General features: G+C 34.5%; 7 protein-coding genes and 5 pseudogenes across 8 annotated transcripts; 6 read left to right on the top strand and 6 right to left on the bottom strand.

Annotated features, from left to right (window-relative positions):
* Nucleotides 1–43,956: 43,956 nt before the first annotated feature.
* On the bottom strand, nt 43,957–68,279 carry LOC120192819. Its single transcript, XM_039195533.1, has 3 exons — nt 67,343–68,279; nt 57,221–57,226; nt 43,957–43,970 (listed from the first exon to the last, which is right to left on the bottom strand). The coding sequence occupies exon 1, from the start codon at nt 68,159–68,161 to the stop codon at nt 67,343–67,345; it is 819 nt and encodes a 272-aa protein (XP_039051464.1). The 5' UTR covers nt 68,162–68,279; the 3' UTR covers nt 43,957–43,970; nt 57,221–57,226.
* LOC120192818 lies at nt 61,719–65,274 on the top strand. Its single transcript, XM_039195532.1, has 12 exons — nt 61,719–62,135; nt 62,388–62,452; nt 62,589–62,661; nt 62,869–62,887; nt 63,196–63,315; nt 63,682–63,751; nt 64,087–64,130; nt 64,211–64,252; nt 64,411–64,470; nt 64,601–64,668; nt 64,935–64,992; nt 65,067–65,274. The coding sequence occupies exons 1-12, from the start codon at nt 61,816–61,818 to the stop codon at nt 65,154–65,156; spliced, it is 1,029 nt and encodes a 342-aa protein (XP_039051463.1). The 5' UTR covers nt 61,719–61,815; the 3' UTR covers nt 65,157–65,274.
* A 2,410-nt stretch (nt 68,280–70,689) lies between the features above and the next one.
* LOC120192853 lies at nt 70,690–73,551 on the top strand (annotated as a pseudogene).
* Nucleotides 73,552–74,349: 798 nt separating this feature from the next.
* LOC120192842 (F-box/kelch-repeat protein At1g57790-like) lies at nt 74,350–77,208 on the top strand. Its single transcript, XM_039195555.1, has 2 exons — nt 74,350–74,580; nt 76,002–77,208. Exons 1-2 carry the CDS (start codon nt 74,549–74,551, stop codon nt 77,092–77,094), a joined length of 1,125 nt encoding a protein of 374 aa, XP_039051486.1. The 5' UTR covers nt 74,350–74,548; the 3' UTR covers nt 77,095–77,208.
* Nucleotides 77,209–80,830: 3,622 nt separating this feature from the next.
* Nucleotides 80,831–86,026, bottom strand: LOC120192860 (heterogeneous nuclear ribonucleoprotein Q-like). Of its 2 annotated transcripts, XM_039195562.1 has the most exons (9): nt 85,939–86,026; nt 84,570–84,963; nt 84,378–84,494; nt 84,030–84,170; nt 83,726–83,899; nt 83,409–83,616; nt 83,130–83,302; nt 81,607–81,692; nt 80,831–81,236 (listed from the first exon to the last, which is right to left on the bottom strand). In XM_039195562.1, the coding sequence occupies exons 2-9, from the start codon at nt 84,927–84,929 to the stop codon at nt 81,095–81,097; spliced, it is 1,401 nt and encodes a 466-aa protein (XP_039051493.1). In that variant the 5' UTR covers nt 84,930–84,963; nt 85,939–86,026; the 3' UTR covers nt 80,831–81,094. The 2 variants fall into 2 exon arrangements, with proteins under 2 accessions (XP_039051493.1, XP_039051494.1); XM_039195563.1 differs by lacking the exons at nt 80,831–81,236; nt 81,607–81,692 and adding an exon at nt 82,027–82,625.
* A 2,274-nt stretch (nt 86,027–88,300) lies between these two features.
* On the bottom strand, nt 88,301–90,215 carry LOC120192862 (rho GTPase-activating protein 5-like). Its single transcript, XM_039195564.1, has 5 exons — nt 89,661–90,215; nt 89,457–89,577; nt 89,244–89,363; nt 88,930–89,160; nt 88,301–88,839 (listed from the first exon to the last, which is right to left on the bottom strand). Exons 1-5 carry the CDS (start codon nt 90,041–90,043, stop codon nt 88,312–88,314), a joined length of 1,383 nt encoding a protein of 460 aa, XP_039051495.1. The 5' UTR covers nt 90,044–90,215; the 3' UTR covers nt 88,301–88,311.
* Nucleotides 90,216–95,178: 4,963 nt separating this feature from the next.
* Nucleotides 95,179–97,028, top strand: LOC120192873 (annotated as a pseudogene).
* A 1,185-nt stretch (nt 97,029–98,213) lies between these two features.
* Nucleotides 98,214–99,361, top strand: LOC120192846 (annotated as a pseudogene).
* A 306-nt stretch (nt 99,362–99,667) lies between these two features.
* Nucleotides 99,668–103,946, top strand: LOC120192852 (annotated as a pseudogene).
* Nucleotides 103,947–104,191: 245 nt separating this feature from the next.
* On the bottom strand, nt 104,192–106,441 carry LOC120192825 (peptidyl-prolyl cis-trans isomerase CYP18-2). The gene is made up of 6 exons (XM_039195539.1): nt 106,324–106,441; nt 106,146–106,241; nt 106,005–106,066; nt 105,614–105,747; nt 104,636–104,720; nt 104,192–104,426 (listed from the first exon to the last, which is right to left on the bottom strand). Exons 1-6 carry the CDS (start codon nt 106,393–106,395, stop codon nt 104,381–104,383), a joined length of 495 nt encoding a protein of 164 aa, XP_039051470.1. The 5' UTR covers nt 106,396–106,441; the 3' UTR covers nt 104,192–104,380.
* A 3,047-nt stretch (nt 106,442–109,488) lies between these two features.
* LOC120192824 lies at nt 109,489–110,977 on the bottom strand (annotated as a pseudogene).
* An 8,791-nt stretch (nt 110,978–119,768) lies between these two features.
* On the bottom strand, nt 119,769–120,819 carry LOC120192851 (B3 domain-containing protein At2g36080-like). The gene is made up of 2 exons (XM_039195557.1): nt 120,264–120,819; nt 119,769–119,836 (listed from the first exon to the last, which is right to left on the bottom strand). The coding sequence occupies exons 1-2, from the start codon at nt 120,817–120,819 to the stop codon at nt 119,769–119,771; spliced, it is 624 nt and encodes a 207-aa protein (XP_039051488.1).
* Between the last annotated feature and the right edge of the window lie 23,360 nt (nt 120,820–144,179).

Genomic DNA, 144,179 nt, shown 5'->3' with positions numbered 1-144,179 from the left:
TTACTTCTTAAAGATGGTTTTACTCGGATGGATGACCTTGATGTTGTCCGAGTATGCCTTTTATTACTTTTGAATGTCGACTTTTTAGGCAAATAGGCCAGACAACCTATTTCTGAGGACCTAATATTATTGGTAGAGGACCTAAATGCATGGAACGTGTTTCCCTGGGGTTCATATATATGGAAAGCTACCTGGAAAAAGTTGTCATCTGTCTTTGAGGACTGTCGTAGTTTGCGTGGCGATGGTTCCAAATACACTTTGGTAGTCTTTATTTAGGCCTTTAAGGTAAGAATTTCTATATAATGTTTCCAAAATTATAATTAATTATTTACCAATTACTAATGTTTGCGTATTATATTATTTATAGATTTGGATATTTGAGCCTTTTCCCAGCATGCGGACATATGCAAGAAGAAATTTAAATGATATTCCTAGGGCTATTACCTGGAGGAGGATCCGACTGCTGGATTGGGAAGATTTACTACCATATACGACGATCAATGATGCAAGTTAACACAAATACTACCATATATAAACAAGTTATTACTAGTAGACGTTTGACTTTGTTTGAGCTTTGTCAACACACATTTTCGTCCTACTAGGATTCAAACTCCTAAAAATAGGATAAAATTTTGCTAGGATTCAAACTCCTAAAAATAGGATAGAGTTCTACTAAGATTTAAATTCCTAAAGATAGGATCCACAAGCACTATAAATAGCCATTGTAACTCACCATTGTAAGACACGATTTACACACAAAACATAGAGGAAAGCACGGGAAGATACAAAGGCAAAACTATTGTAAAGGATTCGAAAAGGAAATAAAAGGTAGCATTTTCTTTTTCTTTCTTTTGCATGTGCACGTTATTTCTCTTGAGATTTGGTTCGAATAACCTAAAACGTAGGTTGCGCCGATGACCAAAATGGGTGGGGTTTCGAAATTTCGAACCTAGATCTACCCCGAGGCTTTTTTTTAAAAACCGGTTTGATTTTCGGTTAAAGGAGGGGAAGAGCTTTTTAAAAAATCTATATTAGTCCCTTTATTTATTATATGGATATTTTATTCATTTATTTTATTATTCATGTTATTATTATATATGTATATATATATATATATATATTATTATTTTCATTTATTTTTTACTATATTTTATTATTATATATATATTTCTTTAATATTTTACTTATAAGTCTAATATTACTATATATATTGTAATTATCTTTATCTAGTCGTATATTTTTTTATACTTTTAATAGTTTATTTATATACCTATTATTAATATATATATTCTTAATTTTTTAATTATTCTTTATTTATGTAATATATCTTATAACTTATATATTTATATTATTTTTATTATTTTCATTTTTTTATTCATTATTATTATTATTATTATTTTTTTTTAAAAAACCTTGTGTCTTTATCATTATCATTATTAAACATATATTATATACTACTAACCTAGAGGGCCCATTTTTTTTGTCTTATTTCTTACTAAAGCCCCCCACTTTCGGTGAATTAGGAGGGTAGCTTTTCTATTTTTAAGTATTTGATGTATATATATAGCTTATTTATTTATTAATACTTTGATATATATATATATATATATATATATATATTTATATTATATTTTTTTCTTTTTTCAAATATTACTATATAATTATTACTTTACTATTTTTTTCCTTATCTTACTTATTTATTTTATTTTTCCCTTGTATCTTATTTATTTTCTTTACCTTGTTTATCTAACACATTTCTCGATTCCTTTTAAAGGATATTTTCAAATCAATCAAGGGTAAGTAATTAGGATCGAAACTTTACCTTTTAATTTAACTTGTTATTTTTCTTAATTAAGACAACTGGAAATTACGTATTACCGAAAAGGCGGTTCAAGGGTGCTAATCCTTCCTTGACCGTAATCAACTCCCGAGCCCGACATATTTCTGGTAAGACGCAGATCAGGTAAGAAATAAGGTATCCGATCAACCCATTTATTTTTAAATAAATGATCGGTGGCGACTCCAATCCACATTTTTCTAAGTCGAAACCCAATTCCGGGGCCCAATCGAAAGACGGTTACGACAGCTTGGCGACTCTGCTGGGGACACAGGTAAGTGAGTCAGGCTAAGGTAATTTCCAGTTATCTTTTTAATGAAAAGGGTAAGTTTAAATTTTAAGGTAACATTTCGATCCTTATTACTTACTTTTGATTATATTTTCGAGTAAATAGTTGTACTGACCGTTTTTTAATGATTTCAGCCCTTAAAGATTTATCATCCAAAGGCTCTATACCCGAGCTCCGAACCCGTTTTAAGTGGGGATGAAAGCGACGCCTTCGTGTGAATTTATTCATCGTATGGGCCTAGCAAGTAACCTTCGGGATTCATATACCTTATGCCTTCGTGTGAATTTATTCTCCGTATGGGCATAAGGGAATGTTTCCTCTCGAGTTTAACTTAGTCCACAGAAGCCTGTGATGGGTTTAGGACTAAGGGTCTGGTAAGCCCAAGGGGACACCGGCAAGGAGAACTCGAGTACCTTTTTTTAGAACCTAAACCCGGAGACTACAAGGAGTTAGGGCCCACCCCCAAAACCTCATTTTAAACCCTAGGATGCCGAAATTATTTTTTTCTTTACTTTCTGTTCAAAACATGTGAACTAGAAATTTATGCGGTTAGGACTTGTTCAAAATCAACTTGCGGGATAGATCATGTCCGGGTAGGAATAATAAGCATGTGGGGTATGACTTTTATTTTCATGATTGCTTTGATTATTATCTTTACCTTACTAACTCTTTTCATTTTTTTCCTCTCTTTTATTTTATTTCCATCATCTGCATCATTCAAAAGAGGTGTTGATCCACCAAAAAAAAATGTGTTCGTTAACCATAAATAATTTGCATTAATGGAAAAAGGTGTTGTAATACAAGAGACTAAGAACCCCGAGGTACAACTATGGTCCGAGAAGACTCAAAAAGAAAAGGGAGACAACCTTCAAGAAAGCTATGTGTCAGAGCTGGTTAGCTACGCATCTATCAGCCTAAAATAGAACAATGTGTAGGAGCTTCAAGATATCTGGGACAGTTGAAAGAATGATCGGAAACAGAAGTTCAGCCAACGGTACGGTGACATTGCACTTTTACTTCACGTTAGGATTGATGAGCCCTTGATTAGAGCCATGGTCCAATTCTGGAACCCGGGATACAGTTGTTTCACTTTTAACTGGGAGGACATGGTGCCTACTATCGAAGAATACACCACACTACTACACTGTGAAAACATCAAACTAGGGCGAGTCTATGTTAAGCACACCAAAAGTCAGCCTTTCAAGAGTACACTGGCCAGAGTCGTGGGAGTAGACGAGAAATGGGTAATTGATCGGACTCAGCGCTGAGGCAGAGGATAAAAGAACTTGAGGCTGAGCGCTATCAGTGGAAGTTGGATGCCGATTCTCAGAAAGATAAAGCATACAAACTGGAAAAGGAACAAAAAAGAGTCTGTTTCAAGCTCAAAGACTTAAGAAAGGGGTATTAAGATGCTGTCAAAGATAACTCCAAGTTGAAAATGTCCTCAGAGTACTGGAAAAGCGAAGCTCACAACCTGAAAAGAAAGTTTTAGGGGCCTGATGAGAGAGCCTAGAAGGAAAAGATGAAGATTGCTCAGAGATGCTTAGCAGACAGTCAACATCAAAACCAACGCTTGAGAATCCAGATGACTGATATAGAGAAATAGCATGAGAGAGATGGCAAAACAATAGGTGAGTTAGAAGCTATCATAGATGGATTCAAAAAGCAAGCAACCGAGCTTCAGATAGTGCCCTTTGATGGAGGTCTACAGTGGCGTTTTCGTTGGGAGCAAGCACAACAAAGGGTGAAGGCCAGAGACGCAGCCATCCGAGACTTCCTAGATCAAGTACAGAAGGTAGCCCGTCATCTTCATGGCCTGGCAAGGGAAGCCAGAGTGGTTTGACAAGGTGTTCAACCAGTAACGGATAAAGACAGAAGACTTGTCAATCTACTAAAAGCTATTCGGGGTTTAGAGGATTTAATCCGAGTGTACCTTTGATTGTTTTTATGTCTCTTACAAGATAAGATATTTTTGTCTGAATAAAAATTATTTATAATAATGAACACTTTTTCTGGATCAGTGCCTCTAAGCTGCATACATCATGCATTGCATATTTTTCATTCTATATCTCATGTTTATTTCTATATTTTCCATGTTTTTACATTCGTATTAACAAACAGAACATGTCTCAGAAAGCGAAACAGAAAACACCAAGTCTACCACTACAGACATTAAATACGCATCATCCGCATAATACCCGAGCAAAGAAAAGACAAATGGAGGCCAGAATGGAAAAACTCGAGGAGAACATGGCAAGACTACAAAAAGAACTGGAAGATAAGATGGCTCAAAACAGTCAGAGAACTCTGGAATCCATCAAGAAAAACCAGGAATCCTTGGTCGACCAAATAGTGGCCAAGTTATCATGTTTACAGCAAGTTAGTGCAGAAAGGGGAAGTCCCTTCGAAGGGGTAACCATGTCACCAACCTCACAGGTGATTATGTCACCCGAGATCTTACCCAGACCACAAGAAAATTCTTCTGCTGTCAAAGGAAAAGCACCATCTGCTGTAAAGGTGCAAACTTCCAAAACTAATCATAATAATCATCCGGATTATTACAGTATCCCGGATTTTAATGAAGATGACAAAGTGAAAAGAATGGAAGAGAAGATCAGGATGATAGAAGATCGAATGAAGATAGTCCAAGGGGATCATGATTATTATGGAGTGGACGCAAGGGAGCTAAGTCTGGTTCCAGATTTGGTGCTTTCACCAAAGTTTAAAGCTCCTGAGTTTGAGAAGTTCGATGGGAACAGCTGCCCATCAGCCCATATCACTATGTTCTGTCGGAAGATGACAGGATATGGAGGGAATGATCAACTCCTGATCCACTGCTTTCAGGAGAGCCTATCCGGTTCAGCTATCCGCTGGTATAATCAGCTCAGCCAAACTCACATCAAGACATGGAAAGACTTATCCAAGTCTTTCCTAGAACAATATAAGCATATCAACGATATGAGACCATACCGGGTTATGCTGCAAAGCCTAGAAAAGAAGCATAATGAGAGTTTCTGACAATATGCGCAACGATGGAGGGATTTGTCTGTGCAGGTTCATCCACCCCTGGATGAAAAAAAACTAGAAAGTTGTTCGTACAAACCCTTAAGGCACCCTACTTCAGACACCTGATGACAATTACATATGGAGGTTTCTCAGATCTAGTTATGGCTGGTGAGATGATCGAGCTAGCTATAAAACAAGGAAAAATTGAGGGAGATATCAACAATGTCAATACTTACAACGCCAACAAAGGTGTTACGATCTCAAGTCCAAAAACTATTGCAGTTGTACCGTCTAGTACTTCTAAACAAACTCAGAGAGGACCAAGGAAAGAAAATATTTGCATCAATCCAATCCCAATGACATATGAGGAGTTACTCCCAACGCTAGTTGAGAAAAATCTTGTGACTCTAGTTCAATCCAAACCTAGAGAGGCCCCATATCCTGAAGGTCATGATATTAACGCCGTATGCAGCTATCATATTGGGAGCTCAGGGCACACCACTAAGAATTATAGGGCATTAAAAAGTAAGGTCCAAGATCTGATCGATTCAGGGGCATTCACTTTCAATATGTAATGGGGCATTATGATCGAGAGTCATATGGGGCATCCATTAGGAATTTTGTTGCATTATCAAGTATATCATCTTGTTTGAACTTGTTTTTATTTCGTACTTCTTATGCGTGAACATTTTTAAGTCACTTGACGCTTAAACATTTTAAATAAAATGCTTCCTTCTTAAGAGATGAGCAAATTTTAATCTTGAATTCCTTGAATATCACCTCAATTAAAAACTGTTTAATAATTGAGGTTGTAAATCTTTGACAAATGACAAGATTGAACCCTGCAAAACAAAGACCCATTGGTCCTAATTTAAAAGATACATCAGACTACATATTTTTCTCTTACCGAGCTAAGTTTTCTCTTCTCATGAATAGTCCATCCAAGGTTTGGTATTCAGACACGTATTAAGAGCGAACAGAATAGGGCAACTAGCACATGAGATTGCAAAACTAATTGGTTTATACCCTTGTTTATGATGTTCAGGGATGATAATGATCTTCACAGATGGAATAGTCGAGTAAGCAAATCTAGTTTAGGTCAGTTGTTTGGAAAATGAACTCTAAAGATGAGATCCCTTGACTTTCAAAAACACCTAGACTATAACAGTTCTTCTTGACATCTTAAGAAATTAAATCCGTAAAGCTGAGCTATTCCACTAAGGCAATTGGTTATAGAGGAAACTCGAAAGCCCTGGCTTTATGAATAGATTATGTTCAAACTATGACACTTCTCGGACACTTGGCAATTCGGTGTTTGCTCCATTGCTTTTGTCAGGCCAAAGACTTTGTGATGAGATGAACCCTTCAGTGATTTGTCCCTCTAAAGCTGAGCTATTCCACTAAGGCAATTGGTTATAAAGGAAACTCGAAAGCCCTGGCTTTATGAATAGATTATGTTCAAACTATGACTGCTCGGACACTTGGCAATTCGGTGTTTGCTCCACTGCTTTTGTCAGGCCAAAGACTTTGTGATGAGACGAACCCTTCAGTGATTTGTCCCTCTAAAGCTGAGCTATTACACTAAGGCAATTGGTTATAGAGGAAACTCGAAAGCCCTGGCTTTATGAATAGATTACATTCAAATCATGACATTGCTCAGACACTTGGCAATTCGGTGTTTGCTCTACTGCTTTTGTCAGGTCAAAGACTTTGTGATGAGATGAACCCTTCAGTTAAACCTAATAAAAGTGATAATAAGCTGTCCCTCTAAAGCAATTGGTTGAACGCCCCGACTTTATGGATTCGGCTAGCCAGACAATGGCAAAATAAATCAAATTCATCTAAAAAGAAATTTTCGGTAATAATAGAATAAGGGAGTTGAGAAACACCTGTTATAGTCAAATTCACACGAGCACTCAAGAATTTCATTTTTTAGACCGATATTTCTGCACTACCTTTGTTAGAAGAGCTTACGAAACTTGAACAAATGGAAGATTTCAGAGAACTGAAACAGAAGTGTTCTGAAAGGTCTAGTCATTGATTATGCTATTTGTGTCATTTTGTTCGCCTCTGATCAAAATACTAAATCAAGAAAGAGGGGCATGCCATGATCTTCACGATAACCAAATCGATGAAACAAACCCACCTCTAGACCAACTTTTTGATCTTGATATTTGTCAAAGATTTACAGCTATCAAATATTAAAAGAGTGTTTGATTCTTTTGATATCCAATGAACTCATGTTTTATGATTTGCTTCAATTGTGAAACCTAGAAAGAGGTAACTTTTTCAAAAGTTCTTTTTGATATTTTTCAAAATTTTGAAAATACGAAAGAAGAAAAGCATTTTCAAACAAGATAAGTTCTCTGGAAGCGTATCTTGGAATTCAACAAATATCGCTCCGAAGCTCAAGATCGAAACAGATGCAAAGGAAACCATCTTTGGGGCAAAATTTGATAAGGGAAGGAAAAATTGTCTTGAGGTCTGCAAGAGTACACACTCGTGGAAATGAAGATAAATTAAGTCAGAATGAAGACTGCACACGCAGCCATTCCCCTCACATCTCAACATATACATCAACACGTACATACATGACGCATGAAATTTGCATCTTTGAATTCATCATCATGAGCAATAAAAACCTTGATTTTTCCTCCCTTGAGGGCAAATTCAACAACAAATAAATTTCATTTGGGCATACATCAAGCATACATCATCATGATAGTTACATTCATATACATTTTACAGATCTTTTAGGAGAAGATGAGATTAAAAGCCAACTCGACAGATTGAAAGATCGACATTCATCTCCAGATTCAACATTTCCAGTATAAACTTTGTCTCACTTAAGACAGTCTCATTTAATGCAGATGATTATCTCACTCAAATTTGTTTTTCTTAAAACATACTTTGTCTCACTTGAGATTGTTTTTCTCGAAAGAAGATTTATTTCACTCAAGATTGTTTTTCTTAAAACAAGATTTGTCTCTCTTGAGATCGTTTTCACTCAAAAGAAGGCATTTCATTTCACTCAAGGCTATTTTTTTAAGAAGATTTTATCTTGCTTGAGATAGTTTCCCTCGAAACAGGAAATTTTGTCTCCCTTGAGACAGTTTCTCTTGAAAGCATTTCCCTTGAAATTAATTTTTTCTCTCCTGAGATAGTTTCCCTCGAAACAGAAAATTTTGTCTCCCTTGAGACAGTTTCTCTTGAAACATAAACATTAAAAACATTTCCCTTGAAATGATTTTTTTCTCTCTCTTGATATAGTTTCCCTCGAAACAGAAAATTTTGTCTCCCTTGAGACAGTTTCTCTTGAAACATAAACATTGAAAACATTTCCCTTGAAATGAATTTTATCTCGCTTGAGATAGTTTCCCTTGAAACGAATTTTGTCTCCCTTGAGACAGTTTCTCTCCAAACATAAACTTTGAAAATAATTTAACGAAATCTTTGAATATGTTTTCCTTCAAACAAATTTTGTCTCCCTTGAGACAGTTTCTCTTGAAACGACACAATTTGCTCGAGAATAGATTTCAACTTCACGACGAAGGATGTCTAGCTCGAAGCCAAACATCTGCGATTTCAACTCCACGACGGAGGATATCGTGACACTCGAGACAACACAAGTTTAACTTCACAATGAAGGGATGGCTGGTTGTCAACAAATAACTTCTCAATTTCAGAGCCAATTTCAACTTCACAACGAAGGATATTGGACTCCAGACAACGCAAGTTCAACTTCACGACGAAGAGACCGCTGCTTGTCAACAACAACTTCTCAATTTCAGAGCCAATTTCAACTTCACAACGAAGGATATTGGACTTCAGACAACGCAAGTTCAACTTCACGACGAAGGGACCGCCGCTTGTCAACAACAACTTCCCAATCTCAGAGCCAATTTCAACTTCACAACGAAGGATGTTGGACTCCAGACAACGCAAGTTCAACTTCACGACGAAGAGACCGCTACTTGTCAACAACAACTTCCCAATCTCAGAGCCAATTTCAACTTCACAACGAAGGATATTGTACTCCAGACAACGCAAGTTCAACTCCACGACGAAGAGACCGCTGCTTGTCAACAAAATTTCATTTAGAGTCAATTTCAACTTCACAGCGAAGGATATTGGACTCGAGACAACACAAGTTCAACTTCACAACGAAGGGACAGCTGGTTGTCAACAAACAATTTCCCGGTTCCAGAGCTAATTTCAACTTCACGACGGAGGATATTTGACTCGGAACAATGCTACTTACTTGGATTTCAACTTCACGACGAAGGATATCCAACTCAAAGAAGGATTATCTGCCATCAAAATTGTCGAGTTCGAATCCATTCAGCTCGATGACATATCAATCACACTACTTTCTGGTTGCAATCGAGGTTTTCAAGTCGAGAAGATGACCTGGGTTAGCCGTGCCTTAGTGACAAGTAACCATTTTCAAACAACATAGCTTAAGTCAAGAAAATGCTATATGTCAATGAAGATTTCTGAGTTCGATTCCGATCCAAGGTCTTTAAACCGAGAAGAAGACCGAAGGGTAACGGGAAGCCACGTGCTGATTCAAATTCCGAACTATGGCTTCAATTTCATATCATTTCAAGATGAACTCGACTTCACGATGGTGGAGTCATCCGTAACTCAATTCGACAGGGATTTATTGAAACATCAGAGTTAATTTTCAACTCCACTGAACGAAAAGTGTGTCTTTTAATCTTTGCCCTATCCCCGTTACACGACTATGGGCAAAGAGGGGCAGCTGTCAACACACATTTTTGTCCTACTAGGATTCAAACTCCTAAAAATAGGATAAAATTTTGCTAGGATTCAAACTCCTAAAAATAGGATAGAGTTCTACTAAGATTTAAATTCCTAAAGATAGGATCCACAAGAACTATAAATAGCCATTGTAACTCACCATTGTAACACACGATTTACACACAAAACATAGAGGAAAGCACGGGAAAATACAAAGGCAAAACTATTGTAAAGGATTCGAAAAGAAAATAAAAGGTAGCATTTTCTTTTTTCTTTCTTTTGCATGTGCACGTTATTTCTCTTGAGATTTGGTTCGAATAACCCAAAACGTGGGTTGCGCCGATGACCAAAATGGGTGGGGTTTCGAAATTTCGAACCTAGATCTACCCCGAGGCTTTTTTTAAAAAACCGGTTTGATTTTCGGTTAAAGGAGGGGAATAGCTTTTTAAAAAATCTATATTAGTCCCTTTATTTATTATATGGATATTTTATTCATTTATTTTTATTATTCATGTTATTATTATTATATGTATATATATATTAAATTATTTTCATTTATTTTTTGTACTATATTTTTTATTATATATATATATTTAATATTTTACTTATAAGTCTAATATTACTATATATATATTGTAATTATCTTTATCTAATCGTATATATTTTTTTATACTTTTAATAGTTTATTTATATACCTATTATTAAATATATATATATTCTTAATTATTTTTTGATTATTTCTTTATTTATGTAATATATCTTATAACTTTATATATTTATATTATTTTTTATTATTTTCATTTTTTATTCATTATTATTATATTATTATTTTTATAAAAAAAAACCTTGTGTCTTTATCATTATCATTATTAAACATTATATTATATACTACTAACCTAGAGGGCCCATTTTTTTTTGTCTTATTTCTTACTAAAGCCCCCCACTTTCGGTGAATTGGGAGGGTAGCTTTTCTATTTTTAAGTATTTGGTGTATATATAGCTTATTTATTTTATTAATACTTTGATATATATATATATATATATATATATATATATTTTCTTTTTTCAAATATTACTATATAATTATTACTTTACTATTTTTTTCCTTATCTTACTTATTTATTTTATTTTTCCCTTGTATCTTATTTGTTTTCTTTACCTTGTTTATCTAACACATTTCTCGATTCTTTTTAAAGGATATTTTCAAATCAATCAAGCGTAAGTAATTAGGATCGAAACTTTACCTTTTAATTTAACTTGTTATTTTTCTTAATTAAGAGAACTGGAAATTACGTAGTACCGAAAGGGCGGTTCAAGGGTGCTAATCCTTCTTTGACCGTAACCGACTCCCGAGCCCGACATATTTTCTGGTAAGACGCAGATCAGGTAAGAAATAGGGTATCCGATCAACCCATTTATTTTTAAATAAATGATCGGTGGCGACTCCAATCCACATTTTTCTAAGTCGAAGCCCAATTCCGGGGCCCAACCGAAAGACGGTTACAACAAGCTTTTATATTGTTAGGACGCAAACTATCTATTACAGAGGCTGACACCCACAGAGGCTGAGCTTGCCACTGATTGGTGGCAAGCTAGTAAGCATTTTTTTATGGGACGGATGATGAGCACCCCCCACTTCGAGAACCATCACCTGATCGAGCTGATTATACACCTCCACACCGAGAGCCATCACCTATTCCATCACATCATCGAGCCTCTTCTCCACCATCACCTCATGATAGGCGACCGGCAAAGATGCCACGACATTTATCTCCCCGTTCTCCACCTCCACGGGATGAGTTAGGGGAGTTACGAGATGAGGTCAGTGCTTTGCGTATTGAGGTCGATACTTCACGTGAAGATAATGATGCATGGCGTGATGAGGTACGGTCTTTACGTGGTGAGGTAGATGTTTTACGTGATGACAATGGTGTTTTACGTTGTGAGGTATCTACTTTACGTGATGAAGTAGTCGCTCTACATGAGATTGTTTTATCATTGTAGAATGAGGTTCACACTCTACACAATGAGGTAAGTTTGTTTAATACTATACTAAAAATGCAAATAACCCTTTTTCGGCATTATTTATTTATTTATTTATTTATTTATTTATGTATTAATTTATTTTTAGCGGCCCGATAAAGTAGATGCTTTACGTCGGGTTTTTCTTGCACGACGGGGTTCACGCATCAATGTCGTGCACGTACCATTACGTCTCCTTTCACCCCAATAGTGCCAAGACTCCGTAAGAAGAAGCCTGATTCAGTTGTCATCGTTCAAGAGGCCCCTCCCACCGTTCAAGAGGCCACTGTCATTGTTCAAGAGGTCCCTTCCACCGTTTAAGAGCCTGATTTTCATGGCATACTATATCGACATATTGATAAACCCCTCACGTGCCCCGATATGATGGATGAGAGTTATATTTTGTATGAGTTACCGGCTAGTACCATTCCTCAGCAGGAGATGAGAACACTACCGGACACAATTATGGATAATACCCTTTGGGCTAAGATCGTAGTTGATTTTTATCTACATGAGCGGAGCCAGGGGTGTTACGTTGACATATGCAAAATCGACGATAGTATGCATTTCTTTCTTGATCGGTCTTGGTGGGGTGTTTTATTAGGGATTGAAGAGAATGGCTATTTCGAATGGGTTATATTCTTCTTATATTGCATTTTGATTATTTATTTTTTAAATTTATTAAATTCACTAATATATGTATTTTTTATCCACAGCATATTGATGCATGGGTGTCACGTCTTCAGATTATAAGGAAATTGAAGAAAATAAAGAAGACGCGATGAACTATTATGCCTTCGTCTTTTCACATAGCTCACTTGAAAGATCAGAGAGACGCTTCATATGCGTTGGGTAATGGAAAAGCTAAGTTTTATCCTGCGTGGTGGGAGGTCGATAAGGTTAGTATTTATTTTTGAATATTTTAAAGGTGTTCATAAATTTTATTTGATGTGCGCAATTGAATTATTATTTATGATTGCAGGTGTTTATCCCTGTTATGGAACATCGTCATTGGCTTCTCGTCGAGCTTCAGCTCCCATCCCTGAAGACGATAGTATATGACAACATGTTGAACTACATACCATTGTCTGATTTGAAAGATATTATTTGTAAGGGATTGAGCGCTCATTTGGCTAAATAATTGGATGCGATTGATTATTGGACTAATTCTGGAAACAAGAAGCCAAAAAAAGTTCAAAGTTACAATGATGAGAGACGAGACAGCGCCACAACAAACGGCGAGAGCCAGAGGGGATTGTGGTCCTCTTGTATGCATGTGCTTGGACCGTTTGACGACAGAAGGTAAACAGTTTTTTACCTCTCGCAGATAAAGATAGAGGTGCAGTAGGGTTGTGGTTTCGTTATTTTATGGCTAGAGAGATATATTCGAGACGTTGCCTACCTGCATCCGCGTGCTGAAAGTGTGCATAAACAACCATTTGTTATTGGTAAGTTTGAGCAAGTGTTGTTAACATATGTACTCTTTGTTGGTTTGAAAATGTTTGGTTAAGTACCTATAATTCAATAATTTGTTGTTTGTTGGTTTTAGATGTGTAGAAAGTGTTGTTTGAGCAAATGTTTGGTTTATACAGGTTAATCCAGAAGTGAGCTGCGTGAAATTTGTTGTCTGGGGCTAATTGTATCAATGTGCTGTTGATTTGTTTTTTTAGATGTGTAAATAAGAATTATTTTTTGCCTGTTTAATTGATTTGTAAAAGTTGATTTGTTGTTTAAGAAATTTCAATCTGCATTATGTTGAAGGTAAAAAAGACCTGTTGAAGGTACAGTCTCGCAATGCGAAAGTCAAATTCGCAACGCGAAAGTCAAATTCATGTTACGATTGTTACGAAATTCAAATTCGCGTTGCGAATTTTACTTTCGCAACAATCGCAATGCGAATTTGACTTTCGCAACAAAAAATCGCAACGTGAATTTGACTTTCACATTGCGAATTCAAGGAAAACACCTTCAAAAAGATAATAGACAACAATCTGATAAGTGATAACAACCGAACATATCATATCAATGTTCAAACTCAAGTTACTAATGCATGTCTAACTGAAAATGTATGCATTCACACATAAAATACACATAATACAACGTTTGCATTTAAAAATCACCTAAGTTAATATGTCCCAAAAAGTGAAGCCGGTTGTGATTGGGATTTTGATTTTGATTTTGATTTCCTTTTGCTTGGCACCATATGAGCTTTGGATTTTGATGGGGATACATATTTTGGTAGAGGAAAAGATGATTGTGATGGCACTGGTGATCCACAGGTCAACCTTGTATGACCACTTTCCTTGCACCGACTACATGTCGATATCCTCTTCTCTTCATCCTTAGACGGTATATGATCATGATTTTTTGGTTGGCCAGGTAGCCTACTGTCCATGACTGGTGGCAAAACTGTTTGTAAGTTATATGGTAATGTCCCACTCGAAAGGATGTGGAATATGGTAGACAATCTCGGTATAAGTCTGTCGATATACTTCTGTAGTGTAGTAATCCATAGCGTATGCGCTTGAATCATCTTGGTTTAGATGAAGAGCAACTTTTATAACATGGCCACATGGATAACCAGATGTTTGCCATTTCATACAACTACACGTCTTTGCATTTAGATCAACAAGCCCATTTAAGTTATTATTTAATACTTCAAACAAAGTGTTTGCACATGGTTCAACTCTCCATGACGTTGACTTCACAACACATTTCATTATCTTTTTTTTCAGTCCATGGTGTAACACGACGTTCCAATGTTCCTGTAAATTTAAATAAATAATACTTAGTAAAATATATAAATATGATAAGTTACAAATTTAAAGAAATAATACATGCATGGTTTCTTTTCTTGTTGTACCACTGTTGAATAGAGGCTCGAAAAAACTCCATTAACATAGTAATGGGTATTTTTCGGGAATGAAGACTTAGAGCGTTGATTGATTCTACACTATTAGATGTCATGAAACCATATCTTGCTCCAAGTTGATGTACTCTTGACCATCTTTCAAACCCGACATCTTCTAGTGTTTGAGTACATTGAGGCAAAACACGTCTTAAACAATTTATATGCTTATTAAAATCCACTTCCCGATAAGCTTTTACAACCTTCCAGTATGTCCATTTGTGATTTTTTATACCAGCATACCTTGATTTTAGATTTGTGTACAAATGAACATCACAAAGTTCATGAAAAGTATCTGGGAAACACGTTCTAACAACGTTGTCAATTGAGTTTGCCCCTATCGGATATGATTGTCAGATTGCTAATAGGACCTATGCAATCCCTAAGATGCCCCATAAACCATGTCCATGAATCAGAGGTTTCAGATTTGCCAACCCCGTAAGCTATTGGCAGTATCCCATTGTTAGCATCCATGGCTACTGCTAATAAGTTTACTCCAAGATATCGACCTTTCAAATGTGCTTTGTCAACTATTATAATTGGGCGCATGCAAGTAATAAACGAACGAATCTACAAAATAATATACACACAAAATATAATCATTTAAATGTGAAATGCATGTGTAACTAAAAAATGAGTCAACAAAAGTATATTGATTTACTACCGCAACACCAATGGCGATAAACAACAACTCAAAGCGTCCATATCTATCTGTTTTGAAATGAGTTACTGACCCAGGATTTTTCAGCTTTAAATTGTGACAATAAGCCGACAGTTGGGCAAACGATGCTTCTGGAGACCCTCTCAACAATTCCAAGTCATAACATTTGGCTCTCCAAGCTTGAGAATATGAGATACTAATCTTGAACCGAGCATTCATGTCAGTCATAATTTCATGTCCTTGATATACCCTGCCATTCAAAAATATTAACTCAGCCAGAAAACCACCCAACACCTTTTTGTTTGCCTATCTATAGTGAGGAAAAACTTGGGTTCATGAACATGTATGTTTATCAATAAAAGTCCTAACTTGAAACATTTCGCAATTTTTTATCCTCTTTGCAATCATACACCACGTAAAGTTTTTGTCAATTATACACTTTGTTTCAAAACGATCTTTGCTTGATTTGTTAACTTTTAGTTGATAGCTATGTTCCACAAATTTTGTATACAATGCTATCTTCAAGTCTTCCTTTATATCAAAACAATCATCTTTCTTGATACGAATAACTTTTGTGTAACAATCAACTGCTATCTTTACCAACTCTTCTTCCGGTATCTGAAGTAATTCTGGCATATTCCAGTTATACTCTCGTGGCATTTTTTTCTTCTTTTTCTTCTTCAGGGTTATATGAATTACAGAATGGATGTTTAACATGTTCATTCACAGTCGTAACTTTCTCCTCATTATTATCAACAACATCTTCCTCAGCAGCGGCTGTTTCATCATCAAAATTCGGGTATTTTCCAATATCAAAATCATTACATGCAAGGTATGTTTCTTCTTCTGAAACATCATCAAAATCCGAGTATTGACCAAGATTAAACTCTGAGTATTGACCAAGATCAAATTTCGAATACTGACTAGTACTCACAATTTTTTTCTGTTGGCTCACAATCGTCTAACTGGTCAATACGAAAACCGGAATTTGGTGCTGAAAGTTTATTGTGATTTGGATTAGGAAAAGGTTGTGGGTTTTGAGATTGTGTTTGATATTGTGTTTGGTATTGGAAATGTGGTGAAACAAAATTTTATTGGTGATGAAATTGTGGTGGAACCATTAAATTTTGAGGTTGATGACAACGTTGTACATTGTGAGCACCATAAACTGGGGTTGAAGAACTTAGTTGATTACTACCCGCTACTTACCCAACTTCACTACTTCTAGGTTCAACAACATACAATGTAACATCATCTTCTTGTGAAATACTAATGTAAGCAATGAATCGTTTAACATCTTCATTGTCGGTTAACAAATAAACTTTTTCTGATAAGATAGCCTAAATCCACTTAGAGGCTCTAAATTCAATTTCTTTGCAACACGTAACATTAGAATTTCATAAGTTAACTTTTTTAATGACAGTTTTAGTTGAAAATTCATGGGTAAAGGCATATATTGTAAAATACCATGAACATTCTCCCATGACCCTCCAAAACACAAATCTATCCAAACATGATCAACATTAGATGATTTCATTCTACAAATTATAAATTAATTTACTAAAAAACAAGCTATAAACTACATATCATCACTAACTTAGAGAAAAACATACCTTTATTAAGTTGATAGTTGATAATTTGGGAGAGAAATCATTTAAAATTTATATAGAAATAAAATTATGTAAAAAAAAACTTAGAGATGGGGAAGGATGTCGTTGGATATAGGAAAGGATGTCGTCGGAGAGAGTGATAGATGGAGATGGAATGAGTTGTGATTTAGGGATTTAGGTTATGAGTTGCTGCTGCTGCGTAGTTATATACCCAAAACATTTGTGTTGCGAAAATAAAACCTGTTGTGAAATTAAAATTCGTATTGCGAATTCGAAAATCGAGTTGCGAATTTAAAAATCGAGTTGCGAATTTGAAATTCAGTGTTGCAAATTTGGAAATTGCGTTGCGAATTTGATTTCTGTGTTGCGATTTACAAATTCACGTTGCGATTTATATATTCGTGTTGCGAATTTGGAAAATCGCGTTGTGAATTACATATCCGCGTTGCGAATTTGGAAATTGTTTACGAAATTGGAGTTCGCATTGCGAATTTGTTGGTCATTTTCGCAAATCCAAAAAAAGTTGGTTAAAATCGTATATTATAAGGCATTTTCGGTCACTAAAGTTATTTTCTCTAAAATAAAATATTAGTAAGTTAGTAAGAACAATAAAAATGAAAAGTTAGTATGAACAAATAAAATAAAAGTTAGGGGGTTGTTTTTAACCGTTTAACCCGGACCATAAATAATACGGATCGTCCCCCAGGGCGGGTTACAACAAGGTCATTGAATATTCAAATGTTAGAAAATTAGCGGGTTAGTTTGTGCAATAAAATAAAATGTTAGTAAGTTAGTGAGAACAATAAAAATAAAAAGTTAGAATGTTAGGAACAATAAAAATAAAAAGTTAGAATGTTATTATGAACAAATAAAATAAAAGTTAGAATTTTAGTATGTTAGAAAAGTTAGCGGTTATTGGTTAACAGAGTCTGGACCATAATAATGTGGATCATACCCCGGATCGGGTCACCACAAGGTTGAATCGAATATAAGAAATAATAAATAAATAAACAATGGTTAGAATGAAAGAAAATAAAAGTCAATGGTTAATGTGCGATAAAATAAAAGTTAGCAGTTAATTTGAAATAATAAAGTGCATAAATCAGTGACCAAAATAAAGCAAAGCAAAACAGGGGGCTAATATCAGAATAAATAAAACAACAGATGCATAGTGACCAAGATGTAAAAAAAGGAAAACGATGAGGGACTTACGGGTGATTAACCCCTAAAATGATGACCCAAAGGTAATGACCTGCTAAAGCTGGGGGACTAGACGTGTGATTAACCCTTTTTACTTAAACCAGAATATTCCCCCATGAAATACGTGAACTCGACCATCTTTCTTCTCCATGAGATCGGCGGCACCCAAGCCTTCATAGTCACACCGACAGTTGAACCACGACGACCGAACTGATAAGGAGCCGAATAGGCCACTTGAGTAGGGCCAAACGACCCCTCCTCTTTGCCTTTCATCTCTTCCTCAACTCACGTTGAACACTCACAATGGCCACCACCAAAGGTGGCCAGTAATCACAACTCGACCTAAGGCCAAACTGAACACCCTTCCACGACATTCGCCTCTTCTCGGTGAGGGCTCTAAACTGAGGCAAAGAAGCTCAACCCGTCTCTTTTCTCTTCAACTCTCCTCTCTCTTGGCCATAGCTTAACCAAGTTCCATAATCGGCATCGACGGTGACCTCCCGACGAGAACTCCATACAACAAGAGAAATGGAGTAAAAAATAAAATAAAAAAAGTATAATATTAAATGTGAATGAGATAGCTTTGTTTTTCTTTTCTTTCTGGTTTACAAAAAAAAAGGTTGTTTTATTATTATTTTTTCTTTGGTTGACAAGAAACTGGGGGTCTTGAAATCTGCTTGCTTTTTGGCTTTTAAAGCCCCCACTATTAAAAAGGTAAAATTACACGGTTGGTCTATATATTTTGTTCCCTTTTTAGTTTTAAGACAAAATTAGGGTATTACATGCTCCATAGTCATAAAACTGACAAGAAAATGAATTTTATTATCTCATAGTTTTTCTTCAGCCAAGACTATAATTTTTCTCTTGAATCTATAACCTTTGTACATATTAATATACATGGAAATATACACTTGTATCTTACCATATCTTTAAAAATCATATATTGGTTACACAATAACCTCTACCCCGCTTGCCAATTTTTTCATTTTATTAGGGGTGTGAATATTAATTCTGGTGTTAGTTATCATCGTTTATATTTTTTTATTTTTTTATTTTTTTATTATATTATATTATATCATATTGTATTTTATTTTATTTTTTATTTTTTTAAATTTTTATTAACTTGATCTTTATGATGCGTTTTCATTTATCTTTTGATACATTTTTTATTTTCTTTATTGATTGGTTGACCATTTTTTTCAAAAATTTTGAAGGTTGCATTTAAAGTCATCTCGACTGATTAATGATGGAAATGAATATTGCACAATGAGACGTTAGTACTGACATGACAAATAAAATATAATGGATAAATGAACAACCAAACCTGTGTAATGGTGAAAACCACTACCTTAAAAACAAATTCACCCCGATGTGTTTAATCGCTGTGATAGGCGGATTGTCCCCCGAGGTTAACACGATCACTCCGAGAATGCGTACACCCGAAACCGGAGTGGACTGCCGGTGGTACTGCTCTTCTGATAGCAGCAGAGAAAAGAAACTTGGAATACTTTAGATTGAGAGGATATATGAGAGTTGAGAGTGAGTTGAAAAGCTTATAAATCCTTTCTATTTATACGCTTAGTTCAAGGGTAAAATCTTCCATAACAAAATCATATATAAATCTGATTAATTTCTGAATTTAAACTCTATTTGAAACTATTGTTATAAATAAATGACTTTAGCCTCAAAGCAGTCCAAATTCTTACTTTAATTTCTAATCGTTTTAACTCATGTAATTATTTATTGTAACTCTTGTAATTACTTTGTAATTGGCACGATAAACACTCTGGATAGAGCTAAAATATTGTCCAGATACATCCAACGTTTCATAAACATAATTTTGGAAACTGGATGTTCAGATTTGAAATTTTCTGAAATCAAATGGAAGCTAATTAATCAACTATTACCCTCTAAAATTTAAATTGAACCAAGACACTTTGCCGCCTATAAATATCAAAATAAATTCTTTCATAATATTTTTTATGCTCAAGAAAATCCTTATGAATTTTTTTACAAAATGATAGAACTTGAGCGGACGTGTCGGAGACACTTATTGCCACGAACAACGAGCCACGTCCACGTTCACAAGCACGATCATGTCCACGAGCACGAGCCAAGATGGACAGATAACGGTTGCAGCGGCATACGAGATTGTCCCTTATTCTCTATCACTCAACAAAGGAAAAAAGAATGAACACTATAAATACCCATGCCTATTGGTATTTCCCACTCTAAGTGGGATAGTGTTTGATGCATTACCAACATTCCCCCACTAATGTGAAAGAATTCTTCTGAAACACGAAATACAATCTTCTCAGAAAAGCAATAGTGTAATTAGTTGCTTGAGTACTAATGAATGTATCTTAAACTAGTACATAGTGATGATAAGCAATCCTTCTCTTAGATAAGTGAAAGTAGTCTTGAACTTTCTAAGATAAGGGTAAACTCATAATACACAACTAACCCCTTCATCCACCGAAGTCCTTGATGTGTAAGATATATATACACAAGTGTATATTTGGCCAACTTACCTCAGGATTTTAGTATGAGTACTAGAAAAATAACCTAACATTTTTCATAGAAGGTGGCTAATCTTTCTCACTTACGTATGTTATTTCATCATGTTTATCTCAACATAAACCACCCCAAAACCGGGCTATGAAATAATTAAGAGCCATATATAACAGCTCAACCTCTCAAAGGTTATGGTGATTTTCTTCAAGTTCATTATAAATGAACCACCCATTTTCTGGGATAAGAAATTATTAAGAATAAATATTCAACCTCATTAATTGGTGAATTCAATATGTCATTCTCAGTAAAAAATCCAAACTCTAGGATTTGAATTCATTAAGAGTTTTCATAAAACTCAACCTTTATAGCAGTAAGTTCATCTTGTCCTCCTCAATTAGAACTACCCACTTAACTCTGGGTTATGAACTTATTAAGAATAGATATTCAGACAAAGTCGATAAATTCATCAAGTCTTTCTCACTAAGACCATCCAAAATATGGGTTATGAATTTATTAAGAGCAATCAAGCTCATCATGTGTATGTACATTATTCGTCATATGGATATGTACGTAGAAATGCACACTATGAGTCTTTTTATGGTTTCGTTTGACCACATTAAACTTAGATAACTAAGTTGGGTATCTATCATGAATTCCTTAACTAATAGGATTTAAACTCATCCCCCTCGACGAATCTAGGACTAGATTCCTACTTAACCCTTTGGTAAGCAGATCTACTATGTTCTTTTCTGACATTACATTCTCTAAAGCGAATACTTCATTCCTTATTAAGTGTCTAATAGAATCATGTCTTATGCGAATGTGCCTCATATTACCATTGCAAGCTTGGTTCTTGGCCACACATATTACAGCTTGTGAATCACACAATAAGAAGGCCAGAAGAGTCAGTATTGCCCACAACAGAATTTCAGCTAATAAATTTCTGAGCCACTCAACTTATTGCCTAGCTAAGACAAGAGCTATAAACTTTGAATCCATAGTAGAATGAGCAATACATGTTTGCTTCGCATACTTACATGAGATCGTTGCTCCACCTAAAGTGAATACATACATGCTCGTATAACTTACCTCATCATTGTCAAAAACTCATTTGGTGTCACAATATCCTTCTAAAACAGTAGGATAGCCAACAAAATCAAGTTTCCAATCTATCGTGCCCTTAATATACTTGAGTAAGCATCAAAGAGAAACCCAATGTTCACCACTTGGATTATGAGTATATCTACTAAGTCTGCTCACAACGTAGGCAATATACGTCCAAGTATTGTTCATTAAGAACATTAGGCTTCCAATTATTTTAGCATATTTGGTTTGGGAAACACTACTTCCTTTATTTTTAAAGAGATGTATGTTAAGGTCATAAGGATTTCGCACAGGGATGACATCAAAACTATCAAATTTATTGAACATTTTCTCTTTGTAATGTGTTTGATTTAAAGAAAAACCATTTTCAATTTTGGAAACTTTGGCCCCTAAGATCACATCGATTTCTCCCAAATCAGTCATCATAAATTTAGTAGATAAGAAATTCTTTGTTTTGTTAATGGACTCAATGTTAGTACTGAAAATCAACATATCATCAACATACAAACTTATGATGATGTAATCAGTACCAAATATCCTCGAATACATGCATACATCCTAATCAGTCACAACAAAACCAAAACTAAGGATAGTTTTGTGAAATTATTCATACCACTGTTTAGGAGCTTGTTTTAGGCCATAAAGTGACTTTTTTAGTCTATACACTTTGCCTTCCATGCTAGGCACCTCGAAGACAAGAGGTTGCTTCATATAGATCTCCTCATCTAGATCTTCGTTTAGAAATGATGTCTTTACATCCATTTGATGTACTTGGAACTTGTGAATGAAGGCTAGTGCAAATAATGCATGGATCATTGAGATTTTAATTGCAGGAGAATAGGTATCAAAGAAGTATAAACCAAACTTTTGAGTGAACCCTTTGACAACTAACCTTGCCTTGTATTGCTGAACCAAACCATCTAGCCTGAGTTCCTTCCGGAAGACCCATTTGTTGTTGATTAGTTTAAATCCTCTACGCAAGTTAACCAATTCTAAAGTATGATTAGACATGATTGATTCTAGTTATACATTAATAGCATTTTTCCATAAACTAGCATCAATAGATCTTATAACTTTCTCATAAGTCTTAAGATCCTCATCTAATAGAAAAATCTGAGCTATAGGATCATCTATTGAGTCTAAATCATTAATCTCAGAAATAAAGGAAGTAATAAAGTATGGTTCAAAAGATGTTTTAGTTATTTTTCTTTTACTTCTCCTAGGTTCAAATTCAATCTCTTGAGAACCCCTAACAGATACACTAGAAGAAGTGGATGTTGATTTTTCTATTTTTATTTCCTCATTTAATTTAGGTTTCTTTAGTGGAAAAGTATCTTCAAAGAAAATAATATCCCTAGATTCACAAATAGAGTAGCCTTGAAAACACATGAACTTGTATGTGGCACTATTTGTAGCATACCCTATAAACATTGCATCAACGATTATAGGACTGATGGTTGACTTCTTAAATCCTAGTAAGCCCACTTTATCCAGGCACCCCCACACTTTCAGGTATTGCATATTTAAAGTGTAGCATTTCCACAATTTGTATGGTTTAGAATCTAATTTCTTGCAAAGTATTCGGTTCAAAATTTGATTTGTAGATAGAATGGTTTCCCCCATATGTTGGCAAATACAGGGATTCAAATAGCGAAATGAAAATGCTATAGTGGTCACTATTTCGCGATAGCTTCATTATCCTAAACCAATATTAACAAATTTCACAGTGGGTAGTGGATTCACGTCAATGATGGTCCATTGCATCCGCAATCTAATGGGTAACGGTGGATACGTCAATAACGAGAAGCTATTAACACTATTCCACTATTACTACTAAAAAATTAAGAAAGCCTAAATTCACACCAAAAAAATAAGAGAGAACATATAAATTATCAAGAGTTCAAAATCAGGACCCACCAAAGAGGCAAAGATTAAAACGGAGAAGGGACAAACAAGCAAAAAAAAGATATTTTGGAGGAAAATCTTGCGTCCGTTGTGCTTTGTCATCGGTGAAGAAGATGAGTAACAGAACGAGCTTCCATCGAAGGTAAAAACTTAAGAGTCTTAAAGATTTGGGAGTCAAGAGTTGAGACAGTTGGGACGTGATTTGAGAGAATTGAAAGAGTTAGGAGTTGAGAAAATAAAAGAATAAAGGTTATGGAGTTTTCCTCAACTCCAAGAGCCTTAAAGTTTTTTTCCCGACCCACTCTCACTTTCACCCTCCAATTTTCATTTAAAAAAAATTAACTCAATTCTAAAATTAAATGGTATATTTGCCATCACTCCCTCCAATCTTTTAAAATCTATAATTTAGTCCCATCTTTTAAAATTTATAATTAAATGTTTAGTTTAGAATGTAAACTTTAGTTTTTATTTAATTTAGTCCTAGTTTCAGTAATCTAAATTTCTGCAATTTAAATTTTATACTTTTATTTTAATTTTATTTAATTTAGTAATCTTATCCTATCATTGTATATGACATTTTCACTTAGAAAACATTCTAAAGATCATTAAAAAAGAGACTTTATAATTATAATTATAATATTATATTTTAGGATAAGTTGTGCAAAATTTAAAAAAATTCATGACCGCAACACCTGTAGTGACAGCGATGGCATCTGTTATATTCACAATTGTGATAAACACAACACAATTAAAAGCACGACGCAAATGCTATTAAATCCCTGGTCAGATAGCCTAAAACTTATCAACAACAAATTCATCATCTCTTTTAAATTTCTATTTTTCCTCTCATTTATATTGTTCTGTTGAGGAAAATAGGGAGCAAAAGTTTCATGAATTATTTCATTATTCTCCAACACCTCTTTTAAGAAATTTGATCCATATTCACCACCTATATCAGATCTAACACATTTTATTCTCTTCTCTAAATGATTCTCAATTTATGTCCTATAAATTATAAATAAGTTCTCAGCCTCATAATTAGTTCTTAGGAGATATACTTTTGTGTATCTCGAATAATCATCTACAAAAGTAATGTAATAATGTTTTCCTCCCTTGCTTTAAGAGTTTCTAAAGTCTATTATATCAGTATGTGTAAGTTCTAACAATTCAGTATTTCTCTTAGAAATTATCTTAAAGTGGGGTTTAACATGTTTGGCTTCTACACAAATATCACATTTGTTAAAGCTAGTTCTGTCTAGTTTATGCAACATATTCATTTTTATCAGTTTTTTTAATAGTGAATATTCACATGTCCTAATTTAACATGTCACATATCAGTAGTATCAACAGTGTACGCATAATTGGTAGCTTTATTCTCATTAAATTAAGTTTCTATGACAAATAAACCACTATTCAGAAAACCTTTCCCAACATAATCACCGTTTCAGGAAAGTACAAGTTTATTTGCCTAAAAAAACTTAATGCTTGCCTTATTCAAAAGTTTGAAACTTATTCAATTTGTACGCAGGGCATGTACAAACAGAACATTGTTTGGGGCTAAAGTTTTACCGGAAGGCAGGTTGAGTAAAACATTGTCTTTGTCTAGCACTTCATAGTTGCTAGAGTTCCCCATGCAAATATGTTCAACTTTGTCCCTATCCTCGAACTCGGTGAAAAACTCATTTCTAACGTAGAAATATCTGGAAATGTCGGTGTCTACGACCCATTCAACATTGTTCTCCACCATATTAATCTCTACAAACCACTTTAGCGATTACATTATCTGTAACACCCCCAACCCGAACCCGACCCGGATACGAGTATGAGGTGTCACATTGACTTCTCAAAACATTTACTTTTACAAAATACCCAAGATTCAGTTTGATATTTCTAATAAAACCATTTATTTTCTATGATATAAAACATATGCTTTTACAAAACTGATCAGAGCGTATCTAATACAAATCTTTTAACTACATGCCAACTAGATTATATATATAACAAAATACATGTTATTCATTTAGGTTCTGATCTGACCTTTGGTAAGGAGAAACTAACATGTCTTGCTCCTCTTAGCTTCTCTTCATGCTTTCCTGAACCTACGTGTGAAACACTCCCACGCTAAGTCATAGACTTAGTGAGACATATAAATACATATGTAAATTATCAAATGCATGTACATATCATGTAATACAACATCATACGGGTATAAATACTTTTTCATGTAACAATTACATACACACATGCATGTCACCATTTATATTTTCTCATACTCTTATATGATTATCCTTTCTATCTCTTATCTCTTGTTCATATGATCCCTTATTTTCATATTCTATATCTTATAACATGTTCTTACATCATCATATGAGTCATTAATATTCATTCATATATATACATTAACATATATTCATGTACATCCCATAACAAATGCCATAACCCATAACACACATTCTTTCCTGTAACATATACACACATTCACATATATCATCATATAAAACATGTAACACATTTCTCAATACAACTCACATTTTATCGTTATCTTTTTGGTTAGCCCATGCACACTACTGAGAACTTAAGGTATGTGAGTACATAGAGGTTGTGCACTATGCTATCACCACATCTCGTATAATTCCCACTAGGGGCGCATAGAATTTGTCCCGTAGGACCACTATGTCCCGCAGGACCATGTAGAACACATATGTCCTGTAGGACCACGTAGAACACATATGTCCCGTAGGACCACTATGTCCCATAGGACCACGTAGAACCCTCGACTCTTGGTATGCCAACTATACTTATAGCTCTCATAACACATTACATGGGCGTTACCTTATATATATCTTTTCATATATTCACGTAGACACATAGTTTACTTTCACGTAGCATAGTTCCATGTAATTCACATTCACTTATCACATAGCTTCTCACTTTTACTTTTATTCTTTTTCACATATTTCATAGTCATAATTCTTATCACATAACACATGTTTGCATATGCATGCTCTCATACAATCCCTTCATTCAGTTATAACATTTAACCTAGCTTATTACACTATCATGTATTCACATCACTCATTTAGCATACATAGCATATCATGTAACATTCTAGTAGAAACACATATAAGTCATATCACTTTCACATATATATTTCATCTCATGGGATCACATAACCTATTGTAATACATACATACATTTACATAGGTCACATATAAAGATAAATTCAATCAATTAAACATATGCATTTACTCATATACAATACATTTAGCACCATATCACTACATGTTTATGCTTCAGTTATCACTATATGTTTATGCTTCAGTACCCCTGATCACATAATATTGGAATTAGACTCATCGCAAGTCTTAATTCCCTATACATAACGTACACTTAATATCATGTACTCATATGGTCTCAATGAACACTCATGAGCTCTTATTCTTCCTTGTCTATCTTACTCTGCCGACCTATCCGAACTTTGCTTTCGATCGATGTCTACACAATCATGTATTGATACTATCAGTATCCAATTAATATACTATAATCTATCATTTCTTAGACTTAAATAAAGATTTATTACATTTCCATTAAAGTGCATCGGTACACTCTACAGTGTATCGATGCATCCCTTTACATGTGCACCGATGCACTACCCCTGCATCGGTACACAATTTACATTTGATGTTTGTATTTTAATGGGGTACATCGATGCACTCCTTATGCATCGATGCACTAATTGCATTCGATGTTTATTCATTTGAGAGTGCATTAATACACATTGAAGATGCATCGATGCACACTACCCAGAAATTACATCTTGAGCACGAAATTCACTCTTTTTTTAGCTCAAATCTTCATCTTTCACCTCCTTTAATATTCCTAACTTTCATACACATACTTGCACTCATTTCTACTCAATAATCACTTCTTAATCCTTAATATCCTCTTCTCCTTATGAATTTCAAGAATCATACCCAAATTTTAACATGTTAAAAATCCAATTCTAACACTTCATACATGTTAATTAGATTGATGACAAGTCAAATTCACTCTTAAACCTCTTTAAAGAACCTTCTTTCAAGATTTCACTTATTCCTCTCTTTTCTTTAATTCCCTTTATTCTCTTCATCTTATTGTTTCAAAATAATTTAAGCTCTCCTTAAGCTTAATTATCACCTAATAATCAAAACTCAACCTTAAATTTAACCAGAAACTCAAAAATCAGAAAACTCACCTTTAGCTCTTGGTTTTCACGCGTGAAGGAAGAAGAAAGATAAAGAGAACTCTAGAAACCACTTTGTTTCCTCTTCTCTTCCACATGTTTAATATATATCCATCTTTAATTATTTTCCCTGTAAATAACCTTTTTGCCCTTCAATTCATCTAATAATTACTAACATCTTTCAAGTAATATTTCCAAATAATCATTGAACTATTCCATTCTTCTACTTTCGTTACCAAATTCTAAAACTTTACGATTTAGTCACTAACCCGTAGTTTAGGATATTACATTATCAACATTGTTCTCCGTAACATTCAGTTGTGATTTGTTCTCTTTCTGGTAGTATGAGAAGGGTTACCACTGGTAAGCTTTGTGGCTAACTAGACCACACACATAACACTTTACGAACTTCCCTTCAACTTTGAGCTTCTTTGGTTTCTTGAAGTTGGTGCCTTTCTGGGGTTTCATCTTCTTATTTTGATTTTCTCTTTTCGTGGTATTTCTTTTAATTTAGACCCCGAGACAGCACCAAAATCAACCAAATTAGCTTTAAAGGACAAATAACCAATAGAGTTAGTAACATTACCTTTCAAATGGTTAGCCTCCTCTGTCTTCATGTGACCCACCAACTTCTTAAGCAAAATGTCCATCTTTTTATGTTTGAGAGAGTTGTGGTAATCAGACTAGGACTTGGGCATCTTCACGATCAGGACATTAGCTTGCAATATCTCACACATTTGCATTCCTTCAACAAGGATGTCGGATACCAACTTTTAGTAATCATGGAATTAATTTATAATCGGCTTGTCATCGATCATCTGGAATCTCAGCCACTCGCCAACGACACACTTCTTAATGCCCGCATCATCAGCATCATACTTCTTCTCGAGCGTGTCCCAAATTGTCTTAGCACTTCTTTCTTTGAGAAACATGTCGAAGAGTCGACATGTGGCTCAGGAGATGTCCTCAAACTGTCTTGTTATCTTTCTCATGCTTTTCAGCAGCGGAAAACGTTGTGACAACATTGGGTAAGACCTCATCAGTAGTAGAGGTAGCATTATGTACAACTGAACTTGTCGCTGAAGTAGAAGGTGGTGATGGCTTTAGTAACATGTAGTCCAAATCAAGCTGCTCGAAGAAGATTAAAATATGTTGGGACCACCTTCGGTAATTAGACCTATCTAATGCATCGAGCTTTGAAAGATCAGGAATCAACTTGCTCAACGGTGTCGACATTTTGTAGTAATGAATTTGTTTCTAAATTGTTGGAAATTAATACTGCAAAATGAGACGTTAGCACTAGCAGGACAAATAAAATATAATGAATAACTGAACAACTGAAACTGTGTCGTAGTGAAAACCATAACCTTAGAAACAAATTCGCCCCGATGTGTGTAATAGTTACGATAGGCGGATCGTCCCCTGAGATTATCACGGTCGCTCTGAGAATTCGTACTTTTGAAACTGTAGTGGACTGCCGGTGGTACTGCTCTTTTAATAGCAGTAGAGAAAAGAAGCTTGGAATGTTTTAGATTGAAATGATATGTGAGAGTTGAGAGTGAGTTGAAAAGCTTAGAAAGCCTTCTATTTATAGGCTTAGTACAAGGGTAAAATCATCTATAACAAAATCATACATAAATCTGATTAATTTTTGAATTTAAACTCTGTCTGAAACTGTTGTTATAAACATATAAATATGGCCTCTCTTTTTGGAAAAAAATCCTAACGATTTTTTTCCAAAAACATAGAGTTCGTGTGGACATGTCAAAGACACTTATTGTCATGAGCCACGAGCCTCAACCTTGACCACGACCATATACTCGTGTACGACCTAGAAGAGACGGACAGATGGCGACGGCGGCAGCGCGCGAGATTGTCCCTTATTCTCTATCACTCAACAAAGGAAGGAATAATGGACACTATAATTTCCCAAGCCCAGGTGGTAGTTCCCACTCTATGTGAGATAGTGTTTTGCGCATTACCAACAATTAAGATAGTGTTTACTTATTATCATGTTGATCTTCCTTGCTTTGGACCACTATATTGGATTTAGATACTAGGTTTTCGTTCGAAGATAGTTTTCTCACAACGTTCGAATTTGATTTACGAGTTAATGATGTTTTAGTAGTTTGATCTCTTGTTATGATTCATTATTGATTCAATCAAGTCTGTGCTCATTTATCTTTCCTTCGAATTTTTTAGATGAGTTTTTAATTTTTCCTTATACAATAAATGACTACTTTCTTTTATAAATGATTATATGAAAATGTACTAATTATATATTTAGTTTATATTTTTAGTTATAAACCTTCAATATAATTTTAAATAATTTTTAATAAAACTAGCGACTTCTATATATATATATATATGGGCTAAGATCCAATTACATAGTGTAAAATTAAAAAGTTTTACACCTTTTTAGGATCGTTAGACGAGAGAAAATCAAAGGCTGAAATTAATTGTAGGAAATGAGAAGATACTCACTGAAAAAATAAGGAGTTAATACAATTCTTTTATTTCTCTTCATCCAACAATACTAAAATGGTGTAAAACTAAAAGTTTTACATTAGGTGTAAGTAATTTTATATATATATATAAGTTGCTACCTCAAATTTTAAGTAACTTAGAAATATATGTACACTTCAATCTAGGGGTGAGCAAAACTCAAATCGACTCGTAAAATTGATTTTTTCTACTCGACTCGAATTAACTTCGAGTTATAATTTTATAAACTCAACTCGACCCAAAAATTTTTGAAGTTCAAATCAAATTATAAAATACAACTCGAATAACTCAAAAATTTTAATAACTAGTGGATTGATTTTCAAGTTTGAGTCGAGTCCTTCGAGTCTGTAAGATATATGTATATCACATATGAACAAATATAAAGAGATGTATATGTATTGTATATGGTTATATAAAAAAATATTTAAATTTTAATTAAAATAATATCAAAATATTATAAATATTTACAATTAAATTTAAACAGAAACTTGAAAATTCGATTTGACATGACTCGACTCGAAAAAATTTCAAGTCAATTTTGAATTATAAAATAGGATTCGCCAACTCAAATAAATTTTAATTTTTTGACTAAACTTGATCGAACACTCATCCCTACTTAAATCTATGTAACATAAAATTTCAAATACTTTCAATATGAAATATTGTTATTTTTTTTGTTGTCGTTCTGGTTCCTAAGGCTTTGCATTGACTAATTTGGGCCAATCTAGTTCGGACAACTAACTTTGGTAGGTGAGTCTTCCAGTGGATATTTTCTACATACACAAAGACTAGAACTCGAGACCTAACTTAAGCGATATTAAGTTGTTTACCACTTGAACCAACTCTATTGGTAATTAAATATTGTTATTTTTTTAATTCTTGAATAAAATATGTTATGCATTACCTTTTTAATATACTTTTAAAATAAAAATAATAAATAACCAATAAAGTGTGTTAAAACTAGGGGTGTAAACGAGCCGAGTCGAGCTCGAGTATTGCTGAGCTCGACTCGACTCGAAAACTTTGAAATGAAGCTCGACTCGACTCGAAAACTCGCGAGCTTAAAATACAAGAAATCTTACTGTATTTTTTTATAAAAAATCAATACATAAATATTAATATTATTAATAATTTATTTTTAAAAAAATAAAATCTTAATATATTATATTTTCGAGCTGCTCACGAGCTTTTCGAGTCGAATATCGAGTAGCTCGTTTCGGCTCGTTAAGAACTCGAGTCGAGCTCGAACTCGAGTCGAGTCTATTCGATCCGAGTATTGATCGAGTCAATCTCGAGTAGCTCACAATCTGTCTCGTCTCATTTACAGCCCTAGTTAAAACTAATAAAATACCTTTTTCTTAACCATTGTTTAATGCTTCATGAAGTAGAGAGAAACTTCCAAATTCTTAAAAATTCAATTGGTGAAGGGAAGATAATAATTATTTAGATTTTTTGAACCAATGAAATGCCAACCTTTATTGAAAAAACTAAAAAAAAAAATTGTCCACCACCCAAAAATATTTAAGGGCTACTGCTGTAAAACACAAAACAAAACCAAGAAATATAACTGGTCCTAAGAAAACAACAAAGAAAACTTACGGTTGGCATTTTTTCTCTTGCTGAAAAAAGACTAGATGAAACAATGAAAACACGTTCACAGTAATGAGAAAACAAAAAACTAATTTGAACCTTTATCCAAAATTCCACCAACAAATCGTTCAATTATGGAGGACCAATCCACCTTCGATCCTCCGCGACTTAGACTTCCACGAAATCATGTGCTTCCTCCACCCAAAAATGGTATGTGGGTCCTTCATCGGTTGTAGATTCCAGAATATGTGCTGCTTGATTTTCTGACCGGTACGTATGTTGAAAACTACATTCGCGAAAACCTTCACCTCTTTTCTTTGCTTGGAAAATCAGAGCACTAACCTTTGAAAAATCAGGTTCCGAGGAGGTGAGTTTAAGGATTATGAATCGTATGTCGCCCTTCACTATGATCTCTTGAAAACCCGTGTTCGCCGCAAGGATAATCGTGTGAATAGCCGCCATCGCTTCCGCTATAGAAGCCGAGGTAACACCCACACAAATCTACGACATGCACAAAGATAAAACCTTCACAATCTCTAATCAAAACTCCTGACCACGCTTCCAAATTGTTTTGCATGTACCGAGAGTGAAAATTCACTTTGACCATATGTCAGCGTGGTGGTTTCTAGTGAACCGTGATAACTCGTGGAGGGGCCGTCAAACAAGATTCTTCACTGAAGAAATCCCAACATTGTGCTTTGAATAAGGTAATCGATTCCCCGTATGAGTAGCTAGACTTTGATGATAAAGTTTATTTCAGGCGAACCATAAGGCCCATATTGTAATTATTATTTCATCATGTTTGGATGATGTAAAATGGTCAAACAACCACGATAACCACATAGTAAAACTAACTGCGTCCCCATGGGGAGGCAATGCATATCCCAACGCTTCCCATACCGACCAGACGAACTGGCAATCTCTAATAATGTGAACACCACTTTCTTACGCCGAAACGCAAATCAAACAAAATGGGTTGTTTAAAATACGCTTTGCATAAAGATTCTGTCTAGTAGGGATGTAATTCATCGTGAATTTTCCAGACTTGAATCTTGATTTTCTTTTAACACGCACTTGCCCAAATATGCCTCCAAACATTCTTCTCAACTGGAGAGCCCCTCGTCTCATTGAGCAATAATCGGTAGACACTTATCACGCTGAATAAACCAGACTTATCCTCGTTCCATACCACAAAATCTTCTTGTACAAACTGGAAAAGCGGGATCCTCAAAATATTGATTGCTTCTTCCTCCACAAATATACTCTGGATTAACCCCTTCTTTCACGTTCTCATCTCGCTATCAATTAAATTCGCAACAGACATAATCGAATCAACACGCCTAGAACTCGTATTTGGTAGCCAAAATTCATTCCAAATTGAGATAGAAGTACTAGTACCTACATTCCATCTTAGTCCCATTTGTAGAAGTCCTTTTATGCTCCACGCATTTCGCCATATATACAAAGGGGACGAACCTAACCTTGAATTAAGAAAATCTCTCATTGAATAATATTTTGCTTTGAGGAGTCTTTTAACCAACGATGAAGGATTGGTGAACAAACGCCACCCCTCTTTTACAAGCATGACCTTATTAAACTCTGTCATATCACGAAACCCGAGTCGTCCACCTTCCCTGAGTAAGCTAAGCGGGCTCCATGTGCACCAATGGAAGTCGTGCTTGTGCTCTGGCTTTTTCCATCAAAAGCGAGCCGTGATGCTTTCAAGTTATATACATAAAGTATTCGGTAGTAAAAAATAGTTCATTGCATAGAGAGGAATTACTTGTAGAATCGACTTTATGAAAACTTCTTTCCTCCTTGTAGAATCGACATATGCTCCGGCTTCTTATTCGGCTATGGTATTTGTCTCTCAGAGTAAATGCACCCCATTTATTCCTACCCACCCCCGCTGGAATCCCCAATTACTTCTCGACACGAAATATTTGCAACATTTAATATGCGTCACACATCATTGTGATTGTCTTCACTGACATTTGAGCTAAAAACAACCCTAACTTATCAAAATTTATCAGTTGACCCGAACTGTCTCCATACAACTAAAGTATTCATTTTATCTGTAAAGACATATGTGTTGTAGCTTCCCCAAAAGTTATGTTGTCATCAACAAAAAGCATATACGAAATCACTAAAGTGTACCTGTTGATACGGACTTCTTTGAAAGTTCCTAACGTCACGACCTTTCTGAGGAGAGTTGAAAGCCCCTCGATGCAAATAAGGAACAGGTAAAGGCTTAACGGATCCCCTTGACGAAGCCCTTGTTGTGGCATAAAACACTTCCTCACTACCCCGTTTAAAATAATCGAGTAAGATACAGAACAAATACATCTTATCATATTAATCAATCTCAAAGGAAATCCCATTTTTATCATTATTGCCCAAATAAAATCTCATTCAAACCTATCGTAGGCCTTGCTCGTATCAAGTTTAAGAGAAAAGTAGCCCTTCATAACCTCTCTTTTTCATGAAAGAGTGAAGCAGTTCATACGTTGTAATACATTGTCCGAGATTAAACGTCCCGAAACAAACGCAGTCTATGCCTCATCAATATAAACATCAAGATAGTTCTGTAATCTATGAACCAGCATCTTTGATATAATTTTATAAAGCATGTTGCATAAACTTATCGGCCGAAATTGGTTTCACTTCCTCGGATTGTCCACCTATGAATAAAGTCAATATGAGTTTATTTATTTCCTGCTTATTACCATTTTCATTAACATGTCAAGACAAAACGCAGCAACCTCCGTTCCAATAAGGTTCCAAACATTGGTAGAAAAGACCACCAAGGTCGTCCTCTCCTGCTGCCTTGCGAGGGAAAAGGGAATTGACTACTTTATCGACGTCTTCACAAGTAAGAATGAACCAGGGAATCACTAATATCATCAGTGATTTAATGGTGATAAGCCTCTAAAATTCTTTCATCAATTTCGCCATTACGAGATTCAAACAAATGCAGGAAGTAATCTTTCTCTATTTCCCCTATTCCATGTTCATTATCAACTAACATCCCCTCATCCGATTTCAGCAACGCTATCTTGTTTCTTCTCTTGCAGCTTGAGGCAACCCGGTGAAAATAGCCATGTTATTATCTCCGCATTGTAACCAATTCGCTCGAGCCTCTGCTCTATATAGAGCTATGTTTTATCTGCCTCCAAATTTAATTGTAGTTTGGTGTCTATTATTTCTCCCAATACTTCATCAGCTGGAGTAAGCTCCACTAGCTCCGCAAGTTTCTACTTTAAATTAGTGTTTGTCAATTGTTTCCTATGACATAGCTCTTTAAACCATTCATCTAAACCATGACATTCTCTATTCAATTTTTTCAGGACCAAATCCGTTGTAATATGTCATAGGAAACTGTTGACAAACACTAATTTAAAATAGTGCGATAAATGTTGAACAGTATATGTAGAAAACTGTTCTAGTCGTCTATCATTTGCAAGCCCCTATCCAGACGTACTCTAATATTATTGTCATCCATTCTTCCTCTCTTTCAAGTATACAGACTCCCGAATAGCCAGCATCATGCAGTTCACACGCATCAATAGCCTCATTAAATTCATGTATTTGTCTACTACTCCGTACAAGTCCTCCCACAGGACTTACATACCTTCACTATTCACGTACTTTGTAGCTTTGTCTCCGTAAAAAAAGCTAAATCAGGATTAACGCCTCTTAGCATATGCCGGAGCTGATGAACCGTACGGGGTATCCTCAAACCCTAGACGTTCCAACATATTGTTTTCATTGTGATCGGTCGGCTTATGGATTTAGGCCTACCGATATACTAGAATCTCCCTCAACACCCTCTCATTCTAGAACATTTCTGTCTTTTCGCCCCATGTTTTCTGTGAAATGGCGTATTCTTATCCACTACAACCATTACCACATCCGTCACAGTCGATACCTTATTCCCTCATGCACTAGGGACCCTATACCGAGATTGACAAGAATGCCATTTGCTACCACTGCTCGATCCTCCACCGCAACCCACCATGTGACCATCGTTTGAATCCTCCCTAACTCCCTCTTCCCAAAGCCATGGGTTAGGTGCATAGTTGTGACATCGTGGTGGCGCCCTTAGAGAAGCGTCCCATTGCAAAGCTAGTTCCTATTTTGTCTGAAAGATACGCAATGGGAAAAACCCTTAGTCATGGCCTAATTTTCCATACGCAAAGCAAAACATCTTCAATTTCTCATATTAGAAAGTAGCATAAGAGAATCCCTGTAACACCCCCAACTTGTACCTGACCGGATACGAGTCTGAGATGTCACATTGACTTTTCAAAACAATATACTTATACAAAATAATAGAACATCTAAACATATATTAAGAAAATCCGATAATTTACATGAGTTTATACAAAGTTCACAAAATAATCAGAGCATACACAACTTAAACCCTTGGTTACATGCCAACATTGATTTACATAACAAAATGACCTACTATTTAAATTGCTTTTGATATGATAGTTGTAGGAGTAATGTTGTCCCAGATGTCTAACCTTGCTTGTCTACCTTCTCGTATCCTACGTGTGAAACACTCACACGCTAAGTTATCGACTTAATGAGGCATAATAATAATCTATAAAATCATAATACTATCATGAATGAAATATCTTGCAATCACATATTTATTTAATGCAATTTACATAACTCTGCATTTCACACATAAGCTTATCAATTTAACAATCATAAATTCATATTAATAAGTACATTAGCCCATGATACAATACTGAGAACCTAAGGTATGTGAGTTCCATGAGGTTATGTACTATGCTGTCACCACAGCTCGTATAAATGCACCGAAGTGCCACGTAGAATTGCACTGAAGTGTCGCGTAGAATTGCACCGTAGTGCCATATAAAATGTTCATAAGGACCACATAGAAATTTCTTAAGAATTATATACATATTTCAAGGACCAAGTATGTGTCTCAAAGGACATCATAAATGTTCCAATTGATACATATATGTCCTGAAGGACACCGTAGACCCTCGACTGTTGGCATGCTGATTATACATATAGCTCTCATTTACATAACATGGGCTTTTACCTTTCACGTAGTTTACATCTCATAGATATATCATTTCTTATCTTTTTATCACGTCACTTATGTAAATTCCTCATGCATATTAATATATATCATTGTCATATAATGCATATGATATGAATTCATGTCATGTATCATTCATGGAATGCAAACATGTATTAGTGGTATTGTAACTAGACTTTTCACAAGTCTAAAGTTTGATATACTATTATAATCATATTATGCATATGCACTCACCTATATCTCTTTGTCTTTCCCTCGATCGAATTTACTTGCCAATTGTTCCGGAACTCGTTTAGGCTCAGTATCTACATAAATATAATTTCCAAGACATTATCAGAAGCCTAAAAATGTAACTCAATCTTAATAACTTAAACTATTGATAACCGAAAATAATTCACTTTTCCTTATTAAGGGGTATCGGTACCCATATGTAAGGTATCGATACTTCCCTTTAGAATGGTATCGATACACTATTGGGGTATCGATACCCAAATTAAATTCGATGTTTCCAGGTATCGATACCTGCCTTATGGTATCGATACCCATAGTATTGATACTACCCTTTTGGGTATCGATACCTTATGAAGATGTTCATCTAAAATGGTCTTAGGGTATCGGTACCTGTTCATAGGGTATCGATATCCCTTGCCTATAACAGGCTTCTTTCACCTGAAATTCATCATCTCTTCACTCAATTCTTCTATTTTTAACTCCCTTATTGTCACTAAGCCCAACTATAAACACCTTAACTAACTTCTATCATTTCAATACCTTATTATCTTCCATATCTCATCAAATTCTTAGAACTAAGAATCTTTCTAAATTTTCCATATAATCCAAACTTAGTTCTAACACTTATAACTTCTTATTCATACCTATGACAAGTCAAATTCCACTTCTAAATTCATTTATATACCTTTATTCGAAATTTCACTTATCCACTCCTTGCATTTAATCATCCATAACTTACAACTCTTTGAGTTTCTATGTCCCTTTTTAACTCCATCATCCTTCCTAAGGCTTCATTAACCAAAGTCACACTTGAATCTTAAAGATTAACCAAAAGAAATCCAACTCGCCTTAGCTTATGGTGCTTCACGGTTGGAGAAGAAGAAGGTTGAAGAAGAGTTGTCTGGAAACTTTTGTTTCCTACACATGCCCCACGTGGGTATTAAAAGAACCAAACAAATTTTTAATTATTTCCCCTTGTTCAATGAATCATTTGCCCTTTGATTCCTCATTCATTTACTAAATCATCCTACACAAAATATTTCAATTAAGTCCTTGAACTTTTTAATTTATCTAATTTGGTCACTGAATTTTAAAATCTCACAATTTGGTCACTAGCTCGATATTGAGGATGTTACAAATCTCCCTCTTAAGAAAATTCATCCTCGAATTTTCATTGCATGAACAGATGAGGGTATTGATATCGCATATCCTCTTCACGCTCCCACGTTGCTTCCTCTACTTTGTGATTTCTCCAAAAAACTTTAACCAATAGAACTGTTTTATTCCTCAACTGTTTGACTTCATAAGATAATATTTGCAATGGTTCTTCTTTATATGTCAAATCAGGTTGGACTTCTATTTTCTCTGGTGCAACAATATGAGAGGGGTCGAACCTATATCTCTGTAATATGGACACATGGAAGATGTTATGTATTTTCTCCATTTTCGGTGGCAAAGACAATTGATATGACACTTGTCCTATTCACTTAACAACCTCGTATGGCCCAATGAATCTAGGACTCAACTTTTCTTTCCGACCAAATCTTAATACTTTCTTCCAAGGAGATACCTTCAAGAAAACTTTATCTCCAACGTTAAATTCAATTTATTTCCTCTTAAGATCAGAATATGACTTCTGTCGGTCGAATGCCACTTTAAGATTATGTTGAATTTCCCGAACTTTTCCTTCTACATCATGAATTAAATATGGACCAAGAACACTTCAGTCTTTAAGCTTATACCAGTTTAATGGCATATGTCATTTCCTCCCATATAACGCCTCATAGGGTGCCATCTTAATATTGGACTGATAACTATTGTTGTAAGCGAACTCTGGCAGTGGTAAATATTTCTCCCACGGTCCTTTGAACTCCATTATACATGCTCTCAACATATCCTTTAATATTTGAATGGTCCACTTTGATTGTCCGTCAGTCTGAGGGTTAAAAGCCGTACTAAAGTTTAGGTGAGTTCCCAACGCTCCATGTAGGGATTTCTAAAATCTCGAAGTGAATCGAGGATCTCAGTCAGAAACTATTGAGATGGGCATACCATGCAATCTAATAATTTCTTTCATGTACAACTCAGTATACTTCTCCATAGAAAAATCAATTCTAACGGGAAGGAAATGAGCTGACTTAGTCAAACGAACAACAATCACCCAATTTGAATTTCTTTTGTTCGGAGTCAGAGGTAGCCCCGAAACAAAATCCATTGTTACATTTTCCCACTTCCATTGAGGAATGGAAAGTGGTTGCAATAATCCTGATGGAACTTGATGTTTGGCTTTGACTTGTTCACATATTAAACACTTAGACACAAATTCGTTGATACTTCTTTTCATATGTGGCCATCAATACCGATCCTTCAAATCCATATACATCTTGGTTCCACTCGGTTGCATCGTCAAGGGACTGTAATGAGCCTCTTTCAATATATCTTTCTTCAATTCTTTATCGTCTAGTACATAATTTTTCCTTTATAATACAAATTTCCATCCGACTTAACCTCAAAATCCTTATTCTCTCTATTCTTTACTTGTTCTACTATTTTCAAACACAATTCATCTTTACTTTGTAGTTCTCCAATTCGATCCAACCATGTTGGTTTAATCTTTAATTCTGTGCATAGAATACCATCTCCAGTTAAAGATAACCTTGCGTCCACAGCTCGTAAGGCTGCAAACGTTTTTCTACTTAAAGCATCTGCTACCACGTTAGCTTTTCCATGATGAAAATGAATTATGACGTCATAATCCTTTAAGAACTCCACCCATCTTCTCTGTCTTTCTATGTCTCAAATTAAGCTCTTTTTTAGTCATCAGATACTTCAAGCTCTTATGATCCGTATACAAGTAACAACGTTCTCCATATACGTAGTGACGCCAAATCTTGAGGGCGAACACTACTACCGCCATTTCCAAATCATGAGTTGGATAATTCTTTTCATGTGGTTTCAACTGTCTCAATGCATACGCCACAAAATTTCCCTTCTTGCATTAATACACATCCCAATCCATGATAAAACCACTGAAAACCATAAAATTCTTGCCAGATTCAGTTTGAACCAATACAGGAGCTTCTGTCAAAATTTTCTTTAAAACTTCAAAACTTTCTTGACACTCCGAAGTCCAAACAAATGGTACGTTTTTTCTCATCAGCTTTAGTAAATGTAGCACTATCATCGAATATTTTTTAACAAATCTTCGATAATAACCTACAAGCCCAAGGAAACTCCAAACTTCAGACACAGTCTTTGGAACATCCCAATCCAGAATAGCTTTTATCTTTTGAGGATCCACCTGAATCTCATCTGCATAGATCACATGCCCCAGGAAAATTACTTCATTTAGCCAAAACTCATATTTGGACAATTTGGCATAAAACTTCTTATCTCTTAAAATTTGTAAAACTATCCTCAAATGTGTGTTATGCTCTTCATTGGATTTCGAGTATACCAATATGTCATCAATAAAGACAACTAAAAATTGGTCTAATAGGGTTGAAATATCCTATTCATGGGATCCATGAAAGCAGCAGGTGCATTAGTTACTCCAAATGGCATTACGATGAACTTATAGTGGCCATATCTTGTTCTAAAAGTTGTTTTCGGAATGTCCTTCTCCTGAATTTTCAGTTGATGATAACCATATGGTAAATCAATCTTCGAGAATACCGAAGCTCCTTTTAACTGATCGAACTAGTCATCAATTCAAGGAAGAGGATATTTGTTCTTGATGGTCACCTTATTGAGCTGTCGATAATCAATACAGAGATGCATTGAACAATCATTCTTCTTAACAAATAATATTGGAGCTCCCCAAGGTGATACACTTGGTCGAATAAATCCTTTCTCTAGCAACTCTTGCAATTCTTTCGGAGCCATACGATAAGGTGTCATTGCAATAGGAGATATTCCCGGCATTACTTCAATTTGAAATTCTACCTCTCTATCTGAAGGTAATCTAGAAAACTCCTCAGGGAAAACATCAGGAAACTCTCAAACTATTGGAATCTTGTCTAAACCTTTCTCTTTAGCTCTTGTATCTACCACATTTGCAAGAAAACCTTGACATCCTTGTAGCATCAACTTCTTTGTTGACATCGTTGATATTACATTTTCTAAAGGATTAGTTTTTTCACTGATCACATTCACTTTCATTCCTTCTGAAGGTTACCTTTTTCAATATACAATCTACATTTCCATAATAATGAAACAACCAATACATCCCCATAATCACTTCAAACTCATCAAAGGGTAGTTCTATCAGATTAGCAGGGAATTCAATTCCCTGAATCCTAATGGGACACCCTTTACAGACCTTATTTACCCTATCACTATGCATAAAGGATTAATTACTACCACCTCATTACTTGTTGCTTCTAATAGAATAATCAATTCTTTTACTAATTTACTGCTAATATAAAAATAAGTGGAACCCGTACCAATCAATACCAATACCAATTTATCAAACAGCTGAAAAGTATCTGCTATAATATTGGGATCATCAGGGTCTTAGCTTGTCTTTAAATTATATACTCGTGCAGTTGAACGGACTTCAGGTTGTGCAGAGGATTCAGATTGGTTCCTCCCTCTACCTCTTCCTCATCCTCTTTGTAAGGGAGAAACATTTTTCTCAGATGGTGCAGGCTCACCAACCATTATTGGACAATCCTGGATAAAATGTTCGGTATCTCCACAATGGAAACAAGCTCCGGAGGCCATTCGATACATCCCAAAATGATTCTTCCCGTAATGCTGACACTGTCTTGCTTGGCCCTGATTGGTTCTCCCAACACCAGATCCCACTGACTGCGTTTGTCTAGCTCTCGTCTGACTTGCTTCTCTAGCAGAAAATGCAACAGATTTAGATCTAGCTTGAGGTCAGAATCTCGAATCTCTTCATCTTTTTGATGCTGCTGAACTTGAAGAAGCGCCCGTTCGTTTGGATGTTTGAACTATTTGATCCCCAAATCTTTCATTCTGAGCTCTCTCAAGAGCTTTTGCACGATTAATCACCTCTTGGAATGAGTACAAGTTCAATACTATCGGCATTTCCTTCAATCTAGGGCGCAAGCCCTCCATAAACTATTCACAGTCATCTTTTTCTGTAGGCACAAGCTCCACAGCAAACCGAATCAAATTATTGAATTCACATTCATATTCATATACAGAGCGATTCACCTGCTTCAAGTTCATAAACTCATGTTTCATTTGTCTGATAAATTGATCTCTAATATACTTGTGCTTAAATTCTTCCAAGAACAGAGACCAGGTCCATTGATCACTTGACATCCTTATGGTGACATTCATCCACCATATTCTAGCTTATCCTCTTAAAAAAGAAATAGCTCCATCCAGCTTCTCCACTTCATAGCAGTGGAGACTATCCAGCATAATCTTCAAATCATTTAGCCAAAGATTTACCGCAACCGGACCTTCCTCGGATTCTTCCTTAAATTTGGGAGCTCCTAATCCTCTCAACTCTTTCGCTACGTTCATTCTTTGAGTTGATGGAGCAGGAGGTTGGAGACGCGTCAGAATAGCGTCCAACGTCCTGAAGAAAGTACCATGGTCTTGTACAGGCACTCCCTGAGATACCTGTCCTTCACCTTGCCTGGCCAGGGCAGGTGAATTACTACTTTCAGTTGGTTTATCCTCTTCCGCTTCACTTCGGGAGCTACTATGTCCGAACATCTAATAAATAAACATATCATTCTATTAGTAAGATAACATACTCATTACTATATCAAATCAGAAGTTATCACTAAATGTTGGCATGTATTCATTTAAGACACTTTGAACTCTGGTTTATACCTAGAATTGGCTAAACCATGACTCTCATACCATTAAATGTAACACCCCCAACCTGTACCCAACCCGGATACGAGTTCAAGATATCACATTGAAATTTCAAAATAATATACTTATACAAAATAATAGAACATCTAAACATATATTAAGAAAATCTGATAATTTACTTGAGTTTATACAAAGTTCACAAAATAATCAGAGCATACACAACTTAAACCTTTGGTTACATGCCAACATTGATTTACATAACAAAATGACCTACTATTTAAGTTGCTTCTGATCTGATAGTTGCAGGAGTAATGTTGTCCCAGGTGTTTAACCTTGCTTGTCTACCTTCTCGGATCCTACATGTGAAACACTCACACGCTAAGTCATCGACTTAGTGAGGCATAATAATAATCTATAAAATCATAATACTATCATGAATGAAATATCATGCAATCATATATTTATTCAATGCAATTTACATAACTATGCATTTTACACATAAGTTTATCAATTTAACAATCATATATTCATATTAATAAGTACATTAGCCCATGATACAATACTGAGAACCTAAGGTATGTGAGTACCATGAGGTTGTGCACTATGTTGTCACCACAGCTCGTATAAATGCACTGAAGTGCCACGTAGAATTACATCGAAGTGCCGTGTAGAATTGCACCCGTAGTGCCATATAAAATGTCCATAAGGACCACATAGAAATTCCTTAAGAATCATATACATATTCCAAAGACCAAGTATGTATCTCAAACGACATCATAAATGTTCCAAATGATACATATATGTCCCGAAGAACCACGTAGACCCTCGACTCTTGGCATGCCAATTATACCTATAGCTCTCATTTATATAACATGGGTTTTTACCTTTCACGTAGTTTACATCTCATAGATATATCATTTCTTATCTTTTTATCATGTCACTTATGTAAATTCGTCATGCATATTCATATAGATCATTATCATATAATGCATATAATATGAATTCATGTCATGTATCATATCATGGAATGCAACTATGTATTAATGGTATTGTAACTAGACTTTTCACAAGTCTAAAGTTTGATATACTATTATAATCATACTATGCATATGCAGTCACCTATATCTCTTTGTCTTTCCCTCAATCGACCTTACTTGTCAATTATTCCGTAACTCGTTTAGGCTCAATATCTACATAAATATAATTTCCAAGACATTATCAGAAGCATAAACTTGTAACTCAATCTTAATAACTTAAACTATTGATAACAAAAAATTATTCACATTTCCTTATTAAGGGGTATCGGTACCCCTATGTAAGGTATTGATACTTCCCTTTAGAATGGTATCGATATACTACTGGGGTATCGTACCTAAATTAAATTCGATGTTTCCAGGTATTGATACATGCCATATGGTATCGATACACATAGTATCGATACTAGCCCTTTAGATATCGATACCTTATGAAGATGTTCATCTAAAATGGTGTTAGGGTATCGGTACCTGTTCATAGGATACCGGTACCCCTTGCCTAGAGCAGGCTTCTTTCACCCGAAATTCTTGAGCTCTTCACTCAATTCTTCTATTTTTAACTCTCTTATTGCCACTAAGCCCAACTATAAACACCTTAACTAACTTTTATCATTCCAATACCTTATTATCTTCCATATCTCATCAAATTCTTACAACTAAGAATCTTACTAAATTTTCCATATAATCCAAACTTAGTTATAATACTTATAACTTCTTATTCACACCTATGACAAGTCAAATTCCACTTCTAAAATCATTTATATACCCTTATTCAAAATTTCACTTGTCCACTCCTTGCATTTAAATATTCATAACTTACAAATCTTTTGAGTTTATATGTCCCTTTTTAACTCCATCATCCTTCCTAAGGCTTCATTAACCAAAACCACACTTGAATCTTAAATATTAACCAAAAGAAAGCCAACATACCTTAATTTATGGTTCTTCACGGTTGGAGAAGAAGAAAGTTGAAGAAGAGTTGTCTGAAAACTTTTGTTTTCTATACATGCCCCACGTGGGTATTAAAAGAACCAATCAAAATTTTAATTATTTCCCCTTGTTCAATGACTCATTTTCCCTTTGATTCCTCCTTAATTTGTTAAATAATCCTACACAAAATATTTCAATTAAGTCCTTAAACTTTTCCATTTATCTAATTTGGTCACTGAATTTTAAAATCTCACAATTTGGTCACTAATCTGATATTGAGGATGTTACAATCCCCCCTAAGCAGAGCAATCGTTTTCCTTCATTTTAAAGGTTTACGAACATCTATACTCACCTAAATCTGGAAACTTCTCTTGTACCCGAGAAAGATTACCGCAATATTGAAATCAACATAAGTTCCAAGGAAATTCCCTAATTTTTTAGCCACGTGTTCAAAAATAAAACCCATCAGTAAATCATTCACTAACACCTACAAAGCCACCATGTTCAACTTCACTACCCTAGGATTCTCTTTGGCGAGAAGATGATGTAGAACCAATAAATGGGAAAATGTACAAGGACCCTCATTCTAAATTTACTCCAAATCAACCTCACGGTACAATCGAAACAAATTGTGGCCTTCTTTTAATTAAATTATTGAGATACCCTCAATATGGTGTGTAACGCCCCGAATCCCAGGTTAGGAGTTTTGGACTAATGCAAGAGAGAATTTTATAAATCCATTTAGTATATGAGAAGCCTTGTCCCCCGTATGAAGTGAATTTGGGCTTATTTTAAGCCCATTATGGCTTTACGAATGTATTTTTGAATTGGGGATAAACTAAGGAAGAACAAAATGGTGAATTTTCCCTCTTGTATTTCGAAGGTTGGATTTGTTTTATAGGAGGGTAAGGTCACGATAGAGAGAAACAAAGAAGAGGGAGTCCTCTTCCACATCTCTTTTTCCTCACCATTGTCTCTTTCCCCTATCTAAATTTTCTTCTTCCTTCTTGATTACTATAAGAAAAGGTGGGAACTTTGTTGTTTCTCTTTCCTAATCCAAAAATATAGAGGTAAGTTTAGTAATCTCCATCTTAAGCCTCTAACCCTAGATTTTAGTCATAGTTATATTTAGGGAGGGTTTTGTGGTTAGTGCTTGAGAATGGCTCTAAATCCTCCTTAAGCTTTAGAAATCTCATTCTTATCTTTCTTAAGCTCTTAGATAAGTTAATAACTCATTTTCATTAATTGTTCTAGTGAGAGAAGTGTGTGTGAGTTCAAGAAGGAATGATAACTGAAAGAGGTAATTGGGTGAACCTTAAGTTATTTCTTCAGCCTCTAGTGTAAGGTAACATATTTCTAACATTTCCTTACTTCTTGTAGATCAAAATGTGTAGTTTTGATGCATGTTTAGGTGTATGAACCATTTGTGTGCACTTGGGGGTTTAGATGGATGAAAACGAGATTTGTTTTAATCTATGTGTAAAGTAAGGACATTTTATGCTCCTTAAGTATTAAATAAGCTTTAAACACTATTGGGGCCTTGGGGACACCTTAGGAATAAATTGGGGGTTTTTAGACGAGTGAAATAGGGTGTTCTATGAGGGTATCAGTTCTATAAGAACAATATTGATACTACTGATCGTATGAGTAAAATTCAAAAGGTTTGTGAAGAGGGTATTGATACTCGAGGCCTTGATCATAAACATTAAACTAATTTTGTATCGGTACTATATGAGTACCGATAACAAGGTAAAGTATTGATACTCCACATATGTGTATTGATACTGAGATATTTTTCAAAACATCAAAGGCAATTTTGGTATCGGTACTCAAAGGAGTATCGATGCCACATAAGGGGGACTATTGATACTCCTAGGCAAGTATTGATATTGAGAAATTTTTTAAAACATCGAATGTAAATTCGGTATCGATTCTCGGGGAAGTATTAATACCATAGAAGGGGAGTATCGATACCCATAGAGGAGTATCGGTACCATCATAAATGTTTGAGCTATAAGTTTAGCTCATAATTGAAAAGGAAAACCAAGGGATTCAATGAGGGAAACCTTCTAATAAGCTTAAAAGAGGAAGACCCTAATGAATTATGTGATAACATAAGATCTTATTGAGGTAAGATTCCATAAGACTTATGCATTTATATGCTCGAGAACGACGAGGAAACCCGAGTCACTTGTATGACGATTGTGTGGTAGAATGAGGATTATCCAAATATATCCAAACCTGTGTGTTGCACTTTAATTACTAGTTGGATGGAGCGTCGATGCTAAGTGACCCGACTATATCCCGAGTACTCTAAAGGCGTAGACTAGCAGAGTGAGTTCGGACACTATGTGAACTGGAATTAACTCGAGGTTCAGGGAGACGGTGATGTTGTGTGATCCAAGTCTAGCCTAAGGTTTTTGTAAGAAAAAAGGGGTATGAGTTTCGTGATGCTAAGTGACCCTGAGCTACACCATGATGCTTACTTTGATTGTTGTACTAGTGTGTACAATTGTTCATGACCATACTTGCAGCATGTTTATATATTGAATGCATGTAGTATAGTAAGATTATTTGTATGGCACTAAGCTTGTGAGCTCAACATGTGGAATGTGTTTCCGTGCGCAGGTCTTTAGGTGCCAGTTCGAGGAGCACGTCGTCAGAATCGAGATTTCTAAACTTGGTCATCCATCAGAGTATGCCTCGATATAGTGGGCATGTACTACCATATACCCTTATTATTATTTGAGTCGTAAACTCTATTTTGTACTTGTGTATTTTGGATTGTCGGAGCTCCCATGTATTTCTAAATACTTATGTTTTGTAAACGGGTTATACTTTGGGTATTTATATCATATTTGGATGTTAAATTGGTCAAATAATTTAAAAAATGGTTAGCCACTTAGGTGGTTCTGTGTGGCATTCTAATCATCTGAACTTCGGGTCGGACCGAATTAGGGTGTTACATAGTGCCACACGTTCGCTATCATTGTTTTCATCACCTAGAAATTTATGTTTCCTGACATCATGAACCTTCCACCATGCAATTTTGAAACGAGACCAACGCAGATCCTCTTGAAGGATTCGACGCCAGGGTCTCCCCTTCTTTCTCTCCCAAGTGAAGCGCCTCCGAATCATTCACAATCTCTCCAATTCCTTGGAACAAACACACAAGTCAACCAGGAACAGTCGACAGAAAATAAGAATAAAATAAGCAAGAGACAAACTGGAAGACGGCCAAAAACCTAATACCGGCCAAATAACAAAAACCCTAATACCAGGTAGAATTATTTAGATTTTATGTTTTAATGAGTAGGAGAATATTTATTGTTATCTATACTCGGTGAGAAAGTTTTGATATGTATATCCATTAAATATTAAGTAACCATCAAGTTAAAATAATATATTTTAAAATTAATGAACGACTTCAGTTTATGAAACAATCTATGTTTTCATATATATAAATTTATTATTATGAACTTTGATACTTTGATATTTTCATTATGTTATGATTCATTTATATATTTTCATGTATTGTGGTAGTTTTGTAGCTATTATTTCATTAATTTTTCTGATGATTTTATTTGTTCATTATTCTATAGGAATTTGATTTTGATTTATTTAATATATTATAATATAATGCTTTTCTTTCTAAAACTCATGACATGACATGGAGAACATATATCAACTAAACATAGCAAATCACTACATAATAATCATGCCACATAATACAATATCCCCAATTACATAACAACTATAATGTATGTATATGTCATGTCATGAGTAAATTGATATGTATATGTAGGGACGCCAATATATCAGGTCCAGTTAGATTTTTGTTTGCCTCTGCTTTGATTCAACATAGTAGAATTATTTATGAATAAATAAATTCTGATTTTTAATATTATTTTACACATTCTAACCTCAAATCTAAAAATAAATAATATACCTAATTCCGATTGACTTAACCAGAAATGTATTACTGAAAATAAATAACTAAAATTGCATTGATCAAAAAGAAAAAGGGTAAATTACATCAATCGTCACTGAACTATACTCTCTCCTATTTCATTATTTTAGTTTAAATCTATTCAAGTTTCACTGTATAATTAGCATACTCAATCGTTAAATATTTAACGGTATTAAAACAACACCGTATTAGAAAAACAAATTTTCACCAAAACATCGTGTTGCATCTATATAACAGCTCATTTATAATGTCGATTAGTGAGAAAATGACTGAGTGACCAAAATGCTAATTGTATTAAATTCATTGAGGAATTGAACGGATTTAAAGTATAGTGAGTAACTAGGAAAAGAGAGTAAAGTCAATGATGATAAGTGTAACTTACCCAAAGAAAAATACCAATTCCCCTAAAATAACCCTAAAGTACAAGTAAAATTTAAGTTGTGTATCTTTTATACCACTAAACTTTTAATTACTCCAATTATAGCATTAATGATTTAACTTTTATTTACCAAACTGATAAAATCCAGACGATGTGATGACATAGGCAAAATGACATCCTTTTGAAGCGACTGTTGATGTCTGAAGTGATATTGTTTTGGGCATTAAATTGTAAGGGTGTGTCGATTTTACCATTAAAATTTTAAGCATATCAATTTTTGGCATTGTGCCTCCCACAATTCATATTCAATAATAAATGGTAGTGATAAGAGAATAGTGCGATAAATGTTGAATAGTATATGTAGATACTGCTCTAGTCATCTATCATTTGGAATCCCCTATCAGATGTACTCTATATTATTGTCAGCCCTTCTTCCTTTTTTTCAAGTATACTAGACTCCCGAATAGCTAACATCATGCAGTTCACACACATCAATAGCCTCATAAATTCATATATTTGTCTACTACTCCGTACAAGTCCTTCCACAGGACTTATATACCTTCACCATTCGCATACTCTGTAACTTGTTCCGTAAAAAAAGCTAAATCAGAATAATGTCTCTTTGCATGTGCCAAAGCTGACGAACCGTACGGGGTATCCTCAAACCCTGGACGTTCCAACATATGGTCTTCATTGTGATCAGTCGACCTATGGAGTCAGGTCTGCCGATATACTAGCGTCTCCTCAACAGCCTCTCATTCTAGAACATTCTTTGTCTTTTCGCCCCATGTTTTTTTTGTGGAATGGCGTATTCTTATAAACTATAGCCATTACCACATCCGTCACAATCGATACCTTATTCCCTCATGCACTAGGGACCTTATACCAAGATTTTAGAATGTCCTTTGCTACCACCCGATCCTCCACCGCGACTACCATGTGACCAGCATTCGAATCCCCCTTACTCCCTCTTCCCTGAAGTGGTTTAGGCGCATATTTGACGTCGTGGTGGAGCCTTAGATAAGTGTCCCATTGCAAAAAGTTCATATTTTGGCTGAAAGATACACTTGGGAAAACCCCTCATCATGCCCTTTTCCATACACAAAGCAGAAACATCTTTAACTTCTCATATTAGAAAGTAGCATAAGAGAACCCCTCTAAGAAGAGCAATCATTTTCCTTCGTTTTAAAGGTTTACGAACATCTATACTCACCTATATCTGGAGACTTCCCTTGTACACGAGAAAGATTATTGCAACATCGAAATCAACATAAGTTCCAAGGAAATTCCCTAATTTTTTGGCCACGTGTTCGAAAATAAAACCCATCGATAAATCATTCAGTAACACCAAAAAAAAAACCATGTTCAACTCCACTACAGATTCGACGAAAAGATGATGTAGCACAATAATAGAAATAAAATACAAGGACCCTCATTCTAGATTTGCTCCAAATCCACCTCACGGTATAATCGAAAACAAATTGCAGCCCACCTTCAATTCAATTATCGAGATACCCTCAATAGGGTGTGTAACGCCTCAATCCCAGATTAGGAGTTAGACTAACCCAAGAGAGAGTTTATAAACCCATTTAGTATATGAGAAGCCTTGACCCACGTATGAAGTGAATTTGGGCTTATTTTAAGCCCATTATGGTTGAACATAAGTATTTTTAATTAGGGTTAAACTAAGGAAAACCAACATTGTGAATTTCCCCTCTTATTTTTAAAGGTTGAATTTGTTTTCTGGGAGGGTAAGGTCATGAAAGAGAAAAGCACAAAAGAGAGAGTCCTCTTCCACATCTCTTTTTCCTCACCATTACTCTTTCTCTATCCAAATTTTCTTTTTCATTCTTGATGATAAGCAAGGTGAGAATTTTGGGTGCTCTTTTCTAATCCAAAATATAGAGGTAAGTTTAGTAATCTTCATCTTTCAAGCTCTATTTTAAGCCCTAACCTTAGAGTTTGGTCATATTTTATTAGGGAGGGTTTTGTGTGATCAGAGTTGTGACTGGCTTTAAATCCTCCTTAAGCTTAGAAATCTCATTCTTACCTTCTTAAGCTCTTAGATAAGTTAATAACTCGTTTTCATTGATTGTTCTAGTAGAGAAGTGTGTGTGAGTTCAAAAAGGAATTACAAGAGAAAGAGGTGATTGGGTGAACCTTAAGTTGTTTTTCAGCCTCTAGGTGTAAGGTAACACACGTCTAACCTTTCTTACTTCTTGTAGATCAACTGTGTAGTTTGATGCATGTTTGGGTGTATGGACCATTTGTCTGCACTTGGGGGTTTAAATGGATGAAACAAGATTTGTTGTTCCATGTGTAAAGTAAGAACCTTTTATGTTCCTTAAGTATTAAAAAGCATTTAACACATTTGGACCTGGGGGACACCTTCCTTGGGACACCTTATGAATAAATTGGAGGGTTTTTAGACGATTGAAATAGGGTGTTCTAGGTAGAGGGTATCGGTGCTATAGGAACAATAATGATACTACTAGTCGTTTGAGGGCAAAATTCAAAAGGTTTGTGAAGAGGGTATCGATACTCGAGGCCTTGATCATAAACATTGAAGCCATATGGGTATCGATACCGAGGTATTTTTAAAACATCAAAGGCAATTTTGGTATCGGTACTCAAAGGAGAATCAATATCACATGAGTAGGAGTATTGATACTTCTAGGCAGGTATCGATATTGAGAGATTTTTTAAAACATCAAATGTAAATTTGGTACTGATACTCAGGGAAGTATTAATACCATAAAGGGGAGTATTGATACCCATAGAGGGGTATCAGTACCATCGTGAATGTTTTAGCTATAAGTTTAGCTCAGAATTGAAAAGGAAAGGCAAGGGGTTCAATGAGGGAAACCTTCTAATAAGCTTACAAGTGGAACACCCTAATGAATTGTGTGATACTATAAAATCTTAATGAGGTAAGATTCTATAAGACTTATGCCTTTATATGATGCTCGAGAAACGATGAGGACACCTGAGTCACTTGTATAACGCTTGTGTGGTAGAATGAGGATTATCCAAATATATCCAAACATCTGTATTGAACTTTAATTACTAATTGGATGGAGCGCTGATGCTAAGTGACCTGACCATATCCCGAGTACTCTAACGGCATAGACTAGCCGAGTGAGTTCCGACACTATGTGACCTAGACTCAATTTGAGGTTCAGGGGGAAGGTGATGTTGTGTGGCCCGATCTCTCCTAAGGTTTTTGTAAAAACTGGGGTATGATTTCGTGATGCTAAGTGACCCTGATCTACACCATGATGCTTACTTTGATTGTTGTACTAGTGTGTACAATTGTTCATGACCACACTTGCAGCATGTTTATATATTGAATGCATGTAGTATAGTAAGATTATTTGTATGACACTAAGCTTGTGAGCTCAGCGTGTGAAATGTGTTTCCGTGCGTAAATCCTTAGGTGCCAGTTCGAGGAGTACGTCGTCAGATTCGAGATTTCCAAACTTGACCATCCATCAGAGTATGTCTCCAGTATTTAGTGGGCATGTATTGTCATATACCCTTATTATTATTTGAGTCATAAACTCTATTTTGTACTTGGTATATTTTGGAGAGTGATGTCGGGAGCTCCCATGTATTTTTAAATACTTATGTTTTGTAAACGTATTATATTTTGGGTATTTATATCATGTTTGGATGTTAAATTGGTCAAATGATTTTAAAAAATGGTTAGCCACTTAGGTGGTTCTATGTGGCATTCTAATCATCTAAACTTCGAGTCAGATTGAATTAGGGTGTTACATGGTGCCACACGTTCGCCATCATTGTTTTCATAACTTAGAAATTTATGTTTCCTGACATCAGGAACCTTCCATCATGCGATTTTGAATCGAGACCAACGCAGATCCTCTTGAAGGATTCAACACCAGGGTCTCTCTTCTTTCTCTCCCAAGTGAAGCGCCTCCAATCATTCACAATCTCTCAAATTCCTTGGAACACACAAATCAACCAGGAACAGTCGACAGAAAATAAGAATCAAATAATAAGAGACAAACTGGAAGACGACCAAAAACCCTAATACGAAGTAGATTATTTACATGTTATGTTTTAATGAGGAGAACTATGTGAGAAGTGTTGATATGTATATCCATTAAATATTAAGTAACCATCAAGTTAAAATAATATACTTTAAATTAATGAATGACTTAAGTTTATGAAATAATCTATGTTTTCATATATATAAATTTATTATTATGAACTTTGATATTTTTATTATGTTATGGTTCATTTATATATTTACATGTATAATGCGGTAGTTTGTGTAGCCATTATTTCATTAATTTTTCTGATGCTTATTTTATTTGTTCATTATTTTTATAGGAATTTGATTTTGATTGATTCAATCTGAATTTTATATATATATAATGCTTTTCTTTCTAAAACTCATGACATGACATGGAGAACATATATCAAATATCAACTAAACATAGCAAATCACTACATAATCATGCCACATATAATACAATATCCCCCAATTACATAACAACTATAATGTATGTATATGTCATGTCATGAGTAAATTGATATGTATGTAGAGACGCCAATATATCAGGTCCAGTTAGATTTTTGTTTGCCTCAGCTTTGATTCAACATAGTAGAATTATATTATGATAAGATAATTCTGATTTTTAATATTATTTTACACATTCTAACCTCAAATCTAAAATAAATAATATACCTAATTCCAATTGACTTAACCAGAAATGTATTACTGGAAATAAATAACTAAAATCGCATTGATCAAAGAAAAAGGGTAAATTACATCAATCATCTATGAACTTTACTCTCTCTCTCCTATTTCATTCATTTTTTACTTTAAATCCGTTCATTTTCTCACTGAATTTAGTAATTAGCATTTTTGGTCACTCAACCATTAAATTTTAACGGCATTGAAACGACACCGTTTTAGAAAAGCAAAATTTTCACCAAACGACGTCGTATTGCATCTATATAACAGCTCATTTATAATGTCGGTTAGTGAGAAAATGACTTAGTGACCAAAAATTCTAATTGTGTTAAATTCAGTGAGGGATTGAATGGATTTAAAGTATAGTGGGTGAACTAGGAAAGAGAGTAAAGTTTAGTGATGATTAGTGTAATTAACCCAAAGAAAAAAACCAATTCCCCTAAAAATAACCCTAAAGTCTACAAGTAAATTAAAATTTAAGTTGTGTATCATTTATACCAGTAAACTTTTAATTACTCCAATTATAGCATTAATTATTTAACTTTTATTTTGACTTCAATTATACCACCAGACTGATAAAATCCATATTATGTGATGACATAGACAAAATGACATCCTTTTGATGCGGCTGTTGATGTCTAAAATGATATTGTTTTGGCATTAAACTGTAAGGGTGTGTCAATTTTGCCATTAAAATTTTAAACATATCACTTTTTGGCATTGTGCTAAACACATTGATTTGGTGCGACTATAGATACTATATTCACATTTAGAATATTAAAAAAGAGTGAACTGTAAATTCTAAGGTCTGACAGTCGATGACGACATCAATCGATGATGACTGACGGTGATCAACAATGATAGTGATTTGTCGCGACGATGACGAAAGACTTTGGTCAAATTCAGAAGTTAAATTGATATTTATCTAAAGTTTAAGGGTCAAAATGATACTTCATCTAAAGCTCAAGGTCTAACTAGTATTCTATCCAAAATTCAGGAGTGAAATTAAAAATTAACTTCTTTTGACTAACATGCGACGCCAACAAACTAATGATGTTAACAATTCAGTGTCCAAAATGTAACAATCAATAACATAATGACTAAAATTTAATAAATCGATAACATAAAAGACCAAAAATAAATTTATTAAATTTAGAGAGTAAAAATGTATAAATATAAAGAAAAGTGACCAATCTATTAGTTTTTCCATTTATATTGTAAGGGTAGAAACAAATAAATCATAGTTCATGGGTAAAGTACATAAATGGTTCCTATAATAGAGTCTTGTTTGTTAAGTCTCTCGATTATTAAAAGTAACAAAATAATCATCTGATCATAGGTGACGTTTGTTGAGTCTCTCAACTATTAAAAGTTAGAAAATGATCATTTGACTATTCATATGTTCAAAATTTGTCATTTTTCGTTAAAAATTGACGGACGTCTAAAATGGACACTAACCTGGTGACTAGGAGATGATAAAATCATATTTAATTATATATATTGGCACCACCGTTGTTTTCAAGCACTATCTCGACGACATAATATTTCAAGCATTGGCTCAACAACACAATGTAAACGAATAGTCGATTCATAAAATACAACTCAAATAATTTTGGGATCAAATTTTATCATATCTCTGTCAATAGGTTAACGTCCAGCTCAAATAACTGTGAATTCTTTAACAAAAAGTACGAGTTTAAAATATATAAATAGTCGAGTAATCATTTTATAATTTTTAATAGTTGAAGAACTCAATAAATTAACAAACCATAATCAGAGAATTATTTTATAATTTTTAATAATTAAAAGACTCAACAAAGTAGTATCTTATAATCTAGGATCATTTGTGTAGACAGTGACAGATGTATGTATTGTCCAAGGTGGACATACACCCTTCCTAAAATCCGAGTTTTATATGTTAATTATCTATTTTACTAAAGTTATTCATCCTAAAATTTTATATATAGTTATTTCATAACTATTATTAATACATATATACATATCTTAGAAAATATTTTTAAAACCGTTACTAAGTAGTAAGAGTAGGAGTACATAAACAATATTAAACTCCTAAGGGGACCATTGTGGAAGAAATACCCGAAACTGTCTAAACTAGCTCTCCGGTTTTGTTTTTCTGGGTAAAATGAAATCCCTGTTGACTACTAGAGAGAATTTAGAGAGTTTCTTGAGAGTTATTTTCTCCTTTTTATCGAGAGAGAATTATCATTGTTTTCTCCTTGGTAGATAGAGAGAGGTTGTAATTCCTATTTTCTCATAGTGAAATTCTTCTATCGTTGCCTGTGGTTTTTACCCTATTTTTTAGGGGTTTTCCACGTAAATTTTGTGTCTCTTTTATCTTCATTTTTATTTTCTCAAATTATCAGTTGTGATTTTGCTCTATCCGATAGCCGTCTTCCGCAACAATTGGTATCCGAGCTAGATTAGAGTGTGTAATATCTGCTTATTGTCTTTGTGGTTGCCACCAAAAGGTGGATCCTCCAACATAAGAAAGTAAGAAGTTATTATCCATTCTTTGAAGGTTCCAGAAAACTATTCACGATAGTGAAATAGTGGAGCTATCAATAATAGAAGCTATGGCACGAAATTTGATATTGAAAAATTCAATGGGAGAAATTTCTCATTGTGGAAATTGAAGATGAAAGCCATCCTGAGGAAAGACGGTTGTCTAGCAACTATCAGTGAAAGGCCAGTGGATTTCACATATGACAACAAATGGATCGAAATAGACGGAAATGCTATGGCAAACTTTCATCTAGCATTAGCAGATGAAGTATTGTCAATTATCGAGGAGAAGAAGACAGCTAAGGAGATATGGGATCATCTCACCAAACTGTACGAGGCCACATCGTTGCACAATAAAATTTTCCTTAAGAGAAAATTGTACACTCTCCGTATGCCAGAACCTATTTCAGTGACGGAGCACTTAAATACACTGAATACTTTATTTTCTCAGCTTACATCCTTAAGCTGTAAAATAGGAGAACAAGAACGTGCTGAACTTCTACTTCAAAGTCTCCGGATTCGTATGATCAACTCATCATCAACTTGACAACAGTAACACTAGTCTAGTCTTTGATGTTGCAGCTGCTGTTCTACAGAAGAAAATCGGCGCAAGAACAAGGAAGACAGAAGTAAATCTGCAACAAGCAGAAGCGTTGACAACAATGACAACGATGAGAGGGAGATCAACAGAACGTGGCCAAAGCAGCAGTCACAAACATGGTAGATCGAAGTCGAGGAGCAAGAAGAATTTAAAGTGTTACAATTGTGGAAAGAATGGTCATTTGAAGAAGGATTGTTGGAGTCTAAATAAAAACTCCAATCCACAAGGCAATACCGCAAACACTTCAGATGATGGAGATGCTCTATGCTGTGAAGTGTCAACCACCGTGGAATGAAGAAAACGATTTGCAGATATGGCTCATTGATTCGGGAGCAACATATCACATGACCTCAAGAAGAGAATGGTTTCATCATTAAACCTGTCTCAGGAGGATGTTTATAGTTGCAATGATCATGCCTTAGAGATCGTTGGCGTGGGAACATCAAATTGAAGATGTATGACGGAACAATTAAAGTTGTTCGAGATGTGCGGCACGTGAAAGGCATGAAGAAAAATTTATTATCCTACGGATTGTTGGATAATAATGCAAGCAAGATTGAAACACGGAAAGGAATCATGAAGGTGTTTCGTGGAGCGCTTGTGGTGCTGAAAGCGAAAAAAAATAGCTGCAAACTTGTACATGTTGAAGGGAGAGACTTTGGTAGAGCAGAAGCCTCTGTTGCCTCATGTAGTTCAGATTCGGCAATGCTATGGCATCAGAAACTTGGACACATGTCAGAACAAGGAATGAAAGTCCTTGTGGAGCAAAAGCTACTTCCAGGCTTAACAAAGTTATCACTTCCTTTGTGTGAGCATTGCATAACAAGTAAGCAGCACCGGTTGAAATTCAACACATCAAATTCTAGAGGCAAAAGTGTTCTAGAATTGGTTCACTCTGACGTATGGCAAGCACCAGTAACGTCCCTAGGTGGAGCAAAATACTTGTCTCATTATTGATGACACTCCAGGAGATGTTGGGTGCACCCTATTAAGAAGAAGTCAGACGTGTTTTCAACTTTCAAAAACTTCAAAGCGCGGGTGGAACTTGATTCTGGAAATAAGATCAAGTGCTTTCAGAACAGATAATGGAGGAGAACACAAGCGAAGATTTGATGACTTTTGCAGGAAAGAAGGCATCAAAAGATAGTTCACAGTGGCGAACACTCCTCAACAAAATGGAGTGGCAGAGCGGATGAACAGAACCTTGTTAGAAAGAACAAGAGCAATGTTGAGGGATACAGGCCTAGAAAAATCATTCTGGGCAGAAGCAGTCAATACCGTCTGTTATTTGGTGAATCGAGCTCCATCAACTGCAATAGAACTGAAGACACCAATGGAGATGTGGACTGGTAAACCAGTTGATTATTCAAACCTCCATGTATTTGGAAGTGTACGTGATGTACAACGCCCAAGAAATTTCAAAGCTTGATCCAAAATCCAGGAAATGCAAATTCTTGGGGTATGATGATGGAGTAAAGGGGTATCGCTTGTGGGATCCCATGCCCGCAAAGTGATCATTAGCAGGGATGTTATCTTTGTAGAAGATAGCTACAAAGAAAGAAGACGATGATAACGCTGAAAAGTCAGAGACTACTCAGATACCTGTGGAAAAGAGTTTGAAGAAGGAGATTCTTCTAAAGCGGAACCAGCACATGAACAGAACCAGAGAGTTATGAAGCTCAACACTCGTCAATCAGATCGTGTGAGAAGACGTCCCAATTGGTACTCAGATTATGTTATAGAAGGTAATATTGCATACTGCCTTTTAACAGAGGACGGTGAGCCATCAACATACCAGGAGGCAATAAACAGCTCAGATGCTTCACTGTGGATGATGGCGATGCAAGAAGAAATCGAAGCCCTTCATAAAAATAATACATGGGACCTTGCGCCACTACCACAAGGAAGGAAGCCAATTGGTAACAAATGGGTCTTCAAAATCAAGCGAAATGGTGACGATCAAGTTGAGAGGTATCGTGCAAGATTGGTGTTCAAAGGATATGCTCAAAAAGAAGGTATTGATTTCAATGAAATTTTTTCTCCTGTGGTTCGACTAACAACAATTGGTAACAAATGGGTCTTCAAAATCAAGCGAAATGGTGACGATCAAGTTGAGAGGTATCGTGCAAGATTGGTGTTCAAAGGATATGCTCAAAAAGAAGGTATTGATTTCAATGAAATTTTTTCTCCTGTGGTTCGACTAACAACAGTTCGAGTAGTCTTGGCAATGTGTGCTACATTGAATTTACATTTGGAACAGCTAGATGTTAAAACAGCTTTTCTTCATGGAAATCTTGAAGAAGAGATCTATATGCTCCAGCCTGAAGGTTTTGAAGAAGACAAAAATAAGAACTTGATTTGCAGGTTGAACAAATCTCTGTACGGTCTAAAGCAGGCGCCGAGAGGTGGGTATAAGAGATTGATTCCTTCATTATGTGCTTGGATACAACAGACTTAATGCAGACCCTGTGCGTATTTCAAGAGGTCTGGTGATAACGATTTTGTTATATTGTTGTTGTATGTGGATGACATGTTGGTTGCAGGACCCAACAAAGATCATATTGAAGAATTGAAGGCACAACTGGCTAGGGAATTTGAAATGAATGACTTAGGATCAGCAAACAAGATTCTAGGGATGAAAATTCACCGAGACAGAAGTAATAGGAAGATTTGGCTTTCACAAAAGAATTACTTGAAGAAAATCTTGTCACAATTTAGCATGCAAGATGTAAGCCAATTTTTACCCTCTTCTATTAACTTCAAATTATCCCAGTATGAGTCCTAGCAGTGAAGAAGAGAGGATGGAGATGTCTCGAGTACCGTATGCATCAGCAGTGGAAGTTTAATGTTCGCTATGATATGCACAAGGACCATACATTGCACAAGCAGGGGAGTGGTTAGTCGATACATGGCGAATCCAGGCAAAAAGCATTGGAATACAGTAAGAGGATCCTGAGATACATCAAATGGACCCAAATGTTGCATTATATTATGGAGGATCAAACTTACTAATCAATGGGTATGTAGATTCTGACTATGCAGGGATTTGGAAAAGCAAATCTACAGGATATGTGTTCAAAGTTGCTGGTGGAGCTGTAAGTGGTTTCAAAATTGCAGTCAGTTGTTGCTACATCCACAACAGAAGCAGAAATGTAGCAGCTACACAAGCCAGTAAGAAGCAATTTGGTGAAGATGCTATTGGAGGAGCTTGGGCACAATCAAGAGTATGTCTCTCTATTTTGTGACAGTCAAAGCGCTTTGCATCTAGCAAGGAATCCAGCATTTCATTCAAGGACAAAGCACATACGAGTTCAATATCATTTCATTCGTGAAAAGGTGGAAGAAGGGACGGTAGATATACAGAAGATATATACCAAAGACAACATAGCAGATTTCATGACGAAGGCGATCAACGCTGATAAATTTACTTGGTGTCGATCCTCTTGTGGCCTGTCAGAGACGTAAGCAACATGATGGTACAAGGTAGAAAGAATGGTGTGAAGATATGATTGTTCCAATCAAATCTTCAAGTGGGAGATTGTTGACTAAGCACCGAAAGGTGCATATAATAAATGCGCCGAAAAAATGAGTTGTTTTTGTTGATTTTTGGACAATGGCTAAATCATAATTTAGTCATTAAACTTTAGGGTATTTACAAATTAGTCCTTAGGTTTCAACTATAAATACCCTAGCTCATTTAGCTTCAAAATCATCCCAAAGCATTCTAGCTTTCTTCCAATACTAGAGAGAATTTAGAGAGTTTCTTGAGAGTTGTTTTCTCCTTTTTATCGAGAGAGAATTATCATCGTTTTCTCCTTAGTAGATCGAGAGAGGTTGTAATTCCTATTTTCTCATAGTGAAATTCTTCTACCGTTGCCCGTGGTTTTTACCCTATTTTTTAGGGGTTTTCCACGTAAATTTTGTGTCTCTTTTATCTTCATTTTTATTTTCTCAAATTATCAATTACAATTTTACTCTATCCGATAGCCGTCTTCCGCAACAATCACAGCCTGGCACCGGGTGATAGTTACGTGACCTTTTCGGTTTCTGTATCTGTTTTGTGTCTCTTGATATTTTATGATGAATGATAACGTGATGCTAACCTTGAAAAGGAAAGTATGTTAAACTAGATTTTTATGAATTATCATGAATATTTTACACGATTTTTTTGGCATAAAAATCACGGCATTCAATCACATTCAAGACGATGGATGTCGTGTCATGCCCTTGTTCCTCACCTGTCGCGCTCTTTATCTTGTCCCAACTTAAAACAACGACGACACCAACGGATTCCCCATTTTTATGGTTTCACAACAGCCACTCCACCCTCACAGAAAGAAAGAAAAAAAACAGTTGACTTCTCTTGAAAACACGAACTGCAAACGAAGACCTTACACTGTAAAACAACATGGTGGTGGGAGTTCTTAACCTCAACATCCCCCAAATCCCTCTTTCCTCGTCATGTCCCTTGCGTAAACAACCAAGGGCACGTTTCATTTCCATTAAAGCTTCCTTAGAGTCCTCGAATTCCCAAACCAGTATCAAGGAAGAAGAAAACCCAGGCTCCGTGTCTTCTTCTTCGTCGGCAGCAACAACGTTTGCTCCTCCTCCGAACTTCAAGGCGCCAGAGCCAAAGCGGTTTGCTGTTAGACCTGACAAGACTTTGGAAATTGCTGGGGCGGCTCTTGCCTTGTTCTTCCGATTCGGAACTGGTGTTTTTGTTTCTGGGTATTATCCCTTCTTTCCATTTCTTCTTCATTTGTTTGTTAATTTCATTGGTGGGGTTCTAAGGGTTGATATTAAGTGGAAAGAATTAGTTATGTGAGAACTGGGATGAGTTTGAAATAGTTGTAAATGGCAAGATTGAAGATTATCAACTTGAATTACTTGTAGGCTGTAGTTGTGGCACTTCACTTAATGATTCATGTCAATGGCATTGGATTGGACTATTAGATGTCTAACAATTTGTATCTGTGGCAGCTATTCCGCATCCATTGTTTCTGAGAATGAAATTCCACCTGGACAATATTGTTTAGAAGTAGGAGGTACGGATTCATTTTTCTTTGGTTTCATTTCCTTATTTCTCTGCAACATTTTGTCAAACATTTTGTCAAACATTTTGTCTAAACAGTTTCAAATTTAATGGCTCAATGTTGATCTGATTATAGCCTTATTAAACAGGATCTAAGGTAAAAGAGACATCAAAGATAGGCCCTCGTCCAGAGAAACCTATTGAGATATATGAGTTTGAAGGGTACTTGCTGCTTAATTTCCATTGTTTGTTCTCCCCTATTTAATGCTTGTGCTAATTGCCAACTTCCTTTATCATTCAATGTGGATAACCTTTTTACCCTTCATTCTACACTTTGGTTTTTCATGTTTATATTCTTATGAAGATTGATTCTTGTGTTTTTCTTTTTTCCATAAAATAATGGATGATGTGGACTGCCTGCTACTCCAGTTGTCCATTTTGTCGAAAGGTAGTTAATAATCCGCTTCATTTAATGTCTTTTTCTACTTCAATCGCATCCAACAATACACGTATCGTTTAATATGACCAGAAGATAACAGGGATTATGGTTCTAATTGGGGATAGCTATACTTCCCCAAATGGGACTTGTATTAAACTATGCTTCTCTAATTTTCCTAATAAGTCTTTAGTTGGAACTAAAGTCACCAAGCATGAATAAAGGTTCATGATAAAACTCTGGCGTGTTCCTCTTAACACATTACTGAAATCATAATCACCGAACTTCATGTTTTAGATCGACGTTTTACTAATGTGCAGGTTAGGGAAATTGTTGCAGTTTTGGATCTCGATGTTCTGTTTTATCCTTGCCCCAAAAATGGTCCAAATTTTCGTCCTAAGGTTGCTGAGATGGGTGGAAAGCAGCAGTTCCCCTACATGGTTGGATACTATTTCTTTCTCCTGCTCCGCATCTTTCTTAGTTTACCATTGGTAAAATAATATATATGAGCCCCTGAATTTTACAATTCTTTGAAGTAAGTCCTTGTGCTTGTATTGTACCTAAATAAACTCTTAACCTTCAACTTAAGGCTAAAGCCTTATTTGAATGTGATAAGAGTGTAAGGACTTACTTATGAGAAAAGGTAAAGTTCAAGGGTTTTTTTCCTTATTTTAGCCTTCACTTTTTCCCCTGGTTTTGTACTTGAGATTTGCACTTATGTTTGTATTCATACAGCCATTGAATTGGCATTGAAAATTGTGATGTAAAGTGGGAGTTCGACTTGGAACATTTGTTTCTGTTTTCAGGTGGATCCGAATACGGGCGTTGCCATGTATGAATCAGATGAAATAATAAAGTATCTAGTTGAAAAATATGGTACGTGTGGTTACATCTATATACTACGGTTGTGTTTCTTCTATTTCTAGGTTAATCAATGGATCATATTTGTGGATGCATCTATGCTTGATACACAATTGTAGTCCTATGCTTTTATACCAATGTATCGTGTAGTTGCATTCTGTTTCTCTTTTATTCTTTTCTTTTTTTCGAGTGGCCTTCTATAAAGTCTGTTTCCTTAACATGCCTTGATTACTTCCTCCTCTAGGCTGATTCATATATAAGATATCTCGAAATATCAAACTTATGCTATTGTTTCTTAGTAACTTAGTATGCTATGTCCCCCGATTGATCGGTGTTCTGTTGTGTTTTAGGTGATGGAAGTGTTCCTTTCATGCTATCACTTGGTCTATTGACGGTTGGTAAACTTTCTTATCATAGATTTTGTTTCTCTCTATGAAATGCTCAATTTTTTTCTTTCTTTTGTGGGTGTTGCAGACATTGACAGCAGGATTTGCAATGATTGGTCGAATGGGAAGGGTGAGACGGATATTAAATTCTTGTTTTATTACATTTTGAAGATGTCCGGAATTATTCTCCAAATCTTTCTGCGTCATTAACATGCTAATTTGTCAAATAAATTGGTCTAAATTTGCTGCTTTCTGGAAAAACCCTAAACCCAAACTTATGTTGAGCAGGGAAACTCCTACACCCCATCAAAAATGCCTCCCAAACCACTTGAGATATGGGCATATGAGGTATTTTACTATTAATTTTTTAATATATTTATGTATGGTGATTTAGTTCCTTCTCTTAAAGTGCATGGAAACTAGTAACAAATTATAGTTTGAATAGTTTTGAACTTGAAGTTACTTATTTTGGTTCAAGGGTTCTCCGTTCTGTAAGATTGTGCGAGAAGTGCTGGTAGAATTGGAGTTACCACACATTCAACGCAGGTAAATCCCTAGGCTCGATACTATTAAAACCATCATCTTTTAACACATGTTAATGGTCCATGAAAAAACCAAATATCCAGCTTGTGAATAACTTACAAGATACATCAAGCATGTCTTGTCCACCAAGTGATCATGATCATCTTCATGTTTTCATTTTCAATGGTTTCCACTTTGATGGATTGGCATGCCATGCCCTTTATATGTATTCATTTATGCAGCAAGAGATATCATGCTACTGATTTATTATTATTGTTCTCATGTATCAGTTGTGCACGAGGCAGCCCAAAACGGCAGATCCTGTATGAGAGAGTGGGACATTTTCAGGTACATAGTGCTTTTCTGAAACAAATTTGAATATCTATTATAAAAGCCAGATTACCAATTTGGTTGGCAAACAGGTACCTTTTTTAGAAGACCCCAACACAGGGGTGCAGATGTTTGAAAGTGCAGAAATAGTGGAGTACTTGAAAGCTACCTATGCTCAGTAATTAATACATCTCCGGTTCGTCTTAAGCTTTGTGGTGTATCAAAGGAAGAACATTAGTATTAATTGAAAATTAGTCATTCTCAGAGTAAATAAGTAAACTAGTCAAACATTATAAACCATCCACCTTAGTAGTCAACAATTTCCGCATATGGAGGCAGAACATGCGGAGACTATGCAAAATTGAAACCCACTTTGAAGCATGAAGCCTCATCTCAACCCCTCCTCCGCATTCGGACTTAAATGAGACAAATACATCTCGAGTTTAATTCGAGATCAATACTTGAATCAATAGAATTAATTCGAGTTTTAACTCGAGAACGAATCGAATCGAGTTATTTGATATTTGACAACTCGAAAAAAAAATATATTAAACTTTTTTTTTAAAAAAATTAAATTATTAATAATATTAATATTTATATATTTATTAAAAATATAATATAAGATTTTTATTTATTTAAGGTAGACGTGACAAATTTGATCCTTACTCAATTACCCAAATTGATTTACCCGATATAGACCCTCAGAGGATGACTCGAAATTGATTCGCAGCCCGAAATAACCCAAATCGACCTGAACTTTAATTGAATCGAAAGTAATCCGAACCAAAATTAACTCAAACCGAAACTAATCTGAATCGAAGCAACTCGAATTTAGTTTACCCATACCCGAATCAAACTTTGAATCGATTTTAACTCGATAATTGAGTCTAAATGAATGAATAATTTATTTATTTATTTTTTATTATTATCTTATTTTAGCATTGATAAATAGTAAAATGATCTATGTTTTATTCTCACTTTAGAGTAGCCACCACTTCTAATAATAGTTTAATGATTCAATATGATCTTTTCTAAGTTAAAAGATCTTCTATATGTATGATGAAATAACTTCTAGCTCTAAATTTGAATGGTGACAATATATATGAACTTAAAATTCTTTATTTTAAAAATTTATTGATTCGATTGTTTAAAACAAAAACGTATAACTCTAAATTTGAGATGTGACAATATATATCGTATAAAATTCTTGAATAGTAAGTAATAAAGAGATGCATTAAAAGTTATGACTACAAAGAGCGATAATAATTGACCCGAAAATCTAAAAATTGACCTGAAAATCTAAACGTTGACCCAAAAATTTAAAGGTTAACCCAAATTAAAACTGACCCGAATTGACCCAAAAATCTTATGGTTAACCTGAACCGAAATCAAATGATATGATATTGACCCGATTCGAAGCTAACCAATCTGATATTAACTCGACCTGGAAATCAACCGATTCAATTTTGACTCGACCCGATACCCAACTCGAACTGAATTTTCATTGACCATAACTAAACCCAAACGAAATATGATCCGACCCGAACCGAATCTAAACTGAAATAATCTAGACCCGAAATAACCCGACCCTTACTCAATCCAAATGACCCGATTGTCACCTCAAATTTAAGGTTCAAAATTGAGCTCGAGTTGAAGCTTGAACTAAGTTTGAGTTTGAGTTTCAATCAAGCTAAGTTTGGAAATATTTTGGGTTTAAGATTTTTCGAACTTGTGTCCAGTTTTAATTTTTTTATTTTGTATTCGAGTCAAGCTTGATAATTTTAAGCTTGTTAGTTTTCGAGTATAGTTCAATTTTGAATTTTTCAAATCAAATCAAATTCAACAATACTCGAGCTCGATTTAACTGGTTTACGATCCTACTTGTATATATAAAATATATTAAAAAAACTATAAAAACATGAGTGGATAAAAAGCATATAAATGGTTTTTTTAAAAATAAATCAACAAATGATTGAGAGCAGCAATGAGAAAATTAAATACAAATTTATTAGTTTCAGTCTTTCTTTGATTAAATTAATATTAATTAATTGGTATCGTCAATTCAATAAAACGTTTTTTTATAGTAATGATAATAACCAGGTTTTGTAATAACAAAGAAGAAAATTTATATAAAATATAGAGAGAAAATGTGATAAGGAGTATAAATTCCACACGATTCTTTTGAAGTTTTATTAAAATTACAAAAAATCCAAAATATATATACAAAACTATAAAACCAAATCAAATTTTCAAGAAAACGTGGAAAATGGAAAAATTACCTCTTGATTATCATTCCACGTCACCGGAGGAGAAATTCAGAGCAGCAGCCGGGACCCACAAGTTACCCACCACGACCGCATACCCTTACCTATGACCCACCACCAACTAAGCATTCTGGCTCGGATCTCCTACCAGAAGCGAACCGCTTCATTCCACCTATATTGACCGGTCCACTCTCCGCTATTTCAGTCCCTGAACTTAATGTGGCGTCACCTGCATCCGCCGGCAATCGAGACCTGATGCTGCTGTCCCCCGGAGACGACACCGTTTCTGGGAGAGTGTGCGATTCACGTGTTTTACCATTGCACCCAAATATGGCCCGAAAACTCGAAAAGAAACCGCTCCCTGTTCTTGTTGTTTTCTTTCTAACTGTTTCGACTCCGGCCGATTTTTGGCGTTTCTTTTTTAATCGGCGATTGCGGTCTCGTTTCGATCTCACTCTTCCCATACAAGAAACCTTAGGCGAAGATGGTTCGACGACGGACGGATCCGATTTAACCGACCCGGACCGTTGCGGAAACAATCTAGAATTTTCAAGCTTAATACTCTTCCTGTTCTTCGTGTCCACGAAGCAAGATTTATGCGGTTTCGGTAATCCGAGGATGGAAGGCTTAGATTTCCTTAAAGAAAAGCGTTGAGAATTAAGATTTGTGGAGTTGGAAAAAGAGTTTCGTTTCTGCGAGTTTTTCCGTTCGTAAAAAGCGTAGCTGTCGACCCAATCGAGCTCGGCGTCTTTGGATAGCAAAAACGATTCTGGCGGGAAGTCCGGTGGGATGTCTTCTTGGAGAGGCTTCACCGGCGTGTGGAGGCGGCCGTCGGAGGAGTCGCCTTCAGTGGTTGTTAGTGTCTCGCAGACAATTTTGTTGTCGCAGGGGGGAACGAGGGTTTCCAAATTGCCCCGTGGCATTATTCGGAGGCTTAAACCTAGAAAATAAAAGAGATGAAGTTTTGGAGAAGATCTATTTACATTTCATTGCGGAAAATAGAGTCAGAAATTGATTGATGTTTTGAGGGACAATTTTCAACACTCACTCCTCCACTGCATCTATTTGTTCTATGAGATCTAATCTTATAAATTATTTTCTATTATTATCTGGAATTTTAAGGACTTATCATCATTAATAACAGACTAAACTCGGGACTTAACATATGTACGTAAAGATTAGCCAGCTTGGCAAAAGATATAAGAGTATAATCAATGATCAGCAAAAAATTATTATTATATTGGTTTGGTTTACTTGATGGGATTCTTACGATTAATTCAACAAATATGGTCTGCCCACGTGGTATTGAATTCAATCTAGCAGATCATTTTCTTAATCATCTTGATTAATAAATAACATTTATTTATAAATATTGTACAAGGTTATGGAAATTTATTTAAATTAGAATTAATTAACATTATAAGTATTAATAATTAAATTTAAACATTAACTCAAATTTCATAAACTTGATTGGGAAAAAATTCAAATTAAATGTGTCATAATATACGATTCGTCAACTCAATTAATTTAAAAAAGATATTCGACTCGATCAAATATTCATCTCTAACAACAACATTGAACCTCCCAAAAATATAATATTAAGAGCTAAAATCTTGTTTAACCATATCTCAAATGATGCTAAAACTTGTAATTTCTCTACTTAAGATGGTGGTAAATAAAATTAGAAAAAGTAACTGGGACTGAAACAAACAATGAGAAGCGTATGAATGGTTCATTCATTAGATAAAAGGAGTTTGTACTTTGAATTTGATAGCTTGATGTTTGGTGCAATTAAGGATATAGGTAAATGTGGACAAAAATATGGTTTCCATCAATGTTTCAGCTTATTTTATACATATCATAATATCACCCTAAAGATTGGATGTAAATCATATATCTAAGTAACATGTGGACTTTGTTTTTAGGGTATAATTATATTCTACGCATAATTATATTGTTTTTAAACAATCTGATATGATTATAAGATAATATTTGTTTAGAAATTTTTAATCATTAATAATGTATACACCTTCTGCAGACGGTGTTCAAACCCGAATCTTCTAGAGAACAACACTCTCTTTTATTACTAATACCACTCGAAAATCCAATTATATCATTATATATATTGTGTGATAGAAGGATGTGTATATATGGAGCAGACTAAACATGAAATTAGTGTCGGATGGTCTGTCATATATATTTGGGTAGAGATTAAAAGCTTGATCTTGACCTTTGTAAACAGTGAACATCATGTTAAGTAATGGGCATGCATGGAAGAATGGAAACTAATTAATTGTCATTAAATGTAGAGTAAATTGAGAAGCAATGTAGCCATGTGATGTGTCTTTTCTTGTTGCTTCAACCTTTACATAGAAACAGAAACATCCATCAAATTCATGCATATGCCTTACTTCCTTGCATTAAACCTTTCAATCATGCCTCTCTCTGTATGTCTGTAATATATATGATTAGAGATCAGTCATTTAAATTATATTTGATTTATTTTTCTGTAGTTTGAGATGATATTTAAATTTAAATATTAAAATTCTTTTTCTGTAGTTTGAGATGATATTTAAATTGGAATGGCGTGATGATGCGAATAAAAATTCCATAATGATGATCATGCGACCAAAATAATATTAAGTGTAGAAAGATTGCAGTAGGCGTACTTGTAGCTATGCTTGCCTTCTTCCCTACAGGGAGGACATTGTTTTTATTGCACTAATCAATCTTACAAGTAAACCACACAATACCTTTGCCAAGTTAATAAAGTTAAAACTTAATTAATGGGTTATATAATACTTTAAAACATTGTTTTTAGTATTAATATAACAACCTTAAAACGATGTCCTTTTAATTATATCATCGTTATTTATGTCATTTCATTTTTTGAATTAACAAATCAATGTTACAATTAACTTTAAATAAAAAAATTAGTATTAAAATTAGGCTTAAGTATAAAATAAGGGCCTAAATTATACATATTTTCACGAATATGTGCCTAAAGTATTTTTCGGCCTATCTAGGTGCATAACGTTACAAACGTTACCACTTTAGGTGCCCGGGCCGTCAACGGCGTTAATTTCCTCTATTAAGTGATATGTGTCACAATCTGATAATTTTAATATATATATATATATATATATATATAATTAAAAAATAAAATTATATATATTTTAAAAATAAAATATAGAAATTTTGAAATAAACCCAAAACTTTGAAAATCTTCAATACAACCCTAAACTCATGTCATCCACTGCCATTTCCCATCGACAAAGCTCCACCCGACCTCACCTCCCCTGGCGATTAAAACCCCTATGAAATCATGATCGATCGACGATGAATCGATATTTTATACCTCTCAAACACTAGGTTGAAAATCGCGATTCCTACGACTAATCGACAGCAAATATGATGGTGTATCACTAGGAGGATAACAGGGATTACGCCAATGGCGGTGGTCGTGGCCATAATGGGAGGCGGCGGCGGAGGATTAAGGTTAGGATTTGGAGGCTATTTTATAATTTAAGATAAATTAGATTTTTTTATAAATATAACAATTTTTAATATTTTTTTAAAAATAAATTTTAAAATCACCAGCTTATGACACATGTCACTTAACAGTGGAAATTAATGTTGTTGATGGTTCGGGCACCTAAATGGGTAACGTTTGTAACGTTAGGCACATGAATAAGTTAAAAAATACTTTAGGCACCTATTCATGAAAATATGGGTAATTTAGGTACTTATTTTATACTTAAGTCTTAAAATCAAATCAATTAAAAGTTCAATGTTTTAAACATATAGTCAAAAGTTAAATGATCTCTGATGTAGTTATTTTAATATTTAATACAATTTTTTTTTATCAATCTGGGGCACATACAAGGTAGTATATGTTCAAAGATAAACTCTCAATCTTTCGTCATTAAAAACGCACACTCCTCTAGCATTTATGATGCTCAAACCAGGGTCCTCAAGGAATAACAATAATTTATTTACCATGGAGATCACTTGGTTCGTACAATATTTAATACAAATTTAAATAATAATGTTTCAATAATTATATATAAAAATATACTCGATTTTTAGATATATTTAAAAATTTAGATTCAGAAAACTAAAATACTATAGATATTGAACCCACTAATATTATTGTATACAACTAGCATATTTTAATAATTTTTCATATTCTTGTTTTTTGCAAAAGATTAAATTGACTTTCAAGCATTCAATTGAAATTAGTTATATTATCGAATTTTCAATTAAAATTTATTATGCCTCTTGGACTTAATAAAACATCAATTAAGTTTTTTTATCGTATCATTATTTATATATGGATTGTTATGTATACATTATAACAAATAATGTCGGTCAAAGAAAACATTGATACAATTAAATGAGTTTAAAGATAAAACTATTATAATTTAAAAGTGAAATCAAAATTACTTATATAATAGAATTATCCCTTAATCCAAAACATAATTTCATAAAAAATGTTTCATAAGCATAACTACATAAAAGATAATCTAGATAAATTATATCCGATATCACTGAATTTTAGACAATATATCATTTATGTCATTGAACTTTTAATTTTTCCAATCATAGCACTAAACTTTGGTTTTAACTTCAATCATATCATTGGACCACTAAAACCCAAGCGGTATGATGACACGGACAAAACAACATTGTTTTGGTGCGGTTATTGATGGTTAAAATGATATCGTTGTAGGCCTTAAACTTTAGGGGTATCTTGATTTTATCAGTAATTTTTAAACAATTCACTTTTTAGCATTACACCTTTGCGACCACCGTTGAAATCTAACCCTTGTACATCATCGGTCGTCTTTTTTATAAGTTGGCAGTAAACTTTGTATTTCACTCCTCTTTCTTTTCTTAGGATTAGTTTTCTATGAAATCCACTCAAAAATTTATGAAATTAAACAAAAAAAAACATTATTTTTAGGGGTTTGGGGACTTTCTTATATTTGAAGGGTTTGAGTTGTTTGTTTGAAAATTCGAATTGTAAGAATCATTATTTTTAGAAGACGAATAACATAACCCAAAACCAACTTCATCGCCATCGAAAGAGATCAAAGTATTAACATGTCAAACTTTTAAATTATTTTTCGTTAATTTTGAATGAGTTTCGTGAAAAACCAATCGTGAGGGAAGAAAAAGGATTGGAATGAAAATATTTTGGTATCAATCTTGTTGTGAAAGACGATTGGTGACCGGCGACGATTGATTATCAAGGGCAGTCGAAAATCTTTAGTGCCAAAATTTGACACTTTTAAAGTTTAGTGATAAAATTGGCACATTCCTAAAGTATAATGCCTTTGTTTTGAGCATTATTAACTATGGTAAAATGATGTTTCATTCATGTGATTAGAGTGATGAAAAGATCCGTGAATATCATCTAATCATTAGAATTGAACATCTCAATGATTTAATTGGAGAAATTGGAAGTTCACTACAAAAGAAAATCCATGTTTGAAAAATAGACCCTTGGGCCAAACAGTTATCATTCAAAACCCTCTGTTTATCCTTCAAAAAAAAAATTCCCCCCAAAAAAGAATACAATCAAGGGTTCGGTTGGGTTGGGTTGGGTTTCGTCAAAACTCATCAAAGAAGAGGATCAAACCAGAAATTCTTCTCAACAATAGCGCGACTACATCAACCACTCGGTTTCTCTCAAGTCAAGCCATTATGAACTTAAAGTCGACAACGAAGAACAAGATGGCGTCTTAGAAGAGCCTGAAGTAATCAATGCCTGGGAACTTATGGAAGATCTTCGAGAAGACGGTTTTATTAGAAGAAGCCCCAAATCACGTCAAGAGGTAGTCGAAAACGACGTTAGAAGTTCAAGGAAGTTGTTGAACCTGATTGATTCGCCATTGAAAGCGATGAAATATGGTGGGAAAGAGAACAGAGAAAGAGTCCATGGAGCTGATTTTGGTCATGGGTAATCTATTTTCAGCTCGAAACCAATGAAAAGTAGAAGCGAGAAGCAGAGTTTCAGTCCTTTATTCGATCTAGAGGCTGTTGCTTTATACGAGAAAGAGTTGTCCGAGGAAGAAGAATATATCAAGAGGATAATTTGGAACAATTCCCAGGACTCAAAGGCAGTATTGATATACACAACAACACCGTGAGATCCATCATTGAATCCCACCATATCCAAATGTTCGAACGTGACATATAGATGGATTTGGGATTTAAGGAAGAGCTAAGGAAGCTGAGGGGCACAAGAGAAGTGATGAAAGTTCCATTGGTATTTATTAAAGGGAAGTTGAAGAGGAAGGGAAACTAGGAATGGGGATCATTATAGGTGAGATTTGTGATGTGTTTTGAATATAACGGGAGCTGCAAGTTTTTAGACGGGGAATTGAATCATAGATGATTTGAATAATAGATCCCAAATACGTCAAATACATTACGATGGTTATAAATAATTTATCTCTTTTGATTTGAATAAAAAATCGTAATCAATGAAAAATTGATGGTTGGTTAGTATGAATATCCTCTAGCTGCATGAGGAGGTAGAGGAGAAAAAGAAGTGAAGGTAAAGTGGTTTCAATTAGATCACATTACTTTTCTTTGATATTGATTAAAAGATTTTTATTATGGCCCTTACTATCAATGTAAGGATATGATAGCTACACATGTAGGTCTGCAATGAATTAGGGGGACACGGTCAAATAGTGATGAATTTGATTTTGATAGGCTACGTGGATCTATAATTCGTGTTAATAAAGCGTGATTTTTATTATTATTCTAAATACATTCAACCATTTGACAATGAACACTCAATCATCCTACTATAATTACGGGTGCTCGAACTTGTATCTTCTAGGAATAATAATTTCTTTAATAAGTGAGAAAGAAGAGTGGAAGGTGTATGGAGTAGTTTAATACGTAGATAATATGTATTTGGATGGAGATACAACAATTCACAAAATGGCATCAACATTTACCCTTCTCAACTTTGACCAAAATGAAATGAAAAAGCCTTTTGCCGTCACTTTCTCTTTACCATATAACTCCATACACCTTCCACTCTTCTTTCTCATCAAACTAATCAATAAACGCACACTAGCTCATCTAAGAAAAATCAGATGACGTGGCAGCCATGCTTGGTTGTCGCTTTTCCTTATTACTAAGAAATCAGCCACATCTGATTCTTCCCCTAACATATTTTCCCCACTACCCCATTGAGCTTACTTACATTTCTCTCTGCTTCTTTTTCTCTCACACATCACTTCCTTGGGGGATTAGGCGGTTAAAACTTCAGTCTTTTTCGGCTGCTTATGGCTGGGAGGAAGAAAAGAAAGGTTAAATTGTAAGTATTTTCTTTTTTGGGTTTTGTTTGAGTAACCATGTTGATAACTTTAGCGTTTCTTTCTGATAAAAAGATTAAAACTTTTAATCGTTAGGTTAGGGTTTCATTGAAATGTCATTTGGGTTTTAGGAATTAGAGCCTTCTGAGTGCTTGATATGAGATAAAATGTGTTATTCACTTGTTGAATTATGCAAAATTCCGCCGCCAAATCTAAAACTATTGAGCTGGGATGATTTTGATTTTGATTTTGTTTTTTTACTATGCCTATGTTGAGAATAATTCAGGGTTTCAGGATGTAGATTAATTTGTGGCTTTTTATCAAGTATCAATCAATCATACATAACATTGTGATTATTGATGCTAGACAGTTTCTGCTTAAAATTTGGATATTTTGTTGAATGCAATCTTGAGGTATTTCAGCTCTACCGTGACTTCAGTTTGTTTTGATCACTGAATTGAATTTTATAAGGGTCTTTTGAACCACAAGGTTAAGGGTTCCAAAGGTCTGTTAAAGAAGGGTCTTTGAATTGTTACCACAAGTTCCAAATTGAATACTGTAAATGAAGTACTGACTTTAAAGTTCTTTTACCATTTGAGACTTTGTTTAGTGGATTTTTGTACTACCAATAGGCAGCTATCCAACAATCTTAGTTTTTCATTGAGGATTCCATTAAGTATCAAAGTTCTTCTAACTAATATTAATTCGATTTCATGAAATCATAATGGAATTGATTTTGTTCTATATAGGATTCTGAATTGGGTTTCAATCTTTGTGTTATTTGAAATAGTCAAATGTACTGAGGTCTTACTTCTCAGTGTTCAATTGATTTTCTATGTTATTTGAATAGAGATCTTACTTCTCAAAGAAAAGGTTATAAAGAAAATATTTTTTTATCATGGTGCATTTGTTATTTGCTAATTTTGTTTTAGGCTAACCAACAAAAACGACTTTCTTAAGTAGAAATATGACTTCAAATTGTAGGCAATGTCAGATTGGATGGGAATATGAAGCATTTTGCATGTTTCATACGGTGACTCCTTATGCACCGAGGGCAACTGGTGTTGTTGTTTCTTTCATAACTGTATTGTTGGCTTGAATTTTCCACCTGCGGTTGGGACCTGGGAGCTGTCCTATGGTTAAATCAAATAAGTACCTTTTATGGATGTACCATTTTAGCATACAGTCTGTAACGAATGGAAGATAAATATGTTTTATTTAAACAAAGTTGATCAGTTGTTGTATGTTTAAGAAACAATAAGCGTTGAATTTTGAATTTCTTGTATAAAGCATGTTAAGCAGTAGGCATGCTCGAGCAATATAGGGCCTTTTTTGGGTTTCTATGCCACCCTTTTTGCACTTCCTTTTAGAATTTAATGCTGATAATGGCGTTTGAATATTAATAATCCTTTCATCTGTACAGGCTAGCTGAAACAATAAATGTGGATGAAAGAAAACCATTTGAGGATGAGGAGAGTTTGAAGCTACAAACATGGTCTGATCTTCCTGGGGAACTTTTGGAATTGATCATGTCCTACCTAACACTAGAAGACAATGTCCGAGCTTCTGCTGTATGCAAGAGGTGGAATAAGATTGCAATTTCTGTCCGAGTGATCAACCAATCACCGTGGCTCATGTACTTTCCAAAATATGGTAACTTGTATGAGTTCTATGATCCATCAGTGCGTAAAACCTACTCCCTCGAGCTATCAGAATTGCATGGATCCAGGGCTTGTTACACTAAAGATGGTTGGTTGTTGCTATACCGACCCAGAAACCATTGTGTGTTCTTCTTTAATCCCTTCACTCGGGAGATGATTAAGCTTCCCAGATTTGAGTTGACATATCAGATGGTTGCCTTCTCATGTGCCCCAACATCTTCCAGCTGTGTGGTTTTTACGATTAAGCACATCAGTCCTACTGTTGTCGCTATTAGCACATGCTGTCCTGGGACATCTGAGTGGACTACTGTTAATCACCAGAACCGGTTGCCGTTTGTTAGTAGCATTTGGAACAAAATTGTATTCTGCAGTGGAATGTTTTATTGTCTTAGCCTCACTGGTTGGTTAGGGGTTTATGATCTGCTGGAGCGTACTTGGAATGTTCTTCATGTGCCTCCTCCGAGATGCCCTGAGAACTTTTTTGCCAAAAATTGGTGGAAGGGAAAATTTATGGCAGAGCACAATGGTGATATCTTAGTTATCTATACTTGTTGTACTGAGAACCCCATTATATTTAAACTCGATCAATCAGAAATGGTATGGGAAGAAATGCAAACCCTTAACGGTATGACTCTGTTTGCTAGTTTCTTGTCATCTCATTCAAGGACCGACCTCCCAGGAACAATGAGGAATATTGTCTACTTCTCTAAAGTCCGTTTCTTTGGAAAGCGGTGTATATCATACTCGCTTGATGACGGTAGATATTATCCCCGTAAACAGTGCTATGACTGGGGAGAGCAAGATCCATTTGAGAACATATGGATCGAACCACCTCGGGATGTGTCATTCATCTAAGAATAGTAGTAGTAAGTATGTATCAAGCTTTTACAACTTATGTCATATATTTTGCAGCATCCATGGAATGACTATTGATGCTTGCTATATGGAATAATATGGATGAGTTGATCATGTATTACAATGAATAACCATGTTTTGTAGAACACCATTGACTCTACTGTGCATTCATGGAAGCACATCCTAATGCTTCTTTGAGAATTCGGTTAATTTTAATTTACTTTTTTTTTTAATTTCAATATGTTTGTCTTGTCTTTGTAAATTTAATTCAAATAAAGCGTTGTTGATCATATTTAATTTAGATTCTTAAATCTTTTTGGTAATAAAGCATGCAGTGGCTGAACTTCATCATTATCGGTATAACACTTGTAAGGTGTTGTTTTACCCTAGATTTTCCATGATAAATTATGACTATCCCATGATGTTCCTCAGGATAATATGCTAGATTCTATGAAGTGGAGGTTGAATTTCTTTTTCAAGTGAAAAAAGAGTATATCCTACGGTATTTGTTTAAACTTGCTTCTTTTTATTCAATGTGTTACTTTATGCAGCAGCCGGCAGATGAGTTGTTTCGTTCATCCAAGAAGAGCTCAATCCCTGCTTCTTGGAGATTCTCTTACAGAAAGCAAGCTCTAGTTCTCGGTCTTCTTCTTCATCACAGAGTAATCCATTTGAGTTGCACTCTCTTTAACCAAGCCTACAAATTTATTATTAATCTTAGAAGCTATGTTCATCTTACAATTACACTCATAAGATTGAAATAACTTTTAAAACATTACAATTATAAATTTTTTATTAATATTTTGTTTTGTATGAGTATTATTTTTTCATTGAAGTTACTCCAAAACTTACAAATTTGATTAAATTAGCTACAAAATTTGAAAAATATATTTCAATTGGACCACCGAACTATTTATGTAGTTGCATGCCGTTAACATTTGTAGTTAATAAAATTGGTAAAATTACAGCATGGGTCCTTGTAAAGTTACATTTTCACGGTGCTACAACCCTGCTTTGTTTTCTTCCATTTTGGTCACTACTTGTATATGATTTGTTTCCTTTGATTTTCATTTATTGTAATTTGATTCTGATTCTGTTTTTAATTTGTCTAATGCATTAATTTGAGCATTAACTTTATTTATTAATGATTATATATATGAAATTATATTTAAAATTAAATTAAAATTTTATTTAAAATACTCGAACTCACGAGCACAATTTAAAATCAAAAGATAAATTTATGATTTGAATAATAAATATTTTTTCTTATGATTATAATTTGAATATTAAATTATTTTTAATGATTATATATATATATAATCATTAAAAGTTAAAAATTAAATATGAAAACAAATAAATTTAGTTTAAAAATATTAAATCTTAAATCAATTATAAATAAATTATTAGATTTATTTTAGTGATTTAAGTGTTGTCATATTCTCAATTGACCTAGATGCAAGTTCTCACTTATAAGCTTTTATTTTTGTTATCATTAACTATAATATATATATATATATATAATTGATTCCTAAATATTATATTTAGTCTATTGGTTAAGTCTTGTTTGGTTACTAATTCATTTTGACTTCAAATTCAATTAAGTTATTTTAATTTTTCTGCTTAAACTTGAACAAGTTATATAACATATGTATTATCTTAATGACAAGCGTAAGAATTAGGTCGGTGGTTAAGGCATGTGCAGGTTACCCTTGGGTGTCAAAACTCATCTTCATTTATTGTCACTTATTCAAAAGGTGAGTTATTGGATTGAAAATTTATTAAATTATTTAAATTAAAATTAAAAACCCTCTAATCAGATTATGACATGGGTCACAATTTGATTGGAGAAATAAATTTATTAAATTAAATTGAAATTAGGACCTAATTAAAAAAAATTAAGAATTAAAGTTAATATTGGTGATCAAATTGATTAATTCTAAAATCTAAGGGATTTAATCTATAAATTCAATACATGACTAGAATAACATTTTTAAAAATTAATGCTCAAATTAAGGCATTAGACAAATGAAAAACATAATCAAGATCAGATTGCATTAAATGAAAATCCATGAAAACAAATCATATACAAGTAGTGACCAAAATGGAAGAAAACAAAGCAGGGTTGTAGCACCGCGAATATGTAACTTTACAAGGACCCACATCCTAATTATACCAATTTTGTTAACTGTCACGTAAACACTTCCGTTAAATGTTAACGGCATGTGACTATATTGAAACTATTTAAATAATTCAGTAGTTAGATTGACGCAAATTTAAAAATGGTGGTCGTTTCAAGACTAAGGTCTATAGTTGAGTGGTCATTTATATAGTTTTCCCTAAAATTAATACATATTTAAAAAAAGAATAGAGTTTAAAATCCTCCTTTATCGTCACCACTCACCACCTTAATGATCCACATCAATAAGATTACTAATCTTAGAAGTTATTTTATGGAAAAAAAGTCTTTACAATTAAAAACATCAAACCCTTTCTTCAAAATCTAATTTTCTCTTATTCATGTGCCGTTAATCATTCTTTTTTTTCGTCTTTATTGATCGATGGCGATACCAATTTTAATATTGATTTTCGATCATTAGTATTCTTTATTATCTTTTTTTTCTTATATCACATCTTAAATTTCTTTTGGTTTTTTTTTATTTTCAATAAGTAGGTATGTATAACACGTTTTCATATGTTTTTATTACACATTTTATTTTGTCTTTTTGACATTTTTCTTCTCTCTTTTGGCATATTTTTCAGTCGTTTGATTATTTTTTTATTTATCTTTTTAAGTGATTTGACATCTCCATGACTGGTCAAGTTGGCGCTTATATGATATTTTGTTGATCTTTTCTGTTTTGGACCCTCGGATTAGATTTGGATACCCAATTTACGTTCGTTGATAGCTTTTCACATTGCTCGAGTCTGAGTGGTCTTTTAGTAGTCTAATCCCATTTTGTGTTTCGTTTGCCAATGCGATCAAATATGTTTATATCTATCTTTGTTCGAGTGTATTGGTTAGATTTTTAATCATTCCTTATATGGTCCTTATATGATCTTAAGTTATTAGTTTTTTTTAATAATTATAAGAAATTATCCTAATTATGTACTTAATTTACAATTATGATTGTAAATCTTCATTGTAATTTACGATATTCTCTATTTTTAATGAAATTAATAGCTTTTATAAGGAAAAGTTATATTATGGCATGTGCTCAAAGTTCATGAAATAATTCAACTAAATTCATTATAAGAGACTATTTTACTTAACAAATGAGTCATATAGTTGTCAGTTCAGAGATGATTCGTATTTTAAACCTTTCGTAAATATTCAATAATTTAAAAGCTTTATGTTAATATTTTTACACGTTAAAATTAGATATTTAACAAATATAATATATTTACTTAATTGTAAGCTAAATCCAAATAATAATAATAATAATAGTAAAAAACTAATACAAATAATAAATGCATTCAAATTTGAAAATAATATATGGATTTAAATATTATAAATGACATTAAATTTTGAATTATAACTACCTATAGGGCGAGCCAAATTATGACCTGAAATTTTTATTTTCTTTTATCAACTCATTTCGGCCTATCTCAACCCACCAGCTCTTAATAATTATTCATGTAAATTAAAAATAAACTATTAATAATTATATATTTTATAATTAAATTAAAACACTTTTAATAATATAGACAATGCCAAAGAACAGGCCTCTTTTGAGTTTAGTTCTACATTGGGAAGGGGGAAATACCATTTAAACCAAATTCAATGGACTATTTTGTTGATCGTTGATCACTAGAATTGGTATCAAATAAATATCAGTTTGTGTTTTACAGGTACAATTTGCCACCAAGTTGTGTGTCTAACAAGCTAATTTGGCAATCCTTATGCTTAGCCTCAAATAAAAGACAAACAGATTCCAGATTCCTTGCTTTCTTCTTCCAGCCTTGGATTACCAGAAACATTGGAATGCAAACTTAAACCAACCTAATATGGATTATACCTACGGCGTCCTCGGCTACTGTCATTGCTGTTACGCCTTCCGCCACTTGAGCTACTACCACTAGCACCACTGCGGCTGCTATGGGGCTGCGGTGGATGGGTATGTGGTTGCATTCCAGGCTGTTGTCTGTACCAAAGTATAAACTTCTCAAGTGAAGGATCATAATAAGGACTAAGGAAAATATGAGAACATAGACGGCACAAAAGTTTGTTATGAATAATATTAATGTATATAATTATTGCAAATCAGTCTGGTGTCTAATGATCAAAACAATGTGCATGAGTTTCTTTAAAAATTAAATGTCAAGTTGGATGCATGTTAAGACACAAGGAAATGGAAACGAAAATAAGGAACGAATGGGTACTAAACTGTTCATCTATGTACATGCACATGCACTTATCATAAAACACACGTGCACACGTGTGATAATATGAACAAACAATAACTCAGGCTCACATGATCTTCAATTGACTGCAAAAGAATTGTTGGAACTTACAGTACATATCCAATCCTTCCATCAGGTAGAAGCATTGGCATCATTGCCATTCCAGCAGGGGTTAGACCTTGACCGTAGATCAAGGGCTGCAAGATTTTAACATAAAAATATCAGCAAAACACAATAAAATGGTGCTAAAAACAAACAAATAATCAGGTATACGATTTCCAAAAGGTCATAAATTTAATAGTGGCACCTTAGTATAAAGAACAATTGGCAATGTATGTCAGTCTGTTGTACAAACCCAAAAATAATGTCCACTCACATGATATTGTTCATCATAGAATATATATATATATATATATATATATATATTTTAAGAATAGGGCCTCATTAAAAACCCCCTTCATAACCCATCAAGCTCCGGAGAACTCAACGGCCATTGGATGGAGGAAAAGAGTGCCCAAAATTTTATTACTAATAGGAGTACATCCAAGAAAAGACCAGATTCAGAACAAAAGTTCCCCATTAAAACACCCAAAACATTCACCCACCTCACCTCACACTAGCCTATGCTCGACTTAGCTAAACTATATGCTTCCCAATTAATACATCTCTTAACATGCCTAGTAATCACATTGAACTCCAACACTCTCTTGGCAATGTCTTTAACCAAATGAACATACGCAACCGGACATGTCTCCGGATTGTTAATCCACTTCAAAGCAATAGAAGAATCACTTTCTAAAATAAGACTACCCTTATCACTCCACACCGAATTCAAAAACAAACCTAAACCAGCTTGAATTGCTTTAAGCCGCTCTCGAGAAATACCCCAACCTCTTATTTTCAGCATCCCTGAGCACACCGCCAATACCACTGCACCTCCAGTCAAAACTTACAGCCCCATTCACATTCACTTTAAAAAATCCCAGAGGGGGGGACACCACTGTGGCTTAGGCGAACCATTCTTTGATGGAGAACAGTGCAAATCAGCCAAGGTTAAGTCTCCCACAAGGCAATCAAGAAGTATAGGGAAATTTGAGTTCTTTGCCGAGAACCAGGAAGCCACCCTCTACCTAGCCAAAAAGAAAAGATTAGTCTGATCCAGCCTACCATTCTCGAACACCATATGATTTCGACATTTCCATACAGTCCACAAAACAGCACCGTTCCATCACATTTCCATCACGTTTTCGACATTAGTCTGATCCATCATAGAATATTTGTAAACTTGTTATAACAAAGGAAATTCTGATGTAGGTACAATGATGGTTTTCTTTTTCTAAGTGCAATGTTCCATCACGTTCCTGAAGAGAGTATGTAAGAAACAGCAGGATAGAGCCAGAGCCAGCATAGATCACAATATATATATATATATGTTAATTTTAGTTTAATCAACCAGTCACCATGTCCACAATAAAGAACCCAAATACAATCTATAGAGATCTGAACCAATATTTATTGTATCCCTGAAAAAATTTGACAAACTATTTTGCTTCCCAAGTATTTCCAAAAATGATTACAAATGTGCATAAAAAGGCTGCAGTCTGAGAACAAGGTGGGAAAAGAAAGCATCTCACCTGTCCAAAACCTGCAGGGCCAAATCCTGTTCCAAGACCACCATATGCTCCCCCAGCTAAACCATATCCTAGAAAAGGTGGGAAGCTTGAATCTAAGGGTGACTTCTGGGAGCCAGATCCTCCAGACTGCTGATCTGCTTGTGGTTTTGCAAGAGAGCACTCCAATACTTGACCTGTCAATAACAGAAAATCCACCAAAAGATCATCTATAATGCTCTTTTTGTCCATGGAAAATACAGAAGTTGATAACATCTGCAAGGTACAAGAAGCATATCCTACCATCAATCTCGTATTTTTCAGTGTTCTTCAATGCTTTCATAGCACAGGACCTCTCTGCAAAATGCACAAAACCATATCTGCTGTTCTCCTTTCCAACTTTTGCTGGTGGAACTACAACTTTCGTAATCTTTCCATGATGTTCAAATAGCTTCTTTAGGCGATCCTGAGTTATATCTTTTGGTAAATTCTTAACATACAAAGCCTTAACCTGCAACATATCAAACATAATTGATTACGCAACTTCACATGCACATTATTCAGAAAATGAGGCCAACACTGAAGCAACAATGCATTATTCAGCAAATAAGATCAAAAACCTGAGTAGTAGCAAAAGATTCTGCATTTCTTGGGTCTGCCCAACTCACAGTTGGCGCGTTATCATCAAGCTTAAATGTTGGCTTCAACATTTTCTGTCTCGAGTATTCAGCACATGCATGATTATAATACTCTATAAAAACAAATCCACGGTTTCGTCCAGGATTCATTGGATCCTACGAAATGTCAAGTTCATCGAATCAATAACTAATATAAATTAGCCATGAGGAATGCAACTTTGAATTATAAGTAAACCAGTCTTGTAAATCAGGAAGTGACAGACAACATACGCACTAATGCACAAACCTTCAACAACTCAATACAATTGACTCCAGGACCAACATCTGTTACAACCTTCTTCATATCTTCCTCCCCCCAGTTTCTGGGAACATTACCAATAAACAACTTATTCTTAGCTTGAGATGTTGAACATTTTATCTTCTTCCCCTGAAGAATACAAAAGGAGTAAACAAGAAAACAGAAATAAGACTCAGAAAGAGAATATTTTGGGTAGAAATGAAAGCACTATTCATCTCTTAATTCATAGGAAGCATAAAGGAAGATATTTATTGGATGCAAACAAATAAAACATATATAGCAATGTTAAACCCTACTAGAATTTGTTGACCTGAAAAGCAATGCATCCTTTCTCACCTTGAAATCAGAACCATTCAGGTTTTCAATAGCTTTGGAAGCCAACTCTTTGGATCTGAAGGTCACAAAAGCATAACCCTTGGCCTCCCCTGAATCTTTCTCCTTCATTATCCTAACCTGTAATCAATATGTAGTCAGTCCAAATAAGAGGAATACAGCCAGACATTGTGAAATTAAAAAAAAAAAAGTTACCTCTACAACTTCTCCTATAGATTCACAAAATCGCCTCAAGTCCTCGTCAGAAGCATCATGAGAAATGCCACCAAGGTAAACCTCTGACCCATGAGGAGGAAGTGCAAGAAGCTCTGCATGTTTCTTTTTCCTTTCTTCTTGTGTCTCAAAATCATTCATATCTTCATTAGCATCAGAGCGATTTTGCAAATCAGCATCCTCATCCTCTTCTTCCACCTCCTCTTCCACCTCTTCCTCAACTTCCACTTCCTCTTCTTCCTCTATTTCTTCATACTCAACCTCTTCCTCTATAGTCTCTTCAGGGTCATTGTCTCCATCAAGGTCCACCTGTTCTTCAATCTCTTCCCTTGTCCTTGGCATTTTATGTATCTAATAAACCAAGCTTGCAAGGCAACTGTGAGGGAATCACAGAAGCCAGAAGCATTGAAAAAAGAGGAGTACAAATTTGGAAAGGAGGAAACAAAAATGAGAGGCCAAATGGAGTCACAGAATAAGAATTTTGTTTGAATCTTAGCCATAAAATAATATGGCTTCACAGGAGTTGCAACTTGAATGATTCTCAGAAAAGGGAATTACAAAATAGTAAAAGTAGTAATAGACACAGACAAAGAAAGTTCTGAATGATAATTAAGAGGCTTCAGATGCTCAACAAAGTGAAATTTTTGAAAAATTAGAAAATGGATGCGGGCAAGTGCCCAAAAAAACAATGGTCAGTTCTAATTTAATGTATATCTGCGAAAATGCATTCACCAAAAGGGGAAAAGGGAAGAAAAACAAAAAGGAAAAAAGCAATGAATGAGAAATTGAACTAAAATGGAGAAAATAAAGAAATAGAAGGGATACAATACGTGATTCCAGCAAAAGAGCAAAACAATTTTCCTTTAATAGTCATGCTGCAACTAGCAAACCAAACGGATAACAAGGTTTAACTTTAAACATACCATTGCTACTCAGCATCTTTCAATTCCCATCCATGTTTGCATCAATTTAAGTATCTATCAATTTATTTAGTTTCATCGAATTCTAAAAACATTAATCCCGCATAGGCTCATACTCTATTACTTACGACGTTATTTCAACAACAAATTCATGAAATTTCAACAACAAATTCATGAAATTTCAACATTAGAGATTCAAAATGAAGTATTTTTCAAAACTTCATATTTATGTATTGCCACTGCAAAATTTCAAACATTAGAGATTCAAAATAAGAATATAAAATCAGCTGAAAGAGAGGAAAAACAACAAGGTTACAACCATTTCTAATTCAGTAAATGGTGAACCCTAAATAAAAAACAATCAGCATTAAGCATAAAGAATAGACTCGAGATTAGTACAAATAAATTTAGAAAGAGAAAGAAAAGGTTACCGAGCTCGAAAATTTGAAGAATTGGAGGGAAATCTAGCAAAGAATGCCGAGGGATTTTGTTAGGGGAAACCCTAATTTTGAGTCTTGACACAACGGATGAGGAGGCGGACGCTCTACTTTCGCGGGCCTTTATATTCGAGTTTTCGTCCCCAACATATCTGTATTATGGGTAAACTACACATTTTTCTCTAAACTTTACTCTCTCTCATATTTTACTCACCGTACTTTCAATTGTTTTTTATTTTGCTCATTTAACTTTACAGCCTACAAATTAAATCATTTTGCTCATTCTGTCATTAACTCTCTAACGGTGCGATGACCTGTTATTTATTATTATTATTATTTAATATAAATAATTGAAAACATAAAAGGTAAATTACACCATTCTTCACTGAATTTTACCCTCTCTCCTATTTTGTTCACAAAACTATAAAATAAAAATAGAAGTTTGCCGGATGCCACCGCTGGCCATCATCGACCATCGTAGAGGTTAGTTTTTCGATATAAAAATTCATGGGTTGCTTCGCATTGACACCTTGAGTCTAAATCCGACCTCTATTTTGTCGGAACTTGCTCCAAAGTCCACGAATTGGAGATTAAAAGTGAGAAAGCTGAAACATTTGAATCGAGATTCACAGATTTTAGGACATTTTCGCATTAAACAACCACCAGATTTGGACTCAGGGGTTGAGATGAACTGACCCATGAATTTTGAGACTAAACAACCACCATCAATGATGGTAGACGGTGATTGGAATGAAAAATGATGTAGTTGCCGACGGCGGCAACCGGTCACCATATTTGCAAAGAAGAGCATTCAAAATGATATCGTTTTGATGCTTGTGCCATACTATCACACCGTTAGAGAGTTAACAGAAGATTGAATAAAATGATTCAATATATAAAGTTTAGTGAGCAAAATAGAAAATTGAAAGTAAAGTAGTAACATAGGAGAGATAGTAAAATTCAGTGATGAATGGTGTAATTTATCCCTGTATTATTCATCTTCTAATTGAAATTTAGGCAAATTACTTTTATAGTCACTAAATTATATGATTAATTCTATTTTGACCACTAAATATGACTATCAATTAACTCTCTAAATTATTAAAATAATTTCAATCAAGCGATTTATCTTTATTTTTTTAATGAAAAAGTTAATGTGGCAGATGAATAAATCTGTATAATTATATATTTAATTTTTGTATACTTTATTAATTTGATTTTAATGTAATTTAAAATACTATTTTTTATTTACTATAACTTAATGTACATAAAAAATATTGAATTTTTTTGTTCGACATTTCTCGTTGTTCTAGTTGTTATTTTATTATTGTTTTTTTTTCTTCACTAATAAAATATAATCTAATTAAATTTTTTAAAATAGTAGGGTAATATAAGAATGAGAGACCAATGATAGCCTGATGAGCAAGAACACGTGCATTTGACGCAGCAACAGACAAAAATAGATCACTCTGACATTTTCGATTACTAAATATAGAGGAGAAAAATAACAAAGAAAACCAATGAAAAGATTCTGCATCGGAAATCTAAAAACACTGATAGTCTTGATATTTTTTACCGGAAAAAAGACCGAGAGAAAACATTATTAGAAATAAATAAAAATACAACTGAAAATTAAGAAAAGTAAACAACAAACATTGAAAAAATGGAAATGAAGAGTAGTGACCGGAGAAAGCCACCGCCAGTACCTTACCGAAAGAAATTTGTGATAACCGTTCAATGTAAAATAATCGGAAAAGAGCATTTTCTTTTTTGTTTTTGAATGTAACGTGTTTTCTTTAAGTAGTTTGACTTATAATTTAATTTATATATATTATCAACAGTAGATCAATTAATTATGACACAATGGTTAAACATAAACTTTTCTTCCCAAGTTTTAATCTCCTCTTCTTTATTCTTATTTTATTTATTCTTCTATAATCAAATGACGATAATGGTGGATGTCTCCCTATTTGTTTCTGGAAACAGGTTTTCCGGCAAACATCGTCAGGGTGTAACAAAACTCATCTTAGGTTTCCCGTAGATGTTTTGCCTCAACTTCAAAGATGTTGGATGCATTTCACAATTTGCCCCATCTAGCAATACAAATGCTATGTTATCTTCAATTTATTTTAAATTAGTAATGCATTTTTTTTTCATTTGATACAATTTTATTATATGATATGTATGGATGGATATGTCCTTTACATTTGAGAATTAAGGGTATAAATCCTGCCTTGAAGAATCAGACAGGCAAAAACCATGTTGGAATCACTAAGTTGAGGAAATGGTTAAAGAATTACCACCCGAAATCACATTTAACACACTCTATTTCAAAAACTAAACCAAACATTAACTGGTTCAGTCCATTCACCTCCAAGCCTCAGAAAGCTCAGCTCTCGAATTTATGCGGTTCACAATCCGAGTTTCCTTGTTCCTCTGCTCGGCTCCCGATTCGCATTCCGTCGAGCATTCTTTTGCCTTCTTCGATCCCTTCTTTAGGCTCGGCATACTCGATTGACCGTTTCTTCTCTTTTCCGATACACTCCGGATACCGCCTTCCTCGAGATCATTTGCCGAAGCGACAATGTTATCAACTAGAGATCGATTTCCAGAACAAATTAGGAAGCCTTTAGAGTTATGAGCGGGGCTCTTCATCTCAGGTTCTTGAGCAACAAATGCTTTCTCTCCTTCACTTTGGTTTTTAACCTTGTTATTGGCATCTCTGTCTAGTCGTGCACAACTTGGCCGTCCATTCTTATCGGAAGGCTCTAACGGAGAAATAGGAGCAGAGTTTACCGTGGAATCTTCTCTTTCTTTGAGAGCTCTAATAACAAGTGTCTTGAGAAAATTCATCACCTGGACCGCATGCATCAATGCCGTCAAAGGATCCGACATCTGCAACAAACAGCAGCAATGGAGATCATTAGACTATGAAAGCATCAGGTTTCAATGACAGAGCTTTATCAACTACCACGATTAACTCACTTGAGTCATGTTTGGAGCAAACACCATGGCGATATTCCGTGCATTCATCTTGTTCAGATGTTCCAGTTGCACAACATCAGCCATCAAATTTATGGCCCAATCGAGTAGAGCGGCCTCGGTCGGAGGAAGAAGCCTTGCAAGCCGACCACACTCTTCCTCGGACTGGGATTTTATCACCTGCTCCGGAGGAAGAGAGTCCAATACACCACTAGGAAGTTCCCTAAACCAAGCCTGCAGATTTATAAAACACACAACATTCTCATTTATCAGCAATCGAACATACACACAGCTTTTAAAGAGCAAAGATAATATACCTTTATAAGACCTGCCAAGCAATGCACATCTATCCCATCGGGTATTACTCCTTTATTCAATTGCTCTCTAACATACTCTTCGTGACTATTCTCTGCATTAACCCTGAAAATCCCTTCGGTCTAAAGAAACCAACACGAGAACTTAGATATAAAAATTGGATAAAGATAATCAAAGCAAGTTTCCAGGAATAGTAAAGATAGACGATGACATGCCTGGAGGCCTCCTTTTGCATATAAACGCCTTTGCATCAGCAGTAGTATTGTTGGCACACTGTTTCCCCTGGAATCAAACGAAAGCTGCATAGATTCCGTCGAAACTCCGAACACACTTTTACTTCATAACAATGGCGTACGTCTCAGTAAAAGAAATTAAAGAAAATCAAAAAACAAATTGATCAAGAGAAAGAAAGAGGTTACCTGGCACTGGGGGGTCTCCTGGGGACCTCAGGCTCAAACTCAACAGGCAAACCGAGGAAACCATGGAACCTATCAAAGGTGACATGGGAAACATGTTGAACATTGGTAGGCAACCCGATTTCCATTGAACAAAGGTCTTTACTCCCGGAGATGGTGCAACCGACCAAAGACTTCCTAAAAGCGGTCACCAAAATGGTTATTAAAGGCAGTTGTTGGGCTCCTTTGTCCCTTGCTTTCGTCTCCCCGTCTTGCCTGCACTCGTCTTCTTGGTCGCTTTCTTGAGCAACCATGCTGACGGAGGTGTTGATAATGGGGTGCTGCGTTGCGCTGGGGCTTGAAGGTGAAGAGAAGTGAGAAGAGGATGATGGGAGAACTTCAGTCATTGTGTTTTTCTTTCTTGGTGACAGGAATTTGCAGCCAAGATTCAAGCCCTTTTTTAATGATTCTTGGGGGAGAAAAACAAATCACTTAATGGGATTCAAGGAAAGAACAAGCAACCATCATCATTTTCTTATCTTTTTAGTTTGGCTTGAGGATTCAACGAGCGATGTGAGAAGATAGAGAGGGAGGGGAGAGAAAAATAAGATTGCGTATTCTGTTCTGTAAAACAAATAGGGGGGGGGTTTGGTTCTCTACAGTTGAACTATCTTTTTGTTTCGTTCCGAAAGCCAATGGAATTTTGCCATCTCAGCGTTCCGTTGTGGATTCCTTCCTTAGCAGCTTCACAGTTGACTCGCGAGCTTCCATTCTGTTTCTGGATATTATAATACAAAACAATATTCGACGAATTCTTTACAAAATTTGCTAACTTCCAATGTAACAAAGAATTTGGTTATTTGAATGACACGTATCCTCGTATGATTAAATTTTATTTATCATTAAAATTTATATTATTATAAATTTTAATTAAAATAAAATAATTTCAAATTTTATATCATCTGATTTATTAATGCATATACCACGTACTAAAAATAAATAAATTCAATTGATTTTAACACAACTCTTAATTTAACTGTATCATGCCAGAAAATAGACCCCACCGGTTATCTACCAAATACCGTCCCGTTGACCATTTTGATTAAACCGGTACACTTCAAATAACCTTATTAAAAGCCTTTGCTGCCTTTTCCAACGACTCAATGAACCAAAGAATCTTGGAGCGAAGGTGGCCGTTGTAAACTCGGGTGAACTGTCTCAAGTTTAAACCCAACTCTGCGGACATCTTTCGGCTGTTGGCTGCCTTTTCCTAAGTGATCGTTAACCCTCAACGGGATGAATTTTGCACATTCATACGCTTCTTAATTTTTGATACAATCATATATATAAATCAAATTACTTATTTTAATAATATGTGTCTTATTAAGATTTATGATTTTAAGCCGTACGATTTAAAAGTTAAAGTCCAACATTTCAAATTTAAGTTCTAAAGGAATGCAAGGTGGATGGTTCGAGGATTTTTTCCTTCATTGCGAATTTTTTTACTAATTCAATGTGATTTTTCAGTCTCTAATTATTTATTCATTTAAAATTGTTTCGAGACGAATACAATTCCTTGATTTCTTTCTTGACTTATGATTGTGAGGTTGATCGATCGAACATAGATCCTCTTCTTCAACAACGATTGTTCTAATTTTTATGGGACTCAATGAGACTTACACTACTCTTTGTAGTCAAATTCTCTTCATGCAACTATTACCTACGATCAACTAATATCATAAAAAAAATTCAAATTAAATCAAATAAAAATTTAACTAAAATGTAGAAGAATTATTATCTTAAAATCTGTCTTAATTTATGTAATACACTTTCTTTTTAAAATTTGTAATTTTAATAACATGTCATAATTTATGCTTTGCGATGGTGTAATACTTTTCTTTGTTATGGTATACTTATTTTTGTAATGATAATCTTACTATATTTTTGGATTAACTACATGATTGATTATTTATGTTTGTGTTTTGTCTATTTTCTCTCACACATTTAAAAAATCATAATATATAGTCACTTTCGTTTTTATTTAATTAATATATGATCACTTTCGTTTTTATTTAATTAAGATGTGATCATCATGGGTTAATTATTGTTAACGGTTAATAGATTAGATGACATAGTATTTTGATGTAATCACACATTTGATCCATATTATTTATATATTCTCTCAATTTAGTCATAATAAAAAATAAATTAAAATAAATTTAGTTCTCTAATAGAATGATGATAGGTGTCAAGACACCCTCTTGTTGAAAGAAAATAAAGCAAAGCAAAGCAAATTAGGACTAAAATAATCCGAACCCGAGTCCCTTCAAAAAACAAACATGTACCCAATCATTGAGCCAATATCAATGTTTGGACTAAAATAGACAAACATGATGTATATATTTTGATTCTTAGTGTATAAATACTTAACTTAAATTTATAACATTTTATATATATTAACTTTAAAAAATTATTTTCCATATTAACTTATTAAATATGTTTTATTATTAACTTAATTTAAAAGTACTTTATTTTTATTTTAGAATATATATTTTATTCTTATTTAAACTTTTAAAAATAAATATTTTATTATTATTTTAACTTTTAAAAGTATATTTTATCTTAATTTACTAAATATATTATATTATTACTTTAAATTATTAAATATATTTTGTTTTTATCTTAATATTAAAATATTTTAACATAAAATATATATTTTTAAATTAAAATAAAAATAAAGTTAATAATAAAATATATTTAATAAGTTAAAATAAAAACTATTTTTTAAAGTTAATATATATATATATGACGAATTTAAGTTAAGTATTTATACATTAAGGTATAAAATATATATATCATGTTAAACTAAATTTTGGTCTTGACTTAATGGTTGGATATATGCTTGATTTTCTAAATGATTTAAGTCCAATTTTTTGGCTCTAATTTACTTTGCTTTATTTTCTTTCTACCGGATGTCACATCCTCTCATTGATGGAAAATAAATATATTAAATTAAAATAAAGTTAGTTTTCCAATCGAATGATGACATATGACATCATTCGATTGGATGATTAAATTTAGGGTAAAATATAGTAATGGTCACTGAACATTTCTGAAGCTTGCATTTAGGTCCCCCAACTTTTAAAACTTGCAATACAATCCCCCAACATTTATTCCGTTTGCAATATGGTTCCCCAACTTAAATCACTGTTAGAAAATTAGGGTAAATTATATAAACGGTCATTGAACTTTTCAGGCACTTGAATTTAGGTCCCCAACTTTTAAAACTTGCAAAACAGTCCCCCAATAATTTTATTTTCTTATTAAATATAGATGTATAGAAAATATAAATGATTCAATTTATATTTAAATGTATGAATCATTTATATTTTTGATATATTTTATTTTTCTTGTATAAACTAGTATTTAAAATATGTTTATATTTTAATCAAAATATTTCAATATACGAATAAAAATATATTTATATAAATGTATATTTATATTTAGATGTATAAATAAAAATATATATTCATATATTAATGTATGAATCATTTATATTTTTTGAATATTTTATTTTTAATAAGAAATTAAAATTATTAATTATATTAGAAATACTCAACTTAAGATTATATATAATCATGAATTATAAATATGAAAAATATAATTATTAAATTTAGTTTAAAATATAAATCTTAAATTTATTCTTTTAAAATATTGTATCAACTAATATTTAAAAAATATATTAAATCTATCAAACAATTTATCAAATAATATTTTTTATTGTAAAAAAATATAATATTTTCCCATCATTTATTGCTTTCAAATTTTTTGCCGAAGTTAAAATCTCATTATTTCCATTTTCCATTATATTCTTTTTTTCTGGCATTGGTCATACTATAGTATATGTATTATTGTATATCTCTTAACACAAACGATGGTGTTAGCTTAGTGGCTCCACCCTGTATCTTTCATTTGCGTGACTCAGGTTTGAGTTTGCCCAAGACCCAAATTTTACTTCTTTGTAACTTAATTTTCTTCTAATTAGGTGGTGACATGTGTTACCAATAACATATATCATGATCATGTGTTAACACATGTCAGATCCTGGTTAAATGATTAATTTATTAAATTTTATTTAATTTAGGACCAAATTGATAGCATATATAAATAATTAGGTGGTGACATGTGTCACTAATGACACGTGTCATGATCATGTGCTAACACATGTCAGATCCTAATTAAATGATTAATTTATTAAATTCTATTTAATTTAGGACCAAATTGATTATATAAAATAATAAAGACTAAATGTATAATAATTTCAATTCATTTTAACTGCCACTTCATCATTTGTATCAATTGGTAACGACTAGTGGCTTAGTTGAAACAGTTAAATAATTATGTTGTATGATTGATAAATTTAAAAGATCGATGACAAAAGTAAAAAGGGCTAGATAGTTAAGTTGTCAACCTAGTAGTTTACACTTTTATTTATACATCAAAATAACATTTTATAAATTTAAAATTCGAATTATTTTCAACCTCTTCTATATCCTAACTACTTTTTTTAATTAAAAAATTTCTTCAACAGATAAGAATTATACTATTATATTTATATAAAAAATACGTATCACATGAAATAAGATGAAATTAAATAATAATAAATCTGACATAATTGAATTTAATTGAATTATTTTGGAATTTAGGGTTTAGAATGAAATTGAATTACTTTGGAAATTGGGGTTTAGAATGAAATTGAGGACTGTTTTGTAAGTTTTAAAAGTTGGGGGACCTAAATTCAAGTGTCTGAAAAGTTCAATAACCTTTTATATAATTTACCCTAATTTCTAACGGTGGTTTAAGTTGGGGGACCATATTGCAAACGGGATAAATATTGGGGGATTGTATTGCAAGTTTTAAAAGTTGAGGGACCTAAATGCAAGCTTCAGAAATGTTCAGTGACCATTACTATACTTTACCCTTAAATTTATTTTAATTTATTAATAGTAAGACTAAATTGAGAAAATATGTAAATAACAATGATCAAATATGTGATTATATCAAAATATTTAACGATAGTTAATTCGAGATGACCTCATCTTAATTCAATAAAAATAAAAGTGATTATATATTATTATATTTTTTTAAAAATAATAAAGAAATGTAAACAAAATACAAACATAAATACTCAATTATTTAGTTAATCCTATATTTTATCTTTATTTTTAATAAAATTAATTATTATAACTAATTAAAAAATATAAGAAGAAGAAATTCAAATAAGTAGATATTTTATTAACTCAAAGGAACCATCATTTTCTACTGCATCTCTTGGATACGATGTCATCTTTTCTATCTAGAACTCGCCATTTTCAATTTCGGGACAATAGTGAGTCATGAGATTGGGGGGTTTAATTTTAGAAAAAAAGGCAATATTAGTGAATAACACCAAAGCGCATAAAGGACAAGAATCAAAAGGCGGAGCCGACAACAAAGATGAGCTGAAGCATTAAGGAATTTCCATAGTATTCATACCATTCCCATGTTAAAGCTCCCGAAAACTCAAACCTTTCTTATAGCAAGCCATGAGAGATTTCGCCTTTTACCTCTTTCTCAACTTGCTGCAATTGCAGATGCTCAACCACCTTTTATTATATCCCAAACCCATACACAAAAGCCACTGGAATCTCATTCTCCATTCCTTATAGACCCCCAGAATTTTGTCTCTGCCGTGTTAAACTGCAAAAACGTCTTTCAAATCAAACATGTTCATGCCCAAATAGTTGCCAACGGACTCTTAAATAACCTCTTTGTTTAAATAAACTCCTTTACCTATACGTTCAACACAAGGCCATGGGTGAAGCCAATGCTTTTTTTGGTGGAATGAGAGAGGAGGGACCCGTTTTCTTGGAGTGTTATGGTTGGTGGTTTGCTAAAGCTGGTGACTTTGATAATTGTTTTAGAACTTTTAGGGACCTTACTAGGTGTAGTGCTCAGCCTGGTAATTATACTTTGCCTTTTGTTTTGAGAATTTGTAGGGATAGGATGGACTTGTTAATGGGTAGCTTAGTTCATGGTGTTGTTTTGAAATCTGGGTTGTGTTTGGATCACTTTGTTTGTACAGCACTTGTTGATATGTGTGCCAAAAGTAAGGCCATTGACGAAGCGCGTAAATTTTTTGATGATACGCCAAAGAGAGACCTTGTAACTTGGACTGTTATGATAGATGGGTATGCTGAGTGTGGGAATGCTAAAGAATCGTTGGTTTTGTTTGACCGGATGAGAGATGACGACCTTGTTCCGGATAAGGTCACAATGGTGACTGTGGTTAATGCTTGCGCCAAATTGGGTGCTATGCAGAAGGCTAGACTTATTCATGATTATATTTGTACAATGAAGTTTATTTTGAATGTGATATTGGGTACTGCGATGGTTGATATGTATGCAAAGTGTGGGAATGTAGATCTTGCGAGGGAAATATTCGATGGGATGCGGGAGAAGAATGTAATAACTTGGAGTGTGATGATCGCAGCTTATGGTTACCATGGACAATGAAAGAAATCGCTTGATCTATTTCAGATGATGTCGAGTTGTGGGATAATGCCAAATAAGATAACCTTTGTTTCTCTTTTATATGCTTGTAGTCATGCTGGCTTGGTCGATGAGGGTCTCGAGCTTTTCGACACCATGTGGGACAAATATGGTGTGAGACCAGATGTGAAGCATTGTACTTGCATGGCTGATCTGTTAGGTTGAGCTGGGAGGCTCGATGAGGCCTTGAAGTTAATAGAGGACATGACAGTTGAAAAAGATGACGGACTATGGAGTGCTTTGCTGGTGGCATGTAGAGTTGGCAGAATTGGCTGCGAAATCACTTCTCCAAATTCAGCCACAGAATCCGGGCCACTACGTGTTACTCTCCAACATTTATGCGAATGCCGGTAGGTGGGAAGATATGGCAAAAATTAGGAACTTGAAAAAGATCCCGGGTTGGACTTGGATTGAGGTGGATAACAAGATTCATCAGTTTAGTGTTGGGGACAAGTCTCATCCTCTGCCAAAGGAGATACATGATTTGCTGAAGAGTCTGATCGAGAAACTGGAGTTAGCTGGTTATGTTCCGGATACGAATTTCGTGTTACATGATCTCGATGAGGAAGTTAAGGTTGGAATGTTGTATACACACAGTGAAAAGCTGGCTATTGCATTTGGTCTCATTGCCACACCGAGGGAACTCCTATCAGGATTACAAAGAACCTTAGAGTATGTGCTGATTGCCATACATTTATTAAGTTTGTATCAGCTGTTACAAAGAGGATGATTATCGTCCGAGATGCAAATCAGTTTCATCACTTCAATGAAGGGGATTGTTCATGTGGGGATTACTGGTAATTGGCCGGTTAGTTTTCTACCTACAGCTTTTGAGGTTAAGAAAACGAGCCTGTCCCGGGGTTTCGGCGACGATATAAGTGTTCCGGATTGGTTAACAACATACATAATGATGAGATTGCTGCCAAGTCAGTTAAGATTGAAGTATCAACGGTTTCAGAAGATTAAGGACTCTTTATATCCAAATGTGAAGGCACGCTGAAAGAACCTTCACTTTTATCTTTTGCCTTGCCTTCAACGGAATTAGACTAGATGTTTATTTCTGTATTTTTTTTACATTATTTTCTTACTTTTTAATTTTAATTATGCTGATTTTTTGTTAAATAATTAGCTACTGATTTATTTTCTATATTCAGTTTATTTGATTTTTTAAAAATAATAAATGAAGAATAAAAAAAAAAGATTATGGTTGATTTGATTTGTTGTTATTATTTTAATGAGTTATACCGAGGAGGTTATCCATTATAACTGATTCTCTATTTACATGTTATTCACCAAAATTTTAGTAAGAAAATATTTTATTTTTATCAACTCAGTTAATTTGTTTTTGTATATAAAAAAATTGAGGAACTTTACATAAAAATGTTCAACGATAATAAATAAAATATTATGTTCAACTCAGTTAATTTTTATATTTTTAAGAAAACAAATTTTATGGACGTCAGTGTAATCAACAAGAATGCAAATAGAAGGGCTCGTTGGTTGCGATTTTTAAAATATTTTTTCAACCTGCAACACTATGAAACACTCCATCCGAGCGGCTATCACTTTCAGCCTCCTATGAACTGGATCACTTCATAAATTATTGGCGCAAGAGTAGAAGATAAAGATTTTATGTAAAAATAATATACGAATAAAATATGTGCAATTTTGAAGTTATATATATATATATATATATATATATATATATATATTGAAGCTTGTCGTATCTATTTAAATAAATTTATTTATTTAAATTTTTATGATGTAATCTGGATTTTTACAGGCACAGACTAACTTGTTTTGGTTTTGATTTTGATTTTGGTTCATCAATGGTGGACCGCACAAATGATAAAACGCCCTGACGGCAGATCCGAACGGTAAGTCTTTCAGCAAAACACTGTATTTCACTTTTTCATATGCTCATTTTAACTATAATTCCTATTTTTTTGTAATTTGTTCTCACACGGATTTGATAAAATAGATCCAATGTATTACAATGGGATATACCATTTATTCTACCAGTACAACCCCAAAGGTGCAGTTTGGGGCAACATAGTTTGGGCTCATTCAGTATCTAAAGACTTGATCAATTGGGAAGCTCTCGAATCGGCAATTTACCCTTCAAAGCATTTCGATATCAACGGATGTTGGTCGGGTTCTGCCACTGTCCTTCCAAACAGCAAGCCTGTAGTTTTCTAAACAGGGATCGATTCCCACAATTATCAATTCCAAAACTATGCGGTTCCGGCCAACTTATCCGACCCTTATTTGCGCGAATGGATCAAACTGGACGACAACCCCATAGTCGTTACCGAAGAAACCATGAACAAAACAGCCTTCCGTGACCCAACAACCGCTTGGAAGGTCGGTGGGCATTGGAGGATGTTGGTGGCTAGCCGAAGGAAACATATAGGAATGGCTTATTTGTATAAGAGTAGGGATTTTAACAAAGGGGTAAAGGCCAAACATCCTTTACATTCAGTGGCGAATACCGGTATGTTTCTTTATAAAAAAAAATAAAAAAGAATACTGGTATGTTTGAATGTGCAGATTTTTTCCCAGTGTCAATGTATGGGGACAATGGCCTTGATACCTCTGCTGTTGGTCCTAATGTCAAGTATGTTCTCAAGGTGAGCTTGGATCTTACAAGGTTTGAGTATTATACCATAGGCTCATATATCCCAGAACCTAGGGATAAATATTTGGTTTATAAGAACTTTGTTGATGGTTGGGATGGGCTTAGATTCGACTATGGCAACTATTATGCTTCAAAGACATTCTTTGACCCATCAAAGAATAGAAGGGTTTTGTGGGGTTGGTTTAATGAATCCGATACAGATCAAGATGATATTAATAAAGGATGGGCTGGTCTTCAGGTAATGTTTGTTGATTCATTTGAAAGATGATATTTTGATTTGTTGGTCTTACAAGGTTGCTTATTTTACTGAAACTTGGCCAGTTAAAACACTTGAGGACTATGTGGCTATGCCCATCTGCGTTCTACTCTTCTAGAAACATGAGACATCCATACAGAGAATTCATTTCTGTTCTTGGGAAAAAGACCTGATAAGCTCTGTAGGAGGCCATTGCAATTGCATTTACTGCAAGAAAGTTGTAGTCTCTGTTGCATTTAAACCGTGACCCTACTACACAGTGACAACTTATAACAGAAAAACATAAAAACTGTAGGTTGAAATATTTGAATAGCGCCCTTCTTACCGTGGCGTCTGAATCTATTATTGGCAAACACATACTTCTGCTTGTGACACAATAGCATCGGTTCTTATAATTATTTGCAGAATCTTTTATATACTCTGTTCATTCTTTGACCAACACTTTCATCAGATCAAAATGCTTTCTTGCGTCTTTGGCAACCCTTATTGACTTGTTTGTGGAAGTCAGTTCCATTGTACTTTCTTTTTAATATTTGATTTCTGAATTTTTCTATCCCTGATTTTGCATTCAGTGATATGTCTCTTCAGGTTAACTTGGAGAGGGACATTAACCAAGGTGTAGCATGTTACAAGAAGGTTTTGTATTATAATTGGCAGTATGCGGATGCTATGTATAATCTTGGGGTTGCTTATGGTGAAATGATGAAATTTGATATGGTAAGTAATTACTTGAGCTGTATTTTCTTGGAATGCATGATTTTCTTTGTGGAACTGGATTTCTATTTGTCATTGATGGTACTAGTTTTTCTTATACATGCTTTGTAGGTTGTTTTTTTGTTGTTTGCGTGAGATAACAATTTAATTATTGATTTTTGTTTGCTAGGCAGTTTTGTTCTATGAACTTGCTTTCCACTTCAACCTCCACTGCGCAGAGGCATGCAACAACTTAGGAGTAATATACAAAGATAGAGACAACCTTGATAAAGCTGTGGAATGTTATCAGGCGATATTCGACTCTTGTTTAGCATTTTAAGCCTTCATTCTCCATTGCATTCCTTGATCTTCATATTAATAGTATCTTGCAGTTGGCTTTGTCAATCAAACCAAACTTCTCAGTCCTTGAACAACCTTGGTGTTGTCTACACAGTTCAGGTTGGAAGTGGAATTATGTATCTAACTGTTAGACTATGTCTCAAACAGTGATTGACTACGAGCTTGCTATTGTCATGGTAAAATGGATGCTCCTGCGAGCATGATCGAGAAAGCTATCATTGCCAATCCTACATATGCAGAAGCTTTTAACAATTTAGGTTTTTCTCTTGCTTCTTAGTTATGTTGCTCCAAAACCTTTAAACATTTCTGGGACACCATGTACATGCCATCACTTTGTTACATTTTCCAGGGGTTCTTTACAGAGATGCCGGCAATATATCCATGGCTGTTACAGCGTATGAACAATACCTTAACATAGATCCTGATTCTCGTAATGCAGGACAGGTACCATTTCATGGATCTTATATAGTTCAAGTCGTAATTTTTTTCTATGAGGCAAATTACATTCAGTTAAAAACAAAATCGTCAAGAAAAAAAATCATGCTGGTGTTGTGGCTATCATTTTTTTTATTGGTCCCTTCTGTATGGATCATATTTCACATTCTTTGCAGAACCGACTGCTGGCAATGAACTACACAAATGAAGGAGATGATGATAAACTTTTTGAGGCCCACAGGTTTAACAAACACTTATCACCATGGCTTGAATTCATTGTCAATATTTGTGGACTTCCTGGGAGTATTTAAGAATGGTCATATGAACTACTTACATGCCTTTCTATTTGCTGCATCGGTACAAATATTCTTCTTGCTGTAATTGGATATTTGGATCATGATAGTTATTTTAAATCTGATTTACTTATGCCTTTTATGTATGAACTAATTTCATTGTGCTGTTAAATTGTGAACAATATTCCATTGGTTGTGACGTCATATTGATTTGAGCTATTGCTTTTGTCGTAACTGTTTATTTCACAAATGCACTTTTGCTTACTATTGATTCCTTTTTGTCTGAACTCCATGCAACATAGAAATACGTACTTTATGAGCGACAACACCAACATTGTTTCTAATTCTTGGTTTTAGTTTTAGAAAGAAATGGATGATGATTGATGAAGGCAGTAGCTACATTGAGATTAGGATATTTAGTGATGATATCTTCGATGCCCTGCTATATATAATCTAAGCAGATGTTAAAAAAATGATTTAGATAAATCTCTTTTTAGTTTTCCTCCCGGAAGTGTTTTATTTTGACCTGTTTGATCATCTTTACATTCGTCGAGGCTTTCTAAATTTGATTTTAAAAGCAGGGACTGGGGAAGACGATTTATGAGATCATATCCACAATATGAATCATGGGACAACCCAAAAGATCCAGATCGACCCCTCGTGATTGGATATGTTTCTCCAGATTATTTTATTCATTCTGTGTCTTATTTCATTGAAACCCATCTTATTTATCATGACTATGGGAAAATACCAAGTGGTTGTTTATTCAGCGGTGGTGAAGGTGATGCTTTGGATATATTTATGAGAATTTTCGATGGACTATGTTTTCCCTTCTGGACTCATTTCTTTGTTGTTTTGCAGGCTGATGCAGAAACTAATAGATTTAGGGAAAAAGTCATTAGAATGGGTGGGGTGTGGAGGGATATATATGGTATTGATGAAAAAAAGGTTGCAAGCATGGTTAGAGACGATAAAATTGACATTTTGGTTGAGCATACTGGTCATACAGCGAACAACAAATTGGGAACAATGGCATGTCGACCGGCACCTGTTCAGGTATGCTTAAGGTACCATATTTTTGTTTTCTTTTAACTGTTTCCAGTTTAAATTCTGTCATCAATGGAATTAAAAGAACCTCCATAATAGGTGAAATATTTTCAGTGGAGGTTCTGGGTTTATGCATGATGATTTTGCTTTTTGGTCGGTGCTTGATATGGTATACTAAGCATTTTCTCTCATGTTTCTGATTTCGGCAATGTTTTTTTTTTTGTAGGTGACTTGGATTGTGGTTTGCCTACCATTGATTACCGAATAACTGATTCACGTGCAGATCCTCCTGGTACAAAGCAGATAAGTCCTGTTTTTTACTTTAGTTGACTCCATTTTTTTCGGTTTGTGTTAGATGAGATATGCAATATGTTTTCTATTTGGAGTATAGTCCTTACCAAATGGCAGGCATGTCGAGGAGTTAGTCCGACTTCCAGAATGCTTTTCCAGAATTTTTCTTTTGTTAAACTCCTTCCTCAGAGGCTGGACCTGTTTCACCAACTCCTGCTCTTTCCAATGGCTTCATTACATTCGGTAGCTTTAATAATCTGGCAAAGGTACCATTTCGTAACTGTAGCTTAAACCTCATGTTTCTAGTAGTTTATGACATTCATCATTAACCTCTTATTGATACCTTTTCTAGATTACACCCAAGGTACTGCGAGTTTGGGCAAGGATATTATGTGCCGTTCCAAATTCCCGTCTTTCGGTGAAATGCAAGCCGTTTTGTTGTGACAGTGTTGGCAGAAATTTCTTGCAACGCTAGAGGAGCAGGGTTTAGAATCTCTTCGTGTTGATTTTCTCCCTCTAATTCTTCTTAATCATGACCACATGCAAGCTTATTCTCTTATGGACATTAGGTAAATTTAACTGCATTATTTGTGTTACAAAAAAGTATTTATTGAGTGGTGTCTGACCCGCCTTTTTGGTTCAGTCATCTGTTGGCCCAAATGGTTTTGGTTAACATCTGTTTTAGACGTTTTTTCTTTTACTCGTCTTGCATAGCTTGGACACTTTTCCATATGCTGGAACGACGACGACATGTGAATCGTTATACATGGGGGTGTCATGTGTAACCATGGCTGGTTCGGTGCATGCTCATAATGTTGGTGTCATGTGTAAGGGGCTTCACTAATTAATATCTATTGCTTAGCTGCTTTTGTTCGGCTTTTGATAACTTCTCTTGGCCATTTCATTATTTTTCTTCAGGTTTCACTCTAATGTAGTAATATGGGTACCTGCAATTCAGGGTTAGGGCATCTGATTGTCAAAAAATGAAGATGAATATGTCCAGTTGGCACTACAACTGGCCTCGGACATCACTGCTCTCCAGAACCTGAGTGATTCTTCGAGACCTTATGTCCAAGTCACCATCAGTGGTTTGGAGGTAGCATACCAGAGCATGTGGCACCGATACTGTAAGGGCGATGCCCCATCTTTACGGCATATGGAAATGCTAAAAGAAGAGGGCATTCCGGAAGAGCCAACTATTGAAACAACCGAACCTGAAAGGGAACTATCTCAAAAGACGACTCTCAAGGATCAAAAGAGTCCAATGGATTTAATCAGTCTCCATTGGCTATGCTGAATCCCACAACTTTAGAAGACAACAGCTAAGCTGCGCTGACATCTTATTTTTCAGTGCATATATGGCTCTTCCACAGTTTCCTTAAAGTTTGATTCGAAGTGGTTATCGATCTGGGGGGACAACCCTCTTAGAAGTTACAAATATCTAGCATATCCACAACCTGAGGCTGGTGGGTATCTATAGGCCGAGACTCGATATTACCATTGATTATATTCCAATTTTTTCGGGAGAGAATGCCAGCAGACTGGTAAAGATAGGGTTTGAATAATATCAGATAGGGATGGGATGATGCTATGGGCTACTGGAATCAATACCCGAATTGCTGTCAAATTTCTTCCCCATGAACTAAAGAAACTATAGAAATTTAGACCTGATTTTGTACATTATGAGGACAGCTTTAGTTTTGTTTTAGCATTACGCATGGCTTAGGTGCCGTTATTATTTTAGTATCATGTAATAGCGTCATCCTAAAAAACTTTTAAAAAATTGGTGAAATAAAACCAACATGAATCTTAGGCTTTTTTATGATTCAGCAGCCCTGGAATGTCAAATTAACACCTGTCGTTTTGATTAAAATAAGGTTGAAAATCGACTCAACAGATCCATCAATAACCGATCAAACCAATCATATTTAATAATTTACCAAGTTCAAAGGCTGAGGTGCCCATCTAATCCGCATAGTACATATGAATGTAATGAGTACTACAAAGAAATGCCATTTGTTCCTTCTTCAGTCACTTCAGTTGAACATAAAATTATCAAGGATGATCCAGTTCCAAAATATTCTGGGAAACGATGGGGGCATTCGTTAGCATTATAAATTGCAGTTTTCTACCTCGGGTGCTAGTCTTTGACTGAAGTCCGTAATATCTTCACATCATGAATAGGCCTGAAATCAACAAAGGAAAAAAGCAAAAGATGAATTAGTCTAAAAGCTCAAGTTCTTAAGAGCAAAACCCATGATCATAACATTTAGTAATTGGTCGAGTGTTGAACTGTGATCCAACTGATATAATAAGAACTCGATAAATGAAATTCCATTGTTTTAGACCAGGCCATAAATAGAAGTGAAAAAGTTATTACAAGGCAGGAATTAACCTGTCATTGTTGTCAGTTTGGACACTACCGAGCCTCTTGATAATTTCCATTCCCCTACATACTCTTCCAAATATTGTGTGTTTACCTGTGCTCAAAAGTGTGAGACTCCATGATATCTCATTAGCTAAAGGAGGAAAAAAAATACATGATATTACATCGTGCAAATACCACAAACACAGCACATGGGAGAGAATCGAGCTCATAGTTCTCATAAAAAAAAATACTCACAGATTTATGTGCAACAACCTATTTACAAAAAGGAAGGACGCAGAAAGGCATGCAAATTGTTTTCATTATGTCGTTTTATGTAACTGGTTGGCCTTCAAGATCAAAGAGATAGTTAAATGATTTATTGATCTGAAGCAAATCAAAGAAATTGGGAAACCCCTAAAACCATGAACTAACAACTTCTACTGCCTTTGCTTTTTCTCAACAAGCTCTAAACAGTTACCATCATAAACGATAAGCACGATAATAGCTTCAAAATTAGTTATGATGATATTATGCCCCAAATATGGATTAACTGGTCTCGATACACCACTCCAACACAGTTTGTGGAGATTTTTTCATAGAAGTCTAACCATTATGTAAATAACATCTAAATCAATTTGAAACTCTGTTCTGCATATGATGGACGGACATAACTGATAAATTATACAGTAATAGTGATCATCGACTTGAACTTGAATAGCTTTTAGCTTTCACAGTAAGAGAACATATAAAGTTCAAACAGTCATTTGATCTCTAAACAAAGTTATCAAGCCACAGGAAAAACCATAACATAGAAGTTGGTGATGGCATTTCAGATAGGAAATCATAATGTCAAAGAGTGGATAACAAAAGGGATCTCGACCTTAAAAAGAAATAGTGCTAGGTCTTGGTAAATCTACCAATTTCAAGAATTCCCTCCAGAGGTCGACCAAATATGTAACTATGAAGAATAACATAGTTCTTACTGTAACCAATTAACATCCTTACCATCTAAAGACGGTGCTGGTGACAAAGTAATGAAGAACTGGCTTCCGTTTGTATTCGGACCGGCGTTAGCCATGGATAAAATACCAGCTCCGGTATGCTTTAACTCAGATTTTATCTCATCATCAAATACAGGACTGAAATCAACAACAAAAACACAAACCAGTAATTAAAATCACACTTACAAATCACTTTCTCTTAAACTGCCAACAATTGGAGAAACAGATGCCAACACAATATTAAGCCACATTAATAAAACAATAAAAATGTAAATTCCAGGCTTGATTATCCAAAAGAAAAAGCCAGAAGACTAAGTCACATTAGACAAATAAGGAAAAAAATCCATGGGCAGTCTCCAATTTAAACTAGGAAAAGAGGAGGGTAAAAATCATACCCATAAATAGATTCTCCACCTTTTCCAGTTCCAGTGGGATCCCCACCCTGAACAATAAAATCCTACATCATAACAACAAAACACAGGTTAAAAAAAGTTTATAACACCAATTAAAAAGAAGAAGAAGAAGAAGAACGGAACCTTGATAATTCTATGGAATTTGACATTGTCATAATAACCTTTCCTGGAAAGTTCAATGAAGTTCCTACAAGTTCTGGGTGCATGCTTGTGATAAAGCTGAAAATCCCAGGAAAATAAAAGGGTTAAGCTAATGATTATAAACCCAATAGAAAGCTCAGTAAAAAGAGTAGAGTTTTACCTCAACAGTGAAAGCACCCATTGAGGTTTCTAGAGTAACCTCTGGTGCACCTCCCTCTGAACTTGCCCACATCTTTCAAAGGGAAAAACAAGGGTTTTTTTTCCCTTTCTTTATTCCTTTTACATTTCAGTTTAAGAGGAAAAGGAGAGGAGAAGGAAAGCGATTTTAAAGGATTCCTTGGGCTTTGATCTGGATAGTTTAAAATGGGCTTTCATTCTACTACACCAGTCTTTTGAATAGTTCCACACAAAATTCCAAATGTTCGTAGTTACTCCTAGGGCTGTAAATGAGACGAGACAGATCGCGAGCTACTCGAGATTGACTCGGTCAAGGATCGATATAAATTCTCGGATCGAATGAACTCGACTCGAGTTCTTAACGAGCCGAAAAGAGCTACTCGATATTCGACTCGAAAAGCTCGTGATCAGCTCAAAAAAATGTTATATTATAATTTTAGATTTTTTTTTAAATTACATTATTAAAAATATAATAAAAATACACTATTGATAATTATAAAATTGTAAAAATATATTAAAAATTCTATAATACAACTACCCTCAAAATTTAATTAATGTCTTTGTAATGAGCCCTAAACCATAAACCATAAACAATAAATCTTAAACCATAAACCTTAAACTCTAAATCATAAACCCTAAATCATACTTATCTCATAAATCGGTACCAAGTCGATTAATATCTAAACTTTAAACCATAAAACCTAAATCCTAAAACATAAACCCTAAATCCGATTATGTGACAGGGGTTAAATTATGCACATGAAGGTAACATACAAATTATGCAAAATGATATTATGTGACTCCTAAATAAATCAATCGCATACTTATACATAAACATATCAACATGTAAAATAAATATACCGATTGAAAGATAAAAGCTATGATCAATAAGAAATAAGTAGTTAAAATAAAGTTGTCTGGATTGAAAGATTTTTTTTTTGAAATGAAGGTGACAATGAGCTTACATTATCATGTAACCATTTGAGAAGTCACTAAATGTTATTAGTGAAATGAGTATAAGATATAATATATATATATATATATATTAAAATTGATAAAAATACAAAATATTATTATTTTATTTTTTCTAGTTTGACACTAAATATTATTACTATTTCAGTATTTCACATTACTCTGTCTCATACTTCCTATTCTAAAGATCAAGATTGCATAATGCTTTATTCGAAAGCAGCTGAAAGATAGCATCGAAAATAATGGATTCGACTACCTCGTAACACGTCCAACCCACTGATACGATAACGGCTACTACCAGTGCATTTGTGAACTTTCCTGTATATTTCCAGTTTTACCATCATCCTTCTAGCCTGTTGCACCAATATACCATTGCTAAACTTTCATTATAGAATTTCAAAAGATGAGATAAACTCAATAATCGAATGCATGTATGAATACTGCAATTATTTGAAAAAGTTGAAGAAGAAAACATACCTGAAGTTTATTTAAAGTTGCAGAGAGAGAAGTAAATATCCAAAGAATGAAGAAGGCATCTAAGATTGCGACGGGAAGAACCAAAAACAGTATCGCCTTTCCCGAAAGATCACTCACTGCACCGGCATTTTCCACCAGTTCAAGAACTTCGGATGCCAGAAAGAAGGTTACTCCAACCATGATTACATTCGAAGTAAGCCCACCGAGGGTCGGCCTCAAGACACCGTAACCCATGGAAACCATCAAAATAATAATCCGTGAAATTGTACGTTTGATAGTACAGAAGGTAACAGCCCACACGGTGATGCCGACAGGCCTGAATACACCCTCACACAATTATCAGCTCCGCAAGAAGCAAGCTGGAGGCTTCTACAATTTTCATTCTTCTCATGGTTCTTCCACGCCAAACGGTTAACTGCAGAAACATGGCGCATGAAAGGATCGAGCTGGATGATCGGAGCAGCGGTCACACTTGGCGTTGAAATGCTGTCATCGCCTCTTTCGACATGAAGGCTCCAAATTTCAAGGAGTCCAGTTTCCATTCCAACTGCAAGAAGACCGTGATTTCTTTGTCGGTCGAGAGCAACCCAAGACAGGGCATTGACGTTGCTGTTGAACGGCGGTAAAGTCAGAAGCTGTTGAACTGTAGATGTTTTCTCCACCCCCCAAATCTTCACCGTCTGGATTGAAAGATTAGAACCACCATTCTCAACCTGTTGTACGCTACTATGTTTTCTTGGCTCTAGGAGTGTTTGGGTGGTGGGAAAATGTGTGAAACAGAAGGCTTTTTGACGTGAAAAAAACAGGGGAAGAAGGTGAGGAGAAAGTTGTAGACTTGTGAATTGGAAACAATCCCACATCGGTAGGGAATAGAGAGAGAATCTTTGAGTCTATTATAATAGGCAAGGGATACGCAAGTTTAAAACAATCCTCGAGCTTGAATCGAGTTTAAATTCTCCAGTTTCAATTGAGTTTGAATCGAGCTTCAATTGAACTTAAATTGAGTTTTAATTGAGTTTGAATTTCGAGCTTTAATTGAACTCTTGAAATTTTTTTGAGTCGAACTTTAATTGAGTTTGAGACTTAAGTTTTAATTGATCTCTTGAATTTATTTTTGAGTTCAATTGATCTTTTGAATTTATTTTTGAGTTCGAGTCTTTTTGAGTTCGAGTTGAGCTTTAATATTTTCTTTCGAGTTGAGTTTGAAAATTTTAAGCTCGCGAGTTGAGTTTTTGAGTCGAGACAAAGCTTATATATAAAGTATTTGTTTACACCCCTAGTTACTCCAACAAATAAGAATCTCTATGGTAATTATTTATAGTATTTGTTTAAAGTGATTTTCAAGTTGTCTTTGTGTATTATTTATTTATTTATTTATTAAATTTATGATATTTTGAGTTAAATTAATAATCTCGAGGTATTTTTATATTTGTATCATGTTTGTTGTATCATTTCATATTATATCTTAGTTTTTTAGTTTTGATGTTAATTTTTTTTATAATCGATAAAAAATAGCACAAAATTTAGATTTCTAATATTTGCACTTAAATTATATTTCTCAGATACAAAATCCATTAATTTCCTCAAGAAAAGAAACCTGTCTCTTTTTCATTTGAATCATTTCCCGTAATTTAGGGGATCACTTGGCCTGGGTTGTAAATAATTTGTAAACTTTGTTCTTTCCCCCCCCCCCCCCCAGTTCTGGGATCATTTGGTTCTAAACTCCATTGAAAGTAACTGAGCATAAAGAAGCTGGTTCCATGTGTCTGGTGCACCAGGCAGGCACCAATGGCTGCAATCTTGGGGTGCAACCGGAGAGGTTCCCGGCTCACGGTACTTGGAAGGGTGACCATCTTTCCTGAACCCCGCCAGATACGTAATGTTTAATCCGACCTTCCAGTTTCCTTTGTTCATTTCTTTGGTCATATTACAAATATATTGATTATTCCAGGATTCATGTTTAAGCTTCTTCTGGTCCTTTTCTGGTTCTGTTTCTGCATCACATACTCCCCCATCATCTCACGTGCCATTCCTACAAAAATGAAATATTGACTTTTTTTGCGAATAACACTTTACATATATTGCCTCGTAATTACATGAAATGAACCGGTGAATGGGTTCGGATAAAAACATGGCTTCGTTGTGGGTTCAAGTTGTTTCTTATCCATGACATCAATGTTTTAAGAAACCTTGTAAAAGCTTCCATGGCATCCATTTTCATATTCACTGTCCCGCCTTCCTGAAAATAACAGCCCCTGCAGAAACACAAAATTGTATCATTTGAATTTAAGGGACTAGTTATGATATTCTTCCATGGACAGACGTTAGAGACTACGAAGAAGCCATACATCTTAGCAATTTTCTCTTTGTTCCACCAGTGGCCTGTATTGAAGACAATGACATCGGCTCCTTTCCATTGCTTGGAACGCGAATGCAACTGGTCTACGTTAACGATTACCTTGACTTGTGCCGGAGCATTTATAGGTCAGCGACCGAGCACCGCTATGAAAGGTGTTCCGTAGTATTCGACGGTGAGGTTGTAATCCTGGAACTTCATTGAAAGAAAGCCTTTGTGTTTCGTTATGGGGCTTCCGTTTTGTTCGAAGATTGCAGATTTGTTTGAAACAGCCAGAGTCAACATGCAAAGCAGTGACTCCCATTGATTTCTTCCCACGGAATCACCTGCAAACACGATCCGCCGTTTCGACTCCGTTACAAGAAATCGGTGGCATTGAATCTGTGGTTGAAACAAATTAAACAACCCTACCATTCACAGTGAAAATGATTAAACTTTCGTACCTGGGAGCATAACAGTCATGGGGTTGCCATCTCCATTTCAGAAAGTCGAAGTTTTTTCTCCCGTTCCTACGACACCGGAAGCCGGGACCGAGGAAGGGGCAGTTTTCGTCGTACAACTGGACCGGATAGTTGTGGTCGATCGGAATCCATTGGCTGTAGGAATAATCACAAGGTCTCAAGGGTGGTCTATGATGGAATATGGCTGGTTTCCGAAGGAAGAAATGGTCGAAACGGAACAACGGGAGTGACTTTGAAGAGCTCCCGAGGTTCACAGCAACTATGGAAGAGATCAAGATGAAGACGAAACAGATAGTGCAGCAAATTTCTCTCTTGATGATGGCGGAATCAGACGGAAGTTGGTGGATTGTTTGGGTGGTGAATTGATCCATAAGAAGAGGAAGAAAAATAATCAAAGTAAAAGAGTCTTTTGAGGGGAAAAGTAAAAAGAGTTGGCGGAGTTTGTGGGATGTGCTTTGCTGATTATAGCTAATTAATGAAGCCATGTATACATAAACAGGGTAAACTACACAGGTAGTCACTCAATTTAGAGTGCTTTCATTTTTGTCATCTAACTTTTAAAACCTATATTATAATCATTAAAATTTTAATTTGCTTTCATCATTTTTATTATCATTAGTTTTCTTTAGAAAATATTGACATAGAGTCTTCTTTCCCAAAAATTCTAATTTCTTATATTAGTGGTTGTTATAGAAGTTGAGTTATTGGGGAACGAAACGATTGACGATTAATCCCTACTAATGGTGGGAGGGCTTCGTTTGATCTGAAGATTAACACATTTCAATTTCAAGTTACTCTGATGATTAATAATGGTGGATCAAAAAGTTTTGACTTTTAATTTTTGTTGGATCCTCGCTTCCTTTTGTCATCGTTTCTGTCATTATTCTATGGTTTCTCTAGTAAAAAAATCATCAAGTTACTCTTCTTTTCTTTTTTTTTTCACTTAGTTCAAACTCATCGAAAAACTTTTCAGTCTTCTAAAATCTCAACTAAAGTCTATCAATAACAAAAGTTAAAGCCTTTCGATATGTCACTATTAATCATCAATTCAACTTGAAACTAAAATTATGCTAAGCTTCTGGTCAAACATATCTTTTCTATTATTGGGATTTATCGGAGAACACTTTGTTCATAAAAATTTGGGTTTGACGATGATTGTGAATTTGGAACGTTAGGATTTCTAGAAGAAAAATACTTGAACATGTCATATCAATATTTCTTAATAATAATTACCATAGTAAAAATGAATTAAGACAAGCTAAAGTACTTTAACAATTTAGTAACTACTCTACGAGGGTAGTTTACACTAAAAATATATAAAACTGTTTTAACCATGTTTAGGAAAAATCGGTCTGAAAAATAATGACTTTGTTTATTACATTGAAGAAAAGGGATAAATATAGTTTTGGTAACCAACTTTGATATTTATACGCAATATGACATTCAAATTTTATTATGCAATTAGGTACCTAGCTATTTTTTTGTAATTAGGTAACCATTTTTGTGTGTAAATATATATTTAATATTTTTTTTAAACTACATGCGTTCATACTTTAAATTCTAATGTCTAACTTTTGACTCTGTAAAATATTTTCTTTTTAATTAAATGGTATTAAAATTATTAATACGAATCAATCAAAATTAAACACGTACAATTAAAAAAAAAGTAATTAATTGCGTTAAAAAAACTTTAGTATCTAAGTGAACTAAAAATAAGTTAGGAATCTAATTGCACCATTAAGAAAATTAGGTACATAATTGTAAAAAAAAATGTCACTTCACTCATAAATATCAAAACTAGTTACCAAAGTTATATTTCCTTATGAAGATTAGTATCAGAAATTTAATTACACGTGAATATAATGGAGTGAATTAGGTATTAAGAAGTTGCAATACCAAACCAAATGTCTGAAGTTGAGTTGCCTGAAACGGTTTGAAAGAAATAAAATGGGGTTTGAATTTATTATTTAAGCTTGAACTTAAATATTCAAGTTAATTTCATTGATAAACCAAGAAATTACAGCAGAAGGCAAGAAGAGAATAAAGAATAAAAGAGATAACAGATTATAACAATATTTTTCATGTCTTTCATTCTATCCTTTATTGTTTATATAAGAACCAACTGAACCTAATTAATAAGGCTAGTGTGTTTGAACCTAAGGTCTATCTCACTGAAGGTGTGTCTGAGCCTTGTAGCATTCATGAAGCCTTGCAGCATCTAACACGGCGAGAAACTGTTCAGGTTGAGTATTAGGCGCTGTTGCAAAATGATACGTGGGAGTTACAACCATTGCCTTCTATGAGTAGACCAGTAGGCTGCAAATGATTGTTCAAAATAAAATGAAAGCCAGATGGTGCTATTAACAATTCAAAGCTAGACTTGTGGTCAAGGGTTACTCTCAGACTGCAGGCTGCGACTTTCATGAGACCTTCAGCCCAATGGTTCGAGCTTAAATTATCAGATCTGTTCTAGCCACTGTTGTTCTTCAAGGATAGACTATTTGTCAAATTGATATCAATAATGCCTTTTTCAATCGTGAACTGACTGAAGAAGTTTATATGCCTCAGCCACTCGATTTTGTGCAGCAATGTCATAATAGGGGGAAGCTAACCTGTTGTCTCATGAAGGTCATCTATGAGTTGAGACAAGCTCCAAGGGCTTGTTACAAGACTTGATTGGTGTGCTGGTAACCAAGCTAGGATTTATTAACTCCAAGGGAAACTTCTCGCTCTTTTAACGAAATAGTACTGATTCTAAACTCTTGTTGATGGTGTATGTGGATCACATTATTATATTAGAGAGTAACATGGTTGAGGTTGATAGTGTTGTTCAACTTATTACTTCCGAGTTCTCATTAAAAGACATGAGACAAATTGAGTTCTTTTTGGGAATGAAAATTCAGCAACGTTCGGATGATTTGGTGCTAAATCAGAGGAGGTATAACACTGAATTGTTCTCCAAAGAAAATATGGCAACTTCAAACCCCACACCTACTTCCTTGGTTGTAATGCAAAAATTAAGGGGCAGATGAAGGTAAATCATTTCACGACATACATTTGTATATGAGCATTGTTGGGAATTTACAATATATCACGTTAACAAGATCCGACATTACCTTTGTCGTCAACAAGGTCAGTCAATATATGAACTACCCTTGTGGAACTCATTGGAGAGTTGTGAAGCACATTCTCCGTTATTTGTATGGAACTGTTGATTATGATCTGAATTATCGACCTGCTCAAGTTGTTAATATAGTATGTTATGCTGATGACGATTGGATAGCGTCTATTGAGGATAGATGTTCAACGTTAGGGTACTGTATATATCTTGGAAGCAATCTTGTGTCATGGTGCTCTAAGAAGCAAAGTGTTGTGGCAATGTCTACTTCAGAAGTGGAATATAGGAGTATTACTTGTTGCAGAAGACGGCTATCGGATAGAGCAAAATCGCAACTGATAATTTGAGAAAATAAAAATGAAGATAAAAGAGACACAAAATTTATGTGGAAAACCTCTAAAAATTTAGGGTAAAAACCACGGGCAACGATAAAAGAATTTCACTATGAGAAAATAGGAATTACAACCTCTCTCGATCTACCAAGGAGAAAACAATTATAATTCTCTCTAGATAAAAAAGGAGAAAACTCTCAAGAAACTCTCTAAAATCTCTCTAGTATTGGAAGAAAGCTAGAATGCTTTGGGATGATTTTGAAGCTAAATGAGCTAGGGTATTTATAGTTGAAACTTAAGGACTAATCTTATAAATACCCTAAAGTTTAGTGACTAAAGTTTATAATTTACCCATTTAATTTTCAAACATTATTGCACCTAATTTTGACATTGTTGCACCTAATTTTGACATTGCAATATTAGGTGCCTAACTTGAACCAATTTTCCAAGCTTTGACATTTCAACAATCTCCCACTTGAAGATTTGATTGGAACAATCATATCTTCACACCATTCTTTCTACCTTGTACCATCATGTTGCTTACGTATCTGACAGGCTACAAGAGGATCGACACCAGGTAAATTTATCAGCGTTGATCGCCTTCGTCATGAAATCTACTATGTTGTCTTTGGTATGAATCTTCTGCATATCTACTGTCCCTTCTTCAACCTTTTCACGAATGAAATGGTACTGAACTCATATGTGCTTTGTCCTTGAATGAAATGTTGGATTCTTTGCTAGATGCAAGGCGCTTTGACTGTCACAAAACAGAGAGACATACTCTTGATTGTGCCCAAGCTCCTCCAATAGCATCTTCAACCAAATTGCTTCTTTACTGGCTTGTGTAGCTGCTACATATTCTGCCTCTGTTGTGGACGTAGCCACAACTGACTGCAATTTTGAAACCCAACTTACAGCTCCACCAGCAACTTTGAACACATATCCTGTAGTAGATTTGCTTTTATCCAAATCCCCTGCATAGTCAGAATCGACATACCCATTTATAAGTAAGTTTGATCCTCCGTAACATAATGCAACATTTGAGGTCCCTTTGATGTATCTTAGGATCCTCTTTACAATATTCCAATGCTCTTTGCCTGGATTCGCCATGTACCGACTAACCACTCCCACTGCTTGTGCAATGTCTGGTCTTGTGCATATCATAGCGAACATTAAACTTCCCACTGCTGATGCATACGGTACTCGAGACATCTCCATCCTTTCTTCTTCACTGCTAGGACTCATACTGGAGGATAATTTGAAGTTAATAGGAAGAGGGGTAGAAATTGGCTTACAATCTTGCATGCTAAATCGTGACAAGATTTTCTTCAAGTAATTCTTTTGTGAAAGCCAAATCTTCCTATTACTTCTGTCTCGGTGAATTTGCATCCCTAGAATCTTGTTTGCTGATCCCAAGTCCTTCATTTCAAATTCCCTAGCCAGTTGTGCCTTCAATTATTCAATATGATCTTTGTTGGGTCCTGCAACCAACATGTCATCCACATACAACAGCAATATAACAAAATCGTTATCACCAGACCTCTTGAAATAAGCACAAGGGTCTGCATTAAGTCTGTTGTATCCAAGGCACATAATGAAGGAATCAAATCTCTTATACCAACACCTCGGCGCTTGCTTTAGACCGTACAGAGATTTGTTCAACCTGCAAACCAAGTTCTTCTTTTCTTCTTCTTCAAAACCTTCAGGTTGGAGCATATAAATCTCTTCTTCAAGATTTCCATGAAGAAAAGCTGTTTTAACATCTAGTTGCTCTAGATGTAAGTTCAATGTAGCACACATTGCCAAAACTACTCGAACTGTTGTTAGTCGAACCACAGGAGAAAATATTTCATTGAAATCAATACCTTCTTTTTTGAGCATATCCTTTGACCACCAGTCTTGCACGATACCTCTCAACTTTATCGTCACCATTTCGCTTGATTTTGAAGACCCATTTGTTACCAATTGGCTTCCTTCCTTGTGGTAGTGGCACAAGGTCCCATGTATTATTTTTATGAAGGGCTTCGATTTCTTCTTGTATCGCCATCATCCACAGTGAAGCATCTGAGCTGTTTATTGCCTCCTGGTATATTGATGGCTCACCGTCCTCTGTTAAAAGGCAGTATGCAATATTACCTTCTATAACATAATCTGAGTGCCAATTGGGACGTCTTCTCACACGATCTGATTGACGAGTTGTTGGAGCTTCAGAACTCTCTGGTTCTTGTTCATCATGTGCTGGTTCTGCTTCAGAAGAATCTCCTTCTTCAAACTCTTTTTTCCACATGTATATGAGTAGTCTATGACTTTTCAGCGCTATCATCGTCTTCTTTTCTTTGTAGTTTATCTTCTACAAAGATAACATCTCTACTAATGATGCAGTGGGATCCCACAAGCGACACCCCTTTTACTCCATCAACATACCCCAAGAATTTGCATTTCCTGGATTTTGGATCCAACTTTGAAATTTCTTGGGAGTTGTACATCACGTACACTATACTTCCAAATATATGGAGGTTTGAATAATCAGCTGTAGTCCACATTTCCATTGGTGTCTTCAGCTCTATTGCAGTTGATGGAGCTCGATTCACCAAATAACAGGCGGTATTGACTGCTTCTGCCCAGAATGATTTTTTCTAGGCCTGCATCCCTCAACATTGCTCTTATTCTTTCTAACAAGGTTCTGTTCATCCGCTCTGCCACTCCATTTTGTTGAGGAGTGTTCGCCACTGTGAACTGTCTTTTGATGCCTTCTTTCCTATAAAAGTCATCAAATTCTTCACTTGTGTATTCTCCTCCATTATCTGTTCGGAAACACTTGATCTTATTTCCAGAATCAAGTTCCACCCGCGCCTTGAAGTTTTTGAAAGTTAAAAACACGTCTGACTTCTTCTTGATAGGGTACACCCAACATCTCCTGGAGTAGTCATCAATAAATGAGACAAAGTATTTTGCTCCACCTAGGGATGTAACTGGTGCTTGCCATACGTCAGAGTGAACCAATTCTAGAACATTTTTGCCTCTAGAATTTGATTTGTTGAATTTCAACCGGTGTTGCTTACTTGTTATGCAATGCTCACACAAAGTAAGTGATACCTTTGTTAAGCCTGGAAGTAGCTTTTGCTCCACAGGGACTTTCATTCCTTGTTCTGACATGTGTCCAAGTTCTGATGCCATATCATTGTAGAATCTGAACTACATGAGGCAACAGAGGCTTCTGCTTCTAGCAAAGTCTCTCCCTTCAGCATGTACAAGTTTGCAGCTATCTTTTCGCCTTTCAGCACCACAAGCGCTCCACGGAACACTTTCATGATTCCTTTCCGTGTTTCAATCTTGCTAGCATTATTATCCAACAATCCGTAGGATAATAAATTTTTCTTCAGACCTTTCACGTGCCGCACATCTCGAACAACTTTAATTGTTCGATCATACATCTTCAATTTGATGGTTCCCACGCCAACGATCTCTAAGGCATGATCATTGCAACTATACACAGATCCTCCTGAGACAGGTTCATAATGATGGAACCATTCTCTTCTTGAGGTCATGTGATATGTTGCTCCCGAATCAATGAGCCATATATCTGCAAATCGTTTTCTTCCTTCCACGGTGGTTGACGCTTCACAGCATAGAGCATCTCCATCATCTGAAGTGTTTGCGGTATTGCCTTGTGGATTGGAGTTTTTATTTAGACTCCAACAATCATTCTTCAAGTGACCCTTCTTTCCACAGTTGTAGCACTTTAAATTCTTCTTGCTCCTCGACTTCGATCTACCATGTTTGTGACTGCTGCTTTGGCCACGTTCTGTTGATCTCCCTCTCATCGTTGTCAACGCTTTTGCTTGTTGCAGATTTACTTGTCTGTCTTCCTTGTTCTTGCGCCGATTTTCTTCTTGTAGAACAGCAACTGCAACGTCATCGAAGACTAGACTGGTGACATTACTGTTTGTCAAGTTGATGATGAGTTGATCGTACGAATCCGGTAGACTTTGAAGTAGAAGTTCATCACGTTCTTGTTCTCCTATTTTACAGCTTAAGGATGTAAGCTGAGAAAATCAGGTGTTCAGTGTATTTAAGTGCTCCGTCACTGAAGTAGATTCTGACATACGGAGAGTGTACAATTTCCTCTTAAGGAAAATTTTATTGTGCAGCGATGTGGCCTCGTACAATTTGGTGAGATGATCCCATATCTCCTTAGCTGTCTTCTTCTCCTCGATGCTTGACAATACTTCATCTGCTAATGCTAGATGAAAGTTTGCCATAGCATTCCCTCCATCTCGTTCCATTTGATGTCATCTGCGAAATCCACCGGCCTTTCATTGATAGCCGCTAGACACCCGTCTTTCCTTAGGATGGCCTTCATCTTCAATTTCCACAATGAGAAATTTCTCCCATTGAATTTTTCAATATCAAATTTCGTTGCATAGCTTCTTCTACGGATAGCTCCCACTATTTCACTATCGTGAATAGTTCTCTGGAACCTTCAAAGAATGAGTAATAACTTCTTATTTTCTTATGTTGGAGGATCCACCTTTTGGTGGCAACCACAAAGACAATAAGCATATATTACACACTCTAATCTAGCTCTGATACCAATTGTTGCGGAAGACGGCTATCGGATAGAGCAAAATCGCAACTGATAATTTGAGAAAATAAAAATGAAGATAAAAGAGACACAAAATTTACGTGGAAAACCCCTAAAAATTTAGGGTAAAAACCACGGGCAACGGTAGAAGAATTTTACTATGAGAAAATAGGAATTACAACCTCTCTCGATCTACTAAGGAGAAAACAATGATAATTCTCTCTAGATAAAAAAGGAGAAAACAACTCTCAAGAAACTCTCTAAAATCTCTCTAGTATTGGAAGAAAGCTAGAATGCTTTGGGATGATTTTGAAACTAAATGAGCTAGGATATTTATAGTTGAAACTTAAGGACTAATATTATAAATACCCTAAAGTTTAGTGACTAAAGTTTATAATTTACCCATTTAATTTTCAAACATTATTGCACCTAATTTTGACATTTTTGCACATAATTTTGACATTGTAATATTAGGTGCCTAACTTAAACCAATTTTCCAAGCTTTGACATTTCAACATTACTAACACTGTGTCAGAAATGGTTTGGTTAGAACTGCAGTTGTCTTCTTTGTATTGCCAGATGACCTCTGATCTCTGAATTCTATCACTGCTGACCTGGCCAAGGGTTGAGTTGGATCATAGCAGATGCTGTTTTCCCGTTCGCAAAGCCCCTAAAGCTTGGGAACTTCATATCTGTCCTTCCAATGTGAATTCGACAACTTGGGATGTCTGATTATAATTATTTTATGTATTTTTAATTTAAAACTGGTTGGTGTTAAAGGAAACCACGTATCAACTTAATCCAAATTTAGTAACCAAAGTAGTGCAATTAGGCCACGTGCCAAGTGGTCAACATTTCAAATGACCAATTATGTGTTCATCTGTCTCATTAAACCAGCATCACATCCTAATATTTTAATAATTTAAACCCATCTTTACTCCTTAATTATTACTAACTTAATTCTAATAAAAAAGTAATGATAATAAAACTAAGAGGATATATCATATATGCATGCATTGCTGACCATGATTGAGAGTAAAAGGGGTGGGCGGTTGGACCCTGACTCGACAGGGACGAGTTATCGGGTGTGGATGGCTCGGACGAGTCATCGAGTCGGCACTCTAGGTTCACCCCCAAACAGCCGCACACAACCTCTTTGGGTTCCCACCTGGGACTTGATATTGAGCCATGCTTCCTGCAAATGTGACACAAATTCAAAACACATGCTTCCATGTGATGCTCAATAATATTCAATGAACCCACCCCATTTTATATTAATACTCTACTCTTATATCATCACTACTTTTACTTGAACAAAACAATTAAAAAATATATTTATTCATATGAAAATCAAAGCATCAAACCAAAAGCAAAAATCATTTGAAAAACACTTAATTTCTATAATAAATAGCATGTAGCGCGTGAAATCAATTTCAAACGACAACTTACACGAGTAGCACAATCGCATTCGCATTATTCCAATGTAATAGCGAAGTATCTCTCACGCGGTTCAATGTGAGAATAAATTCCCATTTTCTTTTACATTTTTCCAAAGTTTTATATTAAAGTAAAAATATTTTTTAATAAGTAGATAATGTTTACAATGTGACAATTTTATATACCTGCATGAAGACAATCATGTTGGTATGGCACGTTAGCCCCATGATACAATCCCCTACCACACCACCGTTCATCGCCCCCGCCGCCGCTGATATTTCCCATGACGGCGTTCCCGACGTCCACTGCCGCACCGCGCCTCCTCCACCCTATAAACAATCTATCGGCATCCAAACGGTGGCGTTGGAATAAAATAACATCACCAGCATCGAGTTGTTTCTCTTTGACGTATCTGCTCCATCCTTTGGTCAACACGTAGCTTTGGCTGCTATTCCAATACGAGTAACGGAAACGCCAACACTTGCCCGACTCGTCCTCGAAACTCAGCAACAAGACTTTGTCGAGCGAGTCAGGGCGGGCCAAGGGGAAGTGCTTCTCCGCATGTTGCTTTGGAATAACAAGGCGGTTCAGCTTGCCGACGTCGCTGGGGGTTAGGGGTTTTTCGAACATGGGTTCTCTTTCATGGAGTTGAGGGTATTCATGTGGGTTGTTTGCAAAGAAGAACGTTGAAGGGTGATTGTTGTGAAGATTTGAGGAAGGGGAGCTTTGGGTTGGTTCCATGAGAGTTGATTTCTTTACTGAAAATGGCTAATGGAAATTTAGGGAGAGAAGAAGAGAGGGGGAGTGGTGGTGGTGAAAGAAGCGCGATGATTATGGGTTTTGATGTGGAAACTGTCTGATTTTGACGCTCCACAATGACAGAGACAAACCCAGCAAGATAAAGAGATAAAAACTAGGGAAGAAACGTATTGCCTTATGGGGTGAAAAAAAATTAATTATTCTACTAGATTTTATTATCGCACCTGCAAGGCTGAAACGTTAATTAATAAAAATATTTTATATTAAAATTATTCAACAATTAATTGTATATTTAAATTGTATATAAAAAATTGATTGTGATACAAATTAAATTATTTTAGCGATTAAAAGATTATTTTTATTTCTTAAAATTTTTAGTTCGAGCATTAAATTTGCATGAATATAAGTGTTTATTGTTCATTTAAACAAATTATACTTTATATTTATCTCATATTTATAAAAAAATTAATGTTCATTAATTTACTATTTACATGCTTAATTCTCATGTAATTATTATAAATATTGGCTCAATAAAAAAATAAGTGTCTAATTTATAAATTGATTTTTGGTGTTTAAAGAATTTGTGTTAAAATTAGTTTTTTTTTGGTTTAATACAGGTGAATGGGCCTCTTAGAAGCCTGTTTTATCAGCTCTAATCAGCTCCTCAGCTTCCTTAGGGTAAATGTGTAGAAAAACAATATCTTCTTGTTGGTTCCTCATTAGCTTGGTAATGATATCTGCAACGCGGTTGGCCTCCCTCGGTATGTTCTAAATCTTTATGTCCCAATTTTTTTGAGCAGAATGTCTATGTGTTGAAGGATTGTTAGTTGTTTGTGTTCGGTAGATCTATTGTTTATCAGGTTTACTGCTTCCTTGTTATCCAATTCCAAGATTAATTTCCATTCTCCTTTCATCCACGCCATTTTTAAACCTTCATGAATTCCCCAGAGTTTTGCTTTCAATAAGGTACATTTACCTATTTTCCTGTCGAATCCCCAGAGCCAGTTACCCTTATAGTCTCTAGCTACTGCTCCACACGTTGCATCTCCATTATTCTGGTTTCTTGTTCCATCGGTGTTTATTTTACAGTAGTTAATCTCTGGTTTTTGCCATCGATATTGGGTATTCCTTCTGGTTTGATTAATTCCAAGCTTTAAATTTCTAAATTTTCAACCTCCTGTGTAAGTTTATATGCTTGTTGGATGATTGATTCTCTCTCAACCATTTCAGAGTTGAACACTACCTGATTCATTCTCTTCCAGATGAACCAAATAACAAAACTGATGAAAGTCAACCAATTTTTCGTTCTTGCAATAAGGGATTGGGTCGCTTCAAGATTTTCGATAACCCATTCCTCCATACTCTTGCTTAGGAATCTATCCATTTTCCTATGATCGATCAATTCTACCCAAATAGTTAAGGCTTTAGGATAAAATCTCAGAGTGTGGTTAATATCTTCGATTTCGTAACCACGCATAGGGCAGCTCTCATCTATCGTCATGTGTCTTCGTTTTCTTTCCGAGTTTGTCAGGATTTTGTTTCCTCCAATCAGCCATAAGAATGTTTTAACCCTGGGCATGTTTTTGTGTTTAGCAATACTGCTCCAAAGTTTTCCATCCATATTGATGTTTATATTTGATATCCATTTGTATGCAAAGTTCACCGATAATACTCTTTTTTCCGAGAGGATCCAACCTGGAGAGTCAGTCATGAACTCATCCACTGGAGGCGGTGTAGCATTAAGCCAATTGAGGATTTGATCCGGGAGAAGTTTTGTTATTCTGTTCCAGTCCCAGGTCTGTTAATGAGTTTATAAGCAAGTTTAAAAATAAAAGCCTTATTTTGGCTCCTTAAATTCTTTAGTCCTTGTCCTCCTCCTTTTACAGGTTTGCAGAGTGTGTCCCAGTTCACAAGATGTAATCCTTTTTGTTCATTCGTATTTCCCCAAATGAAATTCATGGTAAGTCTTTCCAGCTCATTGCACACTCCTTTGGGAATTAAAATTGATTGCATAGTGTATGCAGGAATTGAAGAAAGAACCGATTTGGCAAGCATAATTCTTCCTGCCAAAGAGAGTGCTTTAGCTTTCCATCCTGTGAGTCTGTCTTTAACTCTTTGAATAATACTACTGTAGGTGTGTTTATTGATTCGATTGTGCAGTAAAGGAACTCCCAGGTATATTCCAAGATTTTTCACTTCCTTAATGTTTAGCTTGTTTGTAATGAAGTTTCTGGTTTGCGCATCAACATTGTTGGAGTAATAAATGTTGTATTTTTGCAGGTTAACTTTCTGCCCTGAGTTGCAACAGAATCTGTTTAGAGTAGTCTGAATAACTTCAATTTGAGAATTATCAGCTTCCGCAAAAAGAATTAGATCATCTACAAAGAAAAGGTGAGAAATATTAAGACCATTTTTAGAAAACTTAATAGGTTTCCAGCTTCATTTTCCACAGCTAAAGTAATTTCTTATGCTAATCTTTCCATGCAGATAACAAAGAGGTAAGGTGACAAAGGGTCTCCCTGTCTGATTCATCTAGAAGGTTTGAAAGGCTCGATAAGTTCTACATTCCAATTAATCTGAATAGTCGTAGAGTTTATGCAGTTCATTATAGCTCTCATAATCCTGTTAGGCAGTCCAGTTTCTCCATAGTATTCTAAATAAAATTCCAGTCCAGTCTATCATAAGCTTTTTCTAAATCAATTTTTATGGCGATCCATCATTTCCTTCATTTCTTCTTCTTCATGGAATGAATTACCTCTTGAGCAAGAATGATATTATCAGTAATCACCCTTCCCGGAATGAAACTCGTTTGACTGATGACAGTAGGCAGAATATGTTTAAGGCGGTTAACAATAACTTTCATAATAATTTTGTATATAACCTGGTAAAGGATAATAGGTCTGAACTGAGTAATTCTTTCAGGATTATCTACCCTAGGAATTAAAACCAGACTCGTTATGTTAATCTCTTCATTAATCTGACCCCCATTAAGGCACTATTTGACTAAATGACAAACTTTCTCCCCAACCGTGTCCAGTTATTTTGGTTGAAGGTAACATGAAAGCCATCTAATCTGGGAGCTTTGAGAGGGCTCATGATAAATAAAACCTCTTTAATCTCGTTGTTGTCAACCGATTTTTCCAACCAGTCCCAATGATATTTCTTCAGCTCAGGGAAAAGTCTTTGGTCATCCAAATTTTGATTGATCGAAAGATCTCTAGTGAATAGCTTCTCATAGAATTCCTTAACATGCTTCTTAAGAATTTTCTGGTCATCACACCAAACATCCGAATCTATTTTAAGAGTTGTAATCCGTTTTCTCCTACCTTTCGCGATTGTACAAGAGTGGAAGTATTTCGAGTTCTTGTCACCATGAGCAATCCATTTACATCTCGCTCTTTGAGCCCAGAGAAGTTCCTCATGTCTAAATATAGTATCAAGCTCAATCTTTAGATCGAATTCAATGTTAGACAGTCTGGAAGAGTTGCATTTGCGTAGAGCCTTATCAATACCTTTCAAGCGCGAGATAATTCTTTTCTTCTTTTGGTTAATGCTTCCAAAGGTTTCTCAATTCCAAACTCCTAAGCTAAGCTGAATATGATTGAGGCTCTCTAATAAGTCATTGTGTCTAACCCATTTTGTTTTCAAAAAAATTTCAAAATTCGGGTGCTCCATCCACGCAACCAGGAATCTAAAAGGTTTATTCTTGTTGTCATTGAAAAGTTGATCAGTATGTAGGAGGAGAGGATAGCGATCTGAACCAATACGGTCAAGATGTTGCACTCTAGTATAAGGGAATAACTCCAGCCATTTTATGTTCATCAAACAGCGGTCGAGTCTTTGCCAAAGGTTACTTCTTCACCAAGTAAAATCATCTCCTTGATAATTAATATCCAATAACTCATTGTTGAAGATGAAGTCTTGAAAGAGTTTACTCCCAGTTCTATATCGATTACTACCACCAATTCTTTCTTCATCTCTTAGGATGTAATTAAAGTCACCTCCTAAGATCCAGGGAGCATTATTGTAAGGGTTAAGATTTGACAAAATCTCCCAAAGCTTACTTCTTATAATAGGGTTAGGGCTAGCATACTGCAGTAAAGTATTCCCAACAATTACTATTAATGCCTCTAAAACCAGCATGAATATACTGATTAGAAACATTAAGAATCTTAACTTCCATCGAATTATCCCACAAAACCCAAATGCCACCACTGTGTCATTGGGCTTTGATTTTGAAAGAACGGTTATAACCCATATTGTTGATGATTTTATCTGCTTTACTCCCGCTAATGCGAGTTTCCATAAGAGTGATGATTTTAGGCTTGTAGATATTCACACAATCCTTGAAATGTCTTCTAAAGGAGGGTTTGACAACTCCTTGGGTATTCCAAAAAAAGATTTTCATTAATCTTGAGAAAGAAAAGTGATACCATCTGCCTGTTCCTTTCTCCTCTGATTCATTTCTTGAAACTGATTCTGATTAGTTTGCTTCACAAGTTGTGTCTGATTGGTGGTGGGACTATTATTATCAGGCGGGGCTAAATTTTCTGTATTCATGTTATTATCTTGGATTCATTCAGATAGTAAAGGAGCATTAGGAGTGATAGGGTTTCTGGATTTTCTTACTTTCAGACCTTTATTTGTAATCTGAGAAATATGACTAGGTTTCTTTTTGAAGTTCCATCTAGACGTTTAGCTACAGTTTAGTTCTTTTCTTGAATTTATATAGATGTGTGGTTTTCAGTTCCCAAATTTTGATATGTGTTCCTTGATATGAGCATTTTCCTTAGCAGTGATCTGAATTCCTCCAATATTCTGTTCCCTGGTATGTTCATGACCCATTTTCAATTCTTCTTCCATAATAGGAACCTCAATTAAATTATTGTGGTTTCTTCCAGCGCTAGTGGATACCTCTCTATTCTAATTTTGTTTTGTATTTCCCTCTTCCTATGCTGTAGTGTCCTTGTTACTCATTGTTCTTCCATCCTTTATTTTATTTCTTCTCTAGTTCATAGATGTGTTCGGTTCTGTGGTCTCTTTATGAAAATCCCCTTCCTTGTTCATATGTTGGTGATTTTTTGTTGTTACCTCTGGGCTCTTCCTCCAATATTTCTTCTTGAATCAGCGTAAATCTAGACCCCTGGTTTGCTGTTTTTTTCCACTTCTTTGTTCTTGTATTATATTCTTTGATTTTTACTGTTTCTTCCTCTTGGTTGAACAACCATCCACGGACTGAAATAGTTTTCTTTGTTTTTATCACTCGTTGAATATGCTCCAATGTCTTGGTTAGTGCTTGTAGTTTCCATTGATTATCCTGCTGATTGGTTTGGCAGGTTTCTTTAGCATGACCATATGTACCACAATTAAAGTATATCTTTTGTAGTCCTTCAAACTCAATCTTTTGGATGAAATCATCAATTCCCACGCAAGAAATAATAGGTTTGTTTAGGTCAATAGCCACAACAACTTTGGAAAATTTTCTCTCTCTCTCTCAAACTTTGGTATTATAATCAATCTTGATGACTTTTCCAATGGTATTTGCAATTGTTCTAATCAGCATTGTATTATAATACCTGTAAGGTAACCCAGGAAGGCATAACCACGCAATGACTTATGAAGGGTGCTTCTCGGATGTGGAAAAATTTATTGACCATGGCTGAACAGTTAGGTAACTTTCATAGATCATCCATGGACCATCAGTAAGAACTCTTGTATAATCCTCCAGGTTTTCAAACTTCACTAAAAAGTAATCATTATCAAGATCGATCAAGTTGAAATTTCCTATCGGATTCCATAATGCATATATTATGTTAATCAGAGCCTTATACCCAATCTTCTTTCCCAACAATCAAGTAATAATAACCTGCTTCATGTTGTTATCTATCAGGTCATCAATTCTTTTAGAGAATATATCCCCTTCTTGAAAGATTATTTCTTCTTCAGGCATCTTGACGAGAGGATTTTTATTGAAATTCGTTCCACTGGCCACCATAACAGCATACAAAACTTTTCCTGGATTCTTAGGAGTATCTTTGTTTGCTTCATTAACATCTTGAAATCCTTATTCAGTTTGCATATTATCTGTTGGCTGATTTTATTCATCTTCTTCCATTGTTGTTTCTCTATTCTTTACTTTCTTTGTAGCTCTTTGTTTTTCTTGGGCGTTTTTGCTAATCATTCTTGGAGAGAAACAATATGTACTAAAATTAGGTATTTAATGTTTTTTCCGTTATATTTTTAGGTGTTCACCATTAAAAAATCGTGAAGTGACATGTATCACGTTTAGATTTAAAAAAAATATTTTTAAATAGTATTTTATTTTTAAAAATAAAAAAGTAAACGTGACATATGTCACGTAACGATTTTTTAACGAAGAAAAAATTAGGTATCTATTTTTAACAAATAAAATTTGAGGCACCAAAATTTAATTTTGAGTATAGTTTAGACACTTATTTTTGTATTAAGCCAAAATTATTTTACTTAAAAATTATTTTTATTAAACTCAGGTGAATACAAGGTAGTATATGTTCTAAAGATTTTAAATCATTTGACAATGAACACATTCAAAGACTTTTATTTGTCGACACTGATATTCGCAGTTGAGACCTTTAGGAACAACAATCATCCCTTTAACAATTAAAATAACTTGGTTCATGTAAAAATAAAAAAAATATTTTTATTATAATATTAATATTATTAAAATGATATTTTATATATTTCTTAATTGAGTTATTATCGAATTGGCTCGTACATTCGCTCTATGATTTAATATGTAATATAAAAATATAGATATATAAGGAGTATAATTTATTTTGATATTTATGTTACGTTTAGCTTGAATTCTCGAAATATTGTGGGCGGAAAATAAAATTTTAGAAAATGTAGGCGTTTAAAATTTAATTTTATATTTAGGTGATTCGTTAAAGTATTTATCGAATTCGTTAGACAAAAAATGACGATTTTAAAATTACTATAATAAATAGTCTAAATAGCAAATTAACTTTCTAACACCTACATTTATCTATTTTTGTTTGTTTGGATTATTTGCCAACGAATTCCTGTTGGTAATGCTTTAGACACTATCTCATATGGAGTGAGAAATACCACTTGTAAAGGTATTTATAGCGTTCATTCTTCCATCCCTTATTGAATGATAGAGAACAAGAGATCATCTTACACGTCACCGCCCACCATCCGGCTCGAATCGGCACGTAGACGTGGCATCTTTTTAGAGAACATTTGTAAAACTTGTCTGAGCAAACAAAGATAGTGAAAGAATTTTACTCTGATATTTATAAGTTGCATAGTGATATGTTTCAATTCAAAATTTTCAGATGTAACAACTAAATAATTAGCTGTTGTTTGATTTTTGTAAAAAATATAATCATAACAGTCAGCTGTTATTGGAGACGTGATTTCCAGAATTATGTGTGTGAACATTGGATGTATCTGAACAGCTTTTCAACTCTGTTCAGAGTGAATAATGAGATGTTTTATTGTGCCAGTTACGGGAGTTAATTACAGAATAAATTACGGTTACAATAGCTAAAATAATGAATCTGGACTGTTTTGTGGCCATATTCATTTGTTTATGACAGCCATTTAAACAAAATTAAATAAAAAAAATTAAAATCAAATTTATTCTAATTTTTACTTGGACATTTTTGTCACTGAACCAGGCCTATAAATAGAGAAGTGTTTTCACTTCTCAACTCAAACACTCACAATTCCTCTCAATACGCTAAAGTTTTCTAATTACTTTATCTTTCCGAATTACCGCTGCATTCTACTCTGAATTTTGGGTGTACGAATCTTTCGAGCGATCGTATTAACCTTGGAGGACGATCCACCTAACGTAACAATTATACACATCGGGAGAATTTATTTCTAAGATAGTAGTTTCACCACGACACAATTTAAATTTTCCATTCGACTATTTTTATTTAAATTATCCTGTTAATGCTAACAGTACGGTTTTACGGTATACATATTTCCAACAATCCCTAGATATACAGTTCAAACCAAGGACCAAACTAGAATAACTATTTACAATCCAAACCAAAGACCAAACTGATAAGACTGTAGGGGACTAAATTGATTAGTTTCAAAATTGATAATAAATAAAAGTTATTTAAACTGAAAAAATGAGGTTAAAGCCTAATTTATCTTACTTTAAAACTAATACACCTAATAAATGTGTGAACCAAAAGATTTGTGGGAGGGTAAGGCTTGATTTGATATGATATTTAATTAGGGATATAAACATCAATTAAAGTTAATTTTTTTTTGGGGTTATCTCATCCTTTTTAGTTACAGTCCTAATCCAAACATAAATTGGCATGAAAAAAAAGTTTAATAATGAATCAACTATAAATTTAATATAACTTTTTTATTATGTAATTATGTTGTGTTTGAAACTTTCAAAATTATTGGATTTAATATAACTATTTTGTAGATGTGTCATTGTTATGGATGGACACCCTAAAAAATAATCCTTCACTCGAAATATGATACGAGTACAATTTAAAGCGGTTCATCAAATTTAAAATCAGATTTATTTTCTGAGATAAAATTTATATTTGATTTGATTTAACACAAATATATAAGATATAATTCTTAATTTTATTTGATAAAATAAAAAATTAATTAACAATAATATAAAGAATAGTATTATTGTAATATCTATATCTGTATATATAAGATATGAAATGACCATCCAGCTCAGTTGGTAGAGCACAAGGTTCTTAACCTTGAGGTCGTGGGATTGAGTCCCACGGAGGGCATTTCATAATTCGGAGGTCTCTTACGGAAGCTGCTTTCAACCTGGTGTTAGGGGTAGCCTACTATCTTACCTCCCCCATACATATGGGAAAAAGGGACATCCATTTTTTATATATATATAAGATATTATTATATTATTTTGCAAGTTAGGTCGAGTATCTTTTATCCTAAACTCGAATCCGAACGATTCAAACTTATTCTAAAAAATTCTATCCAAACCAAAAATATAATTTTAAAAAGTTGACCCAATAAAATCAAATCGACTTAGACTCTATCGCAGTGACGGATCTAAAATATTTTTCAGGGAGGACATATATATGTTAACAACATAAAACTTTTAAATGGGATTAGTACAATTAAAATTTCAGGATGAACATGAAAATTTTCGGAGTGGACACCATCAGTAGAATAAATAACTAATTAAATAAATTTCAAATTTTAAAGTGCACACGTGTCCACCTTCATTAAGTTGTGGCTCTGCCACTACTGATTTATTGAATTCGAGTCCCGTATTCGTCCCACACAAGTCACAAGTACTAGCACCATACAATGAATCCGACAAAGTATCTTATAACTTATAAGAAGCAATTGAAAGAGTAATCTTGTTTTAGAATATGCTACGAGAGAAAGAATATTAGGTTACCCATTCTAGATTTGAGTAACAATAGTTTGACATATACTTAGGGTTTGTATTTTATAAATATTATCTTGTTAAAACCAAATATAAATGTCAGCACATAAATTATAAAGATTAAATCAGTGATTCAATGAACATTTTTTTGATGAGAAGTTGATTCAATGAACATGAAAGGTGGATTTAAAAAAATATGGAAATTGTTGGTATTGGACCAATTACAGATGATTTCGTTTGACATGCTAAATTTGTTTAAAAGAAGGGAGTTTAACATGGGAGTGCAGTGGGTAAAAAGGACACGATTACTGCGTGCGAGTAAAATTTTGCATCTTTTCAAACAGTGAAAAATCCCATACAGTATATCATGCTCCTGGACAAAACAGACATGAACATGCCTGTTAGGTTCATGTTCTGTTTTTTTAATAAAATAAAGAGAAGAGTAAACACTAGTAAAAATAAGGTTTGTTCAAAAAGTAATGAAAGTGAAAGTGTTAGGGAGAGACCTTGTCGGTCCAAACATTTCTTTCTTCTTATCTTTCATTTTACTTTTTTTTCCTCAACATTTTTTGTGTGTTATACACTGATAATTATATATTATATTTGAACACATATTAAAATAAATTTAGAAAAATTTAAACTTGAAAATTTAAAATTTATCATTTAATCAATAATTTGAATTTTGTTTTCATCCAACTGAAATTTGCTTGTTTGTTTATTTATTTAACTTTGGTGTTGTGTTTCATCATACATTATATGTTTTGTCTGATACAACCAACACGATCATCTCGTCTTACTCACTAATCAAATAGGTCCATAACAATGGATCCATTAAATCGCAACACGTTCTTCAAGACTCATTACTTGAGCATTAGTTTCCAATCGCTAGCTGTAAATAGAAGTAACCAAAGAGTCAAAGCAATAAAAGATAAGAATGAAGAATTTGTTTGTAGGCCAAAAGATAAATCGACCCAAGTTAAAAAAAACTCTTTATATAGTCACTGTCTTTTATGTCAGGTTAACACTAATAGTTTAATCCAATTCGAAAAACCGGTTCAAAAACAAAAACCAACTCAAACAGAATTAGTTAACTCGTAACAATCACAACAATTGCACCTTTTCTAATATTTACCCCACTTTCTAACTCATCCAGGCAAAACTTGAGCCTATAAAGTTAAAGACTCTACAACGACACCACATTAAGTTTTTAAAAAAGTTATTGAAATCGAGTAGTAACCAAAGGTTTGGTTAACACATATGCAACTTGAGATTAAGTTGAAACATATTTGACAATCAATTGTTGGCTCATCACTTTCTCATGAGCAAAATATATATCTAAATCTACATGCTTTTGCATGTAGAATTGGGTTAGCAACCATAACAACAGTGTTGGTGTTATCACACCATATAACTAGAGGTTGAAGTAACATCATATACATATCAGTAAGAACATCTTTAACCCAAAAGATCTTGGGTGTTGTATCAACATGACTTTGATATTCTGCCTCGATTATGGATCGAGACAGTGACATCTACTTTAAAAAATTTAATGACAAGTGGATTCCTAAGTAGACACAATAACTCGAGACCAAGTGTCTACCATCAAGATCACTACCCCAATTTGCATATATAAGTGCCTTAAGTTGTCTACGTTCCTGTGAGATAATGTAGAATACGTTTAACTCCTAACCAATGAGCTTCATAGAATTATTACATAAACTGAGTTACCTTATGGAAAATGAATGATATATCATGTTTATTATGACATACATATAATAAAGCTCCAACATCACTACGATATTGTTGAACGTCCACCGGGGCTCCTGTATTTTCTTTACTCAATTTGGACATGAGGAGCATAGGAGTGTCCACCGGTTTGGCAGTATACACATTGAACTTAACCAACAACTCTTCTACATAGTTTCTCTGACTAAAAAACAAACTAGCAAACGTCAATGCCCAAAAAATAGTGAATCAAGACAAGATTCTTTAACGAAAACATGCCATTAAGTTGTTTTTAACCTATTTAACATGCCCTTCAAAGGAACCTATCATAAGAATATCATCCACATATATTGCAATATATGTAACAACATCATTAGTGACATAAGCAAACAAAGAATTACCAGCACGAGAAGAGTAAAAGCTTAAGGTACACAAAATTTTGAATATTATTAAACCAATTCAGAGGTTCTTGTTGAAGGTTGTTAGATGAACGATATGAATGATCATTGAAGAGTAATACTGCTCTATGTTATTTATAGTACTTACACCATTATATACAAGTGATCCATAACTACTTACAACAACCTAACAACTTCAGCAACTAACTGCAACTAACTGACTACACCTAACTTCATACCAGCTTATACATTTGCACACTAACTACATTCCACATTCTCCCCACTTTTGCCTTCTCCTCCAAGAAACGACTGAACACAAACCTTTGCTCGAAACATCTGAAACTGTGCTGCAGACAAAGGCTTGGTCAAGCCATCTGCAACTTGATGACTAGCAGGCACATAATTAATCAAAACCTGTCTAGCAGCCACTTTTTCTCTAATGAAATGAAATTCAAGTTCAACGTGTTTTGTTTTAGCATGATACACCGGGTTTGCAGTAATGGCCACTGCACTATTATTATCACACCACACTAGGTATTTTAGGTTGCAACATTCCCATGTCTGATAGTAGAGCACTTATCCACGTTGTCTCGGCAGTAACATCAGCCACGCTCCTATACTCGGCCTCCATAGTGGATCTGGAAACAGACTTTTGTTTCTTAGAGCTCCACATAACCAGATTCTCACCAATAAACACACAGTTGCCTGAGACAGACCTTCGATCATCTGCATTCCCACCCCAATTAGCATCCGCAAAGGCCACAATACTCAGTCCAGCACTGGACGGTGTTATAGCCAGGCCATGGTTATGTGTGCCAACCAAATACCTCAGGATGCGTTTAACTGCCACAGGATGCTAGGGCATCACAGGTTTCTTTAACCCGAGACAAGTAGACACGCATGCTTTCTTCTCCTTTTTTGAGAGACTAGTTTACAGTGAAGGTTCATCACAGCTGTGGACGACCTAGTGGCAAAGATCTGTAATACTGTGTTCCAAACTGCAGATGCAGTTTCTGCTCCAACGAATTGCGAGAGTAAATGCGTACTGATAGTTGAGAGCAACCACGATGCTAACGCACTATCTTGAGCTATAAAGTCTTCATAGTCTTCTTTTGGAACCATCGTCCCATCTTCAGCAGTCAGGCATTTTGGTGGAGGCTTCAACGCATCGGTGAGCAACCGTTCAATCCGGTGACTTCTTACTGTGAGAAGCACTTGCTGCTTCCAAAGCAAGAAATTCGTTTCATCAAGCACAACATTAATCTTTTTGTTAGTGAACATCTTGATTCTGTTCGAAAGTGATTGTGAATCAACAGCAGCCATGAACACCGAAACTTCTTGCAGCAGAAACAACCTCTCCAGGACTTATGGCGATTGATACCATGTTAGATGAACGATATGAATGATCATTGAAGAGTAATACTGCTCTATGTTATTTATAGTACTTACACCATTATATACAAGTGATCCATAACTACTTACAACAACCTAACAACTTCAGCAACTAACTGCAACTAACTGACTACACCTAACTTCATACCAGCTTATACATTTGCACACTAACTACATTGTGGAATGTAGTTAGTGTGCAAATGTATAAGCTGGTATGAAGTTAGGTGTAGTCAGTTAGTTGCAGTTAGTTGCTGAAGTTGTTAGGTTGTTGTAAGTAGTTATGGATCACTTGTATATAATGGTGTAAGTACTATAAATAACATAGAGCAGTATTACTCTTCAATGATCATTCATATCGTTCATCTAACAAAGGTAATAAAGAGTTTTTGATGTTTGCACACAAGCTGCTTAACTCTTTTTGGCTGTTTTATATAGGACTCTTCATGCAAGTCCCATTTGAGAAATACATTGTTCACATCAACTTGATGAATCTGTCATCCCGAGAAGTAGAAACATCTAACAAAACATTTAAAGTGAAAAACCGAACTACAAGACTAAAAATTTCTATAAAATCACACCACAATACTTGAGTACCTTTTCACCATAAGTCTCGCTTTAAAGTGATTAATAGAACTATTTGAGTTATATGTAATCCGAAATAGCCAATTGTAACTTATCTCTCTTTGATCAGATAACAAAGGAATTGATTTTCATGTGTCGGTATCAAGCAAAGCCTTTAATTGTAACACCCACATACCCATGCGGGTGACCATATCCGATCCGAGATGTCACATTAGGACCACCGGAGCGACCCACGAAAAAAATCCAAAAAAATTTAAAATTTCTATTTAAGCGGGTAGTATCATAAAACAATTTATATATTAAAAATATAATTTAACAATATCCAAAAATAAAATAGATTTCAGACTTAGATTTAAAAACAAAATACAATCTACATGCCCCCTAATCACATACACCGTACTCCGCACGCAAAGCCGAATAGAACTCCCAATACTAAAGTTGATAGCTGCACTGGATTAATTCTTACAACCTGAAATGGTGAGTAAATGAGTGAGATTTGGAAATCTCAGTAATACAGAACTACCAATTGATGCTAAAGGACATGCAGATAAAACACACATCATAAGTTTTCCTCATTGACTCAGTCGTCTACAGACTTTCGTAATGAGATGAGGTTCAACTAATATTTCATCGAAAGCCATGAAGATTTCAGTTCATAGGAAACATTCAGAGTACCAAGTTTTTAGGAGATCATAATAGGATGTCTAGTGGGTTCCAACCAAAACCAGTGTAAAGGTACAAATCTTTTTAAAACAGTAACAATTTAAAACATATTTTCAAGAACCATAGTAAAACCCTCCAACCGAACACCGCTAAGCAGTTCCCTAGAACTGCATTCATAAGGACTTACCCTAAGCACACAACAGAGGAGCCACCTAAAGGAATGCCTTGGGGCCTATGGGCCTACATAAGGGTCACATTTGGTCTGTAAGAATTTACCAGCTTGATCAGAGTTGAACCTCCATACTCCAGAATCCTACCCATACAATATCTAGTAGAAATCAGATTTAACAGTAATAGTAATATTTGGATCGTGGTATAGTAAAATCTCGTAAGTGTGACAATGACATACACCATATAACTGCCCTCCACCCATACACTATATGTAGTTCCCCATAACTACATCCATAGGACTTACCTTATACCCATTGGATATAAGGAGCTAACCTAAGGGAGAATCTTGGGGCCTAAGAGCCTACCCAAGAAAGTTTTCGGGGCCTCGGGGCCTACCCAAGAAAGTTCTTGAGGCCTCAAAGCCTACCCAAGGGTTGCCTTAGGTCTGTAAGGATTTACCAGCTTGATTAGAGTTGAACTTCCATTATCCAACCTACCCAAAAATATGTTTCAATAAAACAATTCACATAATAAACAATAATTTCCATGATATGTATCCAGTATGATCATATTCATAGTGAAAACAAATATTCAAATAACATATATCATTTCACCATAGTCCATAAACCTTTAACCAGTAAATTAATAAATTATAATTTTCAGTGAAACTTATTTCAAAGCAGATAAAACAGTGGTGTAGCACATAGGGAACACACTAGAGGATCCAAATACTATTAGAAAATACTTGGTATTTATCAGGTAGGGAACCATGGAACTTTTTTAATTTAATAGATTTAAGAATCAAGATCCCTATACAATGGGGTTTGATATCTAACTTATTCATCATTCAAATGGGAAGTGATTTATCAAGATCATATTGTATTCATATATATTTTTCGTAGGCAATTGAGTATCAGGAAGACATTCAGAATCTTTTACATCAGAATTATTGAAGATTTATACATAAAATGAGTGTTCCCATCATTCAGGCAAATTATGGGCATTTTAGACATTTGGTTCTTGGAGAATTATTAGTAATTTAATCAAATAATGGAATAACGACGATTCATGGTATTTAAGATTCATGTCGATTTATCAAGATATCGAGTTAACTCAAACTGAACAAATCCCAACACTGATACCTGTCAACTAGTCAAATCAATATACCACAATGGTATTCACACTTTAATACTAACAACTCTTGTCAAACTGATCATCTTTAGAATCTTCGTTGAATGGATCTTAAGGAGACGAGCATGTGTTCTAACGGTTTTTTATTGTATTTCTTTAATGCAACGATATCAAGAAATGTTGACGTGCTTAATTCTTGGTTCAACACCCTTATGGAAAAAACAACATATAGGTTGATCAGTGTTTCCAAACTTATCTTCGTCATTCCCTTAATTTTAGGTCTTTGAGGGTACTTAGGCCATTTATTAGTTAAGTCTATCCCGATCACTTTGGAGTTTTAGAGTAATTCAGTCATTTCCGTAAATTCAAATACATATAGTACTTTCATTCAATTCAACTTGATCATATGATATATTCATTTTGGTATTCGAGGTTGATTTATTCATTTCAGAGCTTAGGGTATTTAGTTATTCCAGAGCTTGGATGTACTTTGAATCATTTTACCCTTTAGGGGCATTCCAAATAAATCATGAATTTAATCGGTGATTCCAAGATTCAAGTGAATCAAAATATAAGTTCTCAAGTCGTCTCCATTATCATAACCATCCATAGTTCTTTTTATATTTTAAGTGTATTTTCGCCATTTCATTCAATTCTATCAGTGACATTACTTCCAAAAAATTAGGCTTAAAAATATTGTAGTTTCTTTAGAGTTCATGTTATTTTGGTCATTTGAACAATTGAGGTTATTTCATAGCCCGAGGACATTTCGATAATTCCTTTCAATCCAAACAATATGCACTTTTATGATAATTGATCAAGTATGCCCTTTCTAGGTTATTCTTCACCATCAGGGGAAGTCTTGGTCTTTTACAGTACAAGGGTATTTTTGTAATTTTACCGTAACACCCCAACTCGTATCCGACCCGGATACGAATCCGAGGTGTCACATTGACCTTTTAAAACATGTACTTGTATAAAATAGTGAGTAATTTAAAACTTTTTATAACATATAAATGACTAATTTACATAAAAGACATTTTCATTATTACAAAACCAATCAGAGCGTGTATATTTCACTTATTTATTTACATATAACTATTCGAAACATTTATAAAACTGTTCACAGCTTAAACAATATATTCTTTTGAAAACATGCCAACTAGAACTTTATATACTAAAATACATATTATTCACCTCTTTTCTGATCTGACCTTTAGTAAGGAGAACTGGCCCGTCTTGCTCCACATTGCTCTTTACTCTTCTCGAAACCTACGTGTAAATCACTTACACGCTAAGTCAAAGACTTAGTGAGGCATATAAACATATAAGGTAAACGGTAACTAATAATCATACCTAAACAATTACTACTATCATTTCATACCACTCATACTTTTACATGTAACGAATATATGCATAAATATATGTCATTATCATTCATATCTCTTATCTCATGTTCCTATGATCTCTTATGTCCATATCATATAACATATACCATAACCAATTGCACATATACATATCATGTCATGTAAACCATATATATATATATACTATCATAAAACACGTACACCCAAGCAACTATATTATCATCTTCATTTCTTTCTTGTTTTATCACTATCATTGATTCCTTTCATCATATGGTCTTATAAGTTACCATTTGTACAATCAATATCACACATGAAATTCCACAAGGAAACAAACATATTATCATATCACTTTATTAATATTATCTATTTAATAGCCCATGATACACATGTGAGAACTAAAGATATGCGAGTACATAGAGGTTGTGCACTAATGCTGTCATCACATCTCATATAATTGCACCGAAGTGCCACGTATAATTGCACCAGAGTGACGCGTAGAATTGCACCGTAGTGCCATATAATAATGTCCATAAGGACCACATATCATTCCTTAAGAATCATATACATATACTAGGGATCAAGTATGTGTCTCACCAGACTTCACACATGTTCCAAAGAATACATATATATCCCGAAGGACCACATATCATTCCTTAAGAATCATATACATATTCCAAGGATCAAGTATGTGTTTCACCAGACTTCACACATGTTCCAAAGAATATATATATATGTCCCGAAGGACCACATAGACCCTCGACTCTTGGCATGCCAACTATACCCCTAGCTCTTATGACACATAACATGTGCATTATCTTTTATATCCTTTTACATATTCATGTAACCATATCATATATTCATATAAGCTCATGGTTTCATTCACATATACATGTAATCACATAGTTCATGCCAATTCTCATATGAGTTCATATTCATATAAACATAGGATTCACCCTCATGTATCACATATACTCTCTCTTTCATATGGCTCATAACATTTCTCATGTGTTCATATGACATGTAAATCATTGTCATCTTATCATGTTATCACATAAACATATCATCTTACAATACATACAAAAAGACATCAATACCTATATTCACATATACCTATCATTTCATTATCCTTATTATTATTCTTATCATCACCATTAATCCTTTTTACTTACCATATTCATATAAATAACACATATACTCATGCACACATATAAATCATAACCAATACATACTTCTATGAATTCATGTTTTTCACTATTGGAAATAGACTTATCGCAAGTCTTATTTTCCATTGAACCTCATATACTAAATAGTGTGCACTCACCTGAGCCTTGTTTGTTTTGAATCAATCTTAATCCTTAGATTGTTCCGGAACAAGCTTTATTCTATATCTACATCATAATAATATATTGATACATATCAGTATACTAATTGATATCTTCTAAATTGTCACTTCTTAGGCTAAAAGAAAAGCCCATTTCATCTTTTAATGAAGGTATGCATTGATGCACTGCACAGTGTATCGATGCATTCCCTATCGGTGCATCGATGCACTACCTGTGCATCGGTGCATAAAATACATTCGATGTTTGTTTATTACTGGGATGCATTGATGCATGCCTTATGCATCGATGCACCAATTGCATTTGATGTTTTTAGATTAAAAGAGTGCATCGATGCACTACTTGTGCATCGATATACCTTCAAACAATTTCTGGGTTTTAACCTTGATGCATCGGTGCACTATGAATATGCATTGATGCACTCTGCCCAGAATCCTCTTTTTAAACCCAAAAATTCATTCTTTTTGGATTAAATCCTTCATATTTTAACCTCTTTCATATTCCTAACTTACATATACATACTTAAACTCATTAATATTCATTTATCTCATCTTTAACCTCTAAATTCCATCTTTCATATGGAAATCAATAATCATACCCAAATTTCCATGTTATCCAAACTTAATTCTAACACTTATAACTTCTTATTCTTATAGATGACAAGTCAAATTCATCCTCCAAATTCATTTAAACCTTCTTATTCAAAATTTCACTTAAAAACCCATTTTCTTTAATCTCTTCTAACCTCTTCATCTTTGAGTTTTCACTTATCTTTAGACTTATTTAAACTTTCGTACTGTCCAAAGAATCAAAACCAACTTAGAATTCAAATAATAATCAACTAATAAAAATTCTCACCTTTGCTCTTGGCTTCCAAGCGTGAAGAAGAAAGGAGAAGAAGAAAACTCTGGAAACTCATTTCCCTTATTTCCCATGTTTTTATATCCCCTAAAAGAGAAATAAAAATCGTCTCTTAGAAAAGACCATAATACCCTTATTACTTTCAAACTTTACTATTAAATCCAACCTCAAAATTCTCCAATTAAAATTCTAAACTTTTAACTTATTTCGAAATTGAACACAATGCTTTCAAAATTCACCTTTAGGTCACTAGCCTGATATTGAGGATGTTACAAATCTTCCCTCCTTTTTAAGAAAATTCGTCCCCGAATTTTCACTGCACATCCTGAGAAAACATATCTTCTAACGTTCTCATGCTGCTTTTTGAACTTAATCTTTTGTATCATCATTAATAACTTGGTTCTTATCTTTTCAATTATTCAACTACCTTTTTACTTTATATATCCTATCATGTCACTTATCAGATAGACAATAACATTAATTCTTATTACTCAAACTCATAAATCAATCAAATTCCTTATCAATCTTCAATTTTCTTTCAAGAATCACCAAACTTTTATTTCATCCTTACTTGACTGACTCCAAAACTTCCTTAATACATATGAATCTTTCTTCATTTCTCTGACTACATCCACTTGACCAAGAAACATAACCTTAAATCTTCATCATAACTGATTAAACATACACTTTTTATAACTAAACAATTTCTCATATCACCTGACATACCTTTCTTACTTCTAGTTAAACTTATAATCTATATCTTAACATAACATTTATCACATCTGATTCTTTAAACTTCATCATTTCATTTCCTTAATAAATCAAAATCTTCTTATACACTAATCATATATTTCTTTCATGTTCACATACTCTATTCCTATCACTTAGACTTATCTCTGATTACCAATCTTTATTATATCTTTATAACTTTACTAATCAACTTCACTTATACAGAACCTCATTCTTATCGTATCTTGCTTGTATTTTCTTCCTCCAAAATTTTCTTTAAAACACATAAATATTCATCTCCTTGCCTATATCATATCTATATGATCAAAATACACAACCACATCCAGATTCGTATCTCATTTGATTAACTTACTTTATGTTTCCTTCAAATATGATAACTCTAACATCCATGCCATTACAGCTAATTAATAACAACTTTTCAATCTAGGGCGTAAGCCCTGATCAAATTAATCATAAACATCATTTCAGTTAAAATCAACCCAGTGTAATTCACTTATTGAATCCATACTCTCATTCATATACAATATTATGCCTTGTCTCCTTTATTACCTTTCATTTCAATGATTAAAATACATAACCATATCTCGATCCACACCATACATAATTAGCTTACCCTGAAATCATCTTCTAATCCTTTAACTTTAATACACTACTATCTTATAACTCTGTTAGTCAACATCGATTCTTCCAATCTAAAACGTAAACCTTCATCGAACCATTCATATACATTCTTTGCAGTCATAATTATTTCAACAATAGTTTACTCAACTAATCAAATAAACATTCAATCTCATACACCATGTCACTTCCATTATTCACTTAACATTCTAACTTCCTTTATTTATAAACTGATCATTGATGTACCTATACTTAAACTCTTCTTATCAATCCTTAGTTTTACTCAAACATTTGAATCCTCACTTCCTTCACTCTATCACATTACTATAATCACAACATACAACTGTATCCAGATTCACTTCATATTTGGTTATCATAACCTACCATATCTTGAAATCTTGAAATTTTAATACATTCCGTCCTATAATCTTGTTAGCCAACGCTAACTCTTTCCATCTTAAATAAAAAAAATAGTATCTACCTCACTTAATACATTTAAAATACTTCTTATCCTTCACCTTATTTAATCTCTAGCAAAGCACTTAATCCATTCCTCCACTTGTTTCAAAAATCACCAGATTTCAATACTCATCTAATCCATTTAAAATACTTTTTCTGCTTCGATTTACATAACTTCTGAAAGAGCTTTTAACCCAATTCAAAAGGGTTGTCTTTAACCCTGACTTATCCTCAATTAACTCTTAGTTTAATCTTTCAAGATCAAACCTACTGTTGGAGTCTGTCAAACTCTCATCTGATTTGATTCTCTGACGGAGAATACAACTAATTCATGTCTGGTTTAAAGTTGAACCAAAATCTCTACCTTTCTTTGATGGTGCTAAAATTCTATGAAGCACTAATTCTATTAATCATCTGAGATTTTTTTCCCAATCCTTTTATTCTTAGCTCTCTCTAGAGCTTTAACACGATCAACCATTTCTTGAAATGAGAACAATTTCAAAACCAGTAAAACTCTTTTAATTTAAGGCACAAGTCTTAAACAATCAATCACATGTATCCTTTTTATCCTTCTTAATCAGAATCAATTCAACAATAAATCTGCTTAACTTATCAAACTTACTTTCATACACATGCATGGGTAATTCCCTTACTTCAAGCTCATATATTCGAGCTTCATTTATCCGCCATACTCTAACTTGTCAAAGTAGTAACAAAACTACTCAATATAATTTCTCCTCTTTGGAGAAATAAAAACCTTCTATCATATCATCTAACCATAGGTCTGTAACAACAAAACCTTCCTCAAATCCATCATTGAACTCTGGTGCTCTTAACTTTTCAACTAATTCGATACATTCATTCTATGAGTTAAAATAATATAAATTGAAAATTCATCAGAATATTCTTCAACATGGTGAAGACATTCCCTAAATTTATACAGGCACTTCCTGAGGTTTTTCGCTCTTCTCCCTGCCTGGCCAGGGCAGGTGAATGCTATTACCTTCAGTCTATTACCTTGTGCTTCACTTTGGAAGCTCTCATGATCATACATCTAATATAACATAACATTTTAATTCTATTAGCAAGACAATACACTCATTACACTATCAGATCAGAAATTATTCACTCTATGTTGGCATGTATACTTTTTAAAACACTTTTTACTTCGATTTATGCATAGAATCGGCTAAACCGTAGCTCTGATACCATTAAATGTAATACCCCAACCCGTATCCGACCCGGATACGAATCCGAGGTGTCACATTGACCTTTTAAAACATGTACTTGTATAAAATAGTGAGTAATTTAAAACTTTTATAACTATAAATGACTAATTTACATAAAAGACATTTTCATTATTACAAAACCAATCAGAGCGTGTATATTTCACTTATTTATTTACATATAACTATTCGAAACGTTTATAAAACTGTTCATAGCTTAAACAATATATTCTTTTGAAAACATGCCAACTAGAACTTTATATACTAAAATACATATTATTCACCTCTTTTCTGATCTGACCTTTAGTAAGGAGAACTGACTTGTCTTGCTCCACATTGCTCTTTACTCTTCTCGAAACCTACGTGTAAATCACTTACACGCTAAGTCAAAGACTTAGTGAGACATATAAACATATAAGGTAAACAGTAACTAATAATCATACCTAAACAATTACTACTATCATTTCATACCACTCATACTTTTACATGTAACGAATATATGCATACATATATGTCATTATCATTCATATCTCTTATCTCATGTTCCTATGATCTCTTATGTCCATATCATATAACATATACCATAACCAATTGCACATATACATATCATGTCATGTAAACCATATATATATATACTATCATAAAACACGTACACCCAAGCAACTATATTATCATCTTCATTTCTTTCTTATTTTATCACTATCATTGATTCCTTTCATCATATGGTCTTATAAGTTACCATTTGTACAATCAATATCACACATAAAATTCCACAAGGAAACAAACATATTATCATATCACTTTATTAATATTATCTATTTAATAGCCCATGATACATATGTGAGAACTAAAGATATGCGAGTACATAGAGGTTGTGCACTAATGCTGTCACCACAGCTCATATAATTGCACCGAAGTGCCACATATCATTGCACCAGAGTGCCGCGTAGAATTGCACCGTAGTGCCATATAATAATGTCCATAAGGACCACATATCATTCCTTAAGAATCATATACATATACTAGGGATCAAGTATGTGTCTCACCAAACTTCACACATGTTCCAAAGAATACATATATGTCCCGAAGGACCACATATCATTCCTTAAGAATCATATACATATGCCAAGGATAAAGTATGTGTCTCACCAGACTTCACACATGTTCCAAAGAATACATATATGTCCCGAAGGACCACATAGACCCTCGACTCTTGGCATGCCAACTATACCCCTAGCTCTCAT

The sequence above is a fragment of the Hibiscus syriacus genome, unplaced genomic scaffold, assembly GCF_006381635.1.
Source record: "Hibiscus syriacus cultivar Baekdansim isolate YM2019G1 unplaced genomic scaffold, ASM638163v2 tig00116982_pilon, whole genome shotgun sequence".
NCBI lineage: Eukaryota > Viridiplantae > Streptophyta > Magnoliopsida > Malvales > Malvaceae > Hibiscus > Hibiscus syriacus.
The sequence above is the reverse complement of the archived record's forward strand: the minus strand, read 5'-3'. Positions and strand labels throughout refer to the sequence as shown.

Coding starts and splice junctions, on each gene's coding strand:
- LOC120192819 (XM_039195533.1), bottom strand. CDS start 68,161: ATGCCACGGGGCAATTTGGAAACCCTCGTTCCCCCCTGCGACAACAAA.
- LOC120192860 (XM_039195562.1), bottom strand. CDS start 84,929: ATGCCAAGGACAAGGGAAGAGATTGAAGAACAGGTGGACCTTGATGGA. Junction 83,303..83,408: donor TGAAAAATACGAGATTGATG/GTAGGATATGCT, acceptor TGTTATTGACAG/GTCAAGTATTGGAGTGCTCT. Junction 81,693..83,129: donor GCCCTGCAGGTTTTGGACAG/GTGAGATGCTTT, acceptor AAAATCTTGCAG/CCCTTGATCTACGGTCAAGG.
- LOC120192825 (XM_039195539.1), bottom strand. CDS start 106,395: ATGTGGGCAAGTTCAGAGGGAGGTGCACCAGAGGTTACTCTAGAAACC. Junction 105,748..106,004: donor GGTGGAGAATCTATTTATGG/GTATGATTTTTA, acceptor TGTTGATTTCAG/TCCTGTATTTGATGATGAGA. Junction 104,721..105,613: donor ACCAGCACCGTCTTTAGATG/GTAAGGATGTTA, acceptor TTTTGAGCACAG/GTAAACACACAATATTTGGA.
- LOC120192851 (XM_039195557.1), bottom strand. CDS start 120,819: ATGGAACCAACCCAAAGCTCCCCTTCCTCAAATCTTCACAACAATCAC. Junction 119,837..120,263: donor ACATGATTGTCTTCATGCAG/GTATATAAAATT, acceptor TCACATTTGCAG/GAAGCATGGCTCAATATCAA.
- LOC120192842 (XM_039195555.1), top strand. CDS start 74,549: ATGGCTGGGAGGAAGAAAAGAAAGGTTAAATT. Junction 74,581..76,001: donor AAGAAAAGAAAGGTTAAATT/GTAAGTATTTTC, acceptor TCATCTGTACAG/GCTAGCTGAAACAATAAATG.
- LOC120192862 (XM_039195564.1), bottom strand. CDS start 90,043: ATGACTGAAGTTCTCCCATCATCCTCTTCTCACTTCTCTTCACCTTCA. Junction 89,578..89,660: donor AGGAGACCCCCCAGTGCCAG/GTAACCTCTTTC, acceptor ATTGTTATGAAG/TAAAAGTGTGTTCGGAGTTT. Junction 89,161..89,243: donor GCTTGGCAGGTCTTATAAAG/GTATATTATCTT, acceptor ATAAATCTGCAG/GCTTGGTTTAGGGAACTTCC.
- LOC120192818 (XM_039195532.1), top strand. CDS start 61,816: ATGGTGGTGGGAGTTCTTAACCTCAACATCCCCCAAATCCCTCTTTCC. Junction 62,453..62,588: donor ATATTGTTTAGAAGTAGGAG/GTACGGATTCAT, acceptor CTTATTAAACAG/GATCTAAGGTAAAAGAGACA. Junction 64,669..64,934: donor TTACCACACATTCAACGCAG/GTAAATCCCTAG, acceptor CTCATGTATCAG/TTGTGCACGAGGCAGCCCAA.